Below are 144,179 nucleotides of genomic sequence, written 5' to 3'. Positions count from 1 at the left end.
AGCATCGTAGCCAAAAGTACAAAAAAATCAAAGGTCCATCAACCAATGAAAGTATATCCAAACTGTGGTACATCCACGGGTCCAAATATTATATAGTTATAAAAAGAAATGAAGGACTGACAGACAACATAACATGAAGACAGAAAGTGGATTTGTGATTTTCAGGGTTTAGATGGGGGAGAATGGAAAGTTACTGAAAATATGACTCCTTTCAGGTGACAAATTTAGATAGAGATAGTGGTTGCATAACATTGTACATATAATAAAATCTACTGGGTTTTATGACTTAAAGCATGAATTTTGAGACCTATAAGATGTATCAGTAAAGCTATTAGGAAGGAGGGAAGGGAGGGAGGGAAGGGAGGGAGGGAAAGAACGGAGGGAAGGAAGTTGGTCAGTCTGTGGTATGGTCTAAAACAATTCAGTACAATTCAATACAGCACAGGATAGTTCCCTAAAACAAACCAGCAAATGAAGACGTAATGAAAAGAATGAGATCTATAGCTTACCACTTATGTTAAGTTTAAAGTTTATTTATAAAATGACTATCATTTTTAAGGAAAAATGCCTTAATATATTAGAGCTAATGTCTTTGCAACAAAGGAGATGAGGCAGGGGCAGGGTTGGGGGTTAATATTAAGGTGAAGTGTAGTTAAATAATTGCTAGAGAGGCAGAGACCACAGAAGGTGAATTGCCATGAATTGTGGGGCACAACCAGCTCCACTTAATGACCTGGTTCTTCATCCCCGCAAACACTGCTTGACACTCAATAAGTAAGTGAGCATCCACACCACATAATTCTATGGGCAGAAAGCAGTTCTCTCTCAAAAAAAAAAAGAAAGAAAGAAAAAAAGAAAAGAAAAAAAAAGAAAGAAAGAAATTACCAAGTGAAACAACTGTTTTATTCTCAAATGAAACTAAGTTGGCCCGATATAAATCTGATAGGGAACATGAAAGAAATTCCTTAGCACAAGATCTGCTCAGTTATCCAAGATATTCCATGGAATAGAATTTATCTATTCTTTCCAAAAGAAAGGGCCAATAGCAAGTTTTGGAGGGTTTTCTTTCATCTCCCAGGCATTTTTATAAGTTTAGGGTTTGTTTACCCTACAGAAATGTGTCATTGGAAACAGCCACACACATTTACCTTAGCAGACATTAAGTAGACCTGGCAACGAGAATTCTCCAGAACATCTCAAATAAGAACTGAAGTTTCCCAGAGTGGTATGTAACTCCAAACCCTCATTCCAACACTTAGCCTCTTCTTCATCCAGCTAGATGCTGGGGATGCAGAAGTGAATTGAACTGTTCCTTAACATCAGAGCATATACAGACTCAACTGGCAATTACTATTCAGAAGAAATGGAAGAGTGTGGTTTCAAAGAACACAGTTTTCAAGGAACATAAACTTTCAAGTCAGACAAGTTTGAATAACAGATCTACCTCTATCAGATATTTAGAAAGTTACATGGTACCTTTAAATTTTCATTCCTACCTTAATAGAAATTGTAGCATAAGCTTAATAAATATTTTATGAAAATTAAATAAAACAAAAAATATAAAGCATGCCTATAATTGCAGCTACTAGGATCACAAGTTCAAGACCAGCCTTGGCAACTTAGCTAAATCGAGTATCAAAATAAAATAAAATAAAATAAAATAAAATAAAATAAAATAAAATAAAATAAAATAAAAGGCTGGGGTTGCAACTCGATGGTAGACATTGCAACCTGGGTAAGTTTATATGTGAGATAATGAAGGTTAAATCAATATAACTTTGTATAAAGTGACTTTATTGTATTTATGTAGTAGTAACCTTATTTATCATGCAGCAAGAAATAACCATGGAAGAGAGACAGCCTGTCAGGGTTGAAAATTTAGGAGCTACTTTAATCCTCAGACCAGTAGGCAGGGAATTTAGGGTATAAATACTTCCACATCTCTTTTCTCCTTTCTGATCACCTGATGGCCAAATCCATCAAGAATCCACAAGAAAAAGGAATCTAGATGATGTGGTTCGTGAATTGAACTTCCTGTGGCATGGAGGTCCAGAGAGATGGGCAAAGCAGAAATTAAGAGGGACAAACAGAAAAAGCAGCATGACTTCGGTGAACTAAATAAAATTTAACCCCCACATATCAATTCATCAATGATGTCCATTATGGGAGAGTCAATATGCATGCTAGGGCATAGCACATATCAGCTACTGCATGCATGTATATTGAAAGAACACACCTGTCAATCCTTTAGTGAACATCAGAAGTTTTTTGGAATATATTGTCTTTATTATTTTTATATAGTAATGGTACACATTTATGGGGTACAATGTGCTATTTTGACTCAAGAATACATTGTGTAATGACCAACTCAGGGTAATTACCATATCCACCTTAAATTTTTTTCATTTTTATACTCAGTACATTCAAAATCATGTCTTCTATTTTGAGACATACAATGAATTATTGTTAACTATAGTCACGCTGCTGTGCAATAGAGCAGCAAAACTCGTTTATCCTATCTAACTATAACATGAAGGGCTGCCTAGAATAGTCAAGCCCATTACACACACTGAAGGCTACATAGGATCTGAAAACTCTTTAAAAGAGTTTTCTTGGACTGATAAAAACACTCTCTGAAGGAACAAACACCAGTCAGCAAATAATTATGGACCTTTTATGGGTTTTTAGGGTATTTTCTGTTTTACTTAAAAATATATAAATTATTCACTTCTGACTTAAAAAAGTCACAGAATTACAGAGTACTTCTGTTTCAGTACCTCCCTGCCTTTCTCTCCCCCTCTCTTCCCTTCCCACCTCCCTGTTTGTCTACCTCTTTCTTTCTCTTTCTGATTTTCATTCTCAATCTCTTGCTCTTTTCTTGTAGGATGAATAGAGAACAGAGTACAGGAAGCTGCAACCTGTGAGAAATATTACCCGACCTTTAAAAAGGAGGAAATTCTACCACATACAACAATGAGGCTGAACCAGAGGAGGTTAGGCTGAGTCAAATCAGCCAGGCACAGAAGGACAGAGACCACTGGATCCCACATACGCCAGATGTCTAACATGGCCAAACCCTCAGAAGGGAGAGCAGAGCGGTGGTGGCTAGGAGCTGAGGTACAGCGGGGAGGCTTGCAGAGTTGCCCAGTGGGAACGAAGTTTCAGTCATGCAAGCTGAGTAAGTTCTAGAGATCTGCTGTGCTGCCCTGTACACTCTGCCTAGAGTTAACAGTGCTGTGCCCTTCGAAATACGTTAGGAGTATAGATCTCGTGTTAGGGAGACAGTGGAAGAGCATTTATACTGCAGTTGCTTTCTCTCCCCCTCCCTCTCCTCTCACTTCTGCTGTTGTGTAGGCTGGACAGAAGACAGAGCAGGGGGAGTTTAAACCTGTGAAGAATGACTTCGGCAGCAGGTCCTGGAAATAGGACAGTGCCTCCTAAGTCAGAAGCGAGCATCTTAAGGTTCTTTGCCTCTTGCTAACATCTCTGTTGAGACATGTTGACAGCACCTCTCATCCAAGGAGAGAACTCACCAAGCCTGGTGTGATACACAAAGATATAAATATAAGTGATAGTTCAGACAAAAATAATTTAGAATGAGACCTAGACGTTAAAAACGAGGCTGTGATATATGACACTGGTTTCCAGTTCCTCCTCACTCATGAACTATGGGTAATCTCTGGGGTAAATGAGGTTGCTAGGATGAGTCTATTACAGATCATTACTGTCCTCAGTGAACTCCTCAGTGAACTAAAAATGACAGTGATAATGCCCACCAACGAATAATACTAAAGATATTTGCTAGTGTGTACTAAACTGTACTATGAATTAGGAAATGGTCTACATTTATAACAATTAGGTCAGGAAACTTCTATAAGCCTTGTGAAAAAAGAGACTATTGTGATTGCCATTTTAAATATGGAAAGTATAAGAGAGGAATTTTAGAAGTTTCCCAGGATTGTATCACTGGTAAATGATAAAATAATATTTGGAAACTTGGAGTCTGATTTCAGAAGCCACAGCCTAAAACAACCATGACTAAGTAAGATAAGACATGTTATTGAAAGCACTCAACACGTGAAGGTGATTACTATTATTTTGTCCAACTATTGCTTTCATGCATTCTACACTGTTCTTACCTCATGCTAGTCCACAATGGGGTATATCTTTCTTGAATCAGAATTTATTTCAGTCTTGGCTGACTTTATCCATCTCTGCTGATATGAAGACTAAGAATTCACTCTGAGAATATTTTTTTCAATTCGTAAGAAGACTCAGCATCTCTCCATTATGCTCTGCAAAGTTCAAGCCTCTGTACTGAAACCGCTTGTCTTCTATGCATTCATGTGTTCATCATTCTGAAAGGAGGTTCATGAACAAAAAAAAAAAGGATTAAGACATCAGCTCTGTCCCTCCTGATTGAAACATTCTATATGTACGATAAATTGGGGTTTGACACTTTTCTCCCTAATCTAAACTATGTCCAATGCCAAGTATTGCTTAGATTTTCTTTCTAACAAAGCTGGTGGAATATTGGCCCCATTATGTGCCCCCAAAATAATTATGTTGTCAAGAAATGTTTCAAATTTGAAAATAAGTCTTAAAATACTCCTCTCTTGGAGAGTCATGTGCCCATCGATCTATTAAAGATGCTGAGAAGTTCTATTATAAAGCAGCAATAAGCTATTTAATTTACCTGCTTATAGTAATGTTTTTCCCTATGTAACCCCACCTATTCTCCATAATGCTAGTGCTTAGGAAAAGATCCAATAGTAGACAGATGTGTATAATCCATGCAATTCCTGCAGTGTGTCCCCTGAGAGCAACGCACCTCACAGCTATTTACATTCTTTGAACATTTCGAGCCAACTTTCAGGAGTGCCCATACATAATTTGCCCATTTTCGTGATGCCCTTCATTCACTGGAATGCTCCAGAAGGACACATTTTTTTCCATATTTACTTAAAATACTACTAAAGTTTCTGGAATGTAATAATTATCCGTAAATAATCCTTGAACAAGTGAATAACACAGAACTTCTTGTTTGTTTCACTGATGATGAATAAAGTAATCATCGAGTATTCCAATTAGTCCAGGATTAAGAAGTTTCCTGGGATTTGAGACCCTTAGTGCTAAAACCAGAAAGTTCCAGGGAAACCAAGTCAAGTTGGTCATGCTAGGTTGCGGTGACTTTTTGTAGTTGTCGGTTTGGGGTTTTAGTTAAACTGTTCTCCCTCTCTCTGTGTCTACAAAACCCTAAACACTGCCCATGAAATATTTGTTTTAATCATGGCAACACTCCCATGAAACAGGTATGATTTTGCCCCCATTTCACAGATGAGGAGATTAAGACAAATGTTTCATGTCTTGCCAAAGATCCCCAGCCTTCTCCCACTGTCAGGTTGTACAGCCTACACCACTAAGCACTCCACTCCCCTGCCTTCCAAAATGAATTCTGCTGGTGTGACAAATTGTGTAACATCATGAAATTCATCTTTAAAAATAAGAGCTCAGTTGTTCCTGTGGAAAATACTGTGGACAAGCATAATCCATGCCCTGCTGGGTGAGACAGAAGTGAGAGAAAGAAGCCTGGGAAGCCATCATCTTAACACTAATCCAAGAAGTGAGAGAATTTGAATGTGAGCTTTCAATATGTTATACACAGGGCAAGCAAGCTGAAAGCTATTTTTAGCTTTACGTTATGAAATACAGTCACATGGGCAGGTGGCCTACATTCTCAGTCTTACATGTGGTGAGATTTACAATCTAAGTGAGAATGCTGTTCCACCAACTGTGTTTGGATAAGGCAGCTAGAGTCCTACAGACTCCGGTCATGCTGAGCAGAACTAGCTGATGCTGGAGAGTGGAACACAGAAAAGCGAATATCAGACTCAGTAAGGTCTCTCGAACGATGTGGTGTGGGGAGAGTCGCAAGGTTCTTATTGTTTTGCCTCAGTTTCTTCATCTGAAGAAAAGAGAATGATAGGGAGGTCAGGATAAAGTAGATGACTTTCAGAGTCAACCAAAGAGTAAATTGGAAGACTGATTCTACCACTTAACACCTGTGTATCTGAGTCTCGGCTTCACAATCTGTAAAATGGGAAATTTGATTCACAAATCCCAGGTTATCATTTAGTAGAAGCTGGAGACATTTCTTTAGCTGTTTGATCTTCAGTCAGTCCTTCATATCTTTGAGTCTTGGTTTTATCACCCATAAAGGTAGGATAATAAAAATTACAGGGTAATTGTGAGAAGCAACAAAGATGCTTATCTGAGTTCGATCACAGAACACAAGAAACCCTCAGGAAATGTTTGGGGATAGGGTGGTCTCTAGAGCTGTTTGCATCTCCAGGAAATGAGATTTTGAGTGCACTAACCTCAAGGCCACTTTGTTCTTCTGACTTCAAAAAAACAAGCCTGGAGATTGAGACTTTTTGCTCTGAAATTTGTTAGAAACACAAATCACAAAACTGAAGGAGCTAAAACTATATTATCTGAACATCAGATGTTCTCATAGAACTGGGTGTGAGTGAGGAGACCTCACAGATTGGCCGAAAGAGACTCTGAGACTGTGATCCTAGGTGGTGTACCAGGCTGTACTCTCAGGAACAGCACCTGTGATTCTAGCAGCAGCAGCAGACAGGAGCAGAAGTCCAGCTGAGATGCAATTGCAACGAAGACTCAGCCAGTCCTCCAAGGAGCTGGGGAGCTAGGATGGCCCCCAGGATGTCTCGACAAAATAGGACAAGGGAGCCAGATCCCTGAACCCCTTGCCTACCAGTGTTGGATGCCAGTTACCTGAGGGAGAAGTGGCAATTCCTGGAAGGAGTCTGGCTGTGACAGTCAGGAGGCTCACTCTGCTTCCACTATGGGAAACTCTGTTATTGACATAAGGCATGCTTGGAATTGAAGAAGGGACATGTAAATTCATTAACTAACAATTTACTAGGAATCTACGAGAAGAAGCTGCTGCAATTAACGTGAAAAGCAACAGTTTGGCTCCCAGACATGACGGTCCTCTTGCTTTGGCCAAACCTACATATGACTCAGATAGAAAGTGGCCAGGATCTGAACAGAGAATCAGTAATGCATTCATAGGACAAAGGGTAACGTTATTGAAAACATCCAGGGAGAAGCAAACTAAATGGGTGCTCCTGAGTACGGAAGGAGTTGTGGTCACCAGCCAGAGCAGCTGTGGTGTGCATTACCATCGCAATGTGCAGTGGTAGAATACAGTTCAAAATCTGGCTCAGCCACTTCCTGGACAGGAGATTTGGGGAGGCCACTTCCTCTCCCCAGTCCTCAACGTCCTTGTCAATAACATGCAACGGTGGAACAAACAGAACCCAAAGGTCTCTTTTATCATTTATGAGATAAGTGCAAATCTTTATTAAAACTGCTAGCAAAAAATGACTACAAAATGGATGTCTTCATAATTACTTCATTTTCTGCTAAGTTAAATTTTGTGGTGATACTTTTTCTGCATTATATATTTTCCTACTGATTTTCCACTTTCAATAATTATAGATTTCTCTGGTATTACTGAGAACATTTTTGCCTTAGTCTTTAACATTTTACATTTCTAGTGCTTTTTGAGTTTCTCGAGGTTAATGACTTTTCTCTTGTTCACTGTAGAGTCTTTGGAAGAGTACCTCTTACGTGCCAGAGACATTGGTTTGTTTTAGAACCAAAACCAACACAGGTTACCTTAAAGGGGGCAAAAAGGAGGTAATTGAAAGGGTACTAAGAGGTTCACAGAATCAAAGGAAAACTGGGAAATGTCAGGAAACAAGAGCATTCCAGTTGTGGGGGCTAAAGAACAGGAGTCAGAAGCAAAGAAATAATAATAATAATAATAATAATAATAATAATAATCTGGACAGAATCCAGACTGGAGCAAATGAGCTCCAGGTCTCCATGCTGTCCTGGCACTACTCCAGATCCAAGTTCAAGGAAGTGATAACTTTCATGAGCTGAGGGCAGAAATCCTGCCTGATGGTCTTTCTACCTCCATGTATTTCTCTACCAGGATCCCTCTCCAGAGGGCCCGGAAGGAAGGTTCTCCTCACTTCAGATCCTGCAGACCTGAGAACTTGAGAACTCTTCTCCCACCAATCCAGTGAGTTTGAAATCAGTGCCCAAGGAAGTCAGAAGGTTTTTAAGAAGGAAAGTGAATTCTGGATACAAAAAATAATGACCAATGTCTGTTGCTGGAGTTGGTCCTCAAATACCTTTTTAGATGGATGTGTGATCACACATAAGATGCTGACAATTTCCCTGAAGTGAACAAGTGCTTCATTTTAACACAAGTGCATAAGCAACATTTCTAAATATTCTCCCACTCTAGTTGGGACCCTGCCTTTAGCTCCGATATCTATCTGCATGTTATCCACGATTTCCTTGGTTTGAATCTGTGGCTTAAATTTGAAAACCTTAATCTGAAAGAGAATACCTACTGCAGTCAAGCCCCATCACATCATTCCAAATTTATTTTCCATCACCTCTTTTCACAAATGTTACATAACACTGTTGCTGGATGCAGCTGCCTGGATTCCTTCCCATTTTGCTCTATCATTTTTTTGTCTAGAACAAATGCTATCTTCTTTACTTTCCCACCCTAAGATCTATCTTTCATCTACTCACTGAATTATACGTATCTTTCTTATGGGTTTATATCATTTACTATAAATAATTAAAGTTATTTATGTATAGGACTAATCTCCCCCTTTATTTTATGCTATAAACTTCTTGAATATAGGAACTCTGTTGCATATAATTTTGAATTGAGAAATACATATAGAAACATGCCTAGCAGAAATTTTTATAAACTCTTTAAAATATAGGAGTTATGTACAGTATACCTTCTTAAAAAAATTTATGGTGATGTATTTTTAAATAAATATATGTACATACATGTAAATATTCAGAATATGTGTGTGTGCTGTGGGTGTATGTGTACATATGTGTATGTGCTCTAAATTTTTGCTGGTTAAATAGACTAAAAATATCTTCTCTCTCACACACACAGGCCTTGTGAAATACAGAGAGGCAACTGAGAAATTCTATATCATGAACAGGGGTTGAGATTCTTGGGCTTGGAACTGGAAAGTTCAGTGGTAGGATTCTACAGAAATTCCGATAAAAGTGTGATTTCTCTGTAGGGATGCGATTGCTCTCGGGCTCTGCATCTAGTCTGAGGGGAGCAAGTCCCAATTGCCTGTAGAAGTGTAGGATTGAGGCATTAGGGGTTCACTCAGTTAATCTGAATGGATTACTTCCTTTCAAGTTCCTGCCAACATACCATGTGCAATCCCATCTCCATACCCAGGTTCCAGTGGTCGGTTAAGAACACCCCGTTCAACTCTGCTTCTAATCACATTATCAACAGCACTGCTGTAGTTAGGATAGGGTAGCAATTTTGAAAAATGCCTTCCAGCCAGTTACTTCATTTGACTCTCACAAGAGCCTTGAGGAGCGTCTGGCTGGTGCTTTTTTCTCTGATGGTGAAGAAATTGAATTGGAGACAAGTGGCTTTTAACAGACTCGCAGAGAAGCTAAGTCTCTGATCTTTGAATTCTGGGGCTCAAGTCCTCCCTCCTCCTAGGAGCCTTCCCTGTTCAGATGTTTCTTTTTTATCCCTAAAGAGCTCCGGTTATTATACCTTGAACTGTCATCTGTCTAGAGACACGTTCCTTGTTCCACTGCATTATTCATAAGCTGCACTTGAAGGAGATGCCACTGTATGTCACTTGGTTCCCTCACAGACCTCACACCAGGCCTTTCCTGCAGCTTGTGCCAGCAAACATTGGCTGGAGCTTGGCTGTCTCTGTGGGCTGCAGCGTTCAAAGAGCCAACTCCAACCACCAGCACTGAGCACAAATATGTCCTCATCCATTCATGTTCTGTGGAGTACAGGAAAACTTCCTGCCGGCAAGGTTATCGAACACTTGAGTCATTAACCTCAAAGTGCATTACATCAGTCAACACATATTCAGGGATCTTCGCTTTGCCGCAGTGGGAATTACATCTTAGACTCTTACATTTCTTTGTGTTCTCCAGAGCACCTTCCACGTGATAGGGATCCATCATGAAAGACGGTAAGCGATTTGAACATCAAATAAGACCTCTTTTGAAATTTACTAAGTAGATGACTGCTTTTCTTTTCTCAGCAAATTGGGCAGGGAAGACAAAGAGGAACAAATCTTCACTCCTCTTTATAACAGAAGGCAGATAAGGTAATTTCTCAAAGCTTTGGTTTTCTCAACTGCAAAACTGAAGCCCCAAACCTATCTTATGGTGAACAAATGAAAGTAAAAATGTCTAAAGATTTTTTTTTAACCAGCATACTATAGTGATACATGCACACCCACGTACATAGCAGTACCATTAACAATAACCGAACTATAGAACCAAGCTAGGTATCCATCAACAGATGATGGGTAAAGAAAATGTGGTATGTATGCACAATGGAGTTTTATAAAGTCTTAAAAATGAAATTATGTCATTTGCAGGAAAATGGATGGAACTTGAGAACATTATGTTAAGTGAAATAAACCAAAGTCAGATGGTCAAGATTTAGAGGTTTACTTTCATGTGTGGAAACTATAGAAGCTACAGAAGAAAAAGAAAAAGAAAGGCTAGAGTATCTCATGAGAATCAAAGGAAGATCAGCAGAATAGAGGAAAGGGACCAGGGGGTGGGAGGAGGGGATAGAGAAGGGACGTGCTGGGGAGTGATATTGGCCAAATTATAATGTTATATTGTGTATGCCTATCTAACAACTAATCTCACCATTAGGTACAAATATAATGCACCAAAAAAAAAAAATAATGTGGAAAAAAAGTAAGGATCTCTTTTGACACATCAATTAGTGCACAGAATACAGAGTATAAAAAAGAATCAACCAAAATTTGCTTCTCTGTGAGTTTAAAAAACAAGTTAAGCTGTGGGGCTCAGGCTTTCAATTGTAAAATGTGAGAGCTGGGTTAGATTGTTTTGTTTATTTTCTTTAATTTGCTTTTTAATTGACACATAATAGTTGTACCACTTGGATAATTTTTAAAGGTTCTATGAGGATTAAGGAGTCCATGACTCTGCAATTCCAGCATCAATTGTCAAAGAGCTCTAACATTTTAATTTTTTAGGCAGAAAACTAAACAAATCATCTAATGCACGGAGAAAGGCTTATATTATTTTTCAAAAGAATAACCCAACCTGATACATGTAATTGCCCTGATGTATGAGTCTTCACATTCTGCTTCAGACATTTCAGATAGGAAGTCTCCCTGGGCCTTTTGGCATTGCCTGGAGCTGCAGGCCTTCCTCACGGTGCCTGCCTACATTCCTGCAGGGAGAGGAACGGCCTTGTTAACAGCCACCTGGGCATCCACGCTCCCTTGACAGATCTAGTCCACCGCAGAACTGGGAGATTCAAGGGCAGGAAGATGAACAAGGGTTGAAAGTAAAAGCATGGGTTTGGATGGGGTGGTGGGAGAGAGGGATCTGAGGAGTCAAAGGGGGAAGTGCAAGGTCAGCTCAGTGGAGGGCTAGCACAGGGCCTCGGCTGTATGAAACACAGGTTCCCGTGATGGCCATGTTCACATACTTACTTCATGCTGTCTCACAGTTTATCCTGTGTGTTGGGTGCAGAGAGGTTAAATGACTTCTCTGAGACCATAAGGCTCATGAGAAGAATAAGGATTTTCGCCCAGCTCTTGAAACTAAAACTAGTATTCTTGTATATCCACTTGAAGTCGAATACTACCCTTTTCTGGGGTGATGTCAAGAAAAAATAGAACTATGTAGGCATCGGGTCTTTAACTCTGAGAAGACCCACACTTTTCGGCCTAATCTGGAGTGTAGGGGCATAAAGAACACACCCAGAAAGTAATCCTACTGTGACCTGTATCAGTTATGACATATGGATTCCAGACTTCTGGTTTTCATCCAGATCTAGGGGCTTGACTAAGAGGAAAGGTTTTGCTCGGGCTAAGCATAGAAAAAGGATGAGAAGATGAGGATGAGAAGGAGGAAAAGAAGGGAAAGAGAAAATAGAGAGGGAAGAGCAGAAAGAGGAAGAAAAGTCAACCACATCAAGTGGGGGAAACCGCTGAACAGAGTGGAATGAGCTTAGTGCTCAGATAGCTGCTCCCAGCTGGTCTCCAACTCTGGCACTCTTCAGCTCTGGAACTCCTCTAAGTCCTAGAAGGACTCCTTTGTGCCTTTAAAGGCTGGTCTTCCATGTGCGTTGCTGCAGGGCTATCTGCTAAAGAAGAGGGGAGGCAGGAGGAGAGATGAGGCAGCTACAGGTTGTCCAGCCATGGATTCAGAAGCTCCTGATCTTTCCAGGTAATGGTGGCCATGGGCCAGGGAAAACCTTTCCCACAGGCTGGCCTCCTGTTCCAAAAGTCTTTTCTTGTTCCTTTCTCCACCAGACCTATGATTTAACCTCCTCAGAAAGAGGCTGCCCTGTGTGTAAAGGTGTCTGAGAATCTCAAAACTAAGTTGATTTTCTAAGCCACCTGATTTAGACAACGAAGATTTCTGGGCTTCACATTTAAACTAAAAACTTAATTTGTTTGCTTTTGGAGAATTTTTTTTTTACATGAGGAAATCTTGAACTAATGGTGACTTAGATTAATTGTAGCTATAAACACAATCAAGCAGTTAATATGTGAGACGCAAAATTTATCATCACTCTCTTCCCACGCACACACATCCGCTCACACCAGTTAGCACATGAAACAAGACCTGAAAGTGGACTAGAACTGTGCATCATCACGCCACCCTTCTTAAGAAGTTTCCAAGCAGATTTTTAAAAATTCTGATAGCACCTAATTACAGAGCATCAGAATGTAACAGGAACCCAAAAGTGAGATGAATTATTTAAAAAAAAAATAAGCAAAAGCAAAGAGGGCCAGAAAACTATTACGTGTATCTATAACAGACCCACCAAACTTAAGAGTGATGAAAAATGTAGTAATTTAATTCAAAAGACAAGTATCTTCTTTCATAGCCCTTTGAAAAACTGTTTATTCTCCAAATCTTTTGCAAGCTTTGACAATTAAGCTAGACAGAAATCAAATGTGTAGAACGGAGCGCAGGATCACTAAAGAAAGGTATGTTTATTCAGGTTAAATTACAAGCAATTCATCTACTGAAACTGCTCCATCCTTCCATATAAAGGGCAGTTTATTATTAAGTAACAATAATAATTATTATTATATAATATAATGTAATATAATACTGATAATTCACCAGAATGATCTCAGGACTTTAATTGAAGGAGAAGGAGGATAGAATGGAAATGTGAGTGGGGCTGGAAATGAAAGTGTGGAAGGATTGGAAGGATTTAACCCCAGATCATCTGACTTTTGGTCCAGTGTCCTCTCTTTTAAATCACCACTTTTGCTGAAACCTTAAAACCACTGAAGCTGGGCACAGTGGCACATCCCTGTGATCCTAGTAACTCAGGAGGCTGAGGCAGGAGGACCATAACTTTGAAGTCAGTTTTAGTAACTTAGGAAGACCCTATCTCAAAATGAAAAATAAAAAGGTCTAGGGATATAGCTCAGTGGTAAAGTGCCCCTGGGTTCAATTCCTGGTACCATAAAAATAAATAAATTAAATAATCACTGAAACATCTTTTGTCAGCATTAGACAATTACATGCTAATCAGAAATTTGAAAAAAAAATGTTTAAGGAAATGGAAATGCTAACTACTCTAATTTGATCTTTATACATTGTTTATGTGTATTAAATTATCACATGATAACCCATAATATATATAATTAAAATACTCATTAATAAGAAAAGAAACTTTAACTTTCAAACCCATGGGCCAAAGAATTACAAAACACAATACTGTGCATTTCAGTTGACAAATATTATGAATGAAGATATGATCCTTGTTCCAAATTTAATAGTGAATGGAAATTATCTTACAGTTAAAAATGGGGAGGGGAAATTCAATACATTCAGCTAGATTCTTTAATCTTCTGCTTTAAACCACATCAAGAAACTAATGCTGAAGGGTCTAAATGTCCCATGTGGTTGTTCTCTAACCCTAAGCTTACCTTCCCACGTGTGACATTTCAAAGTGCTGCTTTGTACAGCTTCTCTTCGAAGAGCAAATAATCACCGTTCTTGGGGAAGAAAGAGCTGAAATCTCCCAGACCTTAAAAGTCACGAAGGCATTTGAGTCCGAGAGGAGGTTCATCCCTTAGTTTCCTGCCTACTTCCTATTCGCACTTGAAGACTGGGGATAAATTTTGTTGAATATTTTCCAGAAAGCACTTTTCACTTCCTTGTTCCTCAGGCTGTAGATCAAGGGGTTCAACATGGGAATCACCACAGAGTAGAAAACAGATGCTATTTTGTCTGTGTCCATGAACTGGTCAGAGGTGGGCTGTAAGTACATGAAGATGATGGTGCCGTAGAAGATGGATACGGCGGTGAGGTGGGAGGCGCAGGTGGAGAAGGCCTTCTTCCGTCCTTCAGAAGAATGCATGTTTTGAATGGCGATGTAGATGAAGAGGTAAGAGATGAGGACGACCAGGAGGGTGAACAACACATTGAAGCCCACAACAAAGAAGACAAGCAGCTTGCTGGTGTGTGTGTCAGAGCATGCAAGAGCCAGGAGCGGGGGCTTGTCACAGAAAAAATGATTAATTTCATTAGGTCCACAGAAGGAGAGACTGAAGGCGTCTGCTGTGTGGATTGAGGCATTGAGGAAGCCACAGATGTAGGAACCAATGGTCAGGAGTGTGCATACGCCTGCTGTCATGGTGGTGGTGTATTGAAGAGGCCGACACACTGCTGCATAGCGGTCATAGGCCATGGAGGCCAGGAGGTAGCACTCTACAGTGGCAAAAGCTACAAAGAAGAAGAACTGAGTGGCACACCCATTGTAGGATATGACCTTGTTCCCTGTCTGGATTGCAGCCACCATCTTGGGAGCCACGGCTGATGAGTAACTCAGATCTACAAAGGACAGATGACTGAGGAAGAAGTACATGGGGGTGTGGAGACGGGAGTCTAAGAGGATGATCACCATCATACCGCCATTCCCAAACAGAGTGATGAGGTAGATGAATAAAAATAGCAGGAGGAGCAGCACCTGAAGTTTGGGATCATCTGTTAAGCCTAAGAGGATGAATTCTGTCACTTCTGTGTTATTCTCCATTGAAGTCAACTTGAATTTACCTGGTGATTAAAGGGGGAAAAGGCAAGGAAACTCAAAACCATTAGAAAGGATGATATGCCAATAGAAAAAGAGAAAACTGGGCTGGGGATGTAGCTCAGTGGTAGAGTGCTTGTGCAGGGTGCGTGAAGCCCTGGGTTTGATTCCCAGCACTGCAAAAAATGAAAATAAAAAAATCTAATATATACTGAGAGTGTGCAGAGACATGTTTAAGTAGCCCTAAGATGGCAGCTGGCGTTGAGCCAAGAGGTGGCGCATAATTAGTGTTAATACTGCGCAATCTCTTATGACCTTTTGCCTAATTAGTTAATGTCTCCTTTGTGCTAGTGGTCAACAGATGCTCCTCATTCTTTCTTGATTGGTACCGTGGGACGTGCTTCAATTGTGCTAATCTTAAGTCGATTGGCTGCCTTAGGTATAAAAGACATTCTCTTCACCTGGGCGGGGATCACAGATGGCAAATGCAGAATGGAGAACTAAGAACACACCTCTAGGTCGCAGGTCGCAGATCGCAGAACGCAGGACTAAGCACACACCTCTGGGTCGCAGGTTGCAGGACACAGGCTGCATGCCACAGGCCACACCCCGCACCTCCAAGAAGCGACCCACCTTTAAGAAGCAGTAGACCTTTGATAAGTGTAGCCTCTCTGAAAGAGTAGCACCTCTAAAATTAAGCAAAGTCTCTCTTCCTCTAAGCAAAGCCTCTCTTCCTCTCAAAGCCTCTCTTCCTCTAAGCAAAGTCTCTCTTCCTCTATAAACTAGCGAACAAGCAAACAAGCAAGGAAGTAGTCCAGATAAAGTAATAGAAGTAGTTCATTCCCAGTCCACCTCCGATAAATTCCCCTGGGATTGTTGCTGCAGGCGGCAACAAGAGTGTACTCAAGTAAGATACATGCTAGATCATTCTATTTTACTGTAGTATTTAATCCTATGAGTAGATGTTTTTATGCCTGTTTTACAGATAAGAAATTTGAGATTAAGTGAGCTTACTATTCAGCAAGGTTAATAGTAGAAGTCAAAATCAAAGTTTATCCTTTTATGTTTCTCAATCCAAAGTTCAAGCACTCAAAGCTTGAATTCTTCTACATATTCACATTATAAAACTACAAATTATGGTGTGGATGTGTCTGACAGCATAGTTTAAATTTTATTCAATTTTTTAAAATGCACAAGAGAAAACTATGAAGTAGAAGTCCATCATTCTAAGTCTTTCTCATTCCACTTCAAATTATAGCTTTACTAAAGACTCATGAAATTTTCTATGTATTTATGATTAATAGTATTAATTATAGAATTCATAATACCTGTATGACAGATACTGCTCCAAGGGCTCTACTTGCATTTAACTAATTTAATCCTCATATTAACACTTTGGGAAGAAATCTATTATTTTATTCATTTTACACACAAAAAAATTGTATTTATGATTATCTTTCCACTCTTTCATTTACAATTTGTATTTTACATTTATATACAATGCTCCATGATTAAAAACAAGTAAACAGAGTACTTTCCTCCTTACTTTAGGGTATATCCAGTTGACAGCGTATTGTATATCTAGTTTCCTTTTCCCAACTACTATTTTCTAAAATTGAGAATCTTTTCATTGGAACTGAAGAGGTATTATTATAAAATAACAATGATAATAATAATAGGAATAATAATAGTAGTTAACTGACTATCAACCAAAGTCACATAATCTGTAAGTGTCGGAGGTGGAATTAAAATATTTCCCAGGCATAGTGGCATACACCTGTAATCCCAGCTACTCAGGAAGATAAAGTAGGAGAATCACAAAATCAAGGACAGCCTGTGCAAATTAGCAAGATTCTATCCCAAAATAAAAAGCACTACCAAAAAATAAATAAATAAATAAATAATATATATATATATATATATGTATGTATATAAAATAAAAAAGGGGAAAAAAAAAAAACAACCCTAGTGTGTTTGATACTAAATCCAGAGATTTTAACCACATCGTTTAAGGTCTTTGTGAGTTTATCCTCAATTAAAAATGAGATTATTCCTCAGTTGAAACTGAACTACTATACTATATGCTGCTATGTAATAATATGGATTTACTATATAAATACCCATTGAATACATGTAAATATATGAATTCATATATCTATGAATATATATATATATATATATATATATATATATATATATATATCCACCTTGTATCAGAAGCCTTCACAGTTGATCCTGGTTTTAATTAAGTCCTCCCTTCTCTGCACCCGCAAAGCTCTTGATCTTGACTGATTATCACACAATTAGCTGGGCAACCACCCGGCTCCTCAGCATGTTCTGTGCTGCTGTATCATTCTCTCTGGGCTCACACAGCCTACCGTGGCCCCTTGCACACATAAATAAATATTTGGTGAATTGAATACAACATCAATGACAAAGTGTTGAAATATTTTTTTCAAGTTATTTAATCTCATAACAAACGGGCTATTGTTCTCTTGTCTAGCTGGGTCCACACTTCCTGCCAAAATATTAGCTTAGACTTATGGAATGAAAAATATTCAGAAAGAACAATTTGTTTGGAGATTGGAGGGCCTGGAGAAAAGCTCATGTGCTAATTTTAAATTCTAATAGTCTCCCCACTATTGTTTTTCCTCATCCTGAGTTGTTCACAAGCTTTCCCAGTCTCCGGTAGCAGAGTGGGCAGGAGTGAGCTTAGAAGAGGGGAAAGGGGTAGAAAGAAAAAAAATGGAATGGAAGGATAAAAAATGCTTCGGTTCTGCCTGGCCTCAGCTGGTCTTAGAGATCAGCTCTGATGATCAGATTGGTGAGGAGACCTTTTCTATAACACATAAAGAAGAGGACAACCCACTTGCACTATTTGGACAAGCATGCAGTCACGTGGCTGGTTTCACAAGACCTGGCTCAGTCAGCATGGGAGGTACTGATAATACTCCACATCCTCCCTTCCAGCTTTTCATCTTTATAAGGATGCTGCAGTAGTACCCCTGGAGATGGTAGATGTCTTCTCATGCCTCCTTTTCTTCCTTAGAACAACCTCCTAGAATATCATGTTTTTCAGCCTTTCTTCACTTTGTAGATTTCCATCTGGCCAGTAGCACTGCCCATTACATCCATCCAGCACTTTTAACTTTTTGACAGACACAATGTTTTGTCACCTGCGATAGGCAGTGTCCTGATCTTACATAGGTAGTGCCCCTTGAAATCACACAACTACATCATTGTATACCTGTACATTTCTCCAGGACCAGATTTCTTAACATCAGCACTATTGACACTATGGGCTGGATAACTCTTGGGTGCAGAGAAGCTGTCTGTAAAATATTTAGCAGTTTCTCTGGCCTTTATCCACTAGATTCTAGAAACATCACCCACTGCCACTAATTTGTGACAACCAAAATGTCTCCAGAGATTACGAAATGTCTCCTGAGGAGTAACATTCTCCTTGGTTGAGACCCATGTTTTAGAGTTTATATATATTAAAAAAAGCAAGTTCTAGAGTTTATAAAATATCTGTGTTCAGGTCATCATTCAATAATTATATGATTAGATAAATGATAGATGATATATAGATAGATAGATAGATAGATAGATAGATAAATATAGATAGGGACAGATGTGAAGAATCTGAGACATGGCAAGATGAAGCAAATAGTTCAGGGTCTAAAGCTCCAGCCAAATATTGTTGCTTATTGGTAGAGGGAGTCCAGGAAGACTTCTTGCAAACCACTGCGGTTCTTTGACTAAGGGAGAGATCAACTCTGATATCATAAACCAACCTCTTTTCCCTGACACAAGTAGGATTTTAAAACCTAGAAAAAAAATCCAAGAATGAAATGCAGCTGACTTGGAGTAAATTCCAAATTATTTTCCAAAACACCTCAAGGACTTAAGCAATCATTTTTTATTATTATTACTGACCACCTGAGTAATACGACATGTTCCCCACACTGAACTGTACCAGATTGTCCTCTTTATCTAATATCAACCCTTTCTGAATTCTCTTCATAAGCAATCCTTTCCTTTATGCATTATAGTTTCTGTTAATTAACCTGTCTGGATCCAGAGCAGCAAGGAAAATTCTGTAGTCAAGAGGAGAGAGAAAAGACCTCTTCTACCCAGCACCACTCCGGAAGAGTGTGAGGCCTACATCCAAATCCTGGTGTTGCTGCTGTGTGTCCTCCCACCCAAGTCCTACAAAGACCAGGATTTTCTCATTTGGCCTAAATCAACATCAGGAGGATTCTTGAAAGGAAAAAAATATATATATCACTGGGAAAAAAATATAAGGAAAGTGTATTTAAAACTAAAAAAGCACTATAATTTAAGATATTATTGTCATTATAAAGAGAAAGGAGAAGTCTAAGCCAACCAGATAGTTTAGAATAAAAAGTTTCATCAAAATTGCTTCTAAAGGGGTTTGAAGAATCACTCTTGGCTGTCATACCCCTTTGACAAGTTCCAAAGATTTTCAACAGAATGACTAAATTCCAGGAAGGAAGAGACAAGGTCTGTGTTCTTTGTCATGTTTTGTGTGTTATCACCCACTGCCTAGACTGGTGGCAGGCACATTGTAGACTTAAATATCCGTTAAGTGAATTATTGGATTAGAATCTCAGCAGTCGGGTTAGAACAATGCCTTTAATGCTTACTTGCTTTGAAATTATAAGCAAGTCAATTTCCTCTTGACCAGAAGGATGAAGTAAGATAAAATATGGGGAAATCCAGCTACTGTGTGTTTTATGATAGGTGCTCAATACAAACTAATTTCTCTCTCTCTGTCTCTCTCTTTGGTAAACTATAGGTCAAACATATGAACTTGTTCCCCAGACTTTATTAACACCAGTTGGCAGCAACAACTCAGCTATTAATGACTGTCAACGTCTAAGTGAAGGTATTTACACAGTGAACTCCTGTCTCCATTCTTGTGACAGGAGGCAGAAGATCTTAGGGAAATGGAATTGAGAGTCTTATACCTAATTCGGAGCCTGTTTCCCCCAGAAAACAAACAAACAAACAAACAAACAAAACATGTCTACCCACAATGTGAAGAATGCTGCTTTGAAAAAACAGAAAACATACCTATGTCCTTGGGAATTATTAGATCTGATGTCTGACCAAAAAAAAAAAAAAAAAAAAGAAAGAAAGAAAGAAAGAAAAGATGTTTGGGCTCTGAGGAGCTTGGATTTAAAGTAGCAGATTTCCTGAGGTGATGTGGTAAGGGTGTAAACGCAGATCAGCTGCTGTTGCAGTTTTTGTGAGAACCTGAGTGAGTCACACCCAACTGTGTGAGAGGTCTGAGATCAGCGAGAACCTGGTGCCTGTGCAGATTTAGGATCCTCTGGTGAGAAGTTCCCAAAGGTCTCCACTCCAATCTAGGGCTCAGTGACATGCAAATAGTCAAAACAACCTTTCCTGAGGGAACTTTACTATGATATCAGGGATCCTCAAACACTCCTCAAGGGATAAAGGGAGACCCAGTTCTTCTAATCAGAAGCTACAATTATTGATGAGCAAGTTCCATCAAAAATACCTTCAAAAAAGTGTGCAGGAATAACCACTCTGCACTCAGCCCACAGAAGATTTCCTGCATCGGAGGTTGGCTCTAAGAAGACATGAGGAGGAATTTTTAAAACTTCATAGACAATAAGCTTTATCAAAATCTCCATTATTTCTAAACCTTTCTCTGACTACAGAACTCTAGATCCAAGTACTCTGTGAATCTGAACACTTCCAGGAAACTGTTTTTTCAATCGACTTGGCTTTAAATGAGTTTAAAGATGGAGCTTACAAGAAGCAAAGAATTTTATTTATTTCAAAATATTGATTTACTTGACTAATACACATGGGGTGCCTCCTACATTTCAAGTCCTCGGATATGTGTGCGTATCTCACTTGATGTTTACACAACTCTATGAAAGGTGAATTATCTTTCCAATTTTACAGGTGTGAAAACTTTGGTCTATACCTAGCACATAGATCTTTTTCTAATGTTGTTGTCTAGTGAAAGGAACCAGGGCTTTTAGAGGAGATGGCTGGTTGTAGGATTGATGCAGGGAACATACCAAACAAGACTGAAGCGGCTGTGGTTCCAGAAAGTCAGAAGATGCACAAGCCTGACTGTCCCAGAGGCCCTTCACTTTCACACTGTGCCCTCCTGCTCCTTCTGGGGGTCTGTTTAGAAAAGCAGGATGCTCTCAGACTCTAGAAAAGTTTCCTGCTTCTTCTAGGTTCTACACAAGTGTATGTTCCAGTACAGTCAGTTGCAAAAAGTGAAGCTTATTTACCGACTTTTTCTTTTCTCTCATGAAAATATTCTCTTGCAAAAATTTGCAGCTAGAATAAATTGGATTTTTTGATAAAAGAAGAAATGAGAAGTGATCAAGTAGGAGCCCAGCTAGTGATAGGAGTCCAAGAGTAGTTTTTGCATCACTCCTAGAATTTTGTAGTGTCTAATGTCCTGACCCACGTGTGCAACTCTGAAGACTTAGATTTCCTCCTTGTTATCTAACGTGATTAACACAAAAATTATAGAAAGAAAAGAAGGAGAGGGACAGGGAGAGAGAGAGAGAAAGAGAGAAAAAGGGGGCCAGGGAGAAGAAACAGATGAGGAAAGAAAACTTCACCTGTAAGTTCAACACCCTAACAACTGAGACAATCTAACCTAAACCTCGGGCTCTATAAGTGATTGGTACTCTTCTTTATTAGTGTTTAATATTCTAAAAAATTAAACAGCTTAAACTGAAGTCTATTAATACTGCGGAGTACAATGGCCCTGGGGTTTGGCAAGTGAGAATCTGTCCCTTACTGAATGTACCATTTAGTTGAATCATTATTAATCTGTTTATAGCTCATTGGTGCCTTGTGGCATGGAATGTGTCCTCCTTCTTTTCCCTCCTAAAGAAAGGTTCTCAGTTCCCAGGGGCAGGATACTGATTTGACTCTTCTGGCTCCTTCACTCTTTGGCCTCCTCAGAAACTTAATTTAACTCTAATCTCCAAAGAGTTACACCTTTGGGTTTTAGGGGAAAAAAGTACGAAAAGGGCCAGTTATTCCGACTTGTGGATTAAAGACCAGGTGCCCAGTTCTGTCCATCCATCTTTGAGTTAATGCTGCCACCTTGAGGCCATTTCAGGTTTTTCATGCGATGAGCCATTCCCAGGGCTGGGGCTTGCAAAAGAAAGACGTCTTGCAGTGCTGGTCAGAAACGTCTTAAAGGACAAGAAGAATGGAGAAGCTACCTGCTGACTAAACAACCTCATGGCCACATCGTGTGCTGCACCCTTTGGACCTGATTGATCACCTAGATGTTAAGGCACGCAGGGCACCAAAGGTCAGAGGTCACACCTACTGCCCTGGAGCCATAATGCCTTGCATGGTTCAAATCCCAGCTCCCTCCTGGTGCCTCGAGGGCACACATAAGTCACTAAACCTCTCCATTCCTCCCCCACTCTGGGTTCTTAAGAGAATTCATAAAACTAGTAGGTGTGGAGAACTAGAATCCTGAGCACTGGATAACTCTTCGTCATTGTAAATATCTAATATTTTAAGGACAAAATGAGATTCATTGAGGTGAGATGTTTGCCGAAAGTGTAAAACTGATCTGCTGTGTAACTTGTGACTCCAACATGGACGTACTTTTTTCTGTCCATCATCTTCTCCAGAATTTCCTGGGTGTCTGTCGACTCCTTGGCCCCACTCAGGTTCTGCACTCCCTGCAGATGGCCTGGTCCTCTCCTTTATGGAGATTAGCGCTGTCTCAAGTTAGCTCCACTTCAACCTCTCCACCTAAATCTGTCCTGTCTTCTGGTTTCACATCTTAGAACTTCCTGTGCTCCTTTTTGTAGTGGGCTCCCTCCCTCCGCACCACTTACTATATCCACTTTGCAAGACCTTATTATACAGCACTTACTCCCTGTCCCTTCAACCTTCTTGCTCACTCCGATCTCACTGTCCAAAAACATACTAAATATACATATACAAAAAATATACTAAGTATACATATACAAAAACATACTAAAGTTTCTAGACAATTCCAAAAACATTCCTTCCCAGAAAACTCAGAAAATGCTTGCCCACCCTAACATACCCTTGTGCTATAGCAGTGTCCTTCCTTCTAGCAGAACGATTACGAGTGGTCCACATCACCTCCCACTTTGTCCTCCGTCTACTGTATCATAGCCTCAGCTATTTCCACCCCGTCCCCGCCGCGCACCCCACACACACTGAAATCGTATTCTTAAAGGTAACATCAGATCTGGTTTTACAGATGGAGAAACCACTGTGGTCAGAGTCACTCAAGACCCTGTGCTCAGAAACCTCCCACACTTGAAATATAATCCCCTGTGGTTACCATCTTCAAATTCATGAAAACTTCATCTTCAAGTTCACATTTTTAAATGAAATTGGATGGGATCCTTGAGCACGAGCAGATAGCTTGGAGGCTTGGCTTGTACAGTTACAGCTGCTGCTACCTCCCATTCTTCTCCCATTCTCTCCTCAGTCCACCACGTGGAAATCGTTGGTGACTCTTGCCTACAATTCCCCCAGCCTCACATTCAAAGCAATCCAGCCCCCAATGACCTTTTCAGTTTTTGTTGATAACTACCTACTTTCTATCCAAGGAGACCCGGAAAGGCAAACAGGATCCTCGGTGGCTTTGCTGCTTTCTTCTCTCACCATACCGTGCATGCTTCCCCTTGGCCTTCCTTCCTGCCTTCCCTCGGGCTGGAATGCCCCAGTTTTATCTCTTTCTTTCATCTCTTTCACTTATAGGTTCAAATGGAAACCACCTCCACTGTGGGGTTTTTGCTTTGAGGTTATGAAACCGTATGTGTCTATTTATCACACTTTGCCAAATTGCCCTGCATTATTTAAATCTGTACATTGTTTCTCCTTTTGTGTCCTTTCCCAAAACCTAACACTCCAGTTTCTCCCACTTCCACTTTCCTACCTCCCATAGTACCCACTACAGTGATTTCTGCCTGGGGAGAAGAGATCATCCCGCATGGACAAGCTAGTAATCGGTGCTGACTGCTTGACCTCTTCTAGACTGCAGATTCTTGAAGGACAGAGATAGCGCCTTATTCATCCCAAGCGCCTGAGACCTAGAAGAGTGCCCGTGGACGAAAACAACCTACAGAGTCTCCAAATCACGCCTGATTCTCCACGTTGTAAACTGGATGTGGCACAGGGATGTCTTTGGAGGAACAAACTAACTTTCAGATTACCAGGTAGAGTAGTTTAAAATAGTACTGCGTGTTCTCATTAGGAACAAAAGTTGGAAATTACTAATTTGTAGATTGATAAACCCTGAGAGCTATTTGTTAGTAAAAAATCAAAAGGAACTGTTTTAACTGGTGCCTTGAAATAGACTGTTCTCCCACTTCAGTCAAGGAAACCAGTATTGTCACCCACACCACATGTCTGCATATGTAACCACATAGAAGATGGGCCATCCTAGCTCCCAAGGATAATGCTTCATCTGGACTCCCGTCTCCTCCTAATCCAGCCCTTGAGAGCCTGCTTTACTTAATACTTCATCTTCAATCTCTTCAATATCTCCAATATCTCCATCTCACCAACTTTTTTTCAAAAGAACTTATCAGTTGTGATCATCCTTAGAGCTACCTTCTAACCCACCTTTCATTTCCACATAACACCTCCAAAGAAGTGTTCATATTCCCTGAGTGAATGGACAAATGACCAGAAACTCAATGATATTTCTGAGAAGACCGAACTAGTTAGCAGTGGAGCTGGGAAAGAAACGTATGCCTGAGGTCAAGACCCGCAGAACACAGTACCTTCCACTGCTCAGTGGCAACTCGAACGCATGATATTTTTTAATTGGAGCATTATAATTAGACCTAGTATTAGGGTTCATTTTGACAAAATCATCCATGCAAGGAATTTTATTTCAATCCTCATTTCCTTCCTCCTATTCTCCCTCCTCTACTTCCTTTCTTCTACAAATACATGAAGGTGAAATTCCCTTCAGTACCTTTATATAGGGATATAACATGATTATGTTCAATTTTATCTTTTCCTTCTTCTCTCCCTCTTTCTACTTCTCTTACACCTTTTCCACTGATCTTCCCTGTATCTCTAAAATATTCAATCCCTTTCCCAACCGCCTTCTTTCCCTTGCTTTGCCTAACTTCCACATGAGAGAAAACATTCAGCCCTTGATTTTCTGAGTCTGGCTTATTTCACTTAGCATGATTTTCTCCATTTTCATCCATTTGCCAGCGCATGCCGTTATTTTATTTTTCTTTATCGTTGAGTAAAATTCCACTGTGTTTATGTACCACATTTTCTTTTCCATTCATCAATTGACAGGCATCTGGGTTGATTCCACAATTTGGAATTGTGAGTCGCGGGCTGCTGTAAAGATTGAGGTGACTATATCACTATTGTATGCAGATTTTAATTCTTTTGGATAAATCCTGAGGAGTGGAACAGCTGGGTCATATGCTGGTACCTCTTCTAGATTTTTAAGAGTGTTTTCCAGAATAGTTGTACTAATCTACAGTCCCACCAACAATGTAAGAGTGTATCTTTTCCCCTCATATCCTCGCCAGCATTTATGATTATTTATATTCTTGATAATTGACATTCTGATAGGAGTGAGATGAAATCTTAGTGTAGTTTCGATTAGCATTTCCATATTGTTAGAGATGTTAAACATTTTTTCATGTATTTCTTGGCCATTTGTGTTTCTTCTTTTGAAGAGTTTGTTTAGTTCTTATGCCCATTTATTAATTGAGCTATTTGTTTTTTGCTTTTTGTATTTTTGGGGGCAGGGACATGGAGTTTTTTGAGTTCTTTCTATATTCTGGATATCATTCCTCTGTTGGAGGAGTAGCTGGCAAAGATTTTCTCCCATTCCGTAGGCTGTCTCTTCACTCTTAATTGTTTCTTTTGCTACACCAAAGCCTTTTAATTTGATGGCATCTTACTAATTGATTCTTGGTTTTATTTGTTGTACTTTAGGGATTTGTTGAGGAAGTCGATGCCTGCACCTATATGGTGCAGTATTGACCCTACGTTTTCTTCCACCGATTGCAAGATTTCTGGCCTAATTTCTAGGTTTTTGGTCTATTTTGAGTTGACTTTTAAGCAGGGTGAAAGACAGGGACCTAAATTTATATTTCTATATGTGGATATCCAGTTTTACCAGCAGCACTTACTTTAAAAACTGTCTTTTCTCCAACGTATATTTTTGGCAACTCTGGTAAGTAACAAATGGATGCAAAAAGTTGGGCTTGTCACTATATCTTCTATTCTATTCTACTAGTGTACCTACTAGACTGTTCTAGTCTATTCTCTGCTGGTACCATCCTGTTTTTGCTATGATAGCCCTGTAGTATAATTTGAGATCAAGTATTATGATGCCTCCCTTCCTGCATCACTTTTCTTGTTCAGTAAAGTGGCTATGAGTTTTTGTAATAGAGATTGTTCATCTCCCTGCTTAGATTAATTTCCCAGGGTTTTGTTGTTGTTTTTGATGCTATCCGTTTTTAAGGTTCTAGTGAAGGGGATGGTTTTCCTGATTTCTTTCTCTGCTGAATCACTATTGGCGTATAGAAAAGCAATTGATTTATGAATGTTGATTTTGTATCCTGCTACTTTGATAAATTCATTTATCAGATCTAGAAGTCTTCTGTTGAAATATTTGGGTCTTCTAGATACAGGATCATGTCAGCAGCAGGTTAGATAGTTTGACTTCTTCTTTTCAATCTGTATCCCTTTAAGTTCTTTCTCTTGCCTGATTGCCCAAGGTAGAATTTCTAGAACTATACTGCATAGAAGTGGTGAGAGTGGATATCCTTATCTTATTTCTGACATTACAGGAAAATCTTTCAGTTTCTCTCCATTCAGTATGATGTTGACGATGGGTTTGTCATATATAGGCTTTATAATATTGAGGTAAGTTCCTTCTAAGCCTCATTTCTCTAGTGTTTTTAACATGAATGGTTGCTGTACTTTATCAAAGGCCTTTTCTCAAATGCATCAGTTTTAAATGAGCCACACACCAAAAACCAGAATTTGCCCATTGGTGAGTCTGGGATTCGAGTGGTCAGAAAGAATATAGACATGAATCTTTGCTACTCTTTTAAGAAATAGTGACCATAAATCTTTTCCTTAGAATTTTGCTTGGATTCTGTTAAACTGATGGCAGGCTGTGTAGACCTTGACATTAGAAGGTTCATGGATTCTCCCACCATAATTATTCTTCCCTGACCTGGGTGAGCTGTTTTCTACCTAAGGAGAGCAGTTCATTGGATGGATGCCTTATGCCATGGAAATCATTCACTCTTCAGCATTACTTTGTCAATATGTTGCTGCAAAGGAAGATTATGAGCTCAAACTTAAGCTCTTCTCCTAATCTCCCAGCATTTTCAATTCTGTCAGCTTTCATCCTGAGCCTTAAAAAAGACTTCTAAAATCATACAAAAACAACTAAAAGCCTGCTATGAATTCATGGTCTCCATGGAAATGCTAGAGATGGATGCTGTGTTGATGTCTTCACATATCTCTTAGACTATTCTGTTAATGCCTTTTATGTATGGTACTTGGCAGTTTACAAAGCTTTTTCTCGCTTATTATCTCAGTTAATCCTCACAGCAAACCCACATGGAAAGTATTACCCACATTTAGCATATTATGAAACTGAAGTTTGGAAAAGATAAGTGGATTAGCCAAACTTTAAACCATTTGTAAATGGTAAAATCAATATTTGAACATGAGTTTCATGCCACGACCCCTGATCTTGGCACTATTGCTGTGCTGTTTTGGATATAGTGCCAAGAAGGCAGAGGTAAGGTAGAAGGGTCGAATCACCTGGATGCATTAGTGCCCTTGCTTACCCTGAGAAATTCACCTCATGGTCCTTATCTCTTGGAAGCACTCTGCATGGTGGATACAGAGCCTAAAGAAAGCGTCTACAGCAAGGAATTAGCAAACAATGGTTCCAGTTCCAGCTTTCCCACTAAATTGAATGACTTTGTTCTACTCATGTAATTGAGCACTTTTTCATAGGTAAATAGAAAAAAAATACTGCCCTTTCTCTCCCTTTATTTATCTCCTGTACCAACACTACTCTAGATGAAAAACAATAAGCTGCCTAAAGCTGGGTGTATCATAAAGCTTTGCAAAGGAATGACTTAGCACACATTCAAAGCACATAGAGATTGCCAGGGATTTGAGGATATTTGCAAAGATTTTTTTAAACTTACTCCTCCATAACTTTTTCCAACTGGTGTTGCCAATTCCCCATCCATATCTGTTAGCATTCCCTGCTCAGTGGGCATTGATGCTCCCTACTGAAAGTGCCTGTAACTGAGAAGGGCTTTCTTTGCAGAAACACATGTGGCTTATGCACAGGCCAGAGAAGGCAGAGGTATGGTAGAAGGGTTGATTGACAACTCTTCAGTTCTTCAGTAAATCCAAGGTCTTCAAAAGTATCGAGCTGCAATTGCCCACAGTGGTACCCAAGCCATTAATGCACACTAAGCTGGCCTCCTTCCCTTTGCTCTCCCACTTTTCCACTCTCCTAACTGGACATCCAGAGATTATCTCCTGAATAGACTATTGTGCACAGGGTCTACTTCTCTGGGTCTACTTCTAGGAAAACCCAAACTAAGAGATACTCCACGAAAGTGGTGGTTGACAGGCAGTCTCTGTGTGGGAAGCGAGTGATGGTCCTCACGCTCCTATCTCCTTTTCCTGACAGTGACTGTGTTATTGGTCCCTTTCTCATTTCCTGCGTTACCTCCTTCACTGAAAACTCTGCAACTCTCACCTTGCCCAACTCACAAGTTCTCTTGCATATCCTCTTTTCCCTCCTACTTTTCATGTTCACATTCATTTTTCAGACTATCTTAAGAGAACTCTCTCTCATTTTATTTTTGAGTCTAACATTTCTTAATTCATATCTGAGAAATGAAAGAGAACCTAGAGAGCAATCACCATATTTTCCAAGTATCATTGAATATAACGAAAATCATCACCTTCAACATCCAAACCACTGGAAAATGCAACCAACATCTCCTCTCAGAATCACTAGAAATAGCTTCTCTTCCTCAGTCTGTTGCAAACCCAATTTTCTCAAGTACCGACCTTTCAGGATGTTATAGCTGAATATATGTGACTCCCCAAAATATGCTGAAACTTTAACCGCAAATGTGTATTCCTGCATTTGGAATAAGGAAGTAGTTAAGGTTAAATGGAATCCTAAGGGTAGGACCCTGATCTCAGAATTATTCTCCTTATAAAAAGACCCATCAGAGCAATTTCTCTCTCTCTCTCTCTCCCCCCTCTCTCTCCTTCTCTCCCTCTACCTTGTAAAGACACAGCAAAAGGTACTATTTTTAAGTCAAGAAGAGAGCCCTCATCAGAAACCAATCCCACCAGTCCTTCATCTGGAGCTCCTAGTTTCCAGTTCTATGAGAAAATAAATTTTCATTGTCCAAGACCCTCAGTCTATGGTATTTTTGTTATGGAAGCCAAGCAAACTAAGACACAATATAAATGTAAATCTGTTTCTCTTATTATTTTCTAACTTTCCTGAAACACATTACTCACCTTTATGGGGAAATTGGACAGGAACAACAATTTCAAGAATACATATATTTTATTCTAAATATATGAGCTACCCACAGGATGCCTTAACCTTAAAATACAGAATGTTTCACTGCTCTAGTATAAAAAGCATTGAGAAGAGATCATATATTATTTTAAACCACTAGTTTTTAAGATGACATGCAATGCAGTTTTTGTGCCCACATTGACTTTATTTGTTCATTCTTTCACTGCACTTTAAATTAATAAAAGAGAGAATGTGCCTATTTTTCTTACTTAAATAATCAGTGACAGAACCTCAAATCGGTTTAAACAAAGAAAATAATTTATTTACTCACATGATTTCCCAATCTAAGGTCAGGTCATTGATATGGTAGAATTGAGTGGACTTCTTAAAAGAGAAAACATGGGGTTAGGGATGTAGCTCAGTGGTATGGCACTGGCTAGCGTATCTGGAGCCCTGGGTTCAATCCATAGAACGGAAGAAAAGAAAATAGAAAAAAAAAAAAAAAAGGGGGAGAGAGAGAGGAGGAGGAAGAAGAAGAAGAAGAAGAAAGAAAACACATCCTCTCCATTACTAAGACCTACTCAGAGGAAACTGTATTGGCTTCTTTCTTAGGCAAGCTCCCCATTCATTAGTGATGACAAAGATATTTCTGAGAAGCAATGGGTTTTTATTCACAGTTATCATTTCAACAAATAAGATGCTCCTTTCCCAGTATATCCAGCAAAGAGGCTAAGGAACAATATAATTGACTTTGCTAAGGTCATGTGTCTACCCTTGATCCAATTACCTACCCTAGTCCAGGAGAACAAGGTCAGACATAAGACTATGTCCATTTCGGGAGCAGAAAGTAAAGTCAGCCCTTCCTAAACACAGGCACAAAATATGGGAGATGCAGTTTCTTGAGGAAAAACTAGACTAGGGGGCCAGGGACACAGAAAGTTGAGGAATTTATTCTCATTCTATTTGACATCCCAATGATGTCCATTCACATTACTTACCACAGCCTGTTGGAAGCATTCAAATCTAAAATCAAATTCTCCTCTGAGTTAGAGCTTAAAGGAAGTCCTCTTTGATGTTCTGGTCTGCTTATTCTCAGCTACAGTCTTTCTATCAGTACCTGTGATCTGAGTGACTTCTCACAGGAATTGGGGTAGCTACACCAGGCAAAAATGTTCCTCCCAGAACATAGCATTTATTAAGATTTGGTAACATCTGAAATAGGAAGCTAAGATGGATTTACCGCACCATCTTAGGATGCCAGCAAGTCTATGCAATGGACCAGAATCCATATTCTCTAAACTTAGGTAGGAATTATTTTCCCACAGGATATTCATTGAGGCACTTTGCATTTATCACATCTGGAGTGGAGAACCCCCTACACAAACTATCTCTGTTCCTACAGAACACATTTGCAATATTACAGTCTTCTGGCAAAGGTCTAAAGTTGCAGCAAACACAACCCAAGCACCAGCTCTAGCCTGAGATTTCTTTTTTCATCCTGTGGATTACAACAGATTTTCCCCCAGTACTTAAGTGCTACACCGATAGCAAGTTTTCTGTAGGGAAAACCTCCACCGTATCTTGAGGTCAGGAAGTCACTTTTCAGTTTCATATTTTAGTGGCTATTGCCACTTCTCTTTTCGAAGGTCTGCTAATGCCTAAGATGCTTGCTTCTAAAGGAAGGTGTGTCCCTTTCTCAACTTTATTTCATCAGGAAGTTCTCCTTTTCAGATTCCCAAACTGAAGCTGCTTTTGATGCTTTGTAATGCCATGTTCCTAGAGGAGACCAGCACCACACATGTTCCTCATGACAACATCATTCCTGGCTCTCCTCTGCTTTTGAATTCTGGAAAGTGCTCAGACATGTTTCTTCAAGGTGCTAGCAACACCTTCTTCTTACCTTCTGTCTTATGCTGAAACTCAGAAATTCTTTAATATTTTTTGGGTTTTGAACATATAAATCCAAGACTCATTACCTACTTTCTCCTTCTTACCAATAACTAGATTTTTAAATATTCAAATCACTTCCACAGAGCCCTTGGGTTTCCAGGACACTTAATACATCCTCTGATCCTGGGACGGGTCCAGTTTGGTTTAAACCATGCTGCACAATCCATTCCTCCAGCAAAACCCAGTAATGGGCATTTGACCTGAACTAATCCAGTTAGGGCAAATTTCAGTACTTTTTGCTCACAAAACTTTTTAAAAAGCATGTATTCTCCCTCCACTTGTTGTGAAAACAGGAGCACGTGACTGGCAACCATCCCACAGCTGTAAAGGGAAGACACGATAGAACTTGTATGAAAAAAGCAATTGATATTTCTTATCACACTATCATCTTGGATATCACTTTTATTTCAAAAAATAATTGGTCAAACTAATTGAGGAACTTCTCTGACTTCTCTGAGAATACAGTTCTGAGCCTATGGCATCTTTCTCTCACTTCTCTCTTCTCTCTTTCTCTCTCTCTTTCACTGGTAGAAAAGTACTATCCTGGGAGGGTGGATTTTATTTTTCAAACACCTAGAAATTACTCAGATTCTAGAGTAAATGGGTAGGTGACCAGACTGGGTAATAGTATTTCTGGTTCATTTTTAAAGAAAAATGTTTTACTTGTAAATGGTTTCCCTGTCCTTGTCCTCAATGCAGTATATTTTTGAGCAAACATAAACCACTTTGGTTTAGTGCAAGAAGAAAATGTACTCATGTCTTGGTGAGCTCTGGCTTTTCTTTGAAATTCTTAAATATGTGAATTCTAAAAGAATCTCAAAGTAGCTAATTCTTAAATATATATATATATATATATATATATAATAAAGCAAAAACTTTTAGCACCTAAACATTGTATCTCGAGGGTTAAAACCCCAAGTTCCCTTTGACAAATTGCCAATGTGACCATGTACACCTGCACATGCACATGACATCATAGTAAAGATTCAGTGAAGATGGTGTTTCAAGTGGAAAGTATGCTTTGTTTAGCCTGGTGTGTTCAGACAGTTCAGAACAGGATAGAAGGCAGATGGCTGCATATCTGTGTGGCCTCCCACATGCCTTACACGCATTTGAAGTTCCTATTTTATAGAAGTAACTGTCACTACTTCCTTTTCTCTCAAAACTCCCTTATTATACATTCTTACAGGAGACATAGATGCAATAAGTCTTGGCAAGAATCATTTAATCCATTTCAGTTCTCCAAGAAGTGCTATTCCCATACCAATCTAGAGATGACAAATCTGTCCCTATTTTTTTAAATACCTTCAGTGAAGAAGTCTTCATTAGTAACCTATTTTAAAATCCGGGATTCTAAAAATGATTTTTCTGTCATAACAAACAATTATACAATTACTTTTAAGAATATGTTAAGCTACAGAACAGCCCTTATTCAATGTCTGTTTTAAAGAAGGATGATTCCTTGAGAGGCTTTTATAAGCAAATGGATAGGATGGAAGAAAGTCAGATTTTTTACAAATCTAAAAAAGTGCTGGGCAGGATGGTGCATGCTAAATGAGGCCTCAGATATAAAATAGGAAGCTGAAAGTTTATCTACCAAATAAGACAATGAGTCATCAAAACCACAAGCCATTTTATTTATCAAGGATGTCACTTAAAAATCTATGTCCATGAAAAAGAGGAATACACTGAAGGGAGATGCAAAGAACCAAGAGTGGGACAGTTAAGATAATGACACAGTCGTGATCATACAGGGAAACAGGGAAGCTCGGAGTAGGACAAGTCTGAGGGCCACAGGAGAGCAGGGCCATCAGTAGAGGTGGAAATGAGAGAGAAAACCAGAGGTAGAATGAAAAGTGCATGCAGGAAATACTTCTGCAGAGGGACTTAATAGTAAGACCTAGATCTAAATCCAAGTTCCTGATTTAAAAAAAATAAAACTAGACTCCTGAAATAAAATATCCCAAGCCTGATCATGTAATGTCTACAAGTTGCCTTATTTGCTCATCACCTTTATATTCTCTACAAGTCTATTAAGCAGAAGGTCAGTAACAGCAAACGTACCCTCTCCTCTCTTGGTTTAAATATCTAGGCCATTTGACAAAGTTGTAGGTTGAGATCATAATGAGAAGAGCTTACTGAAGCAAGACTGACAATAGGTCTTGTCATTCTGCTCCCTGAAGATGCCCTTTGACAACTGTGTCAGACAGAAAGCACACACGAAGTGCTCAGGGTGGAACTTGTGCCCCATGGCACTGATGCAACGACCAGTGATGGGCTGCCCACATCCATGGCAGAGAGTTCCGCGGCGGTGATGGTAGTGGAGCTCACAGAATGGACGTCCATCTAGTTCATAGAAGGAGCCAGTAGAAAAACTGCTGAAGCAGTCCTGGGGGTGAAGAAAAGGCAGAAAAGGAATGCATGTGTCAAGAGGTAAAATGTCAGCAAAGCAAAATATTCAGACTTGAAATTCCTGTCAGCTATCTCCAAGTTGTAGGAATTTAACTCCAGCTCATTGACAAATGGAGGCTAGATTTCCCACTTGCAAAACAGACTTGCAAATGCTCACAGGGCGTGCTTTGACTTATTTCTCCTTTAGGAAGCCCATGTGAATTCTTCACACAGGACCATGAACCCTTTTACAAGTTACAGCTTTTCTTAGAAGAACCCTAGATTTTCCCTAAAGTCAAAAAACAATGGAAAATACAGACCCCACACACAAAGCACTCTGGATGCCAAACGTTGTCCATAGCTGAAAGGTAGTTTTCCAACACCGGGCGGTTGCAACCACCACACTTGGGTGAAAACATGGCTAAGAAATCTTTTCGGCAATATGGCTTCTTGTCCTTCTCATGAAAGCCTGCAAAAATAAAATCAAGGATTCACAGTTATAATTTGAGCCCTGAAAGCTAAGTCAGAGGCAGAGAAGTCCATGACCTAACCTCTCCCAACCCCAGTGTCCTCATATCAAACAGGATAATTACAAATTCTACAAAGGGCTCCTGAAAAAAATAAATGAGACAATGCAGGTGAAAGTGTTTCAGAGTTGTGCCTGGATCACTGGAAGCATTTAACAAGTGTTAAGGGCTGTTCCTCCTCACTGCTAGTGTCCTGAGTGTTCCTTTGCTCTGAACAGTTCTGCCCCAGACTGGATACAGCTAACCTTTCTTGCCACTCAGGAATCAGCTCAAATGTCATCTTATCAGGAAGGTTTTCAACTCCTATTTATCACTTCATCTTTTTTCATTGTCCTTAAACATTTACCATTATCTGAAAGCATCTTTTTGGGTAGGTCTTCCCTCACTGAACATTATTACCTCTGAGAAAAACAAGATATTGTAAGTCTTTGTCACCATCACATCCCCAATATATAAAATGGCATCTCAAAAAAGTGCTTAATATTTTAAGATAAAATACTACTAAATAATGATTCTTAAATGGATGCAAGATCTCAATATAATAATTCAAACCACACAAATACTTAAAAGTAAAATGGATCAGTTCCTCTCAAATCTGGAAATAGGAAGCCATAAATAGGGCTCAAATATATCAAAAGCAAGTCAAGGATGGAGATGTAGCTCAGTTGGTAGAGTACTTGCCTTGCACTGGGTTCAATTCCCAGCACTACAAAAAAAAAAAAAAAAAAAAAAAAGCAAGCTAAAAATTAATATATTTAATAACATAAAAATACATGAATGAATGACTTATGAATGTTGAAAAAACACCCAATGTCTAAGACAAAGCAAAGGTGAAAAGAAATATTTAGTAATTATATACCAGAAAAACAAGCTCCTAAATGTGTGTATGATTTGATTTATTGTATCAAATTGAAAAGTGAAAAAACTGTCAGGTATAGTGGCACAGACCCACAATGTCAGAGACTATGGAATATGAGTCTGGAGCATTACAAGTTTGAAGCCACCCTCAGTAACATAGTGACACCCTGTCTCAAAAAATTAAAAGGGCTGAGAATGTAGTTCAGGGGTAGAGCACCCCTGGGTTTAATACCCTGCAACAAAAAAAAGCATCGCTTTGAAAAAATTTAAAAAGTGAAAAAAAATTAAATAGAAAAAGTGAGTCAAGTTGAAATAAATTAAATGTATACAAAGCAGATGATATGACCAAAGAAAGAAAATGATTCATTCGAATGACTTCAAAACTAGTTTGACCATGTTGTCCTAAGGAATGTACACACTTTTTTGCAAAAAAGAACTACAAAGAAATATTAAATTGCTAGTATGCACACTGAAATTTTGTTGAGTATATTTTTTATGTTTTTACCACACATATAAAAAAAGGAGTAACTATGCAAGAGAATAAATATGTTAACTTGCCTGGTTATAGTATTATACTATGTATATCAAACATCATGCCACATTAAAAAGATAGTGCATCACAATCAAGTGGGTTTCATTACAGGGATGCAAGGTTCATTCAACATACACAAAACAATAAATGAAATTCACCACATAAACACACTTAAGGACAATAATCACATGACCATCTCAACAGATGCAAAAAATGCCTTTGGCAAAGTGAAACCTCATTCACGTTTAAAATACTAGAGAAACTAGGGATAAAAGGAACTTACCTCAATATTGTAAAGGCTGTAAGTGATAAATCCAAAGCCAATATCATACTAAATAGAGAAACTAAAAGCATTTCCTCTTAAAGCAAGAACAAGAAAAGAATACCCACTTTCACTTCTAGTTAACGCAGTCCTTGAAACTCTAGCCAGAGCAATCAGGTGAGAGAAGAAAATTAAAGGAATACAAATAGGAAAAGAAGAGTTCAAATTATTTCTGTTTGCTGGTGACATGATCCTAATTTAGAACACTCAAAATACTATACAGATTTCTAGAGCCGATAAACAAATTTAGTAAAGTGCTAGTATACAAAAATCAACACACATAAATCAATCACTTTCCTATACTCCAATAATGAACCTATTGGAAAAAAAATGTTAGGAAAACTATTCTATTCACAATGACTTAAAAAAATATATATATACTTGAGAATTAATCTAAGGAAGGATGTCAAGGACCTCTACGATGAAAACTATATATAACACTGAAGAAAGAAATTGAAGAAGACCTTAGAAGACAGAAAGGCCTCCCATGTTCTTGGGTAGGCAGAATAAATATTATTAAAATATCAATATTGTTAATATGACCATACTATCAAAAGCACTATAGAGATTCAATGCAATTTCCATCAAAATACCAATGACATTCTTTACAGAACTAGAAAAAGCAATTCTAAAACTCATTTGGAAAAATAAGAATCCCAGAAAAGCCAACATAATTCTGAGCAAAAACAGTGATGCTGGAAGCATCACCAAACCAGACCTCAAAATATATTGCAGAGCTGTAGTAACAAAAACAGCATGGTACAGGCACCAGACATGAAGACCAATGGAATAGAATAGAAGACACAGATAAACACATACAATATTATTATTAAATTATTATTAAATCAGATAAAGGTGCCAAAAACATTTGTTGGAGAAAAGACAGCCTTTTCAACAAATGGTGCTTAGAAAACTGGAAATCTATATGTAGAAGGATGAAACTTAACCTCTATCTCTCACCCTGCACAAAAGTCAACTCAAAGTGAATCAAAGACCTAGGAATTAGACCAGAAACCCTGCAACTCCTAGAAAATGTAGGCCCACCACACCAACACGTGGGCATGGGAATCAACTTCCTTAACAAGACTACAAGGGAGAAGATCTTTGCCATCTGCTCCTCAGATAGGGCATTAATATCCAGAATATATAAAGAACTCAAAAGGCACCAAAAAAAATCCAAATATAAATGGGCAAAAGAACTAAACAAACATTTATCAAAAGAAGAAATGCAACTGGCCAACAAATAAATGAAAAAAAAATGTTAAAGATCTCTAGCAATCAGAAAAATGTAAATCAAAATAACATTGAGATTTCAGCTTACCTCAGAATGGCAATTACCAAGAATACAAATAATGTGTTGGCAAGGATGTGGGGAAAAAAGTACCCTCACACTTTGTTGGTGGGACTGCAAATTAGTGTAACCACTCTGGAAAACAGTATGGAAATTTCTCAAAAAACTAGGAATGGAATCACCAAATGATCCAGTTATTCCACTCCTTGATATATATCCAAAAAAACTAAAATCAGTATTCTCTAGGGATATAGTCACATCAATGTTGGCACAATTCACAATAGCCTTGGAACCAACCAAGGTGCCCTTCCACAGATGATTGAATAAAGAAATGTGGTATCTATACACAATGGAGTGTTACTCAGGCATAAAGAAGAATGAAATTATGGTATTTGATGGCAAGTGGATGGAACTGGAGAGCATACTGCTAAGTGATATAAGCCAGCCTCAGAAAGCCAAAGGTCAAATGTTTTCTCTGATATGTGGAAGCTAGTCCAAAATAATGGGTGGGGGAAGAGAAAGAATGAGAAAGGGGAAAGACATGGGAGGGGAAATTCCATCAAAATGGAAGAAAGACTGCTGGGATAGATGAAGGGGGAGGAAAAAGGGATGAGATAAGGAAAGAACAGAAGAATGAACCAAAACTAACTTTCCTAGGTACATATGTGATGTTTTAAGTTAGCTTTTTTGCTGCTGTGACTAAAGGACCCAACCAGAACAATTGTAGAGGAAGACAAGTTTATTTAGGGGCTCACAGTTTCAGAGGTCTCAGTCCATAGACAGCAGGCTTCACTTCTCCAAGTTCAAGGTGAGGTTATCATCATGGTGGAAGAGTGTGGCAGAGAGAAGCAGCTTTCATGATGATCAGGAAGCAGAGAGAGAGATCTCCACTTGTACTTGAAAGTCAGCCCCCAGTGACCAACCTCCTCCAGCCACACCCCACCGGCTTGCAGTCACCACTCAGTTAATTCCACCAGGGATTAATTCACTGATTAGGTTAATGCTCGGCAACCCAATCACTTTCCCTCTGAAACATCTCTCATTGTCTCACACATGAGCTTTTGGGGGACACCTTACGTCCAAACCATAACACATGAATATACCACAGTAAATCTCACCATCATATGTATGCACAAGACACTAATTTTAAAATAAGAAAAGAAAGAAAACCTAAAAGTAAATAGCAGAAAGATCAGTAGAGTGAGGGAAGGGAAGTGGAGGAGGGGAGGGAAAGGGGAAACACTGGCAACTAAATTAGAGCAAATTATATTCCATGTTTTTATAATTATATCAAAATAAATCCTAATGTTATATATAACTAGAAAGAACTAATAATAAAAAAACACATTGTATTGTACCTCTTAGATATATAATGATTAAATAATCTTATTTGAAATGTTTATATTTCTTTTCTGGAATAAATATAGGTAATTTTCTCTTGAAGCAAATTATTGCCTTTGCAAAGCAATATTTCCAGTGCCAAAAAAGATACAAGTGTAAATATCAAACCAGTAAAAAAAAAAAAAGAAAAACCTTGCAATCTTTCATTAAAATCATACATATAGGTATGAACTCATGATTTGTTCTCTCTTTTTAAAAAATGGATTCTAAGCCTGTCCACTGAAAAAACCTAGAAGAAATGAATTCTAGAAGTAATGGACATTCCTTGAACCCAGACTGTGGTTTCCAAGTACCCACACTGAAGAAATCTCCTTGGAAAAATGGATAATTCCAAGTATGAGGCAGAGCTGACAACATAATGTGATAAACCTTAATGTGCCAAAGAAATAGGAAGGTGTCATAAATTATGGGGCATGTCAAAAGATTACAGTAACCAACTTGAGGGGGTTATGTCTGGCCTCAGATAAAAATTTTTTTTGCAATACGGAGGACTGAATTAGAGCCTCAAACATATTAGGCAAGTGCCATATCCCCAGCCCTCAGATAAAATAATTTGAACATTTGAAAAACTGTAACTGATTGGATCACTTAAGTATATATAGTTCTGTAAGTGCACAATGATTTTGTGTGTGTGTGTGGTGCTGGGGATTGAACACAGAGCCTTGTGCATGTGCGGCAAGTACTCTACCAACTGAGCTATATCCCCAGCCCAATCACAATTTAAAAAACAAAAAAAACTTATTAGTCTCTTAGGTTTTGTTAATTAATATATTCGTTAGTCTTATAATTACTCTTAAAAAAGGAAAAGATCAAACATTCCTGTATTAAATTTATTTCAAGATAATCACATAACTGATGATAGAAAGTTAGTTTTTATAGAATCCTAGCGAATAAACATACAAAGAATGATAGAAATATCAGCATTCTGTTACACAGACCATTGGACCTAGACAACAATCAATGGGGAACTTTAAAAAGACAGGATTCAACCCCAGCACAGTAAATAAATAAATAAATAAATAAAATGAAGGGGTCAGGCTAACACAGCTTGAAGTCAGTAGTCCAAATTAGCATCCATACAAGTGGCCAATAAATTAATTAAGTACCTCATGATGTGATTTAAGTACACTTTACAAGTAGCCCAGAGAGAACTACTTTTAGTTATAATTTATAAGCCACTATGAATAAGCCATGAAACTTAAGAGAAAACAATTAAGTTCTAATTTTTACTAATTAATAGTTCAACTTCTAATTTTAAGTAGTAAAAACTGTTAAATAAATATACCCAATGCTGGAAAATATATGGAATAATTCACATATTCATATATGCTTAGTAGTAAACTGTCACCAGATCTTTAGAAAGTTATTTGATAATGTGTATCAAGGATTAAAAAGCAAGATATAGGTCCCGGAGTGAGCCGGCTAGTGAGTCAGGCCACCTGCATCGCGGAGCTGGCTGGCGGGCACCCAACCCGCCTGCATCGCGGAGCTAGCCAGTGGGCAGCCAGCTCGCCCAACCACCAGGGGGAAGTCAAGTGTCATCACTGAGAGACCCTGCCCGACCACCACGCCAAGGTGGGTCGGCATCACGGAGCAATTTGGCAGACGAGCCAAACCGCCTGCATCGTGAAGCTAGTCAGAGGCTTCTTTATAGGCTGGTGCAGGCATTTTGAATTATTCCTGAGGGTGTGACCATCATCATTGGAAGGGCAGCTCCCTTCCTGAGACACCTACAGGAGGCTAGAGGACCTTTAACAGGACCCAGGAGCCAAGAAGAGGAGGTATTGAGAGACTCAGGACCAACTCAGAGCCACCGGGTGAGTCTCTTCCACTGGATGGGGCAGTAGTCCCGAAACACAGGGAACTTCGTTGAGTAGAGTGGCCCAATGAGACTCCCCTGCGGGAGTCGTGAACCCAGTCAACCAGGAACATTGCAGAGGAAGGCCGCACTGCGAGAGGCTTCGATACAGAGTGAGGGTCCAAGGCCCAGGCAGTAGCTCCGGTCCCCAGGGAACACAGAAGAGGACGGCAGCTCAGCACGGGAATCCCTCACAGGGCCAGCCTCCCTAGCCCAAGTGATAGGTCAGGACCCCTGGAAACATTGCAGAGGAGGGCTTCCCAGTCCAGGTGGTAGTTCTGGACCAAAGGGAATTTCTCGGAGGAGAGCTGCCCAGCGAAACTTCCCCACCGGGTGAGTCTTCCCCGCTGGGCAAGGATTTCCCACCAGGGCAGTAGAACCAGAGACACAGGCCCAGCTCAGATGTGCCCCAGTCTGCAGTCTAGACCCCTTTGGCTGACCATCAGTCAACAAGTGGAGGCACCTCTGCCCACTGACATGGAATATACCCCACCTAAAGGCCACCACCCCTAGAGGGGCAGCTTCCTTGTGGAGCACCGCATTATCAAGTTCCTCCAAGACTTCAGGCTACTGAAGGCTAGGAGGTGAGTTATTGGAAATCTATAGGGACACTACAAGTCAATAGTGGGAAAACTGCAATATCTCAGAGTTTCACTACTAGAGGGGTAGATACCAGAGCAATACGAGAAAACAAGGGAAGAAAATGTCCCAAACAAACCTAGATGGTACATCAATAATATCCCATGACAGCATGGCAGAAGAAATGTCAGAAAAGAGTTCAGAAGGTACATAATTAAAATGATCAGAGAAGCAAACGAGGAGATAAAAGAGCAAATGCAGGCTTTGAATGATCGCACCACTCAACAGTTAAAAGAGCAAATGTGAGAAGCAAAAGTTCATTTCAATAAAGAGTTAGAGATACTGAAAAAAAAAAAACAGAAATCCTTGAAATGAAGGAAACAATAAACCAAATTAAGAACTCCATAGAAAGCATAACCAATAGGATAGAACACCTGGAAGACAGAACCTCAGACACTGAAGAGAAAATATTTAACCTTGAAAACAAAGTTGAACAAACAGAGAAGATGGTAAGAAATCATGAACAGAATCTACAAGAATAATGGGATATCATGAAAAGGCCAAATTTAAGAATTATTGGGATAGAGGAAGGCACAGAGAAACAAACCAAAGGAATGAACAATCTATTCAATGATATAATATCAGAAAACTTCCCAAATCTGAAGAATGAAATGGAAAACCAAGTACAAGAGGCTTATAGGACTCCAAATACACAAAATTACAATAGACCCACACCAAGGCACATTATAATGAAAATACCTAATGTACAAAATAAAGACAGAATTTTAAAGGCTGTGAGAGGAAAACAATCAAATTACATTCAGGGAGAAACCAATATGGATATCAGCAGATTTTTCAACCCAGACCCTAAGAGCTAGAAGGGCCAGGAACAATATTTTTTAAGCTCTGAAAGAAAATGGATGCCAACCAAGAATCTTATACCCAGCAAAACTTACCTTCAGATTTGAAGACAAAATAAAATCCTTCCATGATAAACAAAAGAATTCACACAAAAAAAGCCGGCACTACAGAACATTCTCAGCAAAATATTCCATGAGGAAGAGATAAAAAACAATGATGCAAATCAGCAACGGGAAGAACTACCCTAAAGGAACAGCCAAATAAAAGAGAAACCAAGTGGTGTCAGGAAAAAAAAAATATGAGCCAAATGATCGGGAATACAAATCATATCTCAATAATAACCCTGAATGTTAATGGCCTGAACTCATCAATCAAAAAACACAGACTGGCAGATTGAATTAAAAAGAAAGATCCAACAATATGTTGCCTGCAAGAGACTCACCTCATAGAAAGAGATACCCATAGACTAAAGGTGAAAGGATGGGGAAAAACATACCATGCACATGGGCTCAGCAAAAAAGCTGGAATATCCATCCTCATATCAGATAATGTGGACTTCAAGCCAAAGTTAGTCAGAAGGGATAAAGAAGGACATTTCATACTGCTTAAGGGAAGCATAAATCAGCAAGACATAACAATCATAAATAGCTATGCCCCAAACAGTGGCTCATCCATGTATGTCAAACAAATCCTTCTCAATCTCAGAAACCAAATAGACCATAATACAATAATACTAGGTGATTTTAACACATCTCTCTCACCACTGGACAGATCCTCCAAACAAAAATTGAACAAATAAATCACAGAACTCAATAACACAATCAACAATTTAGATGTAACAGACATTTATAGAATATACCATCCAACAAAGAGCGAATACACTTTCTTCTCAGCAGCACATGGATCCTTCTCTAAAATAGACCATATTTTATGCCACAAAGCTAATGTTACCAAATACAAGAAGACAGAGATACTACCTTGTATTCTATAAGATCATAATGGATTGAAATTAGAAATAAATGACAAGAGTAAAAAACAGAAACTACTCCCACACATGGAAATTATGTAATATGCTATCGTATGATGAATGGATAACAGAAGACATCAGTAGGGAAATTTAAAAAAATTCTTAGAGGTAAAGGAAAACAAAGATACATCATATCAAAATCTCTGGGATACTACGAAAGCAGGACTTAGAAGAAAATTTATTTCATAGAGAACATTCAATAAAAGAAGAAAAAAATCAACAAATAAACGACCTAACACTAAAGTTCAAAGCACTACAAAAAGAACAGAGCAACACCAAAAGTAGTAGAAGATAGGAAATAGTAAAAATCAGAGCTGAAATCAACAAAATTGAAACAAAAGAAACAATCAAAAAAATTGACAAAATAAATAGTTGGTTCTTTGAAAAAATAAACAAAATTGATAAACCCTTAGCCACACTAACAAAGAGAAGGAGAAAGAAAACTCAATTTACTAAAATTCGGAATGAACAAGGAAATATCGCAACAGACACAAGTGAAATACAAAACATAATTAGAAGCTATTTTGAAAATCTATACTCCAACAAAACAGAAAATCTCGAAGACATCAACAAGTTTCTAGAGACATATGAATTACCTAAACTGAACCAGGAGGACATACACAATTTAAATAGATCAATTTCAAGTAATGAAATAGAAGAAGTCATCAAAAGCTTACCAACAGGCTAGTGAGAGCCTGTCTGAACAGAGCAGGCTCCGAGTCCCGGAGCCGCTGCAGTGCAGTGTACTCCTGCGAAGAACCAGCGGAGTGCCTCGATCTGCAATCAGCCTCAGGGATAAGGGCAGGGCAGCCGGAGACCTCTTCAGGCGGCTCTGCCCACTCCGGCTGCGGACTCTCTCCAGGGGGCGATCCAAGATGGCGGCCTAGAGGGAGACTGCACCCCCAGTCGCTCCAGAACCCAGGAGTTAAGAAGGGGAGGCACTGAGAGACTCGGACTGAAGTGGAGCCACGGGTGAGTCTGCCCACTGGGTAAAGCTCGGCCCGGGTGGCAGGCCCAGATAGAGGTGGCTTATCGGAGCCGGGCAGGGCAGCTAGAGTCATCCACAGGCAGTCCTGCGCACTCCGGCGGTGGGCCCCGCCCACACAGCCAGCTTCTCCAGGTTCTCGGAACGGAACTGGCCCGCTAGTGAGAGCCTGTCTGAACAGAGCAGGCTCCGAGTCCCGGAGCCGCTGCAGTGCAGTGTACTCCTGCAAAGAACCAGCGGAGTGCCTCGATCTGCAATCAGCCTCAGGGATAAGGGCAGGGCAGCCGGAGACCTCTTCAGGCGGCTCTGCCCACTCCGGCTGCGGGCTCTCTTCACGGGGCGATCCAAGATGGCAGCCTAGAGGGAGACTGCACTTCCAGTCGCTCCAGATCGCAGGAGTTAAGAAGGGGAGGCATTGAGAGACTCGGACTGAAGTGGAGCCACGGGTGAGTCTGCCCACTGGGTAAAGCTCAGCCCGGGTGGCAGGCCCAGATAGAGGTGGCTTAGCAGAGCCGGGCAGGGCAGCTTGAGTCTTCCCAAGGTAGTCTTCCACACTCCGGCAGTGGGCTCTTCCCACACGGCCAGCTGCACGGTGCAGGCCCACAGTGAGAGCATTTCCGCACAGAGCCAGTTCCAAAACGTGGAACCAGTAGGGGGCTAGGGGCAGTATTCTTCGAATGAGCTGCTTTATCAGATTCCTCCAAGACATCAGGCTACTGAAGGCTGGGAGGTGATACACTGGAAATCTACTGGGACACTATAAGCCAATAGTGGAAAACTGCAATATCTCAGGGTCCCACTGACAACTGACCATTATGAGAAAACAAGGGAAGAAAATGTCCCAAACAAACCTAGATACTACATCAATAAAACCCAATGACAGCACATCAGAAGAAATGTCAGAAAGGGAGTTCAGAATGTACGTAATTAAAACGATCAGGGAAGCTAATGAGGAGATGAAAGAGCAAATGCAGGCATTGAAGGAGGAGATGAAAGAGCAAATGCAGGCATTAAATGATCGCACCAATCAACAGTTAAAAGACCAAATACGGGAAGCAAGAGATCATTTCAATAAAGAGTTAGAGATACTGAAAAAAAACCAAACTGAAATCCTTGAAATGAAGGAAACAATAAACCAAGTTAAAAACTCCATAGAAAGCATAACCAATAGGATAGAACACCTGGAAGACAGAACCTCAGACATTGAAGACAAAATATTTAACCTTGAAAACAAAGTTGAACAAACAGAGAAGATGGTAAGAAATCATGAACAGAATCTCCAAGAACTATGGGATATCATGAAAAGGCCAAATTTGAGAATTATTGGGATTGAGGAAGGCTTAGAGAAACAAACCAAAGGAATGAACAATCTATTCAATGAAATAATAACAGAAAATTTCCCAAATCTGAAGAACGAAATGGAAAACCAAGTACAAGAGGCTTATAGAACTCCAAACATACAAAATTACAACAGACCCACACCAAGGCACATTATTATGAAAATACCTAACATACAAAATAAAGACAGAATTTTAAAGGCCGCGAGAGAAAAGAATCAAATTACATTCAGAGGGAAACCAATAAGAATATCAGCAGATTTTTCAATCCAGACCCTAAAAGCTAGAAGGGCCTGGAACAACATATACCAAGCCCTGAAAGAAAATGGATGCCAACCAAGAATCTTATACCCAGCAAAACTTACCTTCAAATTTGACGATGAAATAAGATCCTTCCATGATAAACAAAAGCTAAAGGAATTTACAAAAAGAAAGCCAGCATTACAGAACATTCTCAGCAAAATATTCCATGAGGAAGAGATGAAAAACAACGATGCAAATCAGCAACAGGAGGCGCTAGCCTAAAGGAATAGCCAAATAAAGGAGAAACCAAATCATGTCAAAAACAAATATGAGTCAATTGACTGGGAATACAAATCATATCACAATAATAACCCTGAATGTTAATGGCCTGAATTCATCAATCAAAAGACACAGACTGGCACATTGGATTAAAAAGAAAAATCCAACAATATGCTGCCTGCAAGAGACTCATCTCATAGAAAGAGACACCCATAGACTAAAGGTGAAAGGATGGGGAAAAACATACCATGCACACGGACACAGCAAAAAAGCTGGAGTATCCATCCTCATCTCAGATAATGTGGACTTCAAACCAAAACTAGTCAGAAGGGATAAAGAAGGACATTACATGCTGCTTAAGGGAAGCATAAATCAGCAAGACATAACAATCATAAATATCTATGCCCCGAACATTGGCTCATCCACGTACGTCAAACAAATCCTTCTCAATTCCAGAAATCAAATAGACCACAACACAATAATACTAGGCGATTTTAACACACCTCTCTCACCACTGGATAGATCGTCCAAACAAAAATTGAATAAAGAAACTATAGATCTCAACAACACAATCAGCAATTTAGACTTAACGGACATATATAGAATATACCATCCAACAAAGAATGAATACACTTTCTTCTCAGCAGCACATGGATCCTTCTCTAAAATAGACCATATTTTATGCCACAAAGCTACTGTTAGTAAATACAAGAAGATAGAGATACTACCTTGTACTCTATCAGATCATAATGGATTGAAACTAGAAATAAATGACAGAATAAAAAACAGAAACTTCTCCAATACCTGGAGACTAAATAATACACTATTATATGATGAATGCATAACAGAAGACATCAGGAGGGAAATAAAAAAATTCTTAGAAGTAAACGAGAACAAAGACACATCATATCAAAATCTCTGGGACACTATGAAAGCAGTACTTAGAGGAAGATTTATTTCATGGGGTGCATTCAAAAAAAGAAGTAGAAATCAACAAATAAACGAGTTAACACTACAGCTCAAAGCACTAGAAAAAGAAGAGCAGACCAATACCAAAAGTAGTAGAAGACAGGAAATAGTTAAAATCAGAGCCGAAATCAACGAAATCGAAACAAAAGAAACAATCGGAAAAATTAATAAAATAAATAGTTGGTTCTTTGAAAAAATAAATAAAATTGATAAACCCTTAGCCACACTAACAAAGAGAAAGAGGGAGAAAACTCAAATTACTAAAATTCGGAATGAACAAGGAAACATCACAACAGACACGAGTGAAATACAAAACATAATTAGAAGCTATTTCGAAAATCTATACTCCAACAAAACAGAAAACCTTGAAGACATCAACAAATTTCTAGAGACATATGAACTACCTAAACTGAACGAGGAGGACATACACAACTTAAATAAACCAATTTCAAGCAATGAAATAGAAGAGGTCATCAAAAGCCTACCAACAAAGAAAAGTCCAGGACCAGATGGGTTCTCAGCCGAGTTCTACAAAACCTTTAAAGAAGAGCTCATTCCAATACTCCTCAAACTATTCCATGAAATAGAAGAGGAGGGAACCCTACCAAACTCGTTCTATGAAGCCAATATCACCCTGATACCTAAACCAGACAGAGACACATCAAGGAAAGAAAATTTCAGACCAATATCCTTAATGAACATCGACGCAAAAATTCTCAACAAAATTTTAGCAAATCGCATACAAATATATATTAAAAAGATAGTGCACCACGATCAAGTGGGTTTTATCCCAGGGATGCAAGGTTGGTTCAACATTCGGAAATCAATAAATGTCATTCACCATATCAACAGACTTAAAGTTAAGAATCACATGATTATTTCAATAGATGCAGAAAAAGCATTCGATAAAATACAGCATCCCTTCATGCTCAAAACACTAGAAAAAATTGGGGTAATGGGAACATTCCTAAACATTATAAAGGCCATCTACGCTAAGCCCATGGCTAATATCATTCTAAATGGTGAAAAACTGAAAGCGTTCCCCCTAAAAACTGGAACAAGGCAGGGATGCCCTCTTTCACCGCTTCTATTCAACATCGTCCTTGAGACTCTAGCCAGAGCAATCAGACAAACCAAAGAAATTAAAGGGATACGAATAGGAAAAGAAGAACTCAAACTATCCCTGTTCGCTGATGACATGATTATATATTTAGAGGAACCTGGAAATTCCACCAGAAAACTTTTAGAACTCATAAGTGAATTCAGTAAAGTAGCAGGTTACAAGATCAATGCTCATAAATCCAATGCATTTTTATACATAAGTGATGAATCTTCAGAAAGAGAAATTAGGAAAACTACCCCATTCACAATAGTATCGAAAAAAAATAAAATACTTGGGAATCAATCTCACAAAAGAGGTGAAAGACCTCTACAATGAGAACTACAGAACACTAAAGAAAGAAATTCAAGAAAACCTTAGAAGATGGAAAGATCTCCCATGTTCCTGGATAGGCAGAATTAATATCGTCAAAATGGCTATACTACCTAAAGTTCTATACAGATTCAATGCAATTCCAATTAAAATACCAATGATGTACCTCGCAGAAATAGAGCAAGCAATTATGAAATTCATCTGGAAGAATAAAAAACCTAGAATAGCTAAAGCAATCCTCAGTAGCAAGAGCGAAGCAGGGGGTATTGCAATACCAGATCTTCAACTCTACTACAAAGCAATAGTAACAAAAACGGCATGGTATTGGTACCAAAATAGACAGGTAGATCAATGGTACAGAATAGAGGACATGGACACAAACCCAAATAAATACAATTTTCTCATACTAGACAAAGGTTCCAACAATATGCAATGGAGAAAAGATAGCCTCTTCAACAAATGGTGCTGGGAAAACTGGAAAACTATATGCAATAGAATGAAACTAAACCCCTATCTCTCACCCTACACAAAACTCAACTCAAAATGGATCAAGGACCTCGGAATCAGACCAGAGACCCTGCATCTTATAGAAGAAAAAGTAGGTCCAAATCTTCAACTTGTTGGCTCAGGATCAGATTTCCTTAACAGGACTCCCATAGCACAAGAAATAAAAGCAAGAATAAACAACTGGGATAGATTCAAACTAAAAAGCTTTCTCTCAGCAAAGGAAACTATCAGAAATGTGAAGAGAGAGCCTACAGAGTGGGAGAATATCTTTGCCAACCATACCTCAGATAGAGCGCTAATTTCCAGAATCTATAAAGAACTCAAAAAACTCTACACGAAGAATACAAATAATCCAATCAACAAATGGGCTAAGGAAATGAACAGACACTTCACAGAAGAAGATGTACAAGTAATCACCAGATATATGAAAAAATGTTCAACATCCCTAGTAATAAGGGAAATGCAAATCAAAACTACCCTAAGATTTCATCTCACCCCAATTAGAATGGCGATTATCAAGAATACAAGCAACAATAGGTGTTGGCGAGGATGTGGTGAAAAAGGAACACTCAGACATTGCTGGTGGGGTTGCAAATTAGTGCAACCACTCTGGAAAGCAGTGTGGAGATTCCTCAGAAAGCTTGGAATGGAAACACCATTTGACCCAGCTATCCCACTCCTTGGCCTATACCCAAAGGACTTAAAAGCAGCATACTACAGAGATACAGCCACATCAATGTTCATTGCTGCTCAATTCACCATAGCAGATTGTGGAACCAACCTAGATGCCCTTCAGTTGATGAATGGATAAAGAAACTGTGGCATATTTATACAATGGAATATTACTCCGCAATGAAGAATGATAAAATTATGGCATTTGTAGGCAAATGGTCGAAATTGGAGAATATCATGCTAAGTGAGATAAGCCAATCTCAAAAAACTAAAGGACGAATGATCTCGCTGATAAGCGGATGAGGACATATAATGGGGGGTGGGATGGGCTAGCATTAGGTTTAGGGTTAGGTTTAGAGTTAGGCTAAGGAGAGCGGTAAGAATGAAGGAAAGAAGGACTGTGTAGAGGGAAAGAGGGGTGGGAGGGGTGGGAGGGGTGGGAGGGGTGGGGGGGAGGGGAAAAATATAATAAACATCATTACCCTATGTAAATGTAAAAAAAAATAAATAAATAAATTAAAAAAAAGAAAAAGAAAAAAAAAGAAAAAGAAAAAAAAAAAAAAAGCTTACCAACAAAGAAAAGTCCGGGACCAGATGGGTTCTCAGTCGAGTTCTACAAAACCTTTAAAGAAGAGTTCATTCCAATACTTCTCAAAGTATTTTATGAAATAGAAGAGGTGGAAACCCTCCTAAACTCATTCTATGAAGCTACTATCACCCTGATACCTAAACCAGACACAGACACATTGAGGAAAAAAATTTCAGACCAATATCCTTAATGAACATTGATGCAAAAATTCTCAACAAAATCTTAGCAAATCACATACAAAAATATATTAAAAAGATAGTGCACCATGATCAAGTGGGTTTTATCCAGGGATACAAGGTTGGTTCAACATTCAGAAATCAATAAATGTCATTCACCATATCAACAGACTTAAAATTAAGAATCACATGATTATTGTGATAGATGCAGAAAAAGCATTCGATAAAATACAGCATCCCTGCACGCTCAAACCACTAGAAAAAACAGGGAGCGTGAGAACATTCCTTAACATTGTAAAGGCCATCTATGCTAAGCCCTTGGCCAATATCATTCTAAATGGTGAAAAACTGAAAGCATTCCCTCTAAAAACTGGAACAAGGCAGGGATGCCCTCTTTCACCACTTCTATTCAACATCATCCTTGAAACTCTAGCCAGAGCAATTGGACAGACCAAGGAAATTAAAGGCATACAAATAAGAAAAGAAGAACTCAAACTATCACTATTTGCTGATGATGATATGATTAAATATTTAGAGGAACCAGAAAATTCCACCAGAAAACTTTTAGAACTCATAAGTAAATTCAGTAAAGTAACAGGATATAAGATCAATGCTCATATACCTAATGCATTTTTTATACATAAGTGATGAATCTTCAGAAAGAGAAGTTAGGAAAACTACCCCATTCACAGTAGCCTCGAAAAAAATAAAATACTTGGGAATCAATCTAACAAAAGAGGTGAAAGACCTCTACAATGAGAACTACAGAACACTAAAGAAAACAATTAAAGAAAGCCTTAGAAGATGGAAAGATCTCCCATGTTCTTGGACAGGCAGAATTAATATTGTCAAAATGGTCATACTACCAAAAGTGCTATACAGATTCAATGCAATTCCAATTAAAATACCAATGATGTACCTCACAGAAATAGAGCAAGCAATCATGAAATTCATCTGGAAGAATAAGAAACCCAGAATAGCTAAAGCAATCCTTAGCAGGAAGAATGAAACAGGGGATATCGCAATATCAGAACTTCAACTATACTACAAAGCAATAGTAACAAAAACGGCATTGTATTGGCACCAAAATAGACAGATAGATCAATGGTACAGAATAGAGGACATGGACACAAACCCAAATAAATATAATTTTCTCATACTAGACAAAGGTACTAAAAATATGCAATGGAGAAAAGATAGCCTCTTCAACAAATGGTGCTGGGAAAACTGAAAATCCATATGCAACAGAATGAAACTAAACCCCTATTTCTCACCCTGCACAAAACTCAACTCAAAATGGATCAAGGACCTTGAAATCAGACCAGAGACCCTGCATCTTATAGAAGAAAAAGTAGGTCCAAATCTTCAATATGTCGGCATAGGATCAGACTTCCTTAACAGGACTCCCATAGCACAAGAAATAAATGCAAGAATTAATAACTGGGATAGATTCAAACTAAAAAGCTTTCTCTCAGCAAAAGAAACTATCAGCAATGTGAAGAGAGAGCCTACAGAGTGGGAGAAAATCTTTGCCACGCATGCTTCAGATAGAGCACTAATTTCCAGAATATATAAAGAACTCAAAAAACTCTACACCAAGAATACAAATAACCCAATCAACAAATGGGCTAAGGAAATGAACAGACACTTCACAGAAGATGTACAAGCAATCAATAGATATATGAAAAAATGTTCAACATCTCTAATAATAAGAGAAATGCAAATCAAAACTACCCTAAGATTTCATCTCACCCCAATTAGAATGGCGATTATCAAGAATACAAGCAACAATAGGTGTTGGTGAAGATGTGGGGAAAAAGGTACATTCGTACATTGCTGGTGGGGTTGCAAATTAGTGCAGCTACTCTAAAAGCAGTGTGGAGATTCCTTAGAAAACTTGGAATGGAACCACCATTTGACCCAGCTATCCCACTCCTTGGCCTATACCCAGAGGACTTAAAATCAGCATACTACAGAGATACAGCCCCATCAATTTTCATAGCTGCTCAATTCACAATAGGCAGATTGTGGAACCAACCTAGATGCCCTTCAATTGATGAATGGATAAAGAAACTGTGGTATATATATACAATGGAATATTACTCAGCCATAAAAAATAATAAAATTATGGCATTTGCAGGAAAATGGATGAAACCGGAGTATATCATGCTAAGTGAGATAAGCCAATCTAGAAAAACCAAAGGACGAATGATCTCGCTGATAAGCGGATGATGACACATAATGGGGTATGGGAGGGGGCAAGATTGGAGAAGGAGGGACTGTATAGAGGGAAAAGAGGGGTGGGAGAGGTGGGGGGAAGGGAAAAAAATAACAGAATGAATCAAAAACTATTACCCTATGTAAATGTATGATTACACAAATGGTATGCCTCTATTTCACATACAAACAGAGAAACAAGATGTATCCCATTTGTTTACAATAAAAATAAATTTAAAAAAAAAGCAGATATAGATATATTAATCCTTGGAATCAACCTATGCCAATAATCAAAAGAAAGCAGAAAAATATTTAAAGATAGTCATTGAGACACTGTTACAATAAAACAAGCAATTTAAATATGCTATTGTGAATATATTTAACTCTTTCTAATATTTGGAATCATAAATAATGGTTCAGTGGACATCTTCAGGCACACAGCTTTTATCTTTTTATAATTTATTTACATAAAACCCTAAAGAATGGTTGACACTGTTAAAATTATTATAATTTGTTTATTAATTACAGGGGATTGAACTCAGGGGCACTTGGCCACTGAGCCACATCCCCAGCCCTATTTTGTATTTTATTTAGAAACAGGTTCTTACTGAGTTGCTTAGCACCTCACTTTTGCTGAGGCTGGCTTTGAACTTGTGATCCTCATGCCCCAGTCTACTGAGCTGCTGAGATTACAGGTGTGTGCCACTGCACCTGGCTAAAATTATTATAAAATTATGAAACAATATGGAGAGGTGATTAAGAGAAAAAAAAAAGAATTTTAGGCACACTAAACTTAAGTGTCCATAATATGAATAAATGTAAAAAAATTGTTAGAAAAAAATTACATTGCTTTAGGTTAACAGAATAAGTTACACATGAAATTTTCTGTGAAGTCTTTATGTTGTCTTTACATTTAAAATAATAATTACAGAATAAACTAATCCATCTTCAAACACTTGATCTCCAAGCACCTGTTCAAGTAATACATTCCCTCTACTTGTGTGTATGGGGGGAGTACTGAGAATATGAACTCAGACCCTCATGAACACTAACCAGTGCTCTACCACTGAGTTACACCCCCATCTTAGCTTTAAAACTCACTTCTCTGAGAGAACCAAGTGGCTCAGTCCTTCACTTAACTCAGAATTCTGCTTCAGAGAGCAACTGACCTAACCACCCTACTGCAAATCCTACCTAATTGGTTGGCTAGTTTGAATGTTATCCATCTCTTTCACTGGAATGTATCTACCATGACAGCAGGAACTTTCTTTTTTGTTACTTATCCCTAGTACCCACATAGTACCTGACACATACATAGAAGTTTCTTAATATTTTGAATGACTGACATGAGACTGATAATAGAAGAGCAAAGCTGAGATCATCAGCTTCAGAAGTTTGTTGTAGTTTGAGAGTTTCAATTCAGCACTGACTAGAAGTGTATAAATGAGGGAACTTTTCTGTAAGGAATCTCCTTAGTACTTACTGGGTGAGAACACCTAAAATAAAAATAAACTTATCAGAAATCTGTTTCCACTGAGGACTCTACCTCCAGTACTAAATTGAAATTAGAGCCTTTCCAGCAATCCTTTGAAGTGAGTTTTAACCCCATTTTACAAATAAAAAAAGAAAAAGGAAGTTTAAAGAAGTTACTCATAACTAGTCAATGAAGAAGCTGAGATTCAAATCTAGGCCCAACTTCAATGTCATACTCCTAACTTGAATGTATCCTGACATTGACTTCTCCATGGGAACTGACAGTATCAGCTGAGCCCAAATATCATATCCCATTAGTTTTTCTTTTCTTGGGATGGGCGTTAGTACCGGGGATTGAACTCAGTGGCACTTAACCACTGAGCCACATCCCCAGTCCTAGTTTGTATTTTATTTAGAGACAGGGTCTCACTGAGTTGCTGAACTGAGGCTGCTTTGAACTCGAGATCCTCCTGCCTCAGCCTCCCGAGTCACGGGTTTGCAGGCATGTGTCACCGTGCCCAGCACCCACTAGTTTTAGAAGTACTCCATTTGTATCTCACCAAAGTCACAGGCAAGCAAAGCATGCACAGTGGACCACATAGCAGCCTACCCCAGAAATATTTCTAGAAATCTACTAGTATGGTAGTGGCCAGGTCACTAAATTGCAATAGGTACAGCCAGGGGTTGGGACCCAAATCATGTAACTGGTGTTCCTCACTTCTTGTCACTTTTTGACATGGCTTGCTCTGTTAAAGCCATAACTGCTTTTTTTGAAAACCAGACAGTTTAGCAGAACTCTGAGGCCTACAGATCCAAGAATCCAAACTAGTAATTTTATAAGCTACCCTGTGTTCATTCCTCTAAATGCCTGAGACACAGAAGAGCTCACTTTATTTTCTTCCTCCCATCCCCCAAAAGATTTCTAGAATCTGTTCAAGAGAAAATGAATATAGGAAGTCCTACTATATAAGAAAAATACCCACCCATAGCCATCTTCTTTGCTTTTGTGTGGCAGAGTATTTCTTAAAACATTGGCATGCACCACTCACCTAAGAACTTGCTAAATTAGATTACTGGGTTCTTGTCCCTGTCCCCAAAGTTCTTGTTCAATAGGCATGGAATGGGGCCCCAGATTTTGTATTTTTAATAAGTTCCTAGGTCATGTTAATGTTGCATGAAGCAAAAGACACAAAATTGAGCTTGCCTATAAGTAGGTATTACATGAGAAAACTGTAAGACATGCCAGCTTAACCTAGGAATGACCCTCATCTAGGCATCTGCAGGGCAGTTGGTCTCAAGAGTGAGACAGCATGGAAGTAACAGCCACTGTTTCAACTTGGGTGGCTCTTGGGAGAGGAATCAAAAACAATCAGCAAACTTGCTGTGATGCTCCTACATTTAGTAATCCAATAAACTGGGAAAGTTTCAGCACTTACTTTCCCACAAGCTCTCTTTGGGGCCAATTACCTCTGGAGATGAATGTGAAACACTGACAATTAAAAGTGCGACAGAGAGAGGGAGGGTGTGTATACTCTGGTGAGACTTTAGCCACAGGGGAAATTAGGGAGCACCTGCATGGTCTGGATAATGAACAACTAAAAAGAAGACAGGGAGGCACTGAGGACCTTGTCCCCAAAGGAGGATGCTGAGGATACTGAGGCCCAATGTGCTTAGAAACTTGAGCCTTAAAGAGGAATTCTCTGAACTGAAGAAAAAAATGCAGACGAATTTAATTTCCCAAGAGACTCTGTGGATAAACTTTCATTACTGAAATGCTGTGTGTGACTATGTGACTTGGGGTAAAAGGCAGGATGTCACCTAATTAATGGAGTGACCAAATGGTAGGAGACCCATTTATAAGAAAGTCGGGCATAGAAATGTAAGTACAACTTAACAAGAGCTTCTGATTAATAAATGGTCCTTTTTGACAAGTGTCTTTGTTAATAAATGTTTTAAGTATAGTTTTATGCTTATATAAAGTCATAAATGACTCAATCAGTCTTGTGTTTACGAGAGGCCCAAGTCAAGAACAATGAACTAGCCACCTCTATTATGCTTTCTGGTCATCCTATGTATTGGGTATTTTTCTTTGGTAACTAACTTATATCTACCTAAATGTATCTATATTCTGCTGCTCAGCTTCCAGGAAACATCTATATCACAATCATCCACGGGCAGTACTCACTTACTGACTATCCTACTCAACTAACTCTTAACTGCGATGGCTACCACTACAATGTAAATTTACTGTGACAAGTCCCAATGGAAAAATGCTGCTTAACTGAAGGGCAATCTAGAAACGAAATACTTAATGATTTGTGAAATGCACTAAGCAAGCTCCAGATTACCACAAAGTGCTATGTTAGTGGATTATGTCAGTGTCACTATATCTGGGTCTACTGTCAAATAAAGCACATTGCATTGCTACTAAGAAAGTAAAGGGATCCAATAACTTCACAGACAAGGGGAAGTTATGTTGTAGAGAAAACATGGAATCTGCAGAAATGAGACCTGAGTTTGAGCTCTATCTCCTCAACCATGACTTTAGGAAAATAATTACTTCCCTGAAGTTCAGTGCTTTCATCTAGGACTGGGTAAAAAATGGAATAACACTGTTCTCAAACCAGGCACAGTGATGCAATCTGTAATCCCAGTGGCTCGGGAGGCTGAGGCAAGAGAATTGAGAGGTCAAGGCCAGCCTCAGCAACTTTGTGAGGCCCAAAGCAACTTAGTGAGACCCTGTCTCAAAGTAAAAAATTAAAAGGATTTGGGATATGGCTCAGTGGTTAAGGGTCCCTGGGTTCAACCCCCAGTACTGGGAGAAAAAGAGAAAGAAAGGGGGACTTCCACTACTCAGAGAGCTAAATATGTGTGTCCTGTTGTTAGTGGGATACAGCTGACGGTATCTGACTCTCCCCTGGAAAACGTCCATAGGAGAGAGCCTGGCTGAACGGACCTATGGAAGCCGAATACAGAGAAGCAGCTGTAAATGAACTGCAATTCCATGGACTGATGGAGAAAAGTGCAGGTTTCTCAAGGTCCTTATATCAAAAATTGAGTGAAAGAGAAGATATGGAACCACTTTAATAATTTCTAAGGAAACGCCAGGAGGGAACAATGAAAATACAATGAAAAAAGAATCTCTGAGGAAACAGTCCTCAAACAAATATGATAAGGACAGAATAGCCAGCAAGACATACAGAGGACAATCAAGAATCCACTCTGGGACCTGTACTTGATCCACAGAAGGAGAGTTAAACACTGCACAGGCCCAGAGCGCACACACCAACAGCAACGCCTATGAGGCAGAGCGTCCCCGCCCTCCATTCTCATCTTTCGACCTGAAATGGCCTGCAATTAGGGTGAGCGTGGCAGCGCCAAAGGCAGGTCAGGAGAGGTGAAAGGCCATCCCCCTGTGCCGGCATCCTACAGGTTTAAGGGCCTTCTAGGAAAAAGAGCAACTTTTCCACTTTAAAAAAGCTGGAAGCTTGACTACTGCTGATTTACTACTAAATCAGACACTGTGAGATTCAATTACCTAAGAACTTAAGGTTTTGTGTTTTGTGTCTTAAACTGATGTTATACTTAGAACTGTTTATTAAGGTAATCAGAAAAGACACGGAACTGCCCAAGTTTTTATTTAGGAGGAGATGAAAACTTTCCCCACTGAGTTAATTCTAAAAGGATGGGAAAAGGCAAATAAGAAAAATTTCAAACTCTATGCAAGAGTCATAGTTTTCAAACAAATTTAAAAATGAGCCTGTGGAGTACCTTGAAGAGTTAAGCCATAAGATGCATGAAGTAATACTTGACTTTTTAAACTATGCATTTGTATCACTTTGATTAAAAAATTAATTTAAACAAAAATTGTAAGTGTTGGGGATGGCATCTAGTACTCAAATGAGCATGTTTTGGTTTGGATCTGAAATGTACCCAAAAGTTCATGCTAAAGGCTTGGTTCCCCCCCACCATGCAACAGCATTCAGAGGTGGGGCCTTTGAGAAGTGATTGGATTATGAGGGCTCTGACCTCATGAATGGATTAATCCATTTATGGATTCATAACTTAATGGGCTTTTGGGAGGTGGTGGTGTGAAGGGCTGACATATTTGACTCCATGGAAATGCTAAAGGCCAGGCTATACAGGCAATGACTAAACAGACTCCATTTTACCTTGAGGCTCCATGTTATGTAGGAAATACTTCTCCCATGGGAACACCCCGCCTCTACCCATCAAGAGTTGCTTAGCATGACATGTTTGACAACACAAAATGGCAATTCTTACATAATAAAAAATTGTTCTCTTTTTGATTCTTATTTTTCCTAAATGATGTACCATGTCAACAGTGATGTCAACAGTGATTGTCTAGATGTTAGTAACTAGTCTTTAATTTGTACCTAAGTAAGGTCATTTTGACCCACTTCCCCCCTCTGCTAATGATTTTAGATCTCATGATGTTAGTTTGTAATTTTAAATCATATCAACAGATACTTATGATTGATGTCTGATTTATGGTATAAAAACACCTACAACCCAACAGTCAGGGCTGTTCTCCCAATAGCCATTTTTGGGGCATTGTGTGAAACAGTCAGCCTGCTGGCTAATAAAGACTCTCAAATTTGGACTTCGCAGTGGCGATCACTCTGTCCTTAAGCTGCGCCCCATAACAGTGGAAACTTTAGGATGTGGGGCCTACAGGGAGGAAGTAGGTCATTGGAGGTGTGCTCTTAAAAAGTACATTTTGTTCCTCTCTTTCTCTCTCTTTCTGCTTCCTGGTCACCACAGGGTGAGCAGCTTTGCTCTATCATGTGCTCCCTGTGATCATATTCTGCCTCATCACAAGCCCCAAAACAATGGAGCCAAGTGACCATGGAATTGATGAGATAAAATAAACCTTTTCTCCTTTAAGGTGATTTTTCTCAGGATTTTGTCACAGCAATAAGAAGCTAACAAAGAGCACTTGGATGGAACTGGTATAAACTAGGAATCATACAGCAATGAACAACAGATTCCAAGAAGCAGCACTGTGGGCCTCCTCATCATCACCAGCCCTCGGGGTTAAGATGCTACCTCCCAGTCCTACCTTCTGCACCAAACACCTCTCCACAGTGAGAGCAGAAGAAGTGCTCTGGGTGCCACGTCTGGTTCATTGCTGTTAACACTTTCTAAAAAAGGAATACACAGAGAGATATTAGAAGACTGCAGAACTGTCAAACGTGATCTGGGTTCTAAATGAGTGATTAAAAGCTACATGAAACCCGAGAGGAGATTTACTTACATCCACAATAGGAGCAGCACAGTAGGCACAGCGTGGTGAAAAAAGGTGGTGGTAGTCTTTGGGGCAGTAGGCCAAGCCACTCCGCTCGAAGAAGGGACTGGAGCCAATCTCTTCTTTGCAGTGAGTACAGACAAAGTGCTCTGGATGCCAGGATTGCCCTAGGGCATGGATCACCTAGGAGATGACATATAGCCAGAAACGAGGGCCCAGCTGAGTGCTTTTAAGGTCCAAGTTTGCACAACCCTATAGGGCACTGCATTCCATGTAGACAACCACCCTTGGACTTATACCACACTGAGGTCTAGATCTAGGTTCCATCTGAGATGGTCTGTTACCATGCTTAATGGATAGCAGGAGTATCCACTTTCCTGACTGATCACTCTGGTAAAAATGGGTACATGTTCCTTACCATTCTACTGTCCCAGAAAACAGTAAAAAAAAATAAAAACACATAGCACACAGGTGATAGACAAGAGATAACTCCAGCTTTCACATGAAAGGGATCCCTGGAAGAAGGAGAGACCAAGTGAGTTTTAACTCCTCTACTCTGGGCACTCCATCTCATGCCCTACACAGAGTCTGGTCTGAAGACCCTCCACATGGATTTGGTGAAGGATGATTCAGAGAAGGACTTTTAGGCTACGATTTGAAGCTACAATCAGCTTAAAACTGATCAATCAATTTAGAGCAGAAATGTTTGAGCACAAGGAGCAGTGAGAAGGGTCATATCAGTAAAGGCAGTAGAGAACTCAAACTCAGGCTTCAGATTCTCCTGGTTTCAAACCTTACCTCTGTCTCTTACTAGACTGTAGGCAGGTCAGTTAATGCCTTCCAGCTCTCAACTTCTTTTTTACAAAGGGAAGAGCAATGGCTGGTAGGACCATTAAATAAAGAAATACTTATACGGCACTTAGCTCCATGTCTGGAGCACTCTAAGTGATCAGTAATTATTAATGATTACTTAAATGTCTTAGGATATAAGTAGAAAGCACTTTCCTTGGCAGGGAAGAGAGATAAACACACAGATGTAGATGCTCTAGGACCAGAATTGACCCATCTTACCTTCCCAGCAATTGGCTTCTGGCAGGAAGCACAGTGGCCCTTGGGTACTGTGGCAATCCCAAGGTCCTGCAATTCCTGCTCCAAACCCCCAAGCATAGAGTCCAGGGAGGTCTTGTGATCTTGCTTGTCTGGTAACTGTTTCTTGCTGGCATCTGCTTTCACCACAACCTAGTACAAGGAAACCATGAAGAAAGTTAATGTTAGGGGTCGCTGGCTCAGTTGTGGCTTGCCGATAGCTCCCAGAAAAAACGCTCCACAGACACGAGATCTCACACAAAAGACTTTATTTATGCAGACGGATAAGGTCCGCTTGGGGTGGAAAAAAGAAAAAAGAAGAAGAGATGGCATACGGCTTCTCCCAGATATTGGAATATCGCGGGCTGGGAGGAACCAATCTCGGAGGAGAATTCTTGCAGACTGTGATGGACCAATAACATGTTAGGATGTAACATGGGAGGCAGGAAGATGACGGCAGCGTAAGCCGGAAATTCCTGAAACGTAAGAGGCGGGTGGAGCACAGATTGACAAGTGGTTGGGAGACAGAAAATTCCTGTAACAGGAGAGACGGGTGACTTTATACCTTACAGTTAACCTTCGAGTACTTTTGTTATCATTTGGATATGAGGTATCCCCCAAAAGCTCAAGTGTGACACAGTGCAAAAGGTTTAGAGAAATGACTAAGCATGAGAGGCTTAACCCAACCAGTGAATGAATCCCCTTTGGGATTAACTGAGTGGTGACTGAAGGTGGGTAGGGCGTGGCTGGAGGAGGAGGGTCATGGGGAGGGTGTGCTTTTGGAATATATATTGCATATCTGACAAGTAGGGTCTCTATCTGCTTCCTGATCATCATGTGAGTCCCTTCCCTCTGCCACACTCTTCTCCATGATGTTCTGCCTCAGTTGGAGCCCCAGGGAATGGAGTTGGCCAGTCTATAGACTGATACCTCTGGAACCCTCTGAAAGTCTGCAAATAAACTTTTCCTCCTCTAAAATTATTCTTGTCAGGTCTTTTAGTCACAGTAGGGAAAAAGCTGACTAAAACAACTTTCTTGGTCTTTTTTCTACACAAGCCAAGAAGCTCACCTCTACTGATTAATCTCTTAGTCTTCCCTTAACCTTCCTTCAAAATCTGGAGGAATCCAACATTTTAATACCTATAGAAATGTTTTCACTTCCCTTTCATTCTAAATTTCTCAGGCCAAATGAAAACTGATCAACCTTCTTCTATTTGTAAATCTATTCTGACTGTAGAAAATTGAGTACATGAATATGGTATCCTTTCTAACTCTTAAAATGACCCACGTTGACAATTAATCATGTCTTTCTTTTATTCATTTATTTGACAATCTTTGTTGAATACCTAGTTTGGGCCAATCACTGCTCTGGGCACTTGGAATAAAGCAATGTATCAGACGAACCAAGTTTCCAGACTCACAGAATTCATTCTGAAGTACACAGTAAACAACAAGTCAATATGCTGTAATGTCAGGAGGGTGAGATGGTGAGAAAGAATTAATTTAGATGGGGTAATCAGAGAAGTCCCCTCTGAAGAAATGATATTCAAACAGGTATTTGTGTAGCACTTAGGGATCCAGAAATATAGACTGTGGGGAAAGCATTCCAGAGGGAAAGAAGTCACAGAGGAAAGAAACAGTCTGGCATATTAGCAGACTTTGTGGTGCTGGGCTAGAATCCAGGGCCTAGTGCATGCTAGGCAAGTGCTTTACCACTGAGTTACATCCTTAGTTCCTGCTAAATTAGAAGACAAGAGACCAGAGGGGCCTAAAGCTGAGGGACTGAGATTGAGCATGACAGGAGAAGATGATGGAGAGAAAGGCTAAGATCACATGGGGCCTTCATGGTAAAAATTTAGGTTTTATTCCAAGGAGCCACTGAAGGATTGTAAGTATGAGAGTGAAAGAATCAAAGGTAATAGGAAAATAGTTTAGTGTAAACTTGTTCATACTTTTGATTTTGGTACAGTTAATGTATGGTTGAATGAAAACCAGATACTTTAAATTAAAATTTAAATATAACAAGGCATATGCCAAATAAATCACAAAACACAATTTAAATATCCTAATATAATTTTTTCTAGCATTTTTAGATATATAGCATAATGAGCCAGTTCACCCAGATTGATTGTAGATATTATCTAATCAAAGAACATTAACTTATTAAAGAAGATTTGCTTGGAATGCTTATTCATTTGTCTCTCTAACAGATATGTTACTCACTATGTGCCTGGCATAGCAATGTGCTGGGCACTGTGAGTCCCAAGGTGAGTCACAGAGACAAGGTCCCTGACCTCCCCAATCACATGCATTGGTAATATTCAACCTTAAAATTATTTCATAGTTATGTTATAGATGTATATTAAATCCTCCAACCAAATTTAGAGTGGTTGAATTCTCTACCTTAAGAATTCTAGATTATATTGCCTTGATAAACTCTTAAGTCCATTTATTGGATTTCCATTCCCTGCCAGGACACATGAGCTTGTTGCTTATGTTCTATAGGCAATAACAAGGAGGCAGGTTTGATCTCGGGCTTGGAATTCTTCACCTTCCTACTCTGATCTCCCCTGCCTTGTCTCAGCTTGCCCACACCCTGCTCAGTCAGGTTTCTTTAACAAGACCTTAGGTACATATGCCCTCTGGGTTTGCTGCAAATAAAAGAACTGCTCATCTCATCTCTCTATGCCCAAACCCCACCTCCTCTTCAGGTTCCAGGCCAACTCCCATCCCCACTTCTCCAGTAAAATCCGTGTAACCTCACCAAATCCCTAAAGTTTGCTCCACATATTTCGACAAACAACCTGCCTTTTACTCTAGTGTTGAAGAGGTTTATGCCTCATTTTACTAAGCATCCAAGTTCCAAATTTGCATCATATTATCTTTTGTGTCCAAGCAAAACATGGTACAAAGTTGAGTTTCTCCATGAATTGAATTTAGTCTAGGTAAATTTCTAAGCAGAGGAAGGCAGAGCTAAAATTCCTCCAAGATAAATTGTGCTTCTCTGGGCCCTGGAGGGGTCAGTTTAATCTTTGAGGGACTTAGCTTATCCAGACTGCACCCACCTTGGGCTGCATTTCATTCAGAAGGGTCATGAGTTCATCCAGCTGAGCAGCTGCTGAGGTTTTAGGAAGTGGTGGTGATTCCTTTGGCTCTAGAATCTCACTATAAAAAGAGACAGAGAAAAATCATATAAATATATCAAAATTCAAATAAATGTTAAGTGACACATAAAATGCGATTTCAACTATTAACCCCTTAGGTGTGAATCTAAAATCAGAGACAGAATAATCCAAAAAGAACTCCTAGATTAAAAATCTTAACAAGGTCTCTTTGCTTTTTGTCTCTATTTTTCCCTGATCATCTCAAAAAATAATGTTTTCAAGTGTATGAAGGAAAGTGCTTAATATGTAACTGAGAGGGCATTTTTTTCCCAACTACCAGGTACCAAGCAGCCATTGAATAAAGCTTTAAAACTACAGCCCTATATTTTTAATTTTAATCATATTATTTTTTTAAATTATAAGGTACTATATCTCCCCTCAGGTACTGTCCAATAAAAAAATAAAATAAAATAAATAAGAACATAAAGCAGGCATCAACAAGCTAAGGTCCATGGGCTAATTCTGACCATGTTCATTCATTTAGGTGCTGCCTACAGATGTTCTCTGCAGGGCTGAGTAGTTGCCTCAGGGACCTTTAGCCCATAAAACCTCACACAATAATCATCTAGTTCTTTGCAGAAAAATTCTATAAACCTGTTTGGTATGGAAAATCGAGATAATGTGTATCATGGTGATTTCATATTTATATAATTACAAATAAATAAAACATTGGGCCTAAAAATAGAATATAGGAGCTATTTAAGTAACTTCATAATCATTAGTAAAATTAACCAAGTATGAGGAATCAAAATAAAGCTCAATAAATCTAAAGCAAACCAAAGAGACTACATTTTATATTGCAGTAAGTAAAATTACAAATTAACCCCCCAAAACGATCTACTTAAAAAAAAGAAAGCATTTCTATATAATTATTAGGATTAAAAAATAATTAAACTGAATTTTCAAATAATTTATAAATAGCAATGAGAAAACATACACATACTCTTGGAGTTAAAACAAAGTGTCACTAAAAGGAAAATATATAAATGTAGTTGAGTGAAATACTGAAAAATAAAAGAGATCACAGATAAACAAAACTTTTAACTCAAGACTCCAAAAAAGATCCCTAAAATACTTAAGCAGGAGTTAAAGCCTAAATTAATGAAGCCAAAAACAAACAAGAAAAAAATATGACAGCTTTTGGAGAGTACTGAATAAAATTTCCAAGTATAAAGAAAAATATGGAAAATGACCCAATTAATTTGATGAATATTACAGAAATTTGATACCAAAATTAGACAAAGAAAGAACATTGTGTGTGAGAGTGGAATCTTAAAGAGAATAGCAGACCTGGTTTGCTGTTAGCCCTGCAGCTCAGGAGGCTGAGACAGGACAAGTTTAAAGCCAGCCTCCACAACTTATGCAACTTATTGAGACCCTGTCTCAAAATAAAAAAATAAAAGGGCTGGGGGTTTTGGCTCAGTGGTTAAGCCCCACTGGATTCAATACCTAGTACAAAAAACAAATAAACAACAAAAAAAGTACCCAGAAATATGTTTTTTAAACAATCATGATTAAGTAGTGTTTATGTCAATCATCCTGAAGGGTTCAAGATTAGAAAAAGGAACAATATAATTCATTATGCTAACAAAGAAGAGGAAAGCTTTCTAAACATGTAGCTAGATGCCTGAAAAGTAGTGGAAATCAAATTTAATGATCATTCCTTTTGTTGAAGATTAAGGAAAAAAAGAAAAAGTCCTTAACCCAATCAAATGTATCTATAAGAAATCTATTCTAGCCCCCATATTTACTAATCAAATATAAAACACAGTTTAATTAGGAGATAAGCAGAAAGCATATATTACTATTATTGCTAATTTTTCAATATTATTCCAGACTGCATTATCAAATACATGTAGAAATAAAAGTCTATTTGAAGAAAAAAGGCAAAGCACACTCACTTTTTTTGTCTTTAAAGATAGGTAATATGATCAATGACCCGGAAAATGTAAAACAAGTGATTGAATAACTATTAGAATGAAGACAAAACACCAGGAAAATGACTATATGCAAGAATTAAAAAAATGTATTTCCTATCAATCAACACGAAGCAATTAGAAAATTCAATGGAATCCATAATACCAAGAAAAATTATAAAATATCAAAGAATAAATCTACAAAAATATAAGATTTCTATGAAGAAAAAACCCTGGTAGTCATAAAAGAAGACCCATATACGTGATTAAAAATGGGCAAAGTATCTGAATAGACATTTCTCCAAAACAAAAAAACATAAAAATGACCAAAAGGTAAGTGAAAAGGTATACATCATCATTAATCATCAGGAAAATGCAAATTCAAATTACCATGAAATGCTATCTCATGCCTGGAGGATGGCTATTATCAAAACATCAAAGACAAATATTTGGAGAAGATGAGGAGAAAGGAAACCTTTTTGGTGAGGGTATAGACTGGTGCAATCATGGAGAAAAAGAGTGTGTAGGCTTCCAAAGAAATTTAAAATAGAACAATTAAAAATTGCTGGCTGGGCTGGGGATATAGCTTAGTTGGTAGAGTGCTTGCCTTGCAAGCATGAGGCCCTGGGTTCAATCCCCAGCACGGCAAAAAAATAAATAAATAAATTGCTTGCATATGAACCAGTAATCCCCCTCTTCTAAGCAGATACACAATGAAAATGAAATCATCACCTGATAAAGATATCTGCACACCTATATGTTCTTTACCGCCTATGTTCTTTTTTTTTTTTTTTTTAGCGTGGGTTTTATTTTTAGTATTTTATTTCCCATTCTTTTTTTTTTTAATTGTAAACAAATGGGATACATGTTGTTTCTCTGTTTGTACATTGCATAAAGGCATACCATTTGTGTAATCATAAATTTACATAGGGTAATGTTATTTGATTCATTCTGTTATTTTTTCCCTTTCCCCCACCCCTTCCACCCCTCTTTTCCCTCTAAACAGTCCTTCCTTCCTCCATTCTTGCCCGCCTCCCTAACTCTAACTCTAACCCTAACACTAACCCCTCCCACCCCCCATTATGTGTCATCATCCATTTATTAGCGCCGCCTATGTTCTTTATAGCATTACTCACAATACCAAGATATGGAAACAACTAAAGCATTTGTTGATAAACACTTAAAATGAAATAGGTAGGTAGATAGGTAGGCAGATACATACATACATACATACATACATACATACATACAGATATGTACTGGAATGTAATTCAGCCTTAGATGGAGCTCCTGCCACTTGCCAGAACATGGATGAATCTGGAGAACATTATGCTAAGTGAAATAAGACAGACACAGAAAATATTTCATGATCTCACTCATATGTAGAAACTAAAAAAAAAACCAAATATATAGAAACAAAATAAAACAAGTGCTGTCAGGAGTGAGGCAGGAGACAGGAAATGAGGAAATGTACAACAGAGATTACAGAATAGATATGTAACTCAAGTATAGTGATCTAATAGACAAACATGAGTGCTATAGCTAATGAATCATATTGCATTTGGGGTTCCTCCTAAATGAGTAAATTTTACCTGTTCTTGCCACACACAAAATTTTTAAAAGAATAACTAAGATGATGAATATGTTAATTAGCTTCATTAAAGTAACCATTTTACTATCTATATTTACCCACATCAATATACATAATGAGCCTTAAGTATTCATCATAACATTTCATTTTTCTTAAAAAAAAAAGACCACATAAGCAAAGATGCATGCTATAATGTCACTTTCCTTCAATTAAACTTTAAATTCAGTTTAATTCAAATAAAATTCTAATAGAATTATTGAAGCTATTTAGCTAATGCTAAAACTCATGAACTAGAACACCCCAGGAAAGTTTAAAAAAAAAAAGTTGTAGAAGGAAAATTTGTTCCAATAAATGTAACATCTTATAAAGTACCAGTAATTAAATATGTGTGATATTTATTAAGAAACATAAAAATGAAGGTGTAGACTATAAAACCAGAAACAGTATCCTACACCTATATAATAAATGTGGCATTTCAAATAATCAGAAACAGGCTATTAGACTCAAGGAATAACAAGCTATTTGGAGCACAATAAATTTAGAACCCTAATACACCATATAACTAAGTAAATGAGACAAATTAAAGATAAATTTTTTTTTTTTTTGTACTGAAGATTGAACCCATGAGCACTCAGTCACTGAGCCACATCCCAGCCTTTCTTATTTTTTATTTTAAGTCAGGTCTTGCTAAGTAGCTTAGGGCCTAAGTTGCTGAGGCTGGCTTTGAACTTGCAATCATCTTGCCTCAGCCTCCCAAATCATTGGGATTTCAGGTGTGTGCCACCATGCCTAGCAAGATACAAATATTTCTAAGCATAAAAATACCAGCATAAAATGGAGAATAGTTTTTGTAATTCAGAGTTGATGACGTTATAGTTATTTATGAGGTACTTCACATCATCAATGACAGGAAAAAACAAGGATCTCAAAGAAGTCAAGTGTTTTTTTGGGCAAATTAAAATTGGTCAGGATTTTAATTAAATAGCCAAAGTCATAACCACTGTGAAATGATAACCATTTAACCCCTTCACAGAGGACCACTCCTGAAGTCATAAGAAGTTCTGCGAAGTATTAGATTTCAATTCCTTCCTCCTCATGTTTTTTTAAACTGGATACCAGATGTTGTATCTATATAGAATTCTGGGCATACTTGTCCTCCATCAAATTAAATTTAAAATTCAACTGCCAGGTTGAAGTTCCTAGAAGGTATTCTCCTTGTTCATTCATAAATGTAAGTCCTAGCTGAATTATCTTTAACAAGTCTACATTCTATCACAATAGTTGGTTACTGAATTCCCCAATGGGTCTTGCAATCACACCTGGAAACTTGGGGATCCATAGCAACCTAATTATGTTTTCAGATGACTTGATGAATTTTCTTCATCTCTTCATTCAGGTTACAAGCCCAAACTTCATAAATTCTTTGGCTATGATCTACAGTTGCTGCTGGCATAGTGAGGGCACAAGGGAGTCTAGAGGTCAAGCATCAAAATGTCATATTTAATTGAAGATCTGTTTAATAAAATACTTTGTCCTTTATTTGTGTACTTGAGTCTCTGAGCTCAACAACCTCCTCCTCTTCCTCCTCCTCCTCCTCCTCCTCCTCCCTCTGCCCCTCCTCCCCCTCCTCCTCCCCACCACAGAGGCAGCACCCAGCAGGTGGTGGTGTTGGTATTGGAGTGGCAGCAGGTGCCCCATAGACACCACTTGCCCAGCAACTGGGAAAGGAAAACCTCACTGACTTTTTACACACAAATTTCTGAAACATTTTTGTACCTTAAGTTGTATTTTCAAAATAAAACAAGGGTCATCTATACTAGAAAAACAGTTCAAGTGCATGGCCAACGGATGAAGTGGTGGAGGTGGCAGATGGAGCCGGCCACAGTGTAACTCACAGGTGTATCTCAGTTGTTACCTAGACACACACACACACACCCATACCCATATATAATGATATAATGATTATATAAACAACCTTCAGTAAAATAAATACAGTCACAGTATGGAAGTCCTTATTTAAAATGTTTTAAAAAATGAAAGTAACACATGTTAAATGTAGAAAACTTGAAATATAAAAAAAAATTAAAGCATAAATAATTCCCCTTTGAGGAGACAATTATTTTGTACATTTTGGCTGCTATCATTGCACTCTTTTATGATCATAATTTTAGAAAATTTAAATGGTATTTTATTCATGTTATACATGTATTTATCCATGTTTGGAAACTATAACAGTTAGCATTTACTGAGCACCTATGGTATAACTGACCCTTAATAAAGAGAACATTTGTCCTCTGTAAGTCTTCAAAACAACCTTAAGAGCTAGGCACTGTCATCCCAGATGAGAAAACTGGGACTCAGGAGAAGTTAAAGTGTTTTCTCAGCATAATACAGGTGGCAAATAACAGAGTATGGGACTGTAGACTACAAACTTTGTGTTCAATATCTTCCAAAATAATGCTTAAAGGCTATATAGCTTCCAAATATATAATGTGCTATAATTTATCAAACCAAATTTACTGCTGGGCACATAGATTTTCTCATTTTTGCTAATATAATCAATACTGTTAAATAAATATTTACACCCATATGCAACTATTTCCATAGAGTTCGTTTTAAGAAGTGGAATCACTAGGTCAAAAGGTATGACAGGTGACTGGCTCTGGAATAATGTTTGTAATAAACCTTAACCAAGAGAACTTAACTAATAACTCACCAAATCAACACTAATGAAAGAAAGAGAGAGAGAGAGAGAAAGAGGAGTAAAGTCATAAAGAAGAGCAAATATTCTTTCACTAAAACTATTTCAAGAATGAAAACATAGCCTTACTGCTTTACTTTTTACATGTATGTGCCAGCCAAGAAAAATGTAGAAGGATAATGTTACCTTTCTCTCTTAAGAAAAAAGAACTCATTTGGGTTCAAGTTCCAAAGCTGACTTGGTTATTTTTCAGTATTTAACAAGGAAAACATGGAAGGAAAATTAATATCCTCCTCTCTTAAAAGATTTTGTCTTTTAAGTACTGCATGGCCCTCTGCCAGATGCTGAAGGTTTATTTTTCTTTTTATATTTGGGAACGAATGGTCAGGCATGCTGGTGACTGATTCGGTTCTTCTCAGTACAGAACTCTCCCTCCATGTCTTTCAGTCATGATCCCTTAGTTCTTGCCGCCACAGGCACGCTCCTGGGCAGCCCTGCAAGCACATCCCGCTGCTCGGTGCCCAAGCACAGAACAAATGTAGTTTCTTATCAGGACCTGCCTATTCATAAAACCTCCCCCTTCATAAAACCTCCCCCTTGTACTTATTCAAAGAATTCCCACTGGTTTTTAACTGGAGTCCTACTACAGCATACACAAAGAAATAGATCATTGTCATAATACTCTAACTAAACAGCTGAATCAACCACATAATATTCTAAATAAGAAATGAGATCTTAAAGAGTTGTAATTATCAACTTTTAAAGTGCTCACTGAGGGAAATGTTACTGGAAAAAAAGGAACCTCAAATCAGAGGTCTTTGATTTGTCCCCTGAATTTTTAAAGATAGTGAAAGTGCTTTGCTATGTCACCAGAAATAACTCACTCATTGCTCAGAGATTATAATAACACAAATCAAGACATACATTTAAAAGAATTTGGACTTCTTAAGTAAGGGGCTTCTTTGCACTGCAGTTTTCCCCATTTATTCCTCTGCTCTACATTTATGAATTGCTGCTACCTTTTATTATCAAAATTATTTTTTATTCATGTAAAACATAAAATTCTAAATTATTGCTCATATTACTATTGATATATAACTGGTAGAAATATTATTCCATTACTATATTCACAGTTGGTATTGAACATTTTCTCCAGGTACATTGAAAGCAAGGTTCAGTTCACTGAAGCCAGCCAGAGTAAATGGTGGAAACACGCAGGGATCAAGGTTCTGAGTTTCAGATTCCATCTGCACATGCTAGCATTCCTGGCTCTGAATTATACTGCCTCTGGAATTTATAAAAGTCTATAACATATTTACAAGTGGATTTTATATAACTCTCGCACACAAGCCTACATAGCAGGTATCATTCAGTAACTGGGAATGTATCAAAGTCCAGTCAGGAAAACAGAAGCCACTTGAGTAAACAAAAGGAATTTAATCCAGAACTTGATTACACAGGTGATGGGACAGCCAAGAAGCAAAAAGAAGACAATGAGGTCACTCAGAGATTAGCCACAGCAGGAATTCATCACTGCCTTAAACCAAAAGGATAAAGAAAAGAGGCAAAGCTGCCAGAATCCAAGGGCCTGGGTCAATGAGCTGGAACCACAGCAGATCTGTCACGCTCCAGCTGAAGCCATAAAGAAGATGCAGCTGATGACAGATCTACTGTGGAAAGACAGCAGCTGGGAGAAATGCCTTGGGTTTCCCTCCTCTGTGCCCTCAAGTCTCTCCACAGTGCCTCATATCGGTCATAGTCAGCAAGAACTTACAGGAAAACCTAAACTGCAGGGTCAGCTCCCTAGAACACAGAAGAGAAGGGGGAAGAAGTGAGTGGGGAGCAGGCCAGAGACTCACATTGCAGGGGAAGGGGTGTTGACTAGTATTGCTGTGCTATCAACAGACACGGTGTTGCTGGGGCTGGTTTTCATGTCATGTACTTGTTCAGTTATATTTCTCCCTTCCTTCCTCCCATCATGGAATTAAGAAACCAAGTATTTCACTACGAGTCTTTCGTGTGTCAGGCACTACTTTCTCCCTGTTTTGCTTTGTTTGGGTTTTCTCCTGGGGCAGGGAGGGAGAGGCCAGGGGGGAACAGCTCACCCCACAATTTTCTGGAGCTAGAACTAACTGGCAACATATGTATGAATAATCTGTCCTCACCCTCACCAGCAGAAAACGCCCTCAAGTAAGGAGTTTTATAAAGACTTCTTATAGCCTGAGTCCCTCTGCTCTCTTTGCCTTGTGTGGAAGCCTCGTGATTCTGTGATAGAACATGCAAGTCTTTACTATCTAATATTGTGAGGCCTTTGACGTGCTTCCTAGTGTTAGGTAATCCAGCTTCCCAAATCCACCTGTCAATCTGCCTAGAAAGTTGTCTGATGTTAAAAACTGCAAGCTATGACTGAAGAAGGAACAAAAAAGTGGCCTTTTAAATTTTTCAGACTATCAATTCTGCTTGGGTCAGGAAAAAGGCTTTAGTAAGTGAATCTGTTTCAGTATGTAACTTTTACTAAAGGAAACTCCTTGCCAGCTAAATGAAATTTGAAGAAACATTCAAGGAAGAAGTCTATACTCATAGCGCAGGGGAAGGGGTGTCGATAAGTTAGTATTGGTGTGCTATGTTACTCTGCCGTGGAGCCTCACTGTCTGATGTTGTTGGAATCTTCCTTAAGTTCCTTGGGTGTGTTTTCTCTTATGTGAACTACAGCATGTATCTGAAATAGATGGGCCAAAATATCTGTGGTGCCTCTGGGACTATTTACACTTTTTCAAATGGTAAAGGAAATACCTGAGCCCACCAGCCTGGACAGCCTGTCTGAAAGCCAGGCACCTGAAGAAGCTGCCAAGTCAGATGAGCAGAATTCCACATCTGCTCAAAGACTGTGGAAAGAAGAGGAGGGTAGTGTAGCCACTGACACTCATAAACCAATTGCCCAAAGGCTGACAAATCAAATTTATTATCTATAACTTTAATTTTTAAAATAGTAAAAATAAAACCTACCTGTAGACATTGGGCTCCTGGATACCTGTAGTGTACCCAAGCTGCACCTAAAATATATACATGACAGAGAAGAGCAAAAAATGATTTCTGTTGTTAGAATACTGGTGCTTACCAACAACAGGAGTTAGAGGATGTTTTTTGCTTCTAAAGGAGACTGACATCTCTGAGATATCAGAGTGGATCTCTGAGATCTCCTTTCCTAAAGCAGAGGAATCACCAAAGATCCTGTAGAGAAAGGCTGAATTTTAAAGAGTAGTTGGCATTCGAACAACTACAAGCAGTTCCTCCCTGCCTGAAAAGAGTGAAATAGAGAAGCACACCCTCCTCACGTAGGAACCATAAAACAAACAGAATGACCAGAGTAAAGCCCCTTCCTTTAACCACACACGATAGTGACTAGGGTAAGGTTACCACACAGTCAAACTTGACATTAGGAAAGAAATACGTGCGTATCCATGGTGAGTCATTTATTTTTTGAATAAATAATGACTGAGTGTCTGTCATGTAGCAGGACAGAGGAAATAGAAGGTCAAAAAACAAAACCTAACAATCACATAAGCAATACCCTGCTTCTGGTGATAAGACACTGATAACAAATTAATAAGTAAAGCTAATCAGGGGGTGGAAGAGGCAAAGTAGGGAAGAGATGGCAGTTATCATATTAATCAGGGAATCACTCGTTGAGTAGAAGATGCTTGAGCAAGAACTTAGAGAAAATGAGGAAAATACACATATATCAGGGTAACATCACCCATGTGGAAGAAGAACTGACTAGAAAACACTCTGGAGCATCTTGTGTCCCGAGGAGAGGGCACCAGGGAGAAAGGAGCAAGATCAAGCATACGGAGTGACTATTTAATCTACTGTTCAAACAGGGACACTTTTGAGGGCAAAAGGGAGTTCTAAAAACAATTCACTTGTAATTTTTGAAATACGTATTTTTTATCAAAAATTTGATTTTTATTATATTGGTGGACCTATAAAATAATTCTATTCAATACTCATTTTCTAAATAAAATTTTCTAAGATATTTTAAATGACACATATTTATAAACATTAAGGCAAATTTTAAAAACTCACCTGAACATTTAAATAGCACAATTAATCTTGATATATAGTCACAAACCTTAATTGGTTTCTGAGCATTGTGGTCTGTGACATTGTGATGTGGAAATTTTTCTGGAAAATACATTATTTTCAGTATGGTGCTATCATTTTCACAAAATTGCACTCTCCTTCAAAGGTGAATTTTATGGTTAATATATTTGAATTGTTGATAGTTTTAACCTACATCTGTCTATAGACTATAATGTTTTTAACCAATTTAGAAAAAAACTTTAATATGAATTTATACATCCAGAACAAATTCCACTAAAGTGGAAAATATTCTCAAATCTATTTTTTATACTGAAATACGTAAATATTTTGGGACAATATTTTCACAGGAGCTGCCTTTCTGCTTCTTTTCAGAGCACCTTTCTTCAATAATATTCTTATAAACCAAAACTTTGATATACTTTGACCACTTTATTCCATTCTGGTGGAGAATATAAATTTATTCAATTAAAGTAGAGGTCAAAATCTGTCAGTCAAGAGTTTTCAGAAGCACAATTTTCAAATTAGTAAGTAAACCACTGACCTCTCATCTTTAGATTTGTTCAATTCTCAGCTTTTGTAGAGAGAAATCTGAGCTGCATCTTCTTCAAAATTGTTACTAAAAGCTTCAAAAGCAGAATTTTTATGCTCTATTCATTGAACAGTTTAAGATCTTAAACTTTTTTTTTTTTTTTTGTACCAGGGATTGAGTTCAGAGGTACTTAAATACTAAGTGGCATTTTTTTTTAATCCATTTTGAGATAGGGTCTTGCTAAGTTGCTGAAGCTGGTTTTGAACAATCCTCCTGCCTCAGCCTCCCAAGACACTGGGATTACAGGCAAGCAACGCTGCACCCAGCTTCCAATTTATTCTGCACATAAAGCAGGCTAAATCTGGGATGCTTCATGAAGTGATATTTCAAAGGCTGAGGCATTTCCAAAATCTAAGGATGATAGGTAAGACAGGAAAAATATACAGCCATGCAAAATTATGTCTTGTATTCAATATCAGCTTCTGTCACATATGATTTGTACACTAGTTACTTATGTATATACATACTATGTAATATTTTGTAAATTTGGAATTTGGAAAATTTTGGTTTCTGTATTGATTGGTAGACCACTGAATCTTGTTTGGATGCAGTCATGAATTTTGCACACATCATAAGTAATTCTGAGTACATTTCTGCTCCACAGTTTTTGAGTTGGTAAGAACATGATTTTGACCACAAAGCTGTGCTTCACCAACATTTGTATTTATATTATCATCACAAAAAACAACATTTTATCTTCAATGTTAAATGTTTCAATTTAATTTATGATAACCTTAGCTACATCAGATGTTTCCTTTTTTTTTTTTTTTTTTTTTTTTACTAGAGAATGAACTTCCACACTATCTGAATTAACAAATTTTCTACTGGAGACATCTGATAATACTAATATAAAACTGAGATTATTTGGTAATTTTTAAAGGAAACCAACTCTTAAATCATCACCACTTCACTTATAAGCACAAGAAAACGTGGAATGGAAAGTGGGCAAACCTAATTTGGAGGAGTCATCGGATACAAAGGGAAAGGTGTGCTTCACTGGCATGTAAGCACCTCCTGCAGCTGCACAGGTTTCCTTGTTTAAGGGTCATGCCAATTCTTCTTCATCATACTTGTGCCTTCTAGTCTTCGAAAGGACAAGGATATCTCTACTTGTCCCCATGATGGATTTGGTAATTGTTGGCAATTATTTTGTGTAAGTTACACAGTTGTTATCAGCTTCTTTGAGAAAACAAAATCTTAAGTTTTGGCTTTATATTAAGCTAACTTCTGAAAGAACTTAATTCAAAGTTAAAAGTGGTACCAAATAATAAAGCAAATCCTTAGAGCTTTACAGAGGCAAATAAAAAATCTGCATTAGCAAGGATATTCAGATTATACTATACTCTATGACAAGAATGCTTCACCTCTATTTCCTAAACATCATTTATATGACATTAAGACACAATTCCCCATATTTCTCACTGACCCTGAGGAGGCTCTCTATAGGACACTTATCACCACATGGACCATGGCAGCGTATAAGCGGATACACAAAGTGGCCAGCAGGGAGAAAGGCCTCTCAAATTTTCCTGCTACCACCTAAGCTCAGAGAAGTCAGCTGTCCCTGACTGCTTGCACTTGAGTTCTTAGCTGTAAGAGCCACCATCTTGTATATTTGAGATACTACAAAAAATGAAAAGTTACCGAGGAGGAACTTGTGTTTCCCTGATGGGGCAAGGTCCTTGAAGTTTCCGCAGACTTGGAATGCTGATCCAGGGAAGGAGGAGCTGGGGTAGAATAATCATCACTGTCCTGGAGGGTGGAGCGTTCCAATTCCTCCAATAAGGCATCTACATAAGAAATAAGAAAATCATAATATCGAATAGTCTCCAGAATTAATTTCTCCTTATCTAGTGCCCCCCATTCATCTTCTTCTCCTGGCTTAAGGATATTTTCAAACACCTTCCCTTCCTCCTTATTTCTCTTACAGTGTGACATGTTATACCAGGAGACAGTTAATGCCTCCTTATATTCTGGCTTCTTATTTCCTAATATTGCATTCAATTTCATAGTCTCGCTCTATAATTTGACTACTTAAATTGCAGGTACTCATTTTATTCACTCACATAGGGCAGATCACCCACAAAAATCCTCAATTAGAAAAATAAATAAAATATAAGTATAAAGATAAATCCTAAATATATTTCCTATCAGAAAAATATAAGCAATTATATTACCATTTAAAAGGGAAGTAACTCATTCTTAACCCTGGTTATTTTTTTATTTTTTAATTTCAAGAATGATTCCAAGAACATAAGAAAATTCTCAAAACCAAGTGTAAGCATTTTCTGTCTTTTAGGGTGTGGAGAAAAAAAGAAGTTGGAGAGAAAACAGATATTGCAAAATCAAAATGTTGCAATTCAAATAGTTGGGACTTGTTTCTCTTATATTTTTCTTGGGAAAAGCCAATAGACTATATAATCATCCTAGTACCATTCTGTTGTAATGAAATTAACAATTAATAAAAATTAACACACACTAGCCACAGTGCTCAGAAGTTTACACATTTCATTTAGTTGTCCTAACACTTTGAGGCATATGATAATATTGTCCTTATTTTGAAGACTGAGAATGAGACAAAAATAACCAACATTGGTGCAGAACCAGAACTTGAATCTGGGCTATCTGATCCCCAGCCCCTGAACTAACAGAAAGTTGGAGGTCATAGTCCACCTTCTGATAGGGGTTCTCCAGGCCTTCTGGAGAAAGACATCGTCTCTGAAGCTGTTCCCTCATCTACACAATGAAGCAGTTGGACAGAACAGTATTTTTCAAATTGTGCATCAAGATTCATCAGTGGAATTCTAGTGGATTTTTAAACCACAGGTTATAGTGTTTTTAAAGTTTGTAAAACACAGGATTATATTATTTCTAAGAACCTACCTAGGCTGAAGTTCTCAAATAAGGAAAATGAATTTTACAGTTCATTCAAAAACAATGAACTCTGATTTTCATTTACGTCAGATTTGGGGAGGATAGATATTTCTCAAAGGCGTAAGGAAAGAGCTAATTATATTTTAAAAAATAGTATCTTCTGTAGAACTTTCGCAATCATCTATATCACAAAAATGTGACTTTCATGCACCATTTTATAGATAAGCAAACTGAGATCAACACTTCTTGTCAAATTATCCTTCAATGAATAAATGGTAATGGGAAAAAATAGAGGGGTTACCTAGAGATTAAAAAAGACCTAAAGGACTAAGAGTTAAATAAGTATGATACTTACTCAGATCATTAAATGTATTTTAAAACACTAAACTTTCATACATTATGAACACTGGTCAATAATAAGTACAATTTATTCTAGGTGTGATAGTAGGATTTGAAAATATTAAGTGATTTCTGTTAATTTTAGGTGTGATTATGATATTTCATGATATTAAGAAATTACTATTGTCTGTTGTGGGTGTAATACTGTTATGGTATAAATACATATGTTAGCAATTAATGCGGAAGTATTTACAGATGAAATCTTAAAAGTAGCTTTAAAATGATACAGGGATGGGGGAATAGGTATATGCGTGTGTGTGTGTGTGTGTGTGTGTGTCTAAAATAAGACTGGTGAAGAACTGATGATTATGCATGTTATACTTTTACATATTTAAAAATTTCCTATGATGAAAGGTTTTGTGTGTATGTGTGTCTGGGACCGAGGACTGAACCCAGGGGTACTTCATCATTGAGCTCAACTCCCAGTCCTTTTCGTTTTTTATTTTAAGACAGGATCTTGCTAAGTTGCTTAGGTTGACCTCCAACTTGCCATCTTCCTGCCTCAGTATCCTGAATAGCTGGAATTACAGGCAGGCACCACTGTGCCCAGCCTATACTGGAAGGTTTTAAAGAAAACTAAGAGAAGTAAAACTTTTGTCTCAGAATTTCATTAGCCAGACTCAATTCTAAATTTCAGAATTCCAAATGTCCATTCTATTAAAATAGAGCCTCTTCTTAAATTTTTTCTACTAAGCTTTGCTCCAAACAGAAGTCAAAGTTCTTCCTGGATTACTAACAAGTCATTTACAATAAAAATTACAAGAACAGGGACACCATACTGTAAAGTGCACTGAAGCAACAGCTAACAAAAATCCTAAAAACTCTCTTTTCTGGATCATGAGTTAACAGAGTTTTCTCTTCCTGTTTCCTGTAAGAGCAAGTATCACCAACACTCTGAGGAGGTTCTGCCTTTTGCCAGATTCTGTAATTTGAAGATGACTAATTTCAGTATGACAAAAATGAGATGTGGTGTGGGGAGGTACTAGACTGAAAACCCTTTAGTTCTTCTCCTTAGTCCTTCACCATGGAAATCAATATCTACACTAACACGAAAGGAGAACAGTGAGGGCCCCTGGGGGTCTCCCAATGTTGGAATGATCCATTCTACTCCTGATTCTTTTTATCTACCAGTCTTATGTAATGAGGGTTTAGGTAAAACCTGTGGGGCTACAGCCTCACCTCCAAGGCAGTACTGCAAAGAAAGATTTGCTCACCACCCTGTTCTCAGTGGTATTTCTTTGCTGGAGGGGGACAAAAAAAAAACAGTCTTAGGGGTAACTATGGAGCAGATGACAGTTTGAAGAAACTGATAGGGTACAGCCATCAACAGTCCACTGGATAATCCACATGTTAGCTTCCAGGCTATTTGGTACTTTCTACATTTCGCAAAAAGATTTCTTTAACATCCATCTAGTTCAGTAAACGCAAAACTACACAATTTGTGATGGGGTTATTTCATTGACCAGAATACCTGAACTAACACAATTTTAGTATAGGAGAACACCTTGTAGCTTAATTGGTTTTAGTGCCAGGTGCTCCTAGAAGTAACACTGAAAAAGTTAGTATTTTCACCTAAAAAAAAAATAGATAATATCTATTTTAGAGGATTGTTGCAAACTCCAAGATCATATATATATATATATATATATATATATATATATATGTATCCACATATATGTATATGTATATATGTCTAATTTAAGCCTATGTCACTGAATAAATACTAGTTTCAATTCTTAGTGAAATTTGGTACTGTAAAAAAAAAAAAAAAAAAAAAAGAACTTGATGGGACTCAGGCAGAAATGCAAATTCTCCCAGCACTTACACAGTGTAAAAATTTGGATTCTACCCCAGGTTCAAAATAGCCTCTCTCCTGTCAGGTGTGGTGGTACAGGCCTTAGTCCCAATGGCCTGGGAAGCTGAGGCCAGGAGGATCCTAAGTTTGAGGCCAGCCTTAGCAACTTAGCAAGATCCTGCCTAAAAAAAAAAAAAAAAAAAGAAAAGAAAAGAAAAATTAAAGGCTGAGGATGTAGCTCAAGGGTAGAGAGCTCCAGCTAAAATCCCCAGTACTAGAAAAATTTTTTAAAAAGCCCATCTCCAGTATCAAAATAGACTTTACTTCAAAACAGTTCATTATTTATTAAACATCAGCTTTTCTTTTCATTAACATCTCTCCCCTCCCATTATTTGCCCTTCTTCCTTCCTCTTTCTCCAACTTTGAAATTATACTCCAAACAACTTTTTCTTAAAGACAATGTACAAGATACCTTGTTTATGGTTGTTGTTTGCAGTTCTGATGTATCTGTAACACACAAACCCTGGACACTGTAGAATTAATAGCTCAAAAACCTGGTACAAGTTAGCGGCTCAATATTAGGAGACACCCACACCCCAAAAAAAAAAGTTGGCAAAGCTGACTGAATGAGTCCCAAGAATGACAAACTTTACTCCAAAGTTTGAAATGAGTTCCACTGCCCGTTTTACTTCTCTTGAAGTGGAAGGAGGAGGTGTTACATTTTCAGGCCACAGTAATCTACTACTCCAGGAGTCCTCTGAATAAAAAGCTCACCAACAAAATCACTGTAGTTCCAGTACTATGTCCTCTTGATTTAGTACTACACCATAGAAAACATAAAACCACTCTGGTCTTTCTCCAGCCTCTGCGGATCCTTTATTCTCCTACTTCTACTTCATTTGTCTTCCTCATGACACTCTCTCTGCCCTATTTTCTTTCTTTCATACGTTTTCTACCCCAAATCACACCTCTGCAGCTGTCTAGTTGTGTAGCCATCCTGTGATCCCCAGCAGTCCCCAAAGGCGAAAATGCCCATGATAAAAATGACAATTTCAATCACAAATCAGTCCAGAAGTACTTGTCCCAGAGTTTACACTGTGGTTAGCACCAAACTGCATACTGTGCCAAGGCAAAGAGTGAACCCACGGTTCCCCCGCTCACAGTTCCGCATGCCTCACTCTTGTCTGGGTTGAGGATAGATGTGAAAAGATCTTCCAGCACTATCCCCAGTCTGACTGCTAGTACACCCCACTACACATGGAGATGGGGGCCACGTCCTCATTCCCTCAGTTTCTCCTCCAAGAGACTCCTCACTCACCCAACTCTTCCATTGTTCCACACCCAAGATGTTCTGGTCTCACAGGTCGTGAAAAACGGCTTTGGCACGTGGTGAAGAAGAGGACCACAAAGGAACTGAGTGAGACGCGTAAAGCAGCCTCGAGAACTCTTTTTGGTTCCTGCATTTGCTTAACACTTCCTCTCTTTTGATTTGGTGAATTTCTTCTTTTTTTGTAGGTCACAGTTTTTAAAACGGGACTGACATAGAAAGCAGATTGGAAGATTTGAGTTTTGGTAGTTCATTGGCTAGGGTGATAAAGATTCAAAACTAATTTTGAACACCTACTATGTGCCAAGATTTATCTTGAATTAATGGGAATGGCAGATGTACACTTGTGGTTTTTTTCCAAGAGCAGAAAACTCACGGTGACTGAGTATGTGCATTTTTTTTTCCTCTGTGAAGTTGAGGGACCATGAAAGCAGAGTCTCCTTAAACTTTCCATCACAGTTAATCAACACCAAGTTCATTTTGCTGTCTTTACTAAATTATTCATAAATTAAACTTACTTGCTTTCCTATATATATATATATATATATATATATATGTATTGTAAGTCCTTTAAGAGCAGGGCAGAAGTTGGATTCTCCGCCACTGGCTTATTCAGAGGTCAAAAATGCAAACATCTATGGGGTAACAAAGAATGAAGTTGGAAAGTTTAAGATGCAAGGTACTAAACTGTGGACATTTGAATCAAGCTCAATTTCTGCCTACTGATATTGCCGTGCAGCGTTTTTTTTTTTTTTTTTAAGTGATACTGAGATTAATTTTTTATCAGTTATTTTAGTCATCTTGAGTGAAATAAAACATTTACCAAAGGTCTACCATAAGGCAGTAAGGAACTATAATAATTGCCCCTCACAATACATCTTACCCCACTTTTAGCAGCGGTGAAATAGACTCAAAGAATAGTTATTTGCTAAAATAACAGCCTAGGTAGCTTTTCTACTTATAATAATCTATATTTTATCTCAAAGCCCATGATCTTTCCTCTAGAAAAATGGTCTTCTGCTTGTTTAAGGAATCATTCCACTGTCTTTTCTTTCCGTTTTATTTTATTTATTTCCTTTTTTGAAGAGATTTCTCTGTATTACTTTACACAGCCTTTGGATGTCAGTGCTGTTTTAAAAGTCTGCTCACTGCAAATATTGAAAAATTCCCTATTGACACCATGCCCAACAATTTTTACAACTGGAAATGACATTAGCGTTACCAAAGTGCAAAACACCCAGGAGAGAATATTAAACATTTGCCTAATCTGAAGTGGTAACTAAGTCAGAATACTGCGAAGAAAAAAAAAAAATGTACTTCGGCAGATGTCTACAGTTCAACTTAATGATTAATGGGAAACGAGTTGGAGCCCCAGCTCTTGTTTCTTCTGAGGATTTTAACCCGCGACGCTTTATTTTCCAGGGGTAAATAACTGATCATGCAAACCGTTCCCTGACTATCGGGGAATAAGGGAGGGAATGGGGAGGACCACGGCATCACTGACTACGACTTGAAGATGAGCAATGGAAACTCCCTTTTGACGCATCAGGAAAACAATCTGCTTGCACAGGCGAGCGGGCCGAAAAATAGCTTCTGACGAAGCCGCAGTTCCGACCGTGCTTCCGGCGCAGCAGAGACTTTAAAACCTCAAGCTTCCCGGTGGGGAGCTTGAGGCGGACCCCGCTCCTCCGAGGAGGTCACGAAAGTCACGCTAACGGCCCTTCGCCCCTCCCTGCAGCCCAGGGACCACAGTCAAGCCAGGCCGCGACGCCGGCTCCTGGATGCCGCAACGGCTGGCAGCAGGGTCACTTTACAAAGAATTCCACACGTTTTATTAAAACCGAACTGAGTGGTGGGCATGGCGAGACCCCTGCAGACCCACGGACGCCGATTCGGTCCCTGACCTGCAGGGGCTCGCAGGAGGGCGGGTCGGACACAGGAGGACGCTAGCCGGCCCCAGGGGAAGCGTTGTCTGAACAAACCAAGGCAATCAGGACCATGATGTGGCCACTCCGGAAGAGCTACGCTAACGCCAAGAAGGACCCAGTAGTGGGAGAAGCCTTCCAGGCACGCCTACCCGCAAGTGGCTCAGCAGTTGAGCCCGGATGTAGGCAGGCGTCACGGCCCAACCCGGAAACGCTGCCTCCGGGAAAAGCGAACTACCTTTCCCGTCGTGACTCGGTCAAAAACTCCCAGCATCCTCTCCGCCTCTGGTTTCCTATCATTTTCCACGACTTCATTTCCCAGGATGCCCTCGGCTAAGTTATCCATGCGCAAGAGGCGGGTCCACGTTACCCCACCTCCGAGCTACCGCCGCCATTTTTTTCGGAGACTTTCATCCGGCAGCCGACGGGGCTTTTTTTCTTAAAGGAGAAGCGACAGCTCAAAAAATTCCCCACTTCTCCCCGCAAGACCTGGCGGCGCTGGGGACAGAAAGGACAGAGACAGGGAAGTGGGGTAGGGGTGGAGGCGGAAGAACGCTCAGGCTAATCCTGTGGCTTAAGGAAGCTTAGAAACAGCCCTTGTGGCAATAGCGGCTCCTTAGGGAGGCAGGTGCGCGCGCAGCTAGTCCAGGGAGCGCGCAAAGCGGGGAAAGAGGTACTTTTTCTAACCACCCACCTCCCTCCCTTGACCTGCCCCTCCCACTGTCCCTAGCGCGCGTTGAACTCCGGAGGGGGGAAAAGGTCACTTTGTGATTGTCGCGAGACGCAGCCGTTTAACGGTGAGAACGGGTGCGCGGGGAAGGAAACCTCGCGCGCTCCCTCGGAGCCGTTCCCTGATTGGCTGAGGGACGGGGTGGGGGCGGGAACTTAATACGTCGCTGCGTGTGAGACCGCGGGGGGCTGGGCAAGGAGGCCGATCCTCCGCTCCGATTGGTCCGCTGAGCGTTTGTGGCGGGCGCGCGCGCGCCGTCAGCTGTAGAGGGCCTTGAGTGGCAGGGGGCGGGGGGGGCTCCCTCGGAGCGGGCGGAGGGGAGGGGGGAAGAGGAGCTCAGGGTGAGAGTGAGCCGGACGCTCCGGGAGGCGAGGGGGGCGGGGGGAGCAGCGTCGCGGCCGCCGCCGCCTCCGCCTCCACCGCCTGGAACTAGGGGGTGGGGGACGGACGAGCCCGATGCCGGGGGAGACGGAAGAACCGAGACCCCCGGAGCAGCAGGACCAGGAAGGGGGAGAGGCGGCGGCGGCCAAGGCGGCTCCAGAGGAGCCCCAACAACGGCCCCTTGAGACGGCGGCGGCGGCGCCTGCGGGGACCACGAGCAGCCGGGTGCTGAGGGGAGGTCGGGACCGAGGCCGAGCCGCTGCGGCCGCCGCCGCCGCCGCTGTGTCCCGCCGGAGGAAGGCCGAGTATCCCCGCCGGCGGAGGAGCAGCCCCAGCGCCAGGCCTCCCGACGCCCCCGGGCAGCAGTCCCAGGCCGCGAAAGCCCCGTCTCCAGTTCAGGGCAAGAAGAGTCCGCGACTCCTGTGAGTAACGCAGCGTTTCAGGCGGTGGGAAAGACCCCCCTCTGTTTGCACGCAGCCCTCTCGGCTCCCGTAGCGCCCACTCCACGTGACTCCTGCCTGCTCTGCCCCCTGCCGGCTCCGCACGCCAGATGTCACGCCGTTTCCCGGTTTGCGGTCTGTCGCTCCTCTGCACCCTGGTGTCCTCTGGCCACTTTCCCGTTCCCTGAAATCACCCTTTGTAGGGTGCTCTTCTGCGCCCTGGTGACCCCCCCTCTTCCCTGCCGCCCGCAGGCTTGTCCCTCTCTGGCATCTGCACCCCCTTTTGTCATCCTACCGCTTTCCCTTCGGCGGCTTTCCAGTATTACATCACATCCCCATTAGGAAATCCACAGCAGGTTCCCTGCCTTCAAGTATGCGTCCCCCCATTAATTAGCTCAAGAGCCAATTATAATAGTATGTATGTTTCCGTAGCTTTCTTTTTGCTCTCCTAAATTGCCAAATTCACTTGTCGTTCTTTGTAAAAATGTGATAGGGTAAAAATGTAGTCCTGACAATGATTATTTAGAGTATTTTATATAACTAAACGAGATGAATACTTGATTTTTGTTTTGTTTTTACCAAGCAGCATGTTGTTTTCTTTCCTTTTGTATATATTTTAATAGGAATATAGGCTTCATTCTTAAGAGAGTCTGAAAGAAATAATTAGCTAGAGATAATAGAGGAACTACAGATGGCCAGGAGCATAAATATTTTAAACAGTTAAAATAATACTTACATATTAAGAACACTGGAACACAAATTTATAAATTAATGAAGCTAATCACATTAGCTATTGAATTCACTGCTGAGAATATCATTTTTGTCCTTAGACTTCCAAGTGAAAAAAATTAGTAAAAGCAGGGAAAATTGAAAGGGAGTGTCAGTTTTAAGTTTCCATTCCTCCTGTAGAGAGTGGCACGATTTGGCTTACACTAGACCCAGAACATTTAAAGCTAAAAAAAAAAAAAAAAACTGTGACTTGGCATACTTGTGTTAGAAACTGCTCAGGAAAAGGAATAGAATCCAGAGGTATCCTTGTGGTATAGACATGCTTTCAGAGTTCTCAGTGCCATTTATGTAGAGAATTTAACTTTATAAACTGCAGTTCTGTTGCCATTAAAAATTTGTATCTAGAAATTTTTCAACTGCAGTTGGAGTTCTAATTACTATAAACTATTTAATGATCACAAAAATTTTAAAGTTCTATATTTAATTTCTTGTAAGTTTAAAAAGATGTATATCATTGACCTTATTTTGATGTATATGCCTTGGATAGCTTTCTTTATCTGTTCCTTATTTATGGGGAATCCCATACCATATTTCACTATATAATTGTTGCAGATTTTGTGCCAAATTTTTTTGCAAAAAGGAGGGGTGTGACCATTATGTGACAAAATTTTGTAAGTGCTGTATTACTTAAAAATCATTTATTACCACATTATCTTTGGTGCAAGATTAGGATACACAGAATACCTGTGAACATATGTTAAAATTAAGTAGCCCAAATCCACACATAACATTTGTTTGTGACAGCTTAGAGACCATTTTTCTTATCTAAAAAAAGTTAACACATTAGTTGTTTTTGATTCATGTGTTAGAGTCAAAATGTTATGAAACATTATACTTGAGAAAACTTACTACAGTGTTGCAAAATGTGAACGCAGGAAATTTAATCTTTTGTATTTGAATATCTTGTTCAGTTATCATTGGTTTCCTTACCTGATATGAAGTCCTCAGTGCCACTCATGTAAGATGTGCTTACTGATGGTACTACAGTGTTCTAAACAAACCAGGCCAAGTCCATCCACTTTCAGAAATACCCTGACAGTTCACGTGTGTTGAGAGTTCTAGGCTCACAACTTGCATCAGAAGACAAATCCACATCCATATGCCACTGACTAATGCATTGTTCTGCTTACATTTTAAGCAGCATGAGCAACAGAATTATACCATGTGATGATTACATGTGAAAGCTACAAACCAATTTTGTACAGAAAAATCAGGGCAATGATTATATAGTGAAATATGGTATGGGGGATATTCCTATAATGAGAGGTATGAAAATTAAATATAGCATGTGAAGCACTTCATACGATGCCTAGCATATAGTAAGTACTAAGTAAAACTTGATGTTTTGAGTACTAGTGGCCTGGTATAAGTATGAGTGATTTCATGGTGGTGTTTTTCATGTCAATTCTACAAAATACATTACACATAAAGGAGGTACTTGAAATACTTTTTAAAATTTGCTTTTATTTTCACCTACCACATTGGTGTTAAATAATACTCCTTTATCTTAAAGATAATTTTATCTACATTAGTAGTTATACAGGCTGTTGTGATTTTTATTTTCCCTAACTTGGCGAAAAAGTACTAATTTCCACAGTATAAATGTTAAAGCTATTGAACTTTGTTGAGGAGAATTTAACAAATCCCTTTAGTTTTTCTCCATAGTATTTCCTCGTGGAAAGAAAGGAATAGTATTAATTCTCAGTGTCCCTCCCTCTCTTCCAACATTATAAAAGAAAGTAGAAATGATGGTATTCTTTTCCTTTCAGCATCAGAATTATCTTTTGACACTGTATTTAAAATAATACAATTTTGATTAGATTGTTGAGATAAAAAGTTTTAACCATAGCATTCACACCTTCTGTTTATTCCTTGGTGCCTGGAAATCAAAGGAATGCCAAAGGATTTCAGCTTGTCACTCCTCCTTTGGGCAGTATCTGGCCCTGGTAGTATGCTGAGTTAGGTAGCAAAAAGATAAATTAGACATAATCTTTGTCTTCAAGGAATTTGGAAGGAAAGGGAATGAAGCATTGATTAGTGGAGATTTGTTAAACGTGTGCTTTATAGAATTTCACAAAACACATTTTTAAACTAATTTTTTCTTCTTAGTCCTTTTGAGTATTGAGTATCTGCTTACTAAATTCTAACCTTGTTTCATCTCTGTTTTCCAAATAACATTATGATAGTTTTTAAATGAGAGGTCAAAAATTTAATCTCCAGGCCAAGTGCAGTGGCGCATGCCTGTAATCCCAGCGGCTCAGGAGGCTGAGGCAGGAGGATCACAAGGCGTCAAGCAACTCAGTGAGACCATCTCTAAATAGAATACAAAATAGGACTGGGAATGTGGCTTAGTGGTCCAGTGCCCCTGAGTTCAATCCCCCCCCCACCCCACGATAATAATATCTATTAATTACATATTCCATTCTAGTCCTTTTTTACATATCCCGGCTTTTTAACCTGTAAAATTCTGAGTTAACTGTTTAACCTCCATTTATTTTTCTTGAATAAAGTGATAGCAGAGTGTACCATAGTTTAAAAGCTCAATAAATGTGGATTGACTGAAACTTCTATTCCTATCAGGAGGTAAATTATTTAGTGGTTAAAAAAACAAACTCTACTTAAGTCAGAAAAGTTCAAGTCCCAGCTTTGTACTGCTAAGTATTCATGGGCAAGTCATGATTGCACTTGATCTGCTCCATCTTTAATTGATATTTTATGAACTTAGGAAACATTTTACAGTTGGATAATAATTGTTATAGTTTCATAAACTTGAATTTATACATTTATATATAATATGTTATATTTTGATATTTATGTTTTATATATATAAATATTATATATATATGTTTTTGGTACTGGGGATTGAACCCAAGGGTGCTTAACCACTGAGTCACATCCTCAGCCCTTTTTAATTTTTATTTTGAGATAGGATTTTGCTAAGCAGCTTAGGACCTCGCCAAGTTCCTGAGACTGACCTTGAACTTATGATCCTCCTGCCTCAGCCTCCTGGGCCTCTGGGATTATAGTCATGCATAACTATGCCTGGCTGAATTTATAATTTATTTATTCACATTGAAGTGTTTGGGAGTTAACAGGGAGAGTAGGAAATATTTATAAATGAAGGGGAATAAAAAATTTTTCAGTGAATTTGTTCAAGATAAAGGCATGAAATTTAAATGCTAGTCATTATAAAGTAAAGCCTAAACAGCTAATTGTAAGGAAAGATACACCAAATTTTAGCAAAGTTTATGCCTTCTTATTATTTAATAATTAGGCTTATAATTTGCTGTAGTTTAGCCAGTAAATTATATACTTAAGATTCTCAGTTTATATCGTCTCATTTAAACTTTTAAATGATTATACAAGAAACATGATAGCATCATTATAGTAATTTTTGGATGTGATTTTTTTTTTTTGCTGCTTTAAAGTTAGAAACATCCTTGCTTTCTGCTAATGTGAAAACAACGAGATTATGTTAAAATGTAAAGTGACTTTATTCTGCTGTACATTCAGCATATCCCATGCAATTCAAATTTTAAAACTTTATTAACATTTTAAAACTTAAAATTAAGTTCAACTAAAATGAGTATTTTTAGTGGTCATCTTTCAGGTTCAGATGAATTACAGATGAAAGAACTGCTTTTAATTTCTGGTGTGTAGAGTTCCATTTTGTTTGTTGTTTTTTTAGGGGAGGAGTTGATGAAAGTAAAATGGTAATAAACTTTTAGGTGGCATTTTTTTTCTTATTTTTTCGCTATTTCTCTTTTGAGGGGTACAAATATGAGAAAGAAGAGTCAGTAATATCCTGAATTGAAAAAAACTTATAGCCCACTGTTTCCAGAAGGGTTCAGTGGTACAAGACTGGAATCTTTAGTGATCTGGGATCCTAGGGCAATCAGTATGGTGGTAAAAACATTGAACCATTTCAAAAATTTTTCAGAAAGTTAGCTTTTTGTTGTTATTTTCATTTAAAGTTAGGAAGATTGGCAGTTATCTTGTATTAATTGGACATTTATAATGTAATTTAAAATAAAGTTACACTCCTTCAAAAAAATATATGGAATAAAATATGATAACTATTCTTTCTAAAGAGGACAGTTTTTATATATTATGCTATAGCTTCTATGTTATCTACGTATTCTTTTGTAACATAAAAGGATCTTCAGTTGTGTATTAGGTTTACTTGAGAAAAAAGAAAAATGAAAAACCTTTGTACTGCTGAGAGATACTATGTGGCACCTTTATTGTAAAGATCCAAAGCCTCTTTACTTTTGGATTTGGGTAATGAGTATGGAGGAGTTCACTATACTATATCTACTAGTTATATAAATGACAAATTTTCCCAACTTAAAAACATGGTAGTTTTTTTTTTTTTTTTTTTTTTTTTTTTTATCTGTAGGCTTATAACACTTTAAACTTTATACTACGGCATCTAATTTGTCAACCTAATTTCTAAGGTTCTTTTATTGCCTTTGAAATTAGATTTTGATTTAACAATTTTAGGATCTTGTAAGGTCTGTGACCTTTTATTATAAAAGTTGTCAAATATACACAAAGGAGAGAAAATAGAATGCCAGTATTTAGCACCTAGATCCAGCAGTTATTAAGATTTTTGCCATGCTTGCTATACCTACCCCCACCTTACCTTTTTTGGCAAAAGTATTTTAGAGCCTCTCTCCAAATATTATGTCATTTCATCCCTAGTTACTGCATTTGCATAAAATGAGGACATTCATTGCTTTCTATAACCTCTTAACAGAACAAAATTACCAGTATTTTCTTCATATTAATCTGTTTATAATTAAAAAGTAAAATATATTTTGAGATATACTTTAGTTCTGTGCTGTCAGGTATGATAGCCACTTACTACTGTTTACATTAGTCAAAATTAAAAATTCCGTTCCTTAGTCACACTAGCTGTTTTAAGTGTTCAGTAGACCTGTACAACTGACATGTTAGACAGTGCAGATGCAGAATATTTCCATCACTGCTGAAAGTTAGATTTCACTGTTGTGCAGAACTGCTTTAGATGCTTTCTGTATCACTCTGGAGATAAACCTAAAAGAGATAAATATGTGTGTTCTCAGGAAATGTGCAAGATTGCTCATTTAATGTGTGATTCTTATTTCTTTCAGATGTGTAGAAAAAATAACAACTGATAAAGGTAAGGCTTGGTCATTCATTCTTGTATATGTATAGATGACACTGACTGCATTATAATCTGTTAGAAAGTAGAATAAGCTCCAGCCTGATTCAAAATATTTATTCGGTAAAATAGTAATGGAGTTGATTGAGCCTATTCAGATCACATCAACCAAATTTAGATAGTAAAATATCCTGACAGTATTTAGAAACTCAGCCATGAGGAATCATAATTTGATGGCAGTTTTTTTATGATTTTTAAAACTATTGAGCCTTTTTAAATAAAAGAGGGAAATGATACACAATATACAGAATAAAGCTTAGACAAAGTCTATCCTGGTGGAGACTCAAATTGTAATTTCTGTTTGAAAAATGCAGAAGGAAAATGTTTTAAGAGTTCAACCTGGTGAATGATTAAGTAAAGTTATTAGGTCATTTCTGTATGGTGCTTTAGCCAATGAGATATGTTTATTGAATGTAGTTTTCTGTTTATCTGATTTATGAAGGGAAGCTGATGTTTATTTTTATTTGCTTCCTTGCACACACATACATAGGCATATGTATTTGGGCAGAAATATTACATACTAGACAAAGTTTTGTGTAGAAAGCTTTGCATGATTGTTTTGTCTACCAAGTTTTTTTGTTGTTGTTGTTGTTACTGTTGCTATTTCTTGGAACATAGCTGTTATGTCTGCCTAGAATAGAAGGTCTTATGTTCAGAGTTCATTTTATAGATTTTTATGATATGAATGAAATGAAGGGGCAGTTCACAGTCAAGTACCAGAGCAGATTTTTTTAAAAAACAACATGCCTTTATCAGAGCTAAAATTAGTTTGTGTCTAAAGAACATCTAAAGAAATTACTCTAGGTTGACCTGAGGAAAACTTGGAGCATGTGGTAGAAATTTTGAACCCCTTTTTGTAGATAAATGATCTTTGTGTAGATAATATTAAACCAGAAATTGGCATGTGTTTGGTTGTGCCTCTGTGGAAAGATTAAAACTTTATTCTGGGTAATTGAGTCTCAGAATCTTATCTCACTTTGATCACTAGTTAAGTGCTCTGGTTCTGTGTACTGTTCAGCTCCCATCTCCATATCTTCATTGGTTCACCTGTGAAGAGCAGCTGCTCGACCCTGCAGACAGTAGATAGGTGCCTGAGACCTGTATCTTAACAGCACAGTAGAGATGAATGGAAAGTCAGTAAGGCTCTAGCACTCACTCTTGCCTGTACTATTTGATACTTACAGTTCACCTCAAGTCCTCTATGTCATTTAGATTCTCAAAGTGTTACCTGTTGACCCTGGCATAGTCTTCCTATTCAGTCCGCTCAATTTTTTGTTCATTTACATTTCAAAGACTGAAATTTTGAAAACCTTGAACAGGTTTTGTTATTTTCTAGAGGTTATGACTCTTATTAATTTTGAAAAGATATTTTAAGGATTGTTTTTACTCTTATTTGCTCCAAACAACCAGAAAGATATGCTTTCCTTGAGTTGAAGAGAAGAACCTTTGACGTGTTTCAACAAGTAAACAATATTGCATGTACAAAGAAAGCGACTTTCCTTGTTGCAAAGTGCTACATTCATTTTTAAAACTGAAGAAATAATAAAGAATCATTATCATTAGTTTCTGTTCCTAATACATGTATTTAACTTTGGTAGGTGTGTATAAAACAAATATATAGGTACTTTGCTAAGTAGTGGTTTTTAAATTTATTTTTAAAAGTATAAGGGAAGGGCTGGAGAGATAGCTCAGTTGATAGAGTACTTGCCTTACAAGCACAAGGCCCTGGGTTCCATCCCCAGCACCGCAAAAAAAAAAAAAGAAGAAAAAAAAGTATAAGGGAAATTAAATCAAAGCAAAACAGTATAATAAAATATTCAGAGTTGGAGTTAAGAGGCGTAATTTAGATAAGATGGTAAAGGAAGACTTCTTTGAGGAGATGTCATTTGAGTTCGCACCTAAGTGTATATAGATAGATACATGGATGAGAATATTCCACACAGAGGAAATACAAAAGGAAAAGGATTAAAACTTGAAAGCTTAGTTAACGTTGTCAGGATTATCTGTGTTGGTGGAACTTCCAAGAATATTAGCAGAAATCTCAGGAGGTAGAGGCCTAGTTTGTTTGTAATTTGGCTTTATGTTTTCATTTCTTTTCTCTATTTTGAACCAATACTGTACTTACAATAATAAAGTAAAAGGATGGTTTATCTAAATGTCGCTTATTAGCATCCCTGCTAATTCCTTTTACTAGACATAAAACCTGATTGTTTTTCTCTCCTGTTGGAGTCTTAGTGAATAATAGTTAAAATTGCTTTAGAGCCAACGTAAAAATTGTAGACTATAATACTTTAATGTTTACTAATTGATGTTTTAGTTGTTTCATGGAATAATTGTCAATACTGCAGAGTTAAGTAAATGTGGGCAATGTTTGAGTCTTAATGTTAGATAGAATATACTGTAGGTTTTCTCAGGAATTTTTTTTAAGTACTCTGCAGTGTAAATACCAAAATATACAGCAATTACCCAATTTATTATGAACGCTCTCTAAAGAATATCTCATAAAACCAGTTTATGGAAAGCATATTTTGGAGTACTTGTTGCTTGAAAATTTTACTATTTTAAACTTCAGGACTCACCTTTTATTCAGAATACTTCTACTGTTTTCAGTTACTCTTGTTACAGAGAGGTGACCCTTGACAAAAAGTTATTTAGTAATCAGATGAATCCATAACATCTGGAAACGAGATTTATTAGAACAATTTAACTCTTAACTGTGTTACCTCGTTTATTATAATCAGCAAAATATATGTAATTATTACCATATATTAGCTTGTTTTGATTCTTGTCCTTCTGCCCCAGATCACATCCTCATATATTTGTTTTACATTAATTCTGTTTAATTTATAGATTATCATCTCTTCATTCCCTGCCATTATGACCATCACCACCCTTCCTCATTCTGGGGTTTGAAGTACAGAGGTGCTTTACCACTGAGCTACATCCCCATCCCTTTTCATTTTTTATTTTGATCAGTCTCCATAAGTTGACAAAGCCAAGCCTTGAACTTGGGATCCTCCCGCCTTAGCTTCCTGAATAGCTAGGATCTTAGGGATTCACCAGTATGCCTGGCTACTCGGTTTTTTAAAAATTAGAATCAGTTGATATTCAACACTTTTTGTAATTGTAATTTCAGTAGAGTACTTCATTTTTACTCTTCGAATGCATTTTACTGTTTCTTGTCCTTTAAGATCAGTCTCCTGTATCACATGGTTCTCTGGTTGACTTGAAATTTCACAACGTAATATTGTTTCTTCTATCCTATAAAGGTATATCTCATTTCCAGTATTGTTAAACAATATTGCATTATTCCTAAATTCATAGAACAGGCACTCCAGTATTTTTTTTATCTCATTCCAGTGAGAAAATCTCACTTTTGCACTTTTACCTTTTGGGTTTTTGTACAAAATAAGATGTGCAGATATACTCAGGACATGGTCTTCACAATTCTTGAGTAATTTTGAATCTCCTTAATGACCTTGTTTTTCTAGTTAAAATAAAATGCTGTCAATTTTGAATATAAAAGAACTGTGAAAGGAGTCTTTTTGTGAGAAAGGGTGTATATAAATCCAGTCCCAACCCTTAAATGTGCTGTTTGTTTTAATTGACACATCTCTTTTACATATTAAATTACACTCTTCTAAAGTGAGCTTAAAAGGAAAAAAAAAAAAAATTCTCCTCCTGGTTTCTTTTAATACTGCTTAATGCATCAGTATTAATAATTAAAAATGGAGTTTCTTATTATGGAAAACAAAAGCAAATTGGGTGTAATGTTAGACATATACAGAGTAGTTTAGCCAGATTTTATAAACTCAGAGCTCTGACAGTACACTAGATAGGTGTTGGGTTTGTCCTTCCTTATGAGCCCTTTATCTTAAGCAGGAATCATGTTATTTCTCAGGATGAGAATGAGCTTAGACATCTTACTCCTTGCTAGGGAATGGCACAGTCATTTAGTCTGCTTTCTAGTTCAGACTTCCAAATCTCCTGTATATCTTACTCTTGTAAATCCTTAGAAGTAAAGACACATATTCATGTGGATTATGGTAGAAAACTTTTTCAGTTTATTTCAATTATGGAACATTTTGTCAGTCAGATAAATGGGTCTTTCACAAAAATATTTATAACAAGTTGCCCATTACAGTTCAACTTTTATAGGAGCCATCTCTGACACAGGTATCTTTATTCTGCTACACATAGTAATTATATTAAGATGCCTTTTCTAGTAAACTTCCCTTGAGAGTTACAGCAGCAGCATGCCTTGATGGAAGAAAACAGAAGTAAGGGAAACCTAACGTCCTAGGTGGAGCAATTCATATCCAGCCCATAAGAATGCAAAACCCCTAAGAAAGACTTATCTGCACATGAAGACAAAACATTATCCTCATACTAAGATGATCTGAATGGACAAGACCTTCTCACAAAAAGGAATCAACTGATTTAATGACCCCTGATCTTTTATATCCAAGAGTCATCAAACTCCTCTGAATTAAAACTAGCCAGGTTAGTCTAACTACATTCAGGCAAAGGCCCCTTCAGCATCAGTGCAGTTAATTCTCTTAGAGCAAAACTGTTTTCTGCCTCCCTGTTTCATTAAACCTGACTAGCTTCTTTGATTCTGAACTCCCAGCTTGTAACCTGTTTGTTGATTTGTTTGTTAACTTTGCTTCTTTGGCAGTTTATAAATCCTACTGTTTTCTTTACTATAATCTTCACTAAATTTCAGTATTATTTATTGCTATATTTTTAAAAACATCTAAAAATTTAGTGACTTAAAGTACAAAGTTTACTACCTTATTTGCACTGTTTCTTCTCCTCAGTGGTCTTTCAGTCTAGACTTTTTCATGTTATGGAGGTCTTGGGAGTATTCCAAAATGCAGCAGGCAATTGCTACAAGGCTTTTGCCACCCCATAGGATGTAAGAAACATGTTTTTTTAAATCGCTTTTTTTTATTTGCAACAAAAATTAGAAAATTGGGGTTACAGAATTTAAAAAAGAAATAGTACAGTTTACAGTGGGATTTACAATAGTATAACCAATATGAAATGCTGTTAAGAATACACCTTGGAGAAAGGACAATATCTTCAGTAGATTATGCATCCACATGCAGAAGAAACAAACTTGACCACTTTCTCATCAGTTATAAAAATTAACTCAAATGTGGATTAGAGACACTTAAATAAGACCTGAAACTACTAGAAGGAAATGAAGGGGCAGCATTTTAGAACATTTGTATGGCCCAGGATTTTGTGGACAAGACCCCTCCCCCAAAGGACAGAAAACAGAAGCAAAAATAGAAAAATGGAATTTTATCAAACTGAAATGTTTCTATACAACAAAGAAAATTAAAAAACAGAGTGAAGAGATAACCTACAGAATTGGAAAAAATATTTTCCAACTGTTCTTTTGATAAAGGGTTGTCCCGAGTTAAAAAATTTTAATAAAAACCACACAAGTAATCCAATTAAAAATAGCTAAATAATCCGAATAAATCAAAAGAAAAAATGCAAATGGCGAAGAAATACGTGAAAAGAATACTATCATTGCCATGAGGGAAATGCAAATCAAACTATACAGTTCCCTGGCAGTTATCAAAGAAATAACAAACGATGGCAAGGATGTGGAGAACAGAGAACCATTGCCTACTGTTGGTGAGAATGTAAATATATAGGTATTATGGAAAATAGTATGATGATTTCTCAAAAAACTAAAAATGATAATAATATCGTGTAGTGGCCAGAAAGTAAATATGTGCTCAAGCAAGTAAGCCACTAAGCTGCAACAATGAGGATGTATCAGCTAACCCAGGAGCCAACTGAAAGAGCTCAAATGCTAATGCCTAGAACACTGTAGGTAATAATAATAATAATAGTAATTAATAATAATGGACTACAATGCAAAGATTAAATATCTCATTCTATATTGATATAAATTGAACAAATACACAAGTGTGGTAAGAAAAGAAAAATCTCCCAGGAAGAAGAAATTTAGATAATGGGTGTAGATTTTTTGCCTTCAAGGAGATGAAACATAAGTCCCTCCATACTTGACTCCTTCCAGAGTTCAGTATGGAAAGAAGCAAACTAAGAAAAACTGTGTAGTGGACAGTTCTCATGAGTGTCACCTTGTCCATTGAGCATAAACAGTGTGTTATAGCATATACCTTTGATGATATGAGAATTCTACTTTACCTCTAGGTTCTTCCTCATAAAAATTGATAACCACAGTCCAGTGACAAGAAAAACAAAGACAAATTTCAGTTAAGGGATCCTGTATAAATTATTTGACCAGTATTCTACAAAATAGTCAAGGTCTTTGAAAACCAGGGAAGTGTAAACAATACTACCAAAAGTCCTGTGAGGAACTATGAAGACAATTAATGTGCTCTTTTGGGTGAGATTCTGGAACAGGAAAAGGACAAGTAAGGAAACTAACAGTACTATTAAAATAGCCAAGAAAAGGAACCTGAGTGTCTTCTCAGCTGATGAGTGGGTAGACAAAATGTACATAGATACGATGGAATACTATTCAGCTATAAAGTATGAAATCCTGTCATTGTGACAACATGAATGGAACTGCATGTTGCAGCATGGAAGGACGAGTACCACATGATCTTGCACATGTGGATTCTGAAGTTGATACCATGAAAGATGAGAACAGGATGGTCGAACAGAGGCTAGGGAGTATGAAGGATGGGGAAAAGTTAATCAGTGGCTTCTAAGTTACAGTTAGATGTAAGAAGTTCTGGCATGCTGTTGCACAGTAGAGGAACAGAAGATAACAGTTACATAACTGTGTGTTCAAAAAATGGTGGAAGAATTTGGGTTATTTTTGTCCTACAGAAATATGTCCGAGTAGATATGTTTAACCTAATTTAACATTATACAGTATATGTGTATATTGAAACATCACATGGTATCCCATTAAAATATATAAATTCAGTATTTTGGAAAGTAAGGAATTCTGAATGAATGAAATGTGAACTCTTGTCAATGAAAAAAGGTTTATGAAATACTTAGGGATTAAAAAATTGGAAGACCTGTTCACAAAGAGTACGTAATATTGCTGAGTGAAATTAAAGACCTAAGTAAATGGAGCATAGTGTCTCATTCATTAGTTTAAAAACAATTGTTTAGATGTCATTTCTCCTTAGATTGCTTTATAAGTATAATAATAATTCTAAGCAGAATTCCAATAGACCTTTTTTGTGCAGAGTTTTGACTTTAAAAACTCGAAAGGATTTTGGAGACTCCCATGAGTATAATGAACTCAATTTTGAAAACCATGAGCTTAAACTAAATACTATTCCCACTGTTTTTTAATAGTGGGATTGATAAAGAGGAAGAGGTGAATAGATATTTGGTGAGTATCCAGCCATAGCTATTATGCATATATTTTATCTATAATTTGTTTAACCATTTACTGAATTGACATTTTTATTTCCTGAGGGTATCAGATTTAAGAAACTGTTAAAGTATAACCTACATATTCAAAAATGCACAAAAGTTGTTAGCCTTGTGGGTATTCACGGAGTGAGCGCAGTCATGTAACCATCACCCAGCTTAAGACATAGAATGTGATCAGCATCCTAGAATTTCCATTGTGCCCCTTTCAAGTTAACCACCACCAAGTATAACCACCATTCCAACTTTGAACAGCACAAATTAGTTTTCCCAGTTTTCGAATTTTATGTAAATAAAGCACCATGTACTTTTTTGTCTTGTACTGTGTTGTAGATGTTTTTGTTGTTGCTATATGGCATTTCATTATGGGAATGTTTCAGTTTATTAATCCATTTTACCATAAATGGGCATTTGGATAGTTTTCATTTAGTCTTTATAATTAGACCATTTTAATGCAACTTCTGAGATAAAGAACATATAAACCACTCATTTCAAATATACAATTTAATGATTCTGGTAAATTTTCTGAGTTATCATCACAATCACATTTTAGAATGTTTCTTCACCTGATTAGTGTCCTCCTTGCCTATTAAGAGTCAATCCCTATTTTCAACCCTGTTCCCAGACAACCATTAGTCTACTTTCTATATTGATTTGTTTTTCTGGGCACTGTACTTGTGCTTAACAATGTTCTATATTGCATATGTAAAGCATTAAGTGCAGGACTCATTTGTACCATGGTCTGTTGGGGTAAGGACAAATCAGATTGCCTCTATGGTGTATGTGGTCCGTATGTAATGAACCTGCCAAGCGTTGGCTGACTTGATTAACCAGGGAATGGTGCCTTACTAAGGACTCAGTATTGGTTTCTGTTGCTGTCAGTTGGCTTGACAGTGACTATAGCCAGGTCAGCTGTGGTGTGATTCACTGTGGATTTGGTTTTCAGCAGTCTCAGCTCTGTAGCTGTAGGAACTAAGTATTTCTTTCAGAGCAGATATAGCAGCTTTCTGGTTATTCAGGTGGTGCTTGAGCTGGGAATTTTAGTCCTTGAGCACATTCTTTTCTTTCCCTATTTTGTGTTTCTTAGTTAAGAGCCAGCAACCAGTCTCATTATAATCATTAGTTTGACCACAGTGTTCTAAGGTATCAAATCATGATTACCAAAACCTTACCTGATAGAAGTATTTGATAAGGAAGTTCCTTTGGTGATACTTTGCCTGTCTTTTTGTCACATCATTCTGTGAACTATCAGTGCTCCCTTTATTCTTGGAAATGGAATTATTAGTGTCTTTAAATCTAAATCAGATTAGAGAACTAATTCTAAAAACCCATGATCCCTTCAGGAAAACTCATCCTTAAATTCTCTTCATCTAGAACCACTCTCAGTATTTCTCAGGTTCTCCAGAGAAGCAACCAATAATAGGATATAGAAGATGCCTTTTAAGGAGTTGGCTCAGACATTTATAGGGACTGTCAAGTTAAAAATTTATAGGGAATGTTTCTTCTGTATTTTAGTTATTGTGAGTAAAACTGAAATGAACATGGGAGTGAAAAATATTACTTATGCATACCTACTTTAATTCCTTTGGACATATACCCAGAAGTGAGATTGCTAGATCACATTGTAATTCTATTGTTTTTTGGAGAATCTCCATACTGTTTTTTCAAAATAGCTGTACTAATTTACATTTCCACATTAGTGTACAGGTTCCCTTTTATCCATATCCTCACTAATACTCTGTTTGACAGTAGTTATCCTAATAGTGTGAAGTGATACCTCCTGAGTTTAATTTATATTTCCTTGATGTTTAGGGTCGCTTAACCGTTGTTTCTTAAAGTGTGTGTGTACATGTGTGTATTCAGTGGAATACAGCCTTTAAAAGAAGAAATGCTCATTTGACAATGTGAATAGAACTGAAAGTTATGTTAAGTGAAATAAGCCAGATGCAGAAAGGTGTACCATACAAGCTCACTTTAAATGTGGATTCTAAGTCCATTTCATGGAAACGGGCTAAGGAAGTTACCGGAGGCTAGGAAGGAGAAGAATGAAGAAAGTGAGATGTTAATCAAGGGTTCATAGTTTCAGACTAGAAAAAAGACATTTTAATGATAAATTCTGCACACAGTGACCACAGTAAATAATAATGACTTTAATATTTGAGAATTTCTGAAATTGATTTTAATGGTCTTAAAACACACAAAGAAATGACAAGTTGATGAGGTGGCAGATGTATTAGTTTGGGTGAATCTTTTTAGTATATACACAATCCAGACACCATATTGTACCTGTTTTGAATGAAACTCTTCTAGTTTCTCCATCACTTTATCAGCTAGCCACTGAAGGCCAGGACAGAACAGCACCAGCATAGGATCTGTTGACATCAGAGACCTCGGTGGCTTTGCCTTTTCACAGATCTTCTGGCAGTCATGACTTCAGTGATACATCCGCAAAGCAAAAGTTTGAGACCACGTCTGGAGAGGCGGCGTACCTGGAGATCACACAGAGAAGGTAGCACAGTCAGGGAGAAAGAAAGAACGGACAGTCAGCAGTAGGTGTTAGGGAATGGAGTGTGAATCACTTTAATTTCATGGGTGAATGCCTGAAAGTGGGGAGCCCAGACTGCTAGGCAGGAGAGATGCCTCTGTAAGTTCCTATCCCTGCCTGTTCACTCAGGCCATTTGGGTGCGATTTAAAACTGGAACCTGTCAGGAGTGAAAACCCTGCCTCGGTACAAGGAAGCTGAATCTGCAGAGTGGGTGCTGAGGCGACACAAGGTCATAGACAGTCTCCTCGCCTGTAAGTAGACGTGGATCAGGTAATAGTTGGCATTGCAGCTTTGAGTATAGAATCCAGAGGGCTGGAAATGGTTTCTGTTGCAGTCTTGAATTTCTTCATGAAATCTCAGTCTCTGTTTTTTAAGGCCTTTGACTGATCGATACTAGTGTTTGACCAAACGCTGGGCACTGGAGCCTAGCCATATTAACATACTTACTATTAAAATTCATATTCTTAAATTTTTGACAGATTTTATCTTTACTTTTTGATAAATTTGGTACCTCTGCTTTCCATATGCCTTAATTTTATGTTTGATATTTCTTATCCCTTTGTTTTGTCCTACTTTCTCAAGAGATGTTTTCAGCTTAATTTCAAATCTTCCAAGTTTTAATTTTTGCTCTTATATATTTTTAGATTTCCAAAAGAGTTTTGTTTTGTTTGATTTTGACTTTTTAGTGTGCTTTGTTAAGTAGTATACTCTTCTGATATGGTTTGAATATCTCCTCCAAGACTCATGTTGAAATTTCATTACCAATCACCTTTATATTGGAACAAGTCAGGTAGGAGGTGATTAGGTCATGAGGGCAGTGCCCTTCTGAATTTATCAGAGCTTTTATCACTCTGAGTGGCTTTGTTATAAAAGCAAGTTTGCCTTCCTCTGCTCTCTCTTACTCTCCTCTTGCTGTCACCATGTTATGTCCTTCAGTATGTTATGCAGGAAGAAGGATGCAAGGTCTGTCATCCTTGTATTGGACTTCCCAACCTCCAGAACTGTGAAAAGTAAAAGTAATTTAATAATGACCAGTCTGTGGTATTTCATTACAACAATATGAAATAATGAAATAATCTTAAGACATTTTCTAATGATGTCTTAACCTCCCATCAGAGGATGCATTTATACATTTGTTCCCTGACTTTCTTCTGAGTTTTGTTTTGTTTTGTTTTGTTTTTTCTCCCATTTATTTACTCTTGTCTTGTATGTGTGTATGGTGCTGTGCTGGGAATTGAACCCAGGGCCTTGCATATGCTAGGCAAGGGCTCTACCACTGAGCTAGTCTTCAGTCCCTGTTTAGTCTTTCTTATTACAGATGTTCCTCAAGCTTCTGGTTCTGAGGTTAATAGAGATAACAAACTGACTTTCTTCTGTACTCTACAGCACAGATCACTTAATTCAGTTCTGACACTCAGTTTAACTCTAATATTAACTGCCTGAAGATAGCATTAGATCCCACAGCTCCACAAAACTGCCGCTAACTTCTGATGCTATTATCAAGCCCCAGGTTATTTTACCTGTGCTTCTGACCACTGTGAAAAGGAGTTTCCACATCCCCTTCCTTGGGTTAAACTGAATTGCAAGAACAGCTTGCAGAACTCAGGGAAACACTTCACTTCAATTCTAAAGGAAATGACAGGATGCAAATGAAGAGATGCATAGGACAAGGAATGTTGAAAGGAGTGGGGAGCTCCCATGCCCTTTGGGTGCAATACTCCAGGCCCTCCATGTGTTCGGCTATCTGGAAGCCCCTTGAACTCAGTTCTTTCAGGTTTTTATGGAAGTTTTATTATGTAGGCTTGGCTGATTAAGCCATTGGCCTTTGATGATCAACTTAACTTCAGCCCCTATTCCCTCCTGGGAGGTTGGTGGGATGAGGCTGAAAAGTCCCAAACTCATCATACCCTATTCTTTCCAGTGACCAACCTCATTCTGAAGCTACTAATGGGCTAAGTACCAGTCAGTTTATTAGTGTATATAGAGAGACCACTCCAGACATTCCAAGGATTTAGGAGTTGTATGCAAGGAAGCAAGGATGAAGACCAATGTGGCATGTGTTTCCCTGGTGTTCCCTGATGTTGTTTTGATATTTGAAGTAGAGTGTTAAAATGCTAATTGGAAGGTGTTAGACTCTTCCCCCCTCCCCCCACCCCTTCAGGGATAATTTGGGAATAACTTCTCTGTGGAGTGGTTCATTTTCTTTAGAGTCTTACATCTCTTGCTAGATAGGGTTGGTGAAATGAGTGCATTTGCTTCCATTTAACTCCCTTTTTTCTCTGATGTTACTTTGCTTCTGCCCTCAACTGGAACTGTTAATGCCAGAGCCCTCCTAAATGGTACAACTCCACCCAAAAGGCAGCATGGGATGAAGAGATTTGGATGTTAAAACTACTTTAAAATTTTTTTCTAACTGTTCTGCTTCTTGATTCTTCCCCACATTTAAGATAGAGATATCTTGTGATTCAACAATTCCTGAACCTTTCTGGAATTGTTTAAAATGTATATGCTTGCTTCTTAAGTTTTTTTTTAATCACTTATTTGATCTTAAAAATCCTTACCCACTATCCTGGATTTGGTCTTCTAAAATTTTGCTGAAATCATACCACTGATATTGTCTCCTTTTGTGTTCCTTTGTGATTGTTAGTCATGATTCCTTTTCTGTCATTTTAGTGTTGTTTAAGGAGGAAGCAGAAACAAGAAAAACTGTGTATTCAGTTTGTTCTGTTTAAGTGGAAGTCCCCTAAATGCCCCTTAAAACCTTGATTAATTCTGATATTCATTTTATTCATCATCAAACCTATATGAATAGTATTCATTCTCATTAAATCTATTTTTGTTCTTTGGTTTTTTTTATATCTTGAAATTTGGAGAGTGAAGTAGTGTATGAATTGGATATGATTTTAGAGATCATTTCCTATAAACTTTCATTTTATACATGAAGACATTGAGAAAAAAGAAAAAGATTTGGTGTGTCAGTTAAATTTTGCTACAAAACAAACATCCTAAATTTAGTGTCATAAAACACTATTTCTTGTGACTTTTTGTGATGGCTGGATGGTTTTCTTTTCTGGGCTAATAGGGCACTTGTATATTCAGCAGCTAAATAGGCTTCCTACATGTATAGCAGTTGTTGCTAGTTGTGAGTTCTCTGCCAACATGGCCTCATCTTTTAGTAGGCTAGACTAGCTTCCTTATAACATGCCGTTCTTGGGGTACCTTTATGAAAGGGCAAGCACCACTGTAAAAATGACTTCATCCTCTGCGTATGTCACCTTGAATTTTACATTTCATCACTAAAATTCTCTAACTTCACATGCAGTTCTGCATGAAATTTTATTATCACTAAAAGTCCCATGCTTTGCCATGAAACCGATGAGAAAGTTGATTAGTAAACATGGCATTAGAAAAGACATCAGTGATCTTGGGAAAATTTAACTTTGCAGTGTCTCATTTTGCTTTTCTGTAATGAGAAAAGAAGTAATAAGTACCTCAAGAGGTGTTTTGAGAATTTAGTATGTGGTAAGACTACTGTTGTGATGATCACATGGTAATATTAAGGACTGTTTATGGTTAACTAACAACTAGTCCAAGTGCTAGATCCATTTTTAAGTGACTTTGCTTATGTACTGTATTTTCATTATGTATTGATTCACAGTTTTAATTATTAAAACGTAGTCCTTGTACAGTGCTTGAGGAGTACTGTTAGCCATCATTATCCTTATCCAGTGCTCCTCAACTTACTGGTCATTCCTAGACCTTTCTGGTATCACCTATTTCTCATGTCTCTAATTCTTACCGTCACCAATATTACTGAACTTTCCAGAGCTATTATTTGTGGCCTCTTCTACTGCAGTAGGCTTTTAACTGTTTTCAGGGTATCTATTCTCTTCATTGTCTAGTCTTTAGTCAGACTAAACATTAAAAATTTAAATCTGATCATGCCACCTCCTAACTTCCTTAAACTCTTTCCACGCTATTAGCATAAAATGCAAAAACCTTCTTAATTAGACTTTTTCTGAACAACATTATAACTAATGACAGTTTGTACCATGTTTTCCCTGCTCCAAACATTCAGGTCTTACTTTGATTTCTCAATCAGTGTGTTGTATGCACTCTTTTTCCTTTGTGCTTCTATCATCCAGCTAAGTACTTCTTTATCCTTTATCTCTTAGAGTGCCCAGATGTCTTTTTAGACTTAAGTGTTGAGCTAATTGTTAGCTAAGGAGACCTTTAAGTTAATAAACACTGGTTTTAAGAGCTGTGGGTTCAGAGAAAGCATCTTTTCACTTTCTCAGATGTAAGCAGTTTTTGAATGTTTTTAAGAGACAAAACTAAATTCACCTTAATGCCTGTACTTTGAAAGTCAGCATTACTTTGTGATTTTAGGGTGGGCTCTAAATTCTTAATATCACCTAGAAATTTTGTGAAAGTTCAATAATATGTTACCCTTTACTTCCTTTTCTCTCAGTGTTCCAGGGTCTGATGTCTGCCTCAAATAGTAAACAATGAGAGAGGATTAGAATAAGAAAGAAAAATCTAATTTATGTATTAACATACATGCATATGTATAAACACTGTTGTTGATTTATGAATGAGTCAATCAGGTTGGAATGTAAAAATTATTTTCTGTAATTTAGATCTGCCAGCTTTTTTATTGTTAATCACACATAAAAAATTTCTCCAATTCTCAGTTTTGAAACAACAAATTACTACTTGCAGTTTTAGATTTAAAATTTTAAATTTATATTTAATTTTAAAATTATTCTGATGGAATAATTTTTATGGGTCTTTTAAGTCAGTATATTTTATAAATGGGTTCCTCTCTTGGCACTCATACCCAAGACTGGATGGAAATGAGCCAGATCTAACTTGAGCCCTTGCACTGATGTTCTCCCATTCTTTTATGTGCTAAGGTGTGGCATAGTAGAAAGAGAATAGACTTTGAACTGAGATTATACCTGGGTTCAAGTCCAAGTTTGACAATTTACTATGTGAGCTCAAGGAAGTCAGTTACTTGCTTTCCTCATCTGTAAAGATTAAGATTTTTAATAATTAGTTGACAGCTTATGGTAACAAATTTAGAGAAATTGAAAAAAATACTTCTGACTTTACCAAGTACCTATGGTTTGCTAGTTTCCCAAAAGACTCTTAAATATTTAAATAGAGATGAGAAGAACTTTAGTTTATTACCCAGTCTGTCACCCAACCACACCCTGTTCCACCCAACAATTAAATATTAGCTTTATTTAACTTTTGTAAGCTGCGGTTAAAAAAAAGATGGCAACCTGCAACTCAAAAGGACCAGATCATATTAAAATGGTCCTAATTTGAGGTATTTTGTCATAACCAGATAGCTAGCAACACTTAGAATTTGATGCATTAGCTTGTTTAAGTGTAACCTTTGGCTTAAAAACAGAATCTCTTGTATTTCACTTTTTACTACCTTGAAGAATAAAAAAATGTTCCAGTAGTATCAATGTCTCATTGTCTCAATTCATAGTATTACCTACTCTTACTTGGTCTTTTTTAAGAATGTAAATAGTATTCAATGTTACTACATATTGCTTATGGATTGACGGAACTGATGTCTTTCTTCACCTAAACTACTATGACTTTTTTCTCTTCTTTCTTACTATTTATATATCATGGAACCTCCTCAAGGTTAACTGCTTATTTTGAGAAACTACTAGAAATCATCTTTGAATAATAACCGATTTGTTCTTAGTTTTTGTCCTGTTTGGTCATGATTGTTTATGCTAATATATTGTCAAAGCTAACTCTGTGTATATGTATTTAGAAGGAAATCACTTAACAAAAACTTAAAAATTAATCATTTTAAAGCATGCAATTTAGTGACATTTAACACATTTATAGTGTACAACCATCTATCCTGTTCTAAGCATTTTTATTACCACCAAAGAAGACTGATAACCCTTTGAAAAGCAGTAGTTCCTCTTTTCTGTCTCTGTAGATTATATTTCATATAAATGATATCATAAAATATGTGACTTTTGGTTTTAATATTCATCCATATTGTAGCATGTATTAGTTAAAAAGTACATTGTAGCCAGCCATAGTGACACCTGTAATCCTCACTACTCTGAAGGCTGAGGCAGGAGGGTCCCAAGTTTGAGTCCAGGTCTGGGCAATCTATGAGACCCTGTCTCAAACTAAAATTAAAAATAGTGCTGGAGATGTAGCTCAGTGGTGCTTACCTATCATGTGCTAGACCCTGGGTTCAAGCACCAGTGCATAGAAACAAGAAACGAGCAAAAAAATAAGTTTGATTATATAGACATATCTCATTGATCCATTTATTGATTGATGGTCATTTGGTTTGTTTCCACATTTTGGTTATTATGAATTGTGCTGCTGCGTTCCATTTATATACATATATTTGTTTGAGTACCTCTTCAATTTCTGGCATGTGAGCCTAGGAATTGTTGAATCATATAATTCTGTTTTAAGTTTTTGAGGATTCTTTTCTTGCCTCATTTTACATACCCACTAGCATTGTTCAAGGGTTTCAGCTTTTCCACAAACGCTGCCCAAAACTTGTCTTCCTTTTTCTTATTCTTTTTTTTAATACCCATCCTAGTTGGTGTGAAGCAGCAGTCTCATCCATCATTTAGCTTTGTCTTTCACTATTCACTGATGTCTTTTTTTTTTTTTTTTTTCTTTTTTTTTTTTTGTGGACTGGGGATTGAACCCAGGGCCCTGTGCTTGCCAGGCAAGCATTCTACCAATTGAGCTATCTCCCCAGCCCCTCGATCATTTTGTGTGCTTTTTGGCCAACTGTGTATTGTTTAGAGAAATGTCTATTCAAGTCCTTTGTCCATGTTTTAATTGAATTGTGTTTTGTTTTGTTGTTAAATTAAAAGATTTCTTTGCATGTTCAGTCTTTTATCGGACATATGATTTGCATGTATTTTCTCCCATTCTGTAGGTTGTCTTCAGTTTTTTTGCATTAGCTCTTACATTTAGGTATTTGATTTTCAGTAAATTTTTATATATGGAGTAAAATCAGAGTCCAGCTTCATTCTTTGTAACAGGATATCTAGTCCCCCTAGCCCCCCACCAGTTGTTGAGACTAGTCTTTCCCCCATTGAATGATCTGGTAATCTTATTGCAGAGCTGTTAACGATACATCTATGAATTTATTTCTGGACTCTCAGTTCAGTTTATTGGTCAAACATATTATGTTTATCTAAATTTTGCCAGTACCAAACTGTATTGTTTCAGTAGCTTTGTGTAGTAGGTTTTGAAATTGGGAAGAACAGAGTCCTCTTTTTTCCCACGATATTTTGACTAGTTTTCATGTGAGTTTTAGGATCAGATTGTCAGTTTTTGCAAAAAATGAAGCTAGATTTCGTTAGGAATTGCATTTAGTGTTTAGATCTGTTTGGGGAGTACTGGCCTCCTAGCAATATTTCAGTTTTTTTATTCTTTCTGATTCTATTTTAAAAGGTATAATTTTCTTATATTGAAGACAGTATTGTATGTGTTGATCTTTTATTTTGCCACTTTGAATTTGTGTACTACCTTTACTTTTTGTGTTAGTGCAGATTCTTTAGAATTATCTGTATGTACAGTCATTTCATCTGCAAATAGATACACAGTTTGACCTCCTCCCTTCCAGTTAGAGTGTCTCTTTTACCCCCATGCCTAATGTTCTAGCTAGAATACAGTACAGCGTAAAATAGCTGTGAAGAACAGGGTAATCCTTGTCTTCTTTCTAATTTGGGGCACTTGAATCTCTTCACTGGGTATGATGTAAGCTCTGGGATTTTCATAAATGCCCTTTATTAGGTTGCAGAAGTTACATTTTATTCCTAGTTTATAGTATGTTCATATTATGAACATTGGATTTTATTAAATGCTTTTTCAGTTGAGGTGATGGGGGGATCTTCATTCTGTTAATGCATTATATTATTTTTGTTGTTGTTTGAACCATACTCAATCCTGGGATATGTGCCACTTGATCAGACTATTTGATCTTAATGTACTGCTACCTTTGGTAGGCAAGGGATATTGGTTTATAGATTTCAATGTGATTTCTTTGGCTATATATGGTCTGAGAGTAAGGCTGGCATAGGATGGATTGGGAAGTGTTCTATTTAACATTTCTGCAAAAAGTTTGGGAAAGACTGGACTTAATGCTTTAAGCATTTAGTTAGAATTCAGTGAAATTATATGGGCTTTTACACTGGAAGTTTTTTGTTTACTGATTAAGTATCTTTTTAAAAGTGTGTTCGGAATTTCTGTTCTTGAATTAGTTTTGACAGTTTTATACATGTCTAGGAAATTTGTTATTTTATCCTAGTTTTCTAATATGTTTGCATACAGGTAGCTCTGTTCATTGTGTTTTCTTATAATTTACTTTGCTCTTTTTTGCCCTAGTTCCCTAAGGCGTAATGTTAGCTTATTGATTAAGCATGTGCTTTTTTTGTTTTAATGTACATCTGTAAATTTACCCCTTAGCACTGCTTTCTCTGCAACCCATAGTTTTGGTTTTTTTTGTTTTTTTGTTTTTTTTATTTTTATTTTTTATTTTTTTACATTTACATAGGGTAATGATGTTTATTTTATTTTTCCCCTCCCGCCACCCCTCCCACCCCTCTTTTCCCTCTACACAGTTCTTCTTTCCTTCATTCTTGCCGCTCTCCTTAGCCTAACTCTAAACCTAACCCTAAACCTAATGCTAGCCCCTCCCAACCCCCATTATATGTCCTCATCCGCTTATCAGCGAGATCATTCGTCCTTTAGTTTTTTGAGATTGGCTTATCTCACTTACCATGATATTCTCCAATTTCGACCATTTGCCTACAAATGCCATAATTTTATCATTCTTCATTGTGGAGTAATAATCCATTGTATAAATAAGCCACAGTTTCTTTATCCATTCATCAACTGAAGCGCATCTAGGTTGGTTCCACAATCTGGCTATGGTGAATTGAGCAGCAATGAACATTGATGTGGCTGTATCTCTGTAGTATGCTGATTTTAAGTCCTTTGGGTATAGGCCAAGGAGTGGGATAGCTGGGTCAAATGGTGTTTCCATTCCAAGCTTTCTGAGGAATCTCCACACTGCTTTCCAGAGTGGCTGCACTAATTTGCAACCCCACCAGCAATGTATGAGTGTTCCTTTTTCACCACATCCTTGCCAACACCTATTGTTGCTTGTATTCTTGATAATCGCCATTCTAATTGGGGTGAGATGAAATCTTAGGGTAGTTTTGATTTGCATTTCCCTTATTACTAGGGATGTTGAACATTTTTTCATATATCTGTTGATTACTTGTACATCTTCTTCTGTGAAGTGTCTGTTCATTTCCTTAGCCCATTTGTTGATTGGATTATTTGTATTCTTGGTGTAGAGTTTTTTGAGTTCTTTATAGATTCTGGAGATTAGCGCTCTATCTGAGGTATGGTTGGCAAAGATATTCTCCCACTCTGTAGGCTCTCTCTTCACATTTCTGATAGTTTCCTTTGCTGAGAGAAAGCTTTTAAGTTTGAATCTATCCCAGTTGTTGATTCTTGCTTTTATTTCTTGTGCTATGGGAGTCCTGTTAAGGAAATCTGATCCTGAGCCAACAAGTTGAAGATTTGGACCTACTTTTTCTTCTATAAGATGCAGGGTCTCTGGTCTGATTCCAAGGTCCTTGATCCATTTTGAGTTGAGTTTTGTGTAGGGTGAGAGATAGGGGTTTAATTTCATTCTATTGCATATGGTTTTCCAGCTTTCCCAGCACCATTTGTTGAAGAGGCTATCTTTCCTCCATTGCATATTGTTGGAACCTTTGTCTAGTATGAGAAAATTGTATTTATTTGGGTTTGTGTCCATGTCCTCTATTCTGTACCATCGTTCTACCTGTCTATTTTGGTACCAATACCATGCCGTTTTTGTTACTATTGCTTTGTAGTAGAGTTGAAGATCTGGTATTGCAATACCCCCTGCTTCGCTCTTGCTACTGAGGATTGCTTTAGCTATTCTAGGTTTTTTATTCTTCCAGATGAATTTCATAATTGCTTGCTCTATTTCTGCAAGGTACATCATTGGGATTTTAATTGGAATTGCATTGAATCTGTATAGCACTTTAGGTAGTATAGCCATTTTGACGATATTAATTCTGCCTATCCAGGAACATGGGAGATCTTTCCATCTTCTAAAGTTTTCTTGAATTTCTTTCTTTAGTGTTCTGTAGTTCTCATTGTAGAGGTCTTTCACCTCTTTTGTGAGATTGATTCCCAAGTATTTTATTTTTTTCGATGCTATTGTGAATGGGGTAGTTTTCCTAATTTCTCTTTCTGAAGATTCATCACTTATGTATAAAAATGCATTGGATTTATGAGCATTGATCTTGTAACCTGCTACTTTACTGAATTCACTTATGAGTTCTAAAAGTTTTCTGGTGGAATTTCCAAGTTCCTCTAAATGTATAATCATACCATCAGTGAACAGGGATAGTTTGAGTTCTTCTTTTCCTATTCGTATCCCTTTAATTTCTTTGGTTTGTCTGATTGCTCTGGCTAGAGTCTCAAGGACGATGTTGAATAGAAGCGGTGAAAGAGGGCATCCCTGCCTTGTTCCAGTTTTTAGGGGGAACGCTTTCAGTTTTTCACCATTTAGAATGATATTAGCCTTGGGTTTTAGCGTAGATGGCCTTTACAATGTTAAGGAATGTTCCCACTATCCCTATTTTTTCTAGTGTTTTGAGCATGAAGGGATGCTGTATTTTATTGAATGCTTTTTCTGCATCTATCGAAATAATCATGTGATTCTTAACTTTAAGTCTGTTGATATGGTGAATGACATTTATTGATTTCCGAATGTTGAACCAACCTTGCATCCCTGGGATAAAACCCACTTGATCGTGGTGCACTATCTTTTTAATATATATTTGTATGCGATTTGCTAAAATTTTGTTGAGAATTTTTGCATCGATGTTCATTAAGGATATTGGTCTGAAATTTTCTTTCCTCGATGTGTCTCTGTCTGGTTTAGGTATCAGGGTGATATTGGCTTCATAGAATGAGTTTGGGAGGGTTCCCTCCTCTTCTATTTCATGGAATACTTTGAGGAGTATTGGAATGAGCTCTTCTTTAAAGGTTTTGTAGAACTCGGCTGAGAACCCATCTGGTCTTGGACTTTTCTTTGTTGGTAGGCTTTTGATGACCTCTTCTATTTCATTGCTTGAAATTGGTTTATTTAAGTTGTGTATGTCCTCCTCGTTCAGTTTAGGTAGTTCATATGTCTCTAGAAATTTGTTGATGTCTTCGAGGTTTTCTGTTTTGTTGGAGTATAGATTTTCGAAATAGCTTCTAATTATGTTTTGTATTTCACTCGTGTCTGTTGTGATGTTTCCTTGTTCATTCCGAATTTTAGTAATTTGAGTTTTCTCCCTCTTTCTCTTTGTTAGTGTGGCTAAGGGTTTATCAATTTTATTTATTTTTTCAAAGAACCAACTATTTATTTTCTTAATTTTTCCAATTGTTTCTTTTGTTTCGATTTCGTTGATTTCGGCTCTGATTTTAACTATTTCCTGTCTTCTACTACTTTTGGTATTGGTCTGCTCTTCTTTTTCTAGTGCTTTGAGCTGTAGTGTTAAGTCGTTTATTTGTTGATTTCTACTTCTTTTTTTGAATGCACCCCATGAAATAAATCTTCCTCTAAGTACTGCTTTCATAGTGTCCCAGAGATTTTGATATGATGTGTCTTTGTTCTCGTTTACTTCTAAGAATTTTTTTATTTCCCTCCTGATGTCTTCTGTTATCCATTCATCATATAATAGTGTATTATTTAGTCTCCAGGTATTGGAGAAGTTTCTGTTTTTTATTCTGTCATTTATTTCTAATTTCAATCCATTATGATCTGATAGAGTACAAGGTAGTATCTCTGTCTTCTTGTATTTGCTAACAGTAGCTTCTCTAAAATATGGTCTATTTTAGAGAAGGATCCATGTGCTGCTGAGAAGAAAGTGTATTCGTTCTTTGTTGGATGGTATATTCTATATATGTCCGTTAAGTCTAAATTGCTGATTGTGTTGTTGAGATCTATAGTTTCTTTATTCAATTTTTGTTTGGACGATCTATCCAGTGGTGAGAGAGGTGTGTTAAAATCGCCTAGTATGATTGTGTTGTGGTCTATTTGAATTCTGTAATTGAGAAGGATTTGTTTGACGTACGTGGATGAGCCAATGTTCGGGGCATAGATATTTATGATTGTTATGTCTTGCTGATTTATGCTTCCCTTAAGCAGCATGTAATGTCCTTCTTTATCCCTTCTGATTAGTTTTGGTTTGAAGTCCACATTATCTGAGATGAGGATGCATACTCCAGCTTTTTTGCTGTGTCCGTGTGCATGGTATGTTTTTCCCCATCCTTTCACCTTTAGTCTATGGGTGTCTCTTTCTATGAGGTGAGTCTCTTGCAGGCAGCATATTGTTGGATTTTTCTTTTTAATCCAATCTGCCAGTCTGTGTCTTTTGATTGATGTATTCAGGCCATTAACATTCAGGGTTATTATTGTGATATGATTTGTATTCCCAGTCAATTGACTCATATTTGTTTTTGACATGATTTGGTTTCTCCTTTATTTGGCTATTCCTTTAGGCTAGCGCCTCCTGTTGCTGATTTGCATCATTGTTTTTCATCTCTTCCTCATGGAATATTTTGCTGAGAATGTTCTGTAATGCTGGCTTTCTTTTTGTAAATTCCTTTAGCTTTTGTTTATCATGGAAGGATCTTATTTCATCGTCAAATTTGAAGGTAAGTTTTGCTGGGTATAAGATTCTTGGTTGGCATCCGTTTTCTTTCAGGGCTTGGTATATGTTGTTCCAGGCCCTTCTAGCTTTTAGGGTCTGGATTGAAAAATCTGCTGATATTCTTATTGGTTTCCCTCTGAATGTAATTTGATTCTTTTCTCTCGCGGCCTTTAAAATTCTGTCTTTATTTTGTATGTTAGGTATTTTCATAATAATGTGCCTTGGTGTGGGTCTGTTGTAATTTTGTATGTTTGGAGTTCTATAAGCCTCTTGTACTTGGTTTTCCATTTCATTCTTCAGATTTGGGAAATTTTCTGATATTATTTCATTGAATAGATTGTTCATTCCTTTGGTTTGTTTCTCTAAGCCTTCCTCAATCCCAATAATTCTCAAATTTGGCCTTTTCATGATATTCCATAATTCTTGTAGATTCTGTTCATGATTTCTTACCATCTTCTCTGATTGTTCAACTTTGCTTTCAAGGTTAAATATTTTGTCTTCAATGTCTGAGGTTCTGTCTTCCAGGTGTTCTATCCTATTGGTTATGCTTTCTATGGAGTTTTTAACTTGGTTTATTGTTTCCTTCATTTCAAGTATTTCAGTTTGTTTTTTTATTCAGTATCTCTAACTCTTTATTGAAATGATCTCTTGCTTCCCATATTTGGTCTTTTAACTGTTGATTGGTGCAATCATTTAATGCCTGCATTTGCTCTTTCATCTCTTCCTTCAATGCCTGCATTTGTTCTTTTATCTCCTCATTTGCTTCTCTGATTGTTTTAATTATGTACATTCCGAACTCCCTTTCTGACATTTCTTCTGCTGTGCTATCATTGGGTTTTATTGATGTAATATCTAGGTTTGTTTGGGACATTTTCTTCCCTTATTTTCTCATATTGATCAGATGTCAGTGGGAATCTGAGATTGCAGATTTCCTCTATTGGCTTGTAGTGTCCCGGTAGATTTCCAGTGTATCACCTCCCAGCCTTCAGTAGCCTGATGTCTTGGAGGAATCTGATAAAGCAGCTCATCCGAAGAAAACTGCCCCTAGCCCCCTACTGGTTCCACGGTTTGGAACTGGCTCTGTGCGGAAATGCTCTCACTGTGGGCCTGCGCCGTGCAGCTGGCCGTGTGGGAGGAGCCCACTACCGGAGTGTGGAAGGCTACCTTGGGAAGACTCTAGCTGCCCTGCCCGGCTCCAATAAGCCACCTCTATCTGGGCCTGCCACCCGGGCCGAGCTTTACCCAGTGGGCAGACTCACCTGTGGCTGTATTTCAGTCTGAGTCTCTCAATGCCTCCCCTTCTTAACTCCTGGGTTCCGGAGCGACTAGGGGTGCAGTCTCCCTCTAGGCCGCCATCTTGGATTGCCCCGTGAAGAGAGCCTGCAGCCGGAGTGGGCAGAGCCGCCTGAAGAGGTCTCTGGCTGCCCTGCCCTAATCCCAGAGGCTGTTTGCGGATCGCGGCTCTCCGCTGGTTCGTTGCCGGAGTACGCTGCGCTGCAGTGGCTCCGGGACTCGGAGCTTGTTCTGGTCAGAAAGGCTCTCACTAGCAGGCCAGTTCCGTTCCAAGAACCTGGAGAAGCTGGCTGTGTGGGCGGGGCCCACCGCCGGAGTGCGCAGGGCTGCCTGTGAATGACTCTAGCTGCCCTGCCCGGCTCCGATAAGCCACCTCTATCTGGGCCTGCCACCCGGGCGAGCTTTACCCAGTGGGCAGACTCACCCGTGGCTCTATTTCAGTCTGAGTCTCTCAATGCCTCCCCTTCTTAACTCCAGGGTTCTGGAGCGACTGGGGGTGCAGTCTCCCTCTAGGCCGCCATCTTGGATCGCCCCGTGAAGAGAGCCTCTGCAACCCTTAGTTGTGATGTGTTTTGTGTTCATTCTCATTCATCTGTATTTTGCAATTTTCCTTGTGATTTTATTTCATTGATCCATTGATCGTTTAAGCTTGTGTTTAATTTCTTCTTATTTATTTATTTTAATATATGATGTTGCCTAAGTCCTGTAATTCATTATAGCACTCTGGTTTGTTATTGTTGTTGTTTCATCTAGTCTACTACTTAAAATGGAGTATTGAGGTCTTCACCTACTTCATACTTCAGTACATAAACACCTGGACTTGGAATTGGCTTACACCTCAGGAAACCCATTGCAAGTTGAAAATAATGTAATTTAAAAATGTATTTAATACTGTCCAACATACCAAACATCATATGTAGCAACCTAGAAAACTCTATAGAATAGTGGTTATTTGCCCTCCCAAAGCTTACTGCTGCTTGGGCTTACCGTTGCTTCCCATCATTGAAAGAAAATATTGTACTGTTAGCCCAGGAAAGATCAAAATTTAAAACTGAATGTCTTATCACTCTTGTACCATAATAAAGTAAAAAAAATTGGAAATTGTACCATCTTAATTTGAGAACTCTTTGTATCATGTTTTTCCCTTTGTTCTTATCTTCTTGAATTACTAAACCTCTTATCAATACATAGTATCTTTGTGTCTTATAGCAGTTTTTAAATTAAAGTTTATTTTGTCTAATAGTAGTAGAACACATTTATGGATTAAATTACCTCCCCCTAAAGTACTAGTTCAGGTAATTGTCAATGTCAGATTATTCGGAAATGGGATCTTTGTGGCAATTTGTTAAGGCAGCAGTAGGGATATTAACATACTGCAAATATGGTGTAACAAAATACCCAAAAATATAATGTAGCATAGAAATTAGGTAATGTATAGCGACTGGTAGTGTTCTGAGGTGTTTGATTGCCTTGAAGAGATAGTTGACAAAAATAGGAGCATTGCAGGCAATCTAGCCTTAGAAGGAAATGATGAACATGTTGGGCTGTGGAGAAGAGGTGATCTTTGTTATAAAGTTGCAGAGAACTTGGCTGAATTGTGTTCTTTCATTGATGCAAGTAGAACTTGTAAGGAATGAGCTTGGGTGTTTACCTTGAGTTTTCCAAGTTTGATGCAACCTGATTTCTTGCTGCTTATACTAAAATATGAAAAGGGAAGTTAGAGGAATGAATTGTTTAGGAAAAAGGGAACCAGCACCAAAAAAAAAAAAACAACCATTTGATACTTTGGGTTTTAGTCTATCCATGTAGATTATTTATGAATCCAACCTGCCATTTCAGCAGTTCCCAGAATAAGAGATGTAATCAAGAACACATCTGTGGAGAACCCTCTGGTTTGATGTCTGGAACCCCATGAATTACGCATGATAGACTGAAAAGAATTTTGAGAATTTTGTACTAGAGAAACAGAATAGACTGAAAGGGACAAAACCAGGGTGAAATGAAGTTGCCTCAGTGGGCCAGGGTACGAAGTACTAATGTACAAAGGATGATTCTTAGACCTCAAAATCAAATGGAATTTGCCTTGCTAATATTCATACTAATATCTATGTATTAGAGTGTTTTCACAACCTTACTAGGACATTGTGTTGTCAGGCGTTTTGATCATAATGAACATGATGTTTGAAAAATGGGTATCGCCTTATCATTTTCATTTGTGTTTTGTTTTTTTTTTCATTTGTGTCTTCTTATTGAGAGTGGATTGAGTTTTCTTGAGGTGCCATTTTTCTATTGGGCTATTAGATTTTGCTTCTAGTTGACATGTATCATCCTGTGACCTCAATATGTATTGCCTTTATCTAGGTGTAGGCACTCCCAAATATGAAAACCAATTTCTAATGTTAACTTTTTATTTGTTGTTCAGGAGAGTATCACTTCATTTACCCTTAAAATGTGATGAAATGTAGACAAACAATAACATTGTGTGTGCCTGTGTGCAGTATCTCACAAGACATCTGAAATAAAACAACACTGGAGCTGGACTTTGCTATGGTATTGCTCTATACATCAATTCAGATTCATGGTGCAATTTTAAGTAAAACTCTTGATTAGAGTCAAGAAAAGGAAAGGTGTTGCTTTTATGAAATTCCTTACAACATTGTTTGGTTATTAAAACATCTAGAACTATGGTTCTTTCTTTTTGGTGTCTCTAATTCTGTTTCTCTTTCTGGGACCACTATCTTAATTTCTCTTAACTTAGAACGAATCGTTAGAATTCCATGAATCAAATTACTTCGGAGTATTTTACTTACATCTTAACATATAAAATTGCTACTTTGCAACATGGTAATGGCTTTGAGGATAGGTATTATCTAGTGTCCTCATCTTGTTTCTGATATTTCAGTGATACCCTGGGTATTTTGGTTTTTTCCTTTAGAAAACATTTTATTTATCCTCATTTTAATTACTGTGTTTACAATTAGTAGATACATAGGGATGGTTGTTGGTTAACTGTAAACTTAAAAAGAATGGCTCATCTTTGGTTCTAGATCCCAAGGAAGAGAAAGAGGAGGAAGACGAGTCTGCCCTTCCTCAGGAAGTTTCCATTGCTGCATCTAGACCTAGCCGGGGCTGGCGCAGTAGTAGCCGGACATCTATCTCTCGCCTTCGAGATACAGAAAACACACGAAGCTCTCGCTCCAAGACTGGGTCATTGCAGCTCATCTGCAAGTCAGAACCAATTACAGATCAGCTTGATTATGGTACAGTGCAAATAGTATAGATACTTAATACCCAAGTTTTTATTAAAATTTTAAATGTAATGTTGAACATTTATCTAAAAATCATAACTTTTAAGGACAGGTATAAGGAGGGTTTCTTCTAGATAATCAGCAGATAGTCTAATTACCTTATGCAGTAATTTGACTTGAATCATTTGTCTGCATAGAGAAAATATTTTATTAATATACTAAGTTTTATTTTTCAATTTTTCTAGAAGTTGCAGAAGAACATCAGTCTCCTGGTGGAATTAGGTAAAAAAATATATATATACATTTCTTATTTAAACCTGTGGATACATAGAGCACAGTTAATGATGTGGAACTTTTTTTCCTTGAAAGGATATTGAGCTGTAAGAAATTAACTTGTTTTGATATCATGTTTAGATTTCATGTTGATCTTAATTAGAGCTTAAACCTTGTAATTTTTAGTTGTGCAGTTCAGAACCAGTGTCTTACGTTCCTTCTTTGGTTAGGCTTAATCCATGCTAGACCCTAATGTGAAATGTGGGTGTTTTGACCACTCTTTCGAAAATATACTAGTACATAAAGTCAGTTTTTAAAAAAAGTCTTAGTGCCATTGAACAATTATCACCCTATCTTTATTTAATAAAGTGATAGTATATCTAGGATTTGTATGGTTTGAGTTCTAATTATTTAGGATATAGTGCTAGATTACAGTCCAACTAAATTTTAAGGAACAAAATTTTAGATAACTAACTTAGTGTGAATTTTTGTTTACCTCTAAAATAAATTACCAAATACAGTCTAGTTAGCCATAATCATTATAACCGTAATTATTTCTGTTTGCTTATTTTTAGTAGTGATGAGGAAGAGGAGGAGGAAGAAGAGATGCTAATCAGTGAAGAGGAAATACCATTCAAAGATGACCCAAGAGATGAGACCTACAAACCTCACTTAGAAAGGCATGTCTCACATTTTATTCTAGATATGTCAGTGAAAAACAGGAGGGTCAGGAGGGGGATATAGTGCAGTGGTAGAGTTCTTGCCTTGTAAGTGTGAAGCCCTAGGTTCAATTGAATGAATGAGAAAACACTGTTACAATCTTTTGTTTTGTCTTGTCACCTAACTAAAATTGGTTATGAACTTGTTTTGTAAGTCTATCATGCTTTTTTTTTTTCATTCATACAGTTCTGGCTTGCATTTACAGAATTCTAATTTGATCATATCCAAATTATTAGTTGTGTGTATGTATGTTTTATCTTACCAAAGATATGATGGTTTGCATGGATACTTGGATTCTTTTTTTTGTTTTGTTTGTTTTTGTTTTATTTTGTTTTGTTTTGTTTTTTGTTTTATCTGTCTATACAACTAAAAGGAGATTAGATTTTAGGCTTCTTTAGCCTAGGGATTTATCCCAGGGCTTCAAACATGTACATCATTACTGTGCATGTGAGGAACCATTGGATTTCATAGGAAATCACAGTTATTAGCTGAGGTCCTTAAATCAACAGTGATTCTAAACCTTAACCTATTGTGATAGTCTTTGAAAAGGTCTTTTGCAAAATACCAGTGTTGAAATGCATTTGTATTTTCAGGGAAACCCCAAAGCCACGGAGAAAATCAGGGAAGGTGAAAGAAGAGAAAGAAAAGAAAGAAATTAAAGTGGAAGTAGAAGTAGAGGTGAAAGAAGAAGAGAATGAAATTAGGGAAGATGAGGAACCTCCTAGGAAGTGAGTTGGTAATTTTTATTAAAAATGGAGATTTTTAAGCCACTGGTGGAATAAAGCATGGGCACATGAGGGATGTTGACATGTACATACCTCAAAATATATATATTTTTTAATTTAAGAATATCTGGCCTCAGGTGATAGTTTTCATTGGAGAGACCCCTCACAAAAACTTGAAAAATCTTCACTTAAATTCAAAGCAATAATTTAAGTATAAATAAGAAACTGAGACACTGACTTTATTAATGCAGAGGGAGTAGAAACGGAAAAAAACAGGAAAAATGTGGATCCTCAGAAGTAGAGCAAATAAGCCAAATGTAATAAGCATGATGGTATGAAAACTTCCTTTGTAGCCCCCACTTTTTTTTTCTATTGCAAGGAGAATATAGTTTCCATTTTTAGGACTTTAACATAATAGACTTTTTAAATCTATTTTTCAATTTGATTAAGTGATAAAATTTTATTCTAACATATCATAACATTAAGATTCATCCATATCTTCTATAGTAATGCATCGTTTATGGAAGGTATATATCTGTGATAAAGATTGATTTGAAAATGAAATCACTTCAGAGTAAAATTTTGCTTGATTCATCAGATAATCTTTGATTTTAAGTATTCTGGCTTATCCTTTGTATTGGCCACGTGCTCTTTGGCCTCAGGTCATAGACTGAGGCATATGCCTTCAGCCTCTGAACTTCAATCTAGAATATGCAGTCAGTTACTCTTTCTTTAATTATAGGAGAGGAAGAAGGCGAAAAGACGACAAAAGTCCACGTTTACCCAAAAGAAGGTGAGGAATTTCTACACCTGTTCCTGTGCATCTTGTTTCTGGTGCTAGGCACTTTACTAATCACATACTTAGCTCTCATAATAATCCTGCAGGGATGAGTTGCTTAAAATTTTCACTAAAGTAGTTTGATTAACATCCATGACGTAGATACCGTGGGGTTTTGTTGTTGTTCTTGTTGTTGTTTTTTCATTATGAAGTGTTGAAGTTTCTAAAATTCTTAGTACTTCCTCTACATTTTGCGGGGGTTGCTAGTTTATTTGTGCTGTTTTTAAAATTTCAAACATTTGGCAATTTTTGGTTACTCTGAACATGAATTCTTTGCAAGTTATATATTAATAAAGAGATTGTGATCCTTCATTCTGTAAAATAGCTATTTCTTATAGTACATTATGACTCTTCTATGGTTTATCTTTCTCTTGTACTGTGATAATAGGAAAAAACCTCCAATCCAGTATGTCCGTTGTGAGATGGAAGGATGTGGAACTGTTCTTGCTCACCCTCGCTATTTGCAGGTCAGTGAAGTTGTTATAAAAGACAGCCTTTTGGGTAATGTTGTATTACTTGTCTTCATACCTCATAAAATTTTGTGGAATGTAGACTTTATCATTGACATATAATGCGGAAAGTTTTTCCATAAGTATAAAATTATTTAATTATTCTTAGTTCATTAGTACTGCTTTAGTGGAATACCCTGAGACTGGGTCATTTATAATGAACAAAAACTGTTGGCTCACAGTTCTAGAGGCTGAGAAGTCTTAAGAGTATGGCCTTTTTGCATCATTCCGTAGCAAAAGATAGAAAGGCAAACATTCCTTTTTTCACATTTACAACTTGAATCCATTTATGAAGGCAGAGCCCTTGAACACTTCCCATTGGGCCCTGCCTCCCAACGTTGATACATTGATGATTACGTTCCCGACACATCAGTTGGCCTCATGCAGGTGATAGTTTCATTGAAGAGACCCCTCTCAAAATCTTGAAAAGGGGCCTGGGGTTGTAGCTCAGAGGTAGAATGCTTGCCTAGCACATGGGAGGCACTGGGTTGAATCCTCAACACCACATCAAAATAATAAATAAATAAAGATTTTTTTTTTTTTTACCCTTGTAAAGTCTTCAATTCAAAGCAGTAATTTAAATCCAAACAAGAAGCCAAGACAGTGGGAATAGAGGGAATAGATGCAGAGGACAAATATGGGTCCTCAGAATTAAAATACATAAGGCAAATGTAATAACCTTCAACCCATTGTGTTTGTGTGTGTGTGTGTGTGTGTGTGTGTGTGTGTGTGTGTGTGTTGGTTTTGTTATTTTTAAAAAGGCAGCATAGAACCTGAGCCCAAGTGAGGGATTTTCTTCGAATCTTCAAATATTACAGGATTTCCCAAAGTGATATAAATAGTTGTGATAGAAAAGTTGATTGTAACAGCACACCAACACAGAGTAACAGATTTTATTTTAATGTGTTTCAGAAAAAAAGTGAATATTGCATGTCAAACCAGTGATTTCTTAGAGACTGTGCAGAATGAATATAAGATTTTAGTTTTTGTTTTTCCTCATTGAATAGTTGTTTTAAAATTGAGTTGTAGTATAGCTTATATTTAGGTCTAGAGAAAACATGAAAGTGAAAAACTGCTTAGGGAGTACATATTTGATGTTTAGCAGCAAGTATAACATGAGACTAGTCCCTATTTTGTATTATTCTATAATAATGATAGCTACTGTTCTTTTACTATACATCATTTGCTACACTAAATTATGTGAAATATGTTATCATATTCTCCTCAACAAAACTATAATTATCGTCTCCATTGTACAAATGAAAACTGGAATTTAAATATATGTCTCCTAAGATTACACTGTTTGTGAATGACAGATCCAAATTGGAACCCAGTTCTGTATATTTCATAGCCTCTGTTTTTAGCCATCTTACTGTACTACTTCCCCATCCATATATAAAACATTTGGTTTTCCTTTAGCACTTTATTTCTAACAGAAAAAAGAATATTTAAGAAATACTAATTTTTTATATACCTTTTAACTTTCTTTTAATGTTTTAGCATCACATTAAATACCAGCATTTGCTGAAGAAGAAATATGTATGTCCCCATCCCTCCTGTGGACGACTCTTCAGGCTCCAGAAACAACTTCTACGACATGCCAAACATCATACTGGTAATTTTTAGAAAAAGATTTTTATCAAGTATTTAGGTGAATTGTACTTTAGGCGTACAGATGCATAGTGATAAAATTTCTCTAGCAAGTCTTAAAAAAGTCTGCAGCCCTTTGACTTCTTTCAGAACTAGGATAATGATTTTTTTTGAGTATATATTCTATTTCAACTGTCGACTAACCACTTTATGTGTATTATTGCTAATATGTGTAACACCACTAAATTTAAACTTTTAGAGCTAAGAAAACAGATTTCACAGTATTATGGAATTTGCCTATGACCACCTACCTTATTTTTAGCAGAACTAGGACTTTTAAATTTTTCAAAGATATTTGTAGTATCTGTTACAAGGGGTAAAAATGGGGAATATTGGAGTGAAGCCTAGACAGTAAGGGGATGGCTTGTAATTTATGATTAACCATAAATAGCTCCTGGTACTTGTGCTACTGAAATCATAAAAGCTAGATTATTGGATTTGCATGCAAATTCTTGTTGGAACTATCAACACAAAAACAGAAGCTGACTGTAATATATATTATATATTATTATTGAGACAATAATATATATTATTATTGAGATTGACAATCTCAAAGAAGTGAAGCTTATAATGACAAATTGGGTCAGATATTAGTGGCATATAATACTAATGAGGTATTTCTCAGACACTTTATTATGATTTTGGAGGGTAAGACTAGGAATTGTAGAAATAAGTCCCCTCCCCAAGATTATACCAATTTGCATATTTTTATCTTCTCTTTTCTATAAAACATGACTTAGACATACTAATTTCCTTAATTTCTCCTAACTTTAAATTAAGATACCAGTATTACAGAATTATTGCAAGGATGACATGAGATGACATATAAAGTTGAGCTCAGTGCACAGATCTGGCATATGATAGACTTTTTCAAAACACTGAAATTGAATTTGGGTCTTACACTAAAATCTACAATCTTCACTTTATACCTTGTTTCTTTTTTGGGGGGGTGGCAGAGTTTACCTGGGATTGAACTCAGAGGCACTCAACCAATGAACCACATCCCCAGCCCTATTTTGTATTTTATTTCAAGTTGTGTCTCAGTGAGTTGCTGGAATTACTGACATGCGCCACCGTGCACGACTTTATACCACGTTTCTTGAGAGAAAATATCTTCACTCTGTATCTTAAATGTAATTTTTCTGCTCCTGCTGTCCCTGGTAATATTGTTATATCCAATAGGAAACCCGTTTCTGACAGCCAGTTTAGAATATTTTAGCTATCATAAGTGTAGTCTGAAAAAAACCTATTAATTCATTCTGTTCCATATGTTTATATTTAAACATTGTTTAATTTTAATGTGTCACTTTTCCCTTTGCAAATTAGTATATATGAACTCCCTTTGTAAATATAAATTATTTAGCAAATGGATGCCCTACCCAGATTTACCATGCCGTTATGGAGCAGGACAATTGGATGAGACCTTACTGAGGCTAAGAGTTGTCACCGTGTTAGGGTTTTGGGTTTTTTTGTTGTTTTGTTTTTTGCCTTCAGTGCTGGGTATTGCATAGCCTTGCATTTGCTAGAAAAGGTCTCTGCATTTTTAAACTTTGTGTATAGTGGTGGAACATAAACCAACCAACATTGGCATTACTTGGGTTTTTGTTAGCCATACAGAATCTCAGATCCTGTCTCAGACATGGGGAATCAGCATGTGCATTTAATAAGATTGCTAGGTGTTCCATATGCATGTTCAAACCTAAGAAAAGAATATGGCTCTTTTCCTATACTTGGTTTTAAAGTTATTTGGGAAGTAGTATTGGATTTAATTGACTATAATTCACCATTTAGCTTACATTCATATTTTCACTGTGACTGAATCCAGTAATTTTAAGTGGAGCAGAAAATGTAGTGAACATTAATTCAACAAATATATTTTTAGCACCTGTTTGTCCATTGGCTACCTAATCAAGTAGTAGAGAAATAAGTGCATTGTTCTTTTGCCACATCAATTTCACACCATATTACCAAATTCATCAAAAATGTTGGGGAAAGGGGAGTTATGCAGTAACAGAGGTAGTTAAATGGTGCAGAAGATGTAGGAGAATAAGGTCTAGAAATACAAGTACTGTTTACATATGTTTGAGAGAAATTTAAATTGTGGTAACATTTTTTTTAACCGGAAACAGATATAATTACTATTTTAGATATGGATCATTTTTTTCTTTTTTTGTGGGGCGGGTGGAGTGGCAAATTCTTTTTTTGCTTCTATTTTTGGTTTTCAAATGATAGAGTCTTAGATACATGGAGTAAACTTTTTGTCTTTCACAATTTTTTAAAAAAATGTTTTTAAAGAGTTTACATGGAAAATATAGTTGTTTACTTTCTAACCAGTTTAAGATCTGAAGTATTGATTCAGTTCTCATATTTCTGTGATTTTTTTATTTTTGATCCTTAGACCCCTGAATATATGGACTAAAAGATCAAAATAGCATATTTCTTTTTAAATTTTTATTTACTCAAAGTATTATATATTGAAAATAGCATTGAATTTACTCTAAATTGACCTACTTAATCACCTGCGCATTTATTGTGAACTACGGAAAATACTAATAGCGTGTCTAAAGGAAAGCTAACCACATTTTTTTTTTTTTCTTCTTAGATCAAAGGGATTATATCTGTGAGTATTGTGCCCGAGCCTTCAAGAGTTCCCACAATCTGGCAGTGCACCGGATGATTCACACTGGCGAGAAGCCATTACAGTGAGTATTTACTGGTGAACATCTGGATGAGAAGTGTGTGCACCCCACATGAATGTTTACCTCTTACACCTCACCTGCCACTTTTATTAGTTTTTATCAAACTAAAGAATGGGTATTGATTAGTGCAGCTACTTAATGACCTTTTTCTTTATTTCTCAAGTAAGCAGAAGAAAAAAATCATATTCAATTTTCACCTAGTTTCCAAATCCTTCACTAGCAGTATGTATTACTGATTATCTTATATATGCTCTGAATTCTCACCTGACCCTTGAATAAGAGCTTTGTTTCTGTTTAATCACACATTTCCTGTTCCACTCTCTTAGATGTGAGATCTGTGGATTTACTTGTCGACAAAAGGCATCCCTTAATTGGCACATGAAGAAGCATGATGCAGACTCCTTCTACCAGTTTTCTTGCAATATCTGTGGCAAAAAATTTGAGAAGAAGGACAGCGTAGTGGCACACAAAGCAAAAAGCCACCCTGAGGTGCTTATTGCAGAAGCTCTGGCTGCCAATGCAGGCGCCCTCATCACCAGCACAGATATCTTGGGCACTAACCCAGAGTCCCTGACACAACCTGCAGATGGTCAGGGTCTTCCTCTTCTTCCTGAGCCCTTGGGAAATTCAACTTCTGGAGAATGCCTGCTGCTAGAAGCTGAAGGGATGTCAAAGTCATACTGCAGTGGGACAGAACGGGTGAGCCTGATGGCTGATGGGAAGATCTTTGTGGGAAGTGGCAGCAGTGGGGGCACTGAAGGGCTGGTCATGAACTCGGATATACTCGGTGCTACCACAGAGGTTCTGATTGAAGATTCAGACTCTACTGGACCTTAGTGGAAAGGAAGACTTTGGACACTGGGACAGTTCAGACTTTGTATTTAAAAGATAAAAAGAACAAAAAAAAAAAAAAAAAAATTTAAAGCATTTAAAATCTAGTAAAATAACTGAAGGGCCTGCTCTTTCCATTGTGGATCACAGCACACACACCCCATCCCCATCCCAGGAACTCCCTCTGATCTCCCTCTTATAAAATTGATGTTGCCTTTAACAGAAAGGTAGACAAAAAAGCAGCAGCAGCGGTTCATAAAGTGAGGGTTATCCTCATACTCGGTTCCAGCCAGCAGCAGGCTTCTGCTCATTGGCAGATCCCCCTTCCAACCCGTAACTCTGATGTGCTCTGGATCAGCTTTTCACTCAATAGTATACTACTGTCTTTAAATCCTTTCTTCTCCAATGCTGCTCTATGGTTCTGGCTTCTACCCACTGCAGCACACTTATCCTCAAGTACTATATGATTCTAATCTCTGGAGGCTGGCAGCTTGACTTGGCACTTTAGGGCCCCTTAACAGGATGTGCTGTTAAAAAAACAGCACGCTTCTCACCCCTCTTCCTCCATTCCCCACTGGGTTTTGGAAAGGAAGGATACATGTGGACCACCTCCCTCCTCTTTGATCCCAGCACCTCATTCCTCCTCCCAAACCTTCATATGGCTCTTAATGGTGCTTACTTGCTTGGAAGCAGGCTCCCAAGAGGGAGGGGGCTGCCCTTTACACAGTCTTCTTGACTGTAAGACAGGGCTGTGTATTAGTGAGACAGTGAGAAAAGTCCCAGGCTAATGGCAGAAATTTGCACTTTGAACATGTGTGTTTTTGTGTTGTGGAACCTGAGATTCCTTATTTATTAATGGAAAGTCTGATTTTTTTGTGGGGGGGGAGGGTCTTCGTTGCTATATTTTGTGGGGCTGGGAGAGATTAGATTATTCTGACATGGGATCCTTTCCACAAGAGGTACTTTGAAGGCAAGGCATAGGGTTGAAGAAGCACAGCCAGCCTCTAAAATCATAGCTCTCCAGTGGCCTTTAAAGAAAGCTGGTCCTCAGCACTAACAAAATCACTACAATAGCCTAGTGCTTTTTTTGAAAGCCTTCTTAGGGAAGGATATAGGTTTGTGGTAACCAGTGTGCTCTTTGAGCTTTTAAGAGCATAGAGATTTAGAAATTTTGAGAGGATGAGGAGGGTTCTTCAGGTCTGAATTAGAGATATGAGATTTTTTTTTCTCGTGAATTTCTTTTTTGTCCCCATCATTTCCTTACATATATCACCCTTCTTACCTATTGGTTGTTTTGGTTTCTTTTTTGTTTTTTGCTTTTTATTATTGGTTCATGGCAGCTCCCTATTAGCAAAGGACACTGTTAGTGAAAGAACCACGTCTAAGAGTCCTAAGTAAGTCAAAGAAAGCTGCTGATTTGTTTCTCTTTTAGTAACAAAATCAGAAAAGACTTCAGTAGACAAAGTTAGGCTATGTAATAATGGCTTTGGCTTTCACCTGAAAGTCTGGGAATTACCTCTTCCCTTTGAGAGTAGATTTTCATGGGGTGCGGATTGCTTGTTACTGAACAGTAACTCTCAGAAGACTAAAAACTTATTTTGACTCATTTTTAGACAATTAGAAGGGCAGTTCCTATCCTGCGTACCTCAGAAGCCAGAACTGAAGACTTAACCCTATTTGTTTATTGTCAGAAATGTGTAATGGTTGTTGGAAAGAATGAAGTTTTGCTGAGAACAAAATAAGGAACAACTTGTTTTTCACAAACACTAAAACTACCAAGTTTTTTGATTTTCTCTTTGATTTGTTTTTTTTCAAAAAGGGGGGTAACAATGTCATCTCTGAAAGAGGCTTACTGTACACCCACTAGTGTCAGTGGTTGGGATGCCAGGGAATAGGGAGTGAGACACCTACAGTAAATAATCTTAAATGCACTATTGTTTCTTTTCAAAGTGTTGCAGATCTGCCATCTCTCCAATGTGAGGGTAGAACATAGAATAAGGATAGAAGGGATGCAGAATATGCTTCCCTGCCTACAGTGAGGGGTTTGCAGTTTAATTGGTATGTTGAGTAGATTTGAAAATACTGAGATGGATTGAATGGGTCTACAACAAAGTTCTGTCTTGTACTCTTATTAACTAGCATCTGTATCCTACACTTACCTTTTGTCTTGGTCACACCTAGGCTTTGTCTTCATAAACTTCACTTGCACTGTTAGTCATCAGATATTTTAGCACCTACACAGAAGCAAACTGCATCAAGGAGGGCAAAGTCCTCTCTCTGGGATGGGGAATACATTCTCCTTTGTATCACACTCCCCTCCCCATAAAAAGTAACTAGTTAGTTCAAATTAGAAACTCCTGTCCTTTCCCTTTGTTGAGGGTGGGGGTCCTCTTTCACAGCTACTATTTGCTGACAATAAATTATTGTAGCAGTTTGCAATAAATTTTAAAATATTTTTCATGAAGTTTATATTTTTTCCTTTGGAGAAAGGAATGCTAGCATAGTAGAGAGTCTATATAAGTAAACTATCTAAGCCCCATTTACGTTCTGCTCCCCCTGCCTTTGTTTGTTTCTTTGTCTTTCCAAGGAGCTCTTTTAATCTTGAAAATCTGTACTTCATACTCTTATTAGTCTGATTTTATTCCCTCTTTAATAATTTGCCACATCATATCTCCAGTTTGAACTGGCATTTCTGAATTCTGATAATGTCATTGAGATGTCACTATTCAGTATTTCTGGAAAATGTACTTCCCCCTTGTTTGTGATTGCCCAGGGTTATTTTGAACAATTAGACTCTTAATATGTTTCAGAAGTTTAGAGTGACACTGGCTGGGAATACTGGGAATAAAGAAAATTATTTAGATATAGAAAGCGTCCACATAGAGCACTTGAACCTCCTTTGTACCTGTTTGGAGGGAAAAAAATCGTAAAATATACTACCATCCTAAATAAGGTTATTACAGTCTCATTGTTTGCAGTACCATTTTTTCCTCCTGTCTTTCCCATTTTCCAATGTACTCAAGAAAATTGAAAAATTGTAATGGATCAATTGAAAAATATTTTATTTCCTGAAAGCCTTTTTTGCCTATTGTAATGTGCAGGACCCTTCTCCTTTGATGAGAGAGATGGGTAGTTAAGTTACCTGACTCTAGGTTGAAAAGGTTGTGTAAAAAGAAATTATAATAAAAGGGATACTTTGCTTTTCAGATCCTTGTTTTCTCTTCACCTAGGTAAGGCATACCCACAACAAGTATGTAAAGAAGAAAAATAAAAGTCCTCCTGGAAGCAACTTGTCTTCCTTGGTTGTACTGAGTTAACAGTCATCCTATGGGTGAAACAACTGCTGTTAAATGAGAAAACTGGGTGCTCTCGGCACATTTCATATGCAGCGTGCCATTGTTTGCTAGTACCAACTGATTGCTCTTGTTGAGAATCGGGTACTTAATATTTGACTCAGTTTAGCTCTTGATTTTTAATGCTGGGATGCCATGCGATTCTGTGATCAACAGATTTAGAAACCTCTTTGATATTTGAATAACTATCCACTAGAAAAAGTAGCCCTGTTGATCTAATAGAGGGGACATTAAGGGCGCTGTGAGATGATTGCACTCTGATAATGATAAAACCTTACAGCATTTTGTGTCAGTGCTTCTTGACAAAACCAAACATCCATATGGAGCCCTAACTAACCAGACACAAAACTATAATCTCTACCTTCTTAAAAGTGCCTCTAGAACAGCTTGCTTGCCTCATATTTTTCCCCTTACATCCCTGTTTATTGTTAATCTGTGTAAATTTGCTCCAGAAATGGAGTGCATTTTAACTGACTGGCAACGTCTATGGTATGAAATAGTGGAAACTAATCAATCCACTTGGGAATGAAACTTGCAGACTGTCTAGTTGGCTTCATCCCGAGTTTAAATGCAATAGAATGACCACTCTTGAAGCACCTTTTGAGTCTTTTGTCCTCATTTCAAAGCCCAGCACATTCTCTTTTTTTGTTAAGCATGTGGTATGACTGGGACAGGGAAGAAATAGAGCTTGTTGTCACTTGAGTGAGGCTGCCTAAGAAATGTTACCAAGTTGGGGTTGGGTATTTCCTTTGAGAGAGAACAGGCCTAAACAGTACTTTCTACATCTGTAGCTACCAGGAAGTAACCATGTTTAAGATTAGATATACTTCCTTGGTTGATTTTTTAATCAAGTATAAATTAAATTAACTTTAAAAAAAATTAACCAAAAAGATCAGAGTGAAAAGATGCTGCATTTTTAAAGTACCTATTTCACATTACCTTTCCTTGCACAAAATGTGGACTGCCTATATAAGAATTGGAAAGTTGGTGGAACCAAAGACCTCTACATAAATTTCAATCTAGTTTATTGGATTTTGTGCACATTATTTAATTTCTTAAAGCTTAAGTTTCATAGGGCAGCTAATATTTACCCTAGAATTATTCTAAGGATCAATGAAGTTGTTTTAAAGCCTTTAGCAGAGTGTCTAACCCATGGTAGGTGTTTAATAAATGGCATTTACATCAATACTAATATTTTTGACCACTTCTGCAGGCCAAGAAAAGAAAAGACATGAGGAACATAAGGGAGGAGGATGATATAGTGAACTGATTTTATATGTATAAAATAGATTACATTAGGCAGGGATGTCATGAGGATTAGTGGGATAGTGACCTTGTTGCTAAGTACATAAGCAAAACAATGACATAAAAACAAGTGTGCTGAGTACTGAGTGGAGGAGAGATGGAGGCAGACGCTGCAGGGAGAGGAAAAAAAAAAAAAAAGAGCTGATTAAAAGGGCCCTTTGATTCCACAGGCACAAAAATCCACAGCCAGGAATTTGCTGCCACCTCTGAGTCAGGCAGGGGGTGGGGGTGGGGTGGGGGTGTACAATCCCATTAGAGAATGCCCAGTGGATTTAGTCTGTGAGAGTCACATTTCTTATTTGGACCAGTGTAGACAGAAACAAACCCAGTTCACTTGTTTCCTGGGACAGTTAGGGGATGGCTTTCGCAGAGCATTCACCACGGACCCCTCGCCGCCGGGACCTCTGTAGCCGCTCCATCTGGCTAGCAAGGAAGATTCGTTCAGACCTGACTGCTCTCACGGAATCTTATGTAAGTCATCTATTTTCCTGTCATCTCTTCTGACCCGGCTCCTTACCATCACATTACAGCCCACAACCAAGTATGAGAGCCCGAGTCACAGCCACTCGTGTATCGCACGCTTGTCACTTGACATGGCCCTTTCTCTGAGGAAACTCACGTGAGCTTACTGCCTTCTCCCATCATGATGCTTAGGAAACATGGTCCTGGGATGAGAAAATACGTAGGTAGGATTGTCTCTCTTGGAGGCTATTTCTGATTTTCCTATATTCTGAATTCTACCAGAGTAGATTAACCATGGGCCATCTAAGTTTAGGTACTTCACAGGCATTGTTCTAAATTTTTGAGCCATGTAAGTCAAAGAGGTTCATATGATTTGGTGAAAAAGCATTATGAATATGGGGGAAATTTTTAAATCCAAGCATAATAGCCACCCGCTTTTTAGTATTACACATCCAAAGTGTCTTTGTATCTGAGTAAAATAATAGCCTAAACTATCAAAATAGACCCCTGGAAGACTCTTTGGAGACTTACGGAATCGTTGGATTCTAAAGGAGCTAACTTCTGGGCTGGTTTTCTGATAGAGGGAATTGTTACCAGTCTGCACCTAAGGCATACCATGGAAATACCCCAGACCCTGTGGAAAGTTCTGGATTTTTGTTCTTTGAGAATTGGTATATCTTTGAACAACCTTGTCAGTTAGAAATTACACTCTGATTACCTTTTATTTTGAAAAATTAATTCCTGTTAGATTTTTTTGAAGAATCGATCTCTCCATTCAGAGTGGACAGTGGTGATAAGAAGGTTAGAGAAATTCTACAATAGCTACTTTAGAATTTCTTAGATTTGGCCAGTGTCTTCATGTATGTTTAAAATAATTAAACTTCACTATGATTAAATATTTCAGTTTCCAGGAAAGAGTCTGAAATGGAAAAAAAATTTTTTCTAGCATATTTCACCAGTTAGAACTTAATGAAAACAAAACTTTTCCAGGTTTTCCATATAGAATCTTCTAAAGTCCAGTCATGGATCCCAAGTAGAGTTTCTGTTCTAGACATTTTATTTTCTTTACAACTTGGATCCTTGACCAGTAAGGTGAATGAGATTTTATATGTGATTTAAGTAATGACGTTGAGGTGATCACAGAAGAGTGTCATGTTTCCTATGTCCTTGGGCAGGTGAAGCATCAGGGCCTGAGCAAGAATGTCAACCTGGACTCTGTGGATGGTGTGCCAGTGGCAAGCACTGATCAGTGGAGCGAGCTGACGGAGGCAGAGAGACTCCAAGAGAACCTCCAAGCTTACCGTACCTTCCATGTTATGTTGGCCAGGCTTTTAGAAGACCAGCAGGTGCATTTTACCCCAACCCAAGGTGACTTCCATCAAGCCATACACACCATTCTGCTTCAAGTTTCTGCCTTCGCCTACCAGCTAGAGGAGTTAATGGTGCTCCTGGAACACAAGATCCCCCCAAATGAGTCTGACAGGATGCCTGCTGTTGGAGATGGTGGCCTCTTTGAGAAGAAGCTATGGGGCCTAAAGGTGCTGCAGGAGCTTTCACAATGGACTGTGAGGTCCATCCACGACCTTCGTGTCATTTCTTCTCATCAGATGGGGATCCCAGCACATGAGAGCCAAAATGTTGCTAAGGACAAGAAAATGTAGCAGTTAGCTTTCTCTCTCTTCCTTGCTGTCTGTTTGGATGGAATGTGCATAGTTTTCTGGGGCCTCATTTTCCCACCTTAAGTTTTTGAAAACCTTTTAAGACCACAAGCATTTCCATGAGGTAGAGTCAGAGACATGGACAGATGGGCATAGAGGTTTATTTAGCTTGGGGTGTGGAGGTGTGCACATGTGTGTCTGTGTGGGAGGGGGTGTGAGACAGTGGGAGCAGGGGTAACATCCTTCCACCTTAGCGCTCTAACCGTTCTACCACTAAATAACCTTTGCCGTCATTTAACAGCATTACAGACAGAAGAGAGAAGTATCTTAAACTCTAGTTATGGATGACTTCTGAGAAGACTGAACCAGTGAATTGAAGATTATGGACTCTATAGTCATTCATACTCTTAGATAATAAAAGTAATAATAGCTGTATTGAGGCAGTGTGCCAGCGGTTTTATCTATGTGATGTATAACCTGTACAGCAACTTGTGAGGAAGATGGTGTTATTCCTCTCTGGCAGATGAGAAAACAAGCTCAGAGACAGTTAAGGTCGTGCAGTGCCAAGTGACATGCTAAGCTCGAACCCAGATCCTCACTGTAAAGCCCATGTACTCTTCACGTTAGAGTCCTGATTATGAAACTCTAGCACTGCACCTCAGTCTCAGAGAGTTGGAAGATGTATCATCTATACAGTCTATCCTCTACACTCAGAAAGCCTTTATACATTATCATAAGTCAGCATCAAAATTTAGTGTTAATGGTAATATTTGTTGCCCATACTTGGCAAAGAAGGGAACAGCTAAAGATCTTAGGATTCCATTTGAGAGAAGATGAGGCCCACAAAACTTCTGAACCTTGAAAGTTGGACATGTGCAGAATACAGCATGGTTGAAAGTGTTTACTAATATTCTTGGGTATTGGGTCGGGCACAGCTTACAGCAGGTCGCCTCACATTTACTGTAATCAACAATCCAGTGATAGAGACCCAAGCATTTGTAGATGATGGGTGGAATTCTACCCAAGTTAAAAAGTCACAGGACCATCACTTCACATTCTCTGAACTTAGTCATGAGGAGAGGGTGAGGCCCACTTTTCCCCCAGTAATGCCAGAGAATCTACAACAATATACAACAAAGCCCCCAGGGTATGAAGAGCCAGGACGTATGGACACCAACGGAAAAGGCCCGAGTTCTATGGTGCACATGTGTTAGCTTATACTTAACCTGTCATTAAAATCCAAGATCTTAGATTGGGGACCTCAATTTAATTAAGGTGTCTTTACTCTCTAAGTGAACCATGAGTTGAAGGGTCCAACTCCCATAGGTCGCTTGAGATGAGGATGGGTGACTTGACTTGTATCCTTCCCCACATGGGTTCATGTCCAAATTCCATGAAGTAAATGTTGCAATGGTTCAAGGGAAGTAAGGCTCTGCCTTCTACAATGCACTTAGGGAAATACAGTGTGTTCATATATGTGAGAGATCAGTGGTAGGTTGGAATTATAAGGCCTGGGTTTAAATATTGGGGAATTCAGTTCCCAGGAGGAAACAGGAATTGTGTCACAGAGGTTGGCAGAGTACAAAATAGGGGGAAATCACGAAGAAGGAAACAGAAGAGTTGGCTGCTAGAAAAAAGGTTGGGCAACAATCTACATCTGGGCCGGGCTGCCAACGGAGGCATGTTCGGTTTTATTTCATTTGTGATTTAGGTACAAACACAGTGTTTCCCAAACACTACTCATTTCATTCAAGCTTTTCCTTATTTAAATGGCATTTTCAACTAGCAATATATCTGCTTACTAATGTACAGCTCTTAGATTTATGTAGCTGATCCATTTGTTTAATAAAGGTGTGAACAAATTTTCTTTATGGGGGAATAACTGATCATGAACTTTCTGGATATAAAATGAGTGACCCTTCTCCAAGCGTTTTTATTTATGTTCAGCAGATGTGGCAGTGTGGACATCTACAGAAGTGTCAGAAATCAACAGAGTTAGCTTAAGCTCTGCCCAGTGGCCTGTGGAGGAATATTTATGTATAAGAGGCAGATTTGAAATGGCAGAGGGTCCAGGGAAGATACACTTTAACCATCTGAGAACACAGCGGGCTTCTACACTTCCTCTCGCAGGAGCAGCAAATCTTTACCAAGTGCATTCCCAGCACTGTACTAAGAGTTGGGTGTTAGTTTCTCCTTCAAGAAACATTCATATACCTGAAGAGAAGCATCAGGAAACCCCTTAGAAAAAAGACAAAGGAAAAATGAGTACTTAGCCATGTAACAAAAACAAACACATATGAGATCTGAACGTGTAAGCATTGCATCATGTTTACCTGAAATGTATAAGTCAAATTGAATAACGTACTGACAACAGGCCATTGGTGGTGGTTCTAGGCATGTGTTTCATGATGCTGGTAAGAGATCTTGACCACACTGCAGAAATACATGGGTTTAAGGATCCATAACCCAAAAGAGATTTTTGTTCTTTAGATCTTATTTCCTTGCTTCTTACATCTCTATATGGATAAAATATCTGGGAAAATCATATAACTGTATAGAGTTACAGTTCTGAGATACATTAAATTTAGCTCCAAGCCCCTAATCCCACAGCCTCCAGAAAAGTCATCTCTGCAGGGAGAGATTATATTTTTGAGTCCATTGAGGAATTGCATGGATCATAGTTGATAAATTTTTCTTACTTTCAAAGGGCCATTTGAGACAGGCTTGCAAAATGAGCACAAACTTGAAGGCCAAGCATTGAATAACATTAGTTTTAAGATAATAAGTTTCAAGGGAAGTGAGAGTTTTAATAAAAGTGGAAAACCACAGCTCTGGTGTTGCTGTTATTTTGGGCTGCTATGGATGAAAGCCCAATGGATGACTCACTGTGACCACTGGTCATCTAGGGAGCGAGCAAGTATTTCAGGGAGGTATATCTGAAAAGTGACTTAGATTGACTTCTGTTTGTGAATCCCCAGCTCCTCGTTGGGTACCTAAGTATTGTCTGTCTCTATAAAGGGACAAAACAAAGATGTAGGAAGGAATTGGTGAAGAGGAAGGGGCAGGAATAGAATTTGGACTTGACTTCAGTTGGTTTATTGGGTTTGTATGATACCACTGTGGTGGTTAGTCCAGGGCATTTTGTCAAAGGAACAATTTGGCCTCCTGCCTCATCCCACCCTCCACCTCAAGCCTCAGACCCCAAAATGAACCCCCTGAATGTTGGAGCCTTAAAAAAGTGAAAAGTGGTAAAGATTGATCTCAGCATAAAAACTTCAACAGAACTGTGAGGACTACAGATAAAAACAGCAAAAAGATAATTTGACCTTTTGATGAAATGTGTGTGAAGTGTGAGATAAAGCCTGTGGGCTTGTAATTCTTAACATAAAATATATATCTTGAGCCAATCTATTTTTGGCACATGGGAAACAAAAGATACAAGAATGGCTAACAATAAAGTTCTCTTCTCAGCAAGACCGTGAGTAGCTTCTTTTATTTCTGTGTCTTTGGATGAACAAGGGGAATTTCAAGTGATTTCAACATTGGATGAAATGTAATCCTCCCAGGCAGGGCCAGGCTCAGTGAAGCGTGCTGGGTAAATCTCCACGATGCCAGGCCACTGGGCAAAACTCCCAGGCCCAGTCAACCTAGAAAAGGTTGTTGCCCCTATGCCACCAGGCCAATGCTGCTTTTCCTTCTGGGTATGTAGCCCTATCAGCTAGCCTGCAAATGAGGATGATTTCCTTGTACATAGTTTAATTTCAAATATTTTACCCCCAGTCAAATCAAACCTTTGACTGAAAAAGGAGGCCCCTGCATGGCCCATGTCTTCTTAATTCAGAAATAGAAAAAGTAAGTTGTGGAAAACCACATAGGAGAAAATTTGGAAAATTACTGAGCGATTCTGCATTTATTTACCACATCAGGTGGTAAATATGCCATTTAATCATTTGAGATACTACCTCCCCCAGATGAGGGAAATGACAATGAGCATCCATTTGCCCAAATGCTTTCCTCCAGTATTTGACAGAGTGAAGTTCTAATACTGGCTTCAAAGTTCACCTCATGCCTTGGGACACCTAATAAACAAGATCATCTTATTCTAAAATCCATTCTCCATCTCAGTAATTCACTGTTCCTTGGATAAAGACAGTACAGACTTGCGTTAAATCTCGCTCTGTAAGAAAGCCTATGTAGGTTTCCAAAGTGGGACAGGTCACTCTTTCTGAGCTTCCTCCTTCATGAGATGGAAATAATGACAATTAGATTCTCAAGTTGTTAAGTAGTTCAAGTTGAGTATCTGAAACCACTTGTAAATGACATACAAACATCAAGTATATTTTATGCCTCAAGTAACTTGGATTCATGTTAGACTGGATTGAGGAGTGAGCTCTGTAAATTTCTCAGAGAATGCCATTTGCTTCCTGGGGTGGATCTGGCCATAGCCTAGCCTTGGCCTTTTGGCCTTTGGCCAGGGAAGGCTGACACACTCTCACAGTATCCAGGAATATCTCCCTCCTTGGAAAGCTGAGACCCAGGCTGTTCACTAAACCAAAAAGATGGCTTTCACGGGAGGTAGGGTCAGACAAGTCCTGGGGAAGCCTGGCAGGATCTAGCGGGGGACCAAGGAAACAAGCAAACCAAGGTGCCACTCAGGCAAAGCACATGTTTAGACCTAGAATTATCCCGCCATGTACTCACACCCTCCACTTAATACAGGAAGGAACACAAACTTCATTTAGTTCAATTTCTTCATAAATAGCACATGAGGAATCCAAAGAGGCTGGAAATCTGCCCAGGTATTCCAACTAGAAAGTGGAAGAATAAAAAATTGTGACTTAAGTCTGTGGTCCCCCTATTGCATGTCCCTGTTCTTTAAACGGCCTGCACCAGGAATCATCTTGTATCTCTGTTTGTGTCCTTGTTGTCTGGTGTCCAATGCCTGTGTGTGTGTTGGGATCAACCCTCTTTCTAGAAAAGATAAAAAACATTAAGAAGATGCTGTGTAATGCTATGTTTTAGTTATTTGTAGAAATGTTGGAGGCACCAGGATTCAGAAGATGGACATAACATGGCCTTGGCCTTTTGAAATTTGCATTCAGGTGGAGAAAGACAAACCACACACCATTGTGTTGTTTGGAGAGTGAAAAGAATGATGTAGAAAGTCAAGAGTGTGATGGAGAATGACTGGGAGTAGTGACCAGGAAGGCAGAGTGGGGAGCCCAGAGGGACAGCCTTCTGGAACCTGGTCTCTCCACATAGCAGTCACAAACCGCTCAGGAACTTTCCAGCAATATCCTAGTCAATGAAGATCCAGAGGAAAAGGAAATCCAACTTCGGAGATCTCATTTCCTATAGTGTTCTGGTTGATGGAGCCTCGGAGCAGCCAGTGGAGACTGGACACAATCAGGGCCTGATTCACGGCCACGTTCATGGGTTTGTGCCTCAGGTCATTACTCCTCCCCATTTCCAAGAATACTTCACCTTTACCTTCTCTAACCACTTTTGTCCCATCATCCCAGAAGTGGGAATCTCAGTCCTACAGTAAATCTCACCATCGTGGACATTCACAAGACAGTAACTTAAAAAAAAAAAAAAATGTAAACAGTGGAAAGACCAGCAGAATAGAGGGAATTTGTAATCATTTGAGATACTACCTTCCCCAGATGAGGGAAATGACAATGAGCATCCATTTGCCCAAATGCTTTCCTCCAGCATTTGACAGATTGAAGTTCTAATACTGGCTTCAAAGTTCACCCCATGCCTTGGGACAAAGGGAGGGAGGAGAAAAGGGAAAGGGGAAGTCCTGGAGACTGAATTAGAGCAAATTATATTCCATACCTTTATAATCATGTCAAAATGAATCCTATTGTCATGTATAACTGAGAACCAATAAAAAGGGAAAAACTAAAAAATCTTAAAGGTAGCATATATTATTATAATTATACTATATTAGTTGCAATTAATATAGTCATAAGCTCTAGATTATTATTTCCAGCCTATTTTAATGCACCCACGCCAGTTTCACTGAAATATTTGCAGAATTGAAAACTCGGGAATTAATGTAACTCAGGTGGTTACATTTTGCCTAAGAGGTGCATGATGCTGAGTCAGCCGTAAATAGACCTGGGTAGAGGAAAGAAACCATTAAGTGCAGAGGCCAGGGGCAGGAAGAAGCTTCCGGTCTTCAAGGAAATGAATGAAGGTCGAAGTGGCTGAAGCCAGGCCAGCAGAGTAGCAAGGCCAATGCCCATGCCCTTCAAACAGAGACCAGGAGAAACGCACTGCTTTTAAGCTGCTGAGTTCTTACTTGTTTTAGAGGGGAAGGCTGCGAATCATGGGGAGCTGTGGGGTGCCTCAGGGAGACAGCTCAGACCCTTTTATAGGGTTTAGGCTTTGGCGGGGTGATGTGGGGAATGTTATAGGAGCGGAGCTTTACTCTAGGTCAGATGCTGCGAGAAAGTGGGTGCAGCTCTTTGCCTGCTGCTACCAAGTCACATGAAGGCAAAAGCTCAGTTGCCTCAAGTTTGGGCTTCACCTGCAGCCCAACACCATGACAGGCATTGCTGTTGGCGGTGGAAAGGACGTCAACACTGCTTCACAAGAGGTGCTGAAGCCTACCCTAGTCCAGAATGGCCAAGCACACGGAGCTCACAAAGCTGCCCAAATGTCTAGCAGGCAACAAACCCATCTTTGTGTGCTTGCATGCAACTGTACTTCCACCTGGAGACCCTTTGTGAAGAACACCAGATCGACCCCGTTAAGGTTGATGCCAACACAAACGCTTGGGGCACAGGCATGCCTCTGTAAATGGGGGTGAGAGAAGAATGGAGGAACTTTAGAGTACGTAGCGGGAAACGAGAGGGAGGAGGGGGCAGGGTATGAAAGATGGTGGAATGAGACAGACATTATCACCCTATGTGCATGTATGATTATACGAATGATGTGAATCTACATGGTGCACAACCAGAAAAACAGAAAGTTGTGCCCCATTTGTGTACAATGAATCAAAATGCAGTCTGAAAAAAAAAAAAGTGACCGAGAGGAGAGTTCCATAAAGTGTGGCAGAGACTCCCCAGGCCGTATACAAGAACAAAAGAAATGTGGAAAAAAAAAAAAGAAAGAAAAGAAAAGGTGAGAGCAGTTCTATGACTGGGTATTTGGTGGGTGGTAAGTGACCTTGTTTGTGTCTGGGTTTAGACAGAATTACACAGCAGGCTGCTTTGTTCCATTCTATCAAGGCCTCAGAGTAACTCTGTCTGAAGTTCTCACTCTGAGAATGTTCGGATTGTGTCGGCTCACTGAGCTGTGAGCCTCAGCCCCGCTTGTAATAACACCACAGTCCAGCTGTCAACATCAGATCCGTTCTGGATGTCAGGGGCTATGCTTTTCTTTCCCACTAGTGTCATGATGATGTGTAAAAAGAGATCTGGATTTTATCCTAACTGTGGAGCACAGACAACAGATGCACAGCCAACTCTGTCAGAAGTCAACGTGTAGTAAGTTATTGGATTACCAAGAGCAATTCCTCCTAGATAAAAACAACCTCAACAACAATCACAACGACAGCTATCTGGCTACCACATTGCCTATTCATTCTGGTAGCACCCAATGCAGAGCAAGCATGCTTCATTGAATCCTTCCCCAAATTAGCTACCCCAAGTCCAGACCCTATCATAAATCCCTCCTGACATTTCCTTATGGAGATGCCCCAAAGTACCCCCATGATCTGCTGCCTCTCCCATTGCAACAGGCCCATAAACCTAACTGTGTCTGAGAACAGGCCTTGTCCTGGTGGATCGCTGGCTAAAAGGCACTGCCAAGAGAAACCACGGGAAAGTTTTAAGCAGGAAAGTAACTTAATGGAGTCCATACTGTATTTTTAAAATCAGCACTCAAGTTGCTTTGGGCAAGTGTGGAAGCAGGAGATCCAGATGATGAATTAAAACAGGGAAGGTAGGCAAGGATAAATGAGAATCGCCCTGGAAAATATGACAGGGGATTTGGCAAGGAATATTAAGGAGAAGAATAGTGAGTTTTAAAGAGGGAGGAACCAAAGATGGCCCACCTCCAAATAGGACAGGGAGTATGTTGGGCACAAAGCAAGAAAAAGGAGTAAATTTGGGGAGTAGCATGGAAGACTATAAGTCTGGTTTTTAAAATGACTGAGTTGAATATGGAGAACGGAAAGCAGGGAAAGGAGTGGAGAATGAATGACTAGGCATGAGGCTGGTTGGAAAACTGGAGCTCAATCCTTTTTTCAAGGGCCTTGAGCATCGTGCTAAGACACTTAGACCCATTCTGTAGATATAGATCCACTATGAGTCAACATTCAGGAGAATAAGAGGGGAAGAAAGGAAAAATATGGAAGAATCTCTGGGGGTCAGGTCAGTTCTCCTGCCTTATCCCTAAAGGAGCCTAACAGGGTCCCTTGTCCACACCCAATGCAGAGGCCTCTGATTGTGAGGTGCACCAGAGCTTCAGTTCATCAAAAGTGTATCAGGGAAACACCCGCTTTTCATCTCCCGTCTTGGACAAACTGGCATCTCCTGAGAGGGATATTTTATTCATTTTATACTCTTGGTGTCCCCATCTCCTCCATCTGAATTTGTTTAGTTATCTTTCCATTAATATAAAATATCTTAGGAAATCAACTTGTAAAGAGACGAGGTCTGTTCTGGCTCACAGTTTTAGAGGTTTCAGTTCATGATCCGCTGAACCCTTTGTTTTGGGACTCTGGTGGCATTGTGACAGGTACTCAAGGCAAAGCAAAACCCCTCACCTCGTGGCCAGGGAGCAAAAGAGAAGAAGCAGCAGGACCCACCATCCCCTTCAAAGCCACGCCCCCAAGGGCTTAAGGATGTCCCAGTAGGCCCCACCTCCCCAGGTTCTACTGCTTACTTCCAAGAGTGCCATTCAGGAAACCAAGCTGTTAACACATGGGCCTAAAGGGGACGCCGGAGATCTAAACCCTACCAACGCCTAACTTCTGTTCACACCTCAAGATCCAGATCACACATCACCATCCCTCATCACTTCCCCATCTCACTGCTCTCTCCTCTCGGCCACAACTGCTCCTCACCACCATCTGTTACCATGACTACTCCAGCCACTGACCGCGGTACCACCTGGACTGCTGTCAGTGATACTGTTGAGCTCTGACACTGGACTTGCTTTGCACACAGCAGCTCTTTCAATCCTCATGACAATCTGTTGCCCTTTTTTCTTTTCCCGCTCCTTGGTCCTCCCATCCCTTCTAAGCTCTCTCCCAGAATTTGTTTTTCCATAGAGCGGTTTTGGAAGCTATATCACATCTTCACCATGAGCCGTGCAGAGTTTGTGTCTATCTGCTCTCCTCAACGGTGAGCCTGGATTAGACACCTTTGTGTCTTTTGAGGTACCTAGAGCTCCGTTGTTCACCTCCACACACCACACACCATCCTCAGAATGATCTGACAGCTCTAAGTGATAGGCTGGGCATTACAAAAGGGATTTCCCTGCAGTATCCTGTTCAAGAGTTGCAATGACCTTCTGACATCAGTCTCATGACTAGCTCCCCTGTGTTAGTCAGCTTTCTGTTACTATAACAAATACTGGAGAGTATCAACTTGTAAAGAGAAAAGATTTATTTGGGGCTCAGGTTTAGAGGTTCCAGACCCTCACTGGTTGTCCCTGTTGTTTTGGGTGAGGAAGCACATCATGGTGAGTTCATGTGGTGAAACAAAACTGCACACTTCATGGCCAGGAAGCAAAAGAGAGAAGGACAAGGTCCCACAATCCCTTGTGAAGATACCCCATGACCTATATAACTCTCACTAGGCGCCACCTCTGAAATTTTCCACCTCCGACTTCAATAACACCACCCTGGGGATCAAGCCTTTAACACACAGGCCAGTAGAGGACAATGCAGATCTAAACTATGGTGTCCACTTTACAGATGAGATGAACTCTTAGAGAGGTGAGATAATTTGCTCAGAGCTAGCTAGTAAGGCGCTGTGTTGACCCTTGAGCCCAAATCTGTCTGATTTGGCTCTGTGGTCCCATTCTTGAATTAGCTCAGTGATCAGAGCGTTATAGATTGGGAGGCTCACAAGTAGAAAATCTTGGCACTGTACCAAAGCACTTTTCATTCATTAGCTTATTTAATGTTCTCATGTAACCTAGGAATTTGACGTTTTAGCTCCATGTCGTAGAGGCCCAAACTAAGTACAAGCAATTATCAATTATCAGCACGCCATCCAGACTCTTCACCACCATGCTAAGCAACAGTAGCCTGTAAAAGCTCCTTAACTTCTCTGAACCTCAGTTTCCTCCTCCTTGGTAAAATGACACTGTCAGTGCCCAGGTAAAGTCATTTTTCAAAGAGTTAAATGAAATAATCTTTGCAAAGGTAAATGCTAAATACTTAGTAAGTACTAGGCATTATTATTCTTAATAGTTGAGTTAGACAAATTTCAGTTTATTGTATGATGTTGGGCAGGTCAATTAACTGTTCTGAGCCTGGTTTTTTCCATTCTTAAAATAAGAATTACTGTACTAATCTACCTTAGGATGGGTGAAGGTTAAGTGAAAATATATTAAAGTATTTATAAGTAATGATCACCACATGAACCCACCATGATGTGCTTCCTCACCCAAAATGACAGGGACAACTAGTGAGGGTCTGGAATCTCTAAACCCCAAGACCAGAGTCAGGAGAACTCCTGCTTATATCATTCAGACCAGTAGATAAAATTGCCCTAGATGTCCCAGAATTATTTGGATTTCAATTGCGTTTTCCTTTCAGAATTCAGAATTTGTACCAGTACGATATTACCAGTATCCTGAGGAAGCACCAGTTTGCTGCTAGATAGTTGAAACATTGGTCATGCTTGGGGTCACCCAGAGAGTCAGGGAAGCCCCATCAACCCTATGGGGCCACTCTTCTCAACCACTAGCCTGCTGGCTATCTCCATGTGCTCCTGGAATCACCTCTTAAGTGTCACACCTTCCGGGGCCCCATTGGACTAGGTACTGCTGGCCTTGTGGTTCCAAGATTAGGGTGAAATGGAACACCCTTAGTTTATTCTTGTGGCGAAGTTCCTCTACTCTGGAGTAAAATTGTGATGAGGTCTATGTTCCCAGAACATTCCAAAACCTAACTGCCTCCCCAGGATTCCTGCCTGGGGTCAGAGAAGGTGACTTACTCTGGCTTACTTCAGCTAAACAGAACTTCTGAGGGAAATATCTTCTGAGTATATGGGAAGGGGTGAGACAGGAGTGGGGATAAGTTACCAAGCTTTCCAAAGCTAAGAATCATGAAGCATCTGTTGAAAACAGTGGCTTATGAATAACTATGACCACACTTTTA

At 38.3% G+C, this 144,179-nt stretch overlaps 4 protein-coding genes and 1 pseudogene across 10 annotated transcripts; 2 read left to right on the top strand and 3 right to left on the bottom strand.

Moving 5' to 3' along the window:
- Nucleotides 1-14,233: 14,233 nt before the first annotated feature.
- LOC124960386 (olfactory receptor 1444) lies at nt 14,234-15,187 on the bottom strand. The gene has a single exon (XM_047519133.1). It carries the CDS (start codon nt 15,182-15,184, stop codon nt 14,234-14,236), a length of 951 nt encoding a protein of 316 aa, XP_047375089.1. The 5' UTR covers nt 15,185-15,187.
- An 18,165-nt stretch (nt 15,188-33,352) lies between these two features.
- Nucleotides 33,353-83,133, bottom strand: Lpxn (leupaxin). 6 transcript variants are annotated; one of them, XM_047518766.1, is made up of 9 exons: nt 82,982-83,133; nt 76,327-76,472; nt 72,996-73,042; nt 63,683-63,782; nt 60,603-60,770; nt 59,541-59,714; nt 59,346-59,427; nt 34,448-34,596; nt 33,353-34,125 (listed from the first exon to the last, which is right to left on the bottom strand). In XM_047518766.1, the coding sequence occupies exons 4-9, from the start codon at nt 63,710-63,712 to the stop codon at nt 33,856-33,858; spliced, it is 873 nt and encodes a 290-aa protein (XP_047374722.1). In that variant the 5' UTR covers nt 63,713-63,782; nt 72,996-73,042; nt 76,327-76,472; nt 82,982-83,133; the 3' UTR covers nt 33,353-33,855. The 6 variants fall into 6 exon arrangements, with proteins under 6 accessions (XP_047374722.1, XP_047374716.1, XP_047374718.1 ...); XM_047518760.1 differs by lacking the exon at nt 82,982-83,133 and adding an exon at nt 81,069-81,223; XM_047518762.1 differs by lacking the exon at nt 72,996-73,042 and having other exon boundaries at nt 82,982-83,113.
- On the bottom strand, nt 68,098-68,741 carry LOC124958335 (CCR4-NOT transcription complex subunit 7-like; annotated as a pseudogene).
- A 941-nt stretch (nt 83,134-84,074) lies between the features above and the next one.
- Nucleotides 84,075-129,257, top strand: Zfp91 (ZFP91 zinc finger protein, atypical E3 ubiquitin ligase). 2 transcript variants are annotated; one of them, XM_047516954.1, is made up of 11 exons: nt 84,075-84,535; nt 90,478-90,506; nt 117,606-117,818; nt 118,052-118,088; nt 118,658-118,759; nt 119,393-119,527; nt 120,267-120,317; nt 120,751-120,829; nt 122,372-122,486; nt 125,124-125,223; nt 125,547-129,257. In XM_047516954.1, exons 1-11 carry the CDS (start codon nt 84,189-84,191, stop codon nt 126,055-126,057), a joined length of 1,719 nt encoding a protein of 572 aa, XP_047372910.1. In that variant the 5' UTR covers nt 84,075-84,188; the 3' UTR covers nt 126,058-129,257. The 2 variants fall into 2 exon arrangements, with proteins under 2 accessions (XP_047372910.1, XP_047372909.1); XM_047516953.1 differs by having other exon boundaries at nt 84,076-84,535; nt 118,655-118,759.
- A 1,707-nt stretch (nt 129,258-130,964) lies between these two features.
- Nucleotides 130,965-136,293, top strand: Cntf (ciliary neurotrophic factor). The gene is made up of 2 exons (XM_047517070.1): nt 130,965-131,180; nt 132,347-136,293. The coding sequence occupies exons 1-2, from the start codon at nt 131,067-131,069 to the stop codon at nt 132,830-132,832; spliced, it is 600 nt and encodes a 199-aa protein (XP_047373026.1). The 5' UTR covers nt 130,965-131,066; the 3' UTR covers nt 132,833-136,293.
- Nucleotides 136,294-144,179: the final 7,886 nt, after the last annotated feature.

This window comes from Sciurus carolinensis, chromosome 11, assembly GCF_902686445.1.
Source record: "Sciurus carolinensis chromosome 11, mSciCar1.2, whole genome shotgun sequence".
Taxonomy (NCBI): domain Eukaryota; kingdom Metazoa; phylum Chordata; class Mammalia; order Rodentia; family Sciuridae; genus Sciurus; species Sciurus carolinensis.
This window is presented reverse-complemented; position numbering and strand designations above follow the sequence as displayed.

What these genes read in the sequence shown, in the direction of transcription:
- LOC124960386 (XM_047519133.1), bottom strand. Translation starts at nt 15,184, where the DNA reads ATGGAGAATAACACAGAAGTGACAGAATTCATCCTCTTAGGCTTAACA.
- Lpxn (XM_047518760.1), bottom strand. Translation starts at nt 81,213, where the DNA reads ATGCAGGAACCAAAAAGAGTTCTCGAGGCTGCTTTACGCGTCTCACTC. An exon ending in CAGGAGCCCAATGTCTACAG is followed by an intron (nt 63,783 to 72,995) that starts GTAGGTTTTATT and finishes CTCTTTTTATAG; the next exon opens with TGAGATTCTAGAGCCAAAGG. An exon ending in GTGCTGCTCCTATTGTGGAT is followed by an intron (nt 59,428 to 59,540) that starts GTAAGTAAATCT and finishes TTCCTTTTTTAG; the next exon opens with AAAGTGTTAACAGCAATGAA.
- Zfp91 (XM_047516953.1), top strand. Translation starts at nt 84,189, where the DNA reads ATGCCGGGGGAGACGGAAGAACCGAGACCCCCGGAGCAGCAGGACCAG. An exon ending in AAGAAGAGTCCGCGACTCCT is followed by an intron (nt 84,536 to 90,477) that starts GTGAGTAACGCA and finishes TATTTCTTTCAG; the next exon opens with ATGTGTAGAAAAAATAACAA. An exon ending in GATGAGGAACCTCCTAGGAA is followed by an intron (nt 119,528 to 120,266) that starts GTGAGTTGGTAA and finishes CTTTAATTATAG; the next exon opens with GAGAGGAAGAAGGCGAAAAG.
- Cntf (XM_047517070.1), top strand. Translation starts at nt 131,067, where the DNA reads ATGGCTTTCGCAGAGCATTCACCACGGACCCCTCGCCGCCGGGACCTC. An exon ending in CTGCTCTCACGGAATCTTAT is followed by an intron (nt 131,181 to 132,346) that starts GTAAGTCATCTA and finishes GTCCTTGGGCAG; the next exon opens with GTGAAGCATCAGGGCCTGAG.